The 144,179-nt window shown below is 48.5% G+C and overlaps 1 protein-coding gene across 1 annotated transcript; it reads left to right on the top strand.

The window, feature by feature from the left end:
- The first annotated feature begins 26,262 nt into the window (after positions 1–26,262).
- On the top strand, positions 26,263–127,793 carry minar1 (membrane integral NOTCH2 associated receptor 1). Its single transcript, XM_070859358.1, has 3 exons — positions 26,263–28,428; positions 89,172–89,426; positions 127,484–127,793. Exons 1-3 carry the CDS (start codon positions 26,263–26,265, stop codon positions 127,679–127,681), a joined length of 2,619 nt encoding a protein of 872 aa, XP_070715459.1. The 3' UTR covers positions 127,682–127,793.
- Positions 127,794–144,179: the final 16,386 nt, after the last annotated feature.

Genomic DNA, 144,179 nt, shown 5'->3' with positions numbered 1-144,179 from the left:
GAATGGAAGCCTCCACAATGCCAACAAGGTGTGAATTGCCTTGCATTCATCCTTTGCTGGAGACTCTGAGTCATCTGGGTCACCTGCTGGCGGTTGCAGACTCGTGGGTTCTGCCCTGTACATTTCTGTTCGCAACACAGTTCCAGTTAATTTATGAACATTGCTGGCACTTGTGTGCTGAGAGATTTGTTTGGTGTTATCACTGGTGGACATAAACACCTGTGCTATCGCAATGGCCTTACTGAGGGTCGATGTCTCTACAGTCAAAAGTTTTCGTAGGATGGTCTCGTGGCCAATGCCCAGTACAAAAAAGTCTCTGAGCATTTGCTCCAGGTAGCCATCAAACTCACATTGTCCTGCAAATCGCCTTAGCTCGGCGACGTAGCTCGCCACTTCTTGACCTTCAGATCGCTGGCACGTGTAGAACCGATACCTCGCCCTCGGGTTAAGATGCTCCTGAACCAGTGTACGCAGTTCCTCATACGACTTATCTGTGGGTTTCACCGGAGCCAGAAGATTCTTCATGAGGTTGTAGGTCGGTGCCCCGCAGACTGTGAGGAGGACCGCTCTCCTTTTTGCAGCACTTCCTTCTCCGTCCAGCTCGTTGGCTACAAAGTACAGGTCTAGCCGTTCGACATAGGCTTCCCAGTCCTCACCCTCCGAGGACTTCTCCAGGATGCCCACAGTTTGCTGCATCTTTGCGTTGGATTCGTATTCTCGGCGCCAGTTATTGTGTTTCTAACCCACAGATGAGACTGCACACAGGGAGGTTAAAGTAACAGTGACCTCAGTCTTTAATAAGACACTCCAGAGTGAGGAACAGGCCTTAGGGGCCGGCTTATATACAGTGCTCCCAAGGGATGCTGGGATCCCTTGGGACTTCAGGGGATGAGCTCCCTGGTGGCGGAACATGGGAGTGCATGCTTTATCGATACACAACATCACCAACACTCTGGAGTTAGAATAAAGAGACTAAGGTTACACGTGCTCATGTATACAGTACTCAATCACATTACTTTATTCGGGCCATAACAATTTTTTAACAACTTTATCAACTTGTACTGCCACCAAAGATTTGGGAATGTGAACTGCAAGATCCCTCTGTTCCTGTACCCCCTTTAATATCATAAGAGCATTGGAAACAGGCTTGGCAGAAAAGGCGTGGACAAAAAGCATGACAGAAAGAAGTAGAAAAAGTGTATGGAAATTGTGTGCATACACCAGACTTGTAGTATATTATATCCGCATTACATTTAATATATTATATACGCATTACGTTTAATATATTATATCCGCATTACATTTAAAGAAAAACTTGCATTTATATAGCGCCTTTCACTACTTCAAGACATTCCAAAACACTTTACAGCTGATGAAGTACTTTTAAAATGTAGTCACTGTTGAAATGTGGGAATCGCTGCAGTCAATCGGTGCACAGCAAGCTCCCACAAACAGCAATAAGATAAATGACCAGATAATCTGTGTTTAGTGATATTGGTGGAAGCATAAATATTGACCAGGACACCTGCTCTTCTTCAAAATAATGCCGTGGGATTTTTCACATCCCCCTGAAAGTTTTAACATCTCATCCAAAAGGTGGCCCCTAGGTGTTCGCCTCGATTATGTCTCTGGAGCAGGACTTGAACCCACAACCTTCTGACCAAGAGATGAGAATAAGAACATAAGAAATAGGAGCAGGAGTAGGCCATGCGGCCCCTCGATCCTGCTCCGCCATTCAATAAGATCATGGACTCAGCTCCATTTCCCCGCCCTCTCCCCATAACCCCTTATTCCCTTAATGTTTAAAAAACTGTCTATTTCTGTCTTAAATGTATTCAATGTTCCAGCTTCCACAGCTCTCCGAGGCAGCGAATTCCACAGATTTACAACCCTCTGAGAGAAGAAATTTCTCCTCATGTCTTTTTAAATGGGCGGTCCCTTATTCTAAGATCATGCCCCCTAGTTCTAGTCTCCCCCATCAGTGGAAACATCCTCTCTGCATCCACCTTGTCAAGCCCCCTCATAATCTTATACGTTTCGATAAGGTTACCTCTCATTCTTCCAATGAGTAGAGGTCCAACCTCCTCAACTTTTCCTCATAAATCAAACCCCTCATCTCCGGAATCAACCCAGTGAACCTTCTCTGAACTGCCTCCAAAGCAAGTATATCCTTTCTTAAATACGGAAACCAAAACTGCACGCAGTATTCCAGGTGTGGCCTCTCCAATACCCTGTATAGCTGTAGCAAAACTTCCCTGCTTTTAAACTCCATCCCCTTTGCAATAAAGGCTAAGATTCCATTGGCCTTCCTGATCACTTGTTGTGCCTACATACTATCCTTTTGTGTTTCATGCACAAGTACCCCCAAGTCCCACTATACTGCAGCACTTTGCAATCTTTCTCCATTTAAATAATAACTTGCTCTTTGATTTTTTTCTGCCAAAATGCATAACCTCACACTTTCCAACATTATACTCCATCTGCCAAATGTTTGCCCACTGAGCCACAGCTGGCACCTGTTGTGTAGACCTGTAGCTCACTGGTCCCCATCAGTAGAGCTGGTCACAGCAAAATGTGTCTTTTAAATATTTTGCTCCATATTTTTAAAAGAGAAGGCTAATTGGTCCTGAAAATATCGGGTGGTATCCCAGTTGTGTCCCAGCACTCACAGCGGATGATGTGTGCTCAGTTACTGGTTGGTCAAATATCGGTGCGCATGTGCAATGCCATGGGAGAGCAGCTCACATCACTATAAATTGTGACAATTTGGAAACACGCGGGATGGTTTTGGAGTGGAGCGCTAGTCGGGCGGGTGATATGGAGCATGGCTGTGCCCAGCAAAGGGAGTAAATCTTGACTTTGTACACTAGTGGGCGATATTGAGTTGTCAGCCTCTTTCACATCTCTCTGCTGTTCATTGCTCTAGGAAGTCAACAGATATAAAAATGTGGACAGATGGAAAACAAGCTGCTGATTCACTAACGCCCGTTTTACACGATCGCCCATTGTGCACCATCGCACAGAGTCAAGATCTTCCCCAAGAAGCCGATATTTTGCCAGTTGCATTTCGTGGTCAAGCTTGAATGACTTTCATTTTGCAAATTGCCGGAGCGAAATGTGCCATCTGGAGAGCGGCAAACACAGCTGGGCAACCGGATTTGAAGGGCCATGGCAACCTCTCGAAGGGAAGAGGCGACGCAATAGGACTGAAAAGAAACAACGGTTTCGAGCAGAAAGCAAACTTTTTGCAGCATCTACAGCAGTCATCGAATCATAGAATAGTACAGGACAGGAGGAGTCCATTTGTTCCTTCAGGTCGGAGAGCGATCCAGTTAGTCCCACTCTCCCCGCTCTATTCCCATATCCTGGCAAATTATTCTCCTTCAAGTATTTATTCAATTCTCTTTTGAAGGCAACTATTGAATCTGTATCCACCACCTTATCAGGAAGTGCGTTCCAAATCCTAACCATTGGTGACAGGCATTTAGGAAGTTTGTCAAATCCCCCTCCAGCTCCCCCTGACTGCTGAAAATGTCCGCACCCTGACTTGCAGCACCCATGTTTGTTGGGCGGGAGCAGGAACTGCCGATACTCCAGCGGGCAGAGACAAAACTGGGGTCGGGGTCATTACTGTATCCTTTAATTCGGTTTACCGTCCATCCACGACAATCCCACCCATTTCCGTCGAGAACCCGAGCTGTCAGGGTCGATGACCGCCTGAAAATCCTACCTGGGGGGAGCTCAGAGGTAAGTTGGTATTTCGGCATCACTCTCTGTTTTGGCTCCTTACCTCCCTACTGTTAGACACAAATGAGGCCGTGGGGGCATGGACATTGCCACCAGATTCAGAGGATACTTCAGACAGAGTAAATATTAAATGTACATTCAATATTGGGCTCAATTTTCCCCAGTTATCTGCGCTATTTTTTTGGCGCACAGCGCTTTTCTTTTGCGTAAATTAAAATATCCAAGTTTCCCCAAAGTTTCTGTGCTAGCGTAACTCAGTTAGTTACGATTTTTTTGCGTCATGGCGGCGTAACCTGATGTCTGCGCCAGTTTTTCACATTTATGCAAGTTTGGCCAACTTGCATTATTCGGAGGACGGCGTATGTGACCACTCCCAAAAAACCTTCTGAGCACTTAAGAAAAACCAGCGCACGTTAAAAAATTGTTTTAATGCTAAGCTTTGGAGGGAGTCAAGAAGAATGCATCATGAAGCTTATTTTTTTCAAACTCAAAATGGAGAAAATGGAAGTCTAATGAAATTCTTTAATTTTGTATTTTTTCTATCTGCCATACCACCACCGAATCTCTCCTCACTGGGCTCGAGGGTCAGAGCATCGGCCGGCAGAATTTCTCCCTTGCCCAGACACGGGCTCGGGGCTTGGCTTTAAAAGAAGCTCGGGGGTGGGGGTTGGAAGTCGAACCGAAGGCATGGGAAGCCTTACACTATGCAGCAGCTTCAAAAGAAGCTCGTGTGGGTGGGGGGTGGGGTGTTTGCCGAGCTCCTGTGTCCGGGCAACAGAGTGATTCTGCCGGCTGACCCTTGAGCCTGGTGAGGAGACGTTCTGTCAGTGGTGGGGTGGTACTTTGAAAAAAATCTCAAATGAAAGAATTGCATTCGCCTTCATTGCCCCAAATGTCCTCATTGAATGCCTAGCTTCCTGTTCTAAGCAAACCTAATATGCATGCACAGACCAGGGTGTGGTCCATACTAGGGCATCGACCTTGGGGAGAGAGAGAACAGAGAAGCTTTAACTCCTTGTCCTGCTGTTTCGAGCTTCTTGCAAAGCTACAATTTAATTATGGGGGCAATATTGACATTGCCAAACCTCGTGCGAGCCCTTCTGCATGATGGTGCTGCAGAGGAGATGATTGATGCAGCGTCATTCTATGAGGAACCTCAGAGCACGTAGGATGATGGGCAGGAGGCCTTACCCATGTCGGGTATATCGAGACAGGCATTCATACCTGCACCTGAGTGATGCAGACTGTGTGAGAAGGCTGCGTTTCCACATAGAAATTGTAACCGAAATCTGTGAATTAGTAAAAACAGACTTGCAACCTAGAAGTGTCAGGAGGACTGCTTTGTCAGTTGAAGTGAAGGTTACCGCTGCACTTTCATTCTATGCATCGGGATCATTCCAGGCCACAACTGTGGATGTGTGTGCCATTTCTCAACATGCAACTCATATCTGCATTCGGCAGGTGACTGCTACACTATATGCCTGGACTATATAAAGTTCCCTTGACCCCCCAGGCAATGCGTGACAGGGCTGTGGGCTTCTCCAGGATTGCTGGCTTCCCAAAGGTACAGGGCTGCATTGATTTACCCACATCGCCTTGCGAGCACCTTTGGAGGATTCCGAGATGTACAGGAACAGAAAAGGCTTCCACTCCGTGAATGTGCAGCTTGTGTGTGACGACATGTATCGCATCATGTCAGTTAATGCGAGATACCCTGGGAGCACCCATGATGCGTTCATCCTACGTGAGAGCGTTATATCTGCCATGTTTCAGCAGTAGCCAGAAGGGCAGAGCTGGCTACTGGGAGACGAAGGGTACAGCCTCGCCACCTGGCTCATGACGCCCTTATGCGTAACCCAGACGGAAGCTGACTGGGAATACAACATGTCACACATTGCGACACGCAGCATCATAGAGAGGACCATTGGCAGCTTGAAACAGAGTTTCCGATGCCTGGATCATTCCGGAGGCTAGTTGCTATACTCCCCTGAGATTGTCGGTCAGTTCGCCGTTGTGTGCTGCATGCTGAATAACTTCGCCATCATGAGGCAGCAGCACCTGGTAGTGAAAGACTCACTTGAGGTGAGAGTGGCTGATGATGAGGAGGAACATGCAGATGATGATGAGGAGGAGGAGGAGGACGAGGAAGCCATGCAACTACCTGAACCCGAAGCACGACGGCGGAGGAGGGCGGGCCAGTGTGCCTCTTTAACGATTGCTCAAGCCTTGCGCCAGTAGCTCATCCGTGAATGCTTTGCTGCCTGAAGGCTCAGCGACAACTATTCCACATGGACATGGTTACTGTTTGGAGCTGTTCCGTAATGTTGTGTTAATGGAACAAATAATGGAACTGATTCTTCTTGTAAATTTACATAACTTTCAAAAATCTTTTAATTTGAGAACAGTTACAACAGTAACAACAATAATAATAACAACAACAGCAGCAGCAAAGAAAGGCTGCACCCATCTCTCCTCCCCCTTATTCTAAGACCGCCCGCTGTGCTTGGTCTTGGTGACTCCACCCTGCCCACAGGCGGTGACGCAGCGTTTCTCGGGTTGGTACCAAGCTTACTCTTTCGAACACCTCGGGTAATGCGCACTTCTTGATGGGGGGCGTGGGGGGTGGGGGGGGGGGGTGCGGCAGGAGGCAATGTGGAGGGCCCAGCTTGGGCCTCTTCAGAGGCTGGTCTGGGGATTGGAGTGTGAGTGTCAGTTGATTCTGTCAATGGTCGCGGGGTCTGGGCTTGTTCCCTTATTGCAGCAGCTACTATTGTGTTCCTAACACAGATGAGGCTGCACACAGGGAGGTTAAAGTAACAGTGACCTCAGTCTTTAATAAGACACTCCAGAGTGAGGAACAGGCCTTAGGGGCCGGCTTATATACAGTGCTCCCAAGGGATGCTGGGATCCCTTGGGACTTCAGGGGTTGAGCTCCCTGGTGCTGGAACATGGGAGTGCATGCTTTACAGATACACAACATCACGTCCCCGCAAAGTCAAAGTGAAAACTATTTACAAGGTGAGGCGGTCGGGAGCCTTTCTTTCCCTGGTGGACCGCCTCGGTACAAATGTCTGTTCTGATGTGTTGGCTGTGCCCTCGCTGGGCTGGTGTGTTGTTGGCCCTGCAGGGCTGCTAGGTGAGCCTGGCCTTGCTGGGCTGTTGGGCATGATGGGTTTTATTTCCTGGTCCGGGGTGGTGTCGTTGATCCTTTGGGTGTGTGTTGTGGGCTCGAAAAAGGTAGTGTCTGCTGTGGGTTGTTCAGGGCAGTCTGTGAACCGCAGCCTCGTTTGGTCCAGGTGCTTTCTGCAAATTTGTCCATTGTCTAGTTTGACTACAAACACCTTACTCCCTTCTTTAGCTATCACCGTGCCCGCGATCCACTTGGGACCATGTCCATAGTTTAGCACATACACAGGGTCATTCAGATCAATTTCCCATGACACAGTGGCGCGACCATCATTTACATTTTGGTGCTGCCGCCTGCTCTCTACTTGATCATGCAGGTTGGGGTGAACCAGCGAGAGTCTGGTTTTAAGTGTCCTTTTCATGAGTAGCTCAGCCGGGGGCACCCCTGTGAGCGAGTGGGGTCTCATGCGGTAGCTGAGTAGTACTCGGGACAGGCGGCTTTGGAGTGAGCCTTCTGTAACTCGTTTCAAGTTCTAATTGATGGTTTGTACTGCCCGCTCTGCCTGCCCATTGGAGGCTGGTTTAAACGGGGCCAAGGTGACATGTTTGATCCCATTGCAGATCATGAATTCTTTAAATTCGGCACTGGTGAAACATGGCCTGCTGTCACTGACCAGTATGTCAGGCAGGCCGTGGGTGGCAAACATGGCCCTCAGGCTTTCAATGGTGGTGGTGGCAGTGCTTCCCGATCTTATTTCACATTCAATCCATTATGAAAAAGCATCCACCACCACCAGGAACATTTTACCAAGAAACGGGCCCACATAGTCGACATGGATCCTCGACCATGGTCTGGAGGGCCAGGACCACAAACTTAGTGGTGCCTCTCTGGGCGCGTTGCTCAACTGAGCACACACGCTGCATTGCCGTACACAGGACTCTAAGTCAGAGTCGATATCGGGCCACCACACATGGGATCTGGCTATCACTTTCATCATTACTATACCCGGGCGTGTGCTGTGGAGATCCAAGATGAACGTCTCCCTGCCCTTTTTTGGTAGCACTACACGGTTACCCCACAACAGGCAGTCGGCCTGAATGGACAGCACATCATTTTGCCGCTGGAACGGCTTGATTAGCTCTTGCATTTCAACGGGGATGCTGGCCCAGCTCCCATGCAGTTCACAGTTTTTTACTAGGGACAGCAGAGGATCTTGGCTGGTCCAAGTCCTAATCTGGCGGGCCGTGACAGGTGATTTATCATTTCCAAACGCTTCCATGACCATCAACAAGTCTGCGGGCTGCGCCACCATCAACAAGCTTGCAGGCTGCACCATTTCCACCCCCGTGGTGGGCAATGGTAGCCGACTGAGAGCATCCGCACAGTTCTCAGTGCCTGGCCTGTGGCGGATGGTATAGTTATATGCTGACAGCGCGAGTGCCCACCTTTGTATGTGGGCTGAGGTATTAGTATTTATTCCCTTGTTTTCAGCGAACAGGGATGTGAGGGGCTTGTGATTGGTTTCCAGCTCAAATTTGAGACCAAACAGGTACTGATGCATTTTCTTTACCCCGAACACACACCCTAATGCCTCTTTCTCAATCATGCTGTAGGCCCTCTCGGCCTTAGACAAGCTCCTGGCAGCATAGGCGACAGGTTGCAACTTCCCCACAACGTTAGCTTGTTGTAATACACACCGGACTCCGTACGACGACGCATCACATGCTAGCACAAGTCTTTTTCACGGGTTACACAATACAAGCAGCTTGTTGGAGCATAAAATGTTTCTGGCTTTCTCAAAAGCAATTACTTGTTTTTTTCCTCATGCCCAGTTCTCACCTTTGCGTAATAACACATGTCGGGGCTCTAAGAGGGTGCTTAACCCCGGTAGGAAGTTACCAAAATAGTTGAGGAGTCCCAGGAACGACCGCAGCTCCTTGACATTCTGTGGCCTGGGCGCGTTCCTGATAGCCTCTGTCTTGGCGTCTCTGGGCCAAATGCCGTCCGCCGCGATCTTTCTCCCCAAAACTCCACTTCTGTTGCCATGAAGATGCATTTCGAACTCTTCAGCCGCAGCCCTACGCGATCCAGTCGCTGGAGGACCTCCTCCAGGTTTTGTAGGTGGTCGGCGGTTTCCCGACCCGTGACCAATATGTCGTCCTGAAAGACCACCATGTGTGGTACCGACTTGAGTAGGCTCTCCATGTTTCTCTGGAAGATCGCTGCAGCCGACCTGATTCCAAACGCGCATCTGTTGTAGATGAACAGTCCCTTGTGCGTGTTGATGCAGGTGAGGCCCTTCGAAGACTTCTCCAGCTCCTGCGTCATGTAGGCTGAAGTCAGGTCGAGCTTGGTGAACATCAACCCTCCTGCCAACGTCGCAAATAGGTCGTCTGCCTTTGGTCGTGGGTATTGGTCCTGTAGCGAGAAACGATTAATAGTTACTTTATAATCACCGCAAATCCTGACCGTGCCATCACTTTTGAGTACTGGAACAATCGGGCTGGCCCACTCGCTGAATTCCACTGGGGAGATGATGCCCTCGCGTTGCAGCCTGTCCAGCTCGATTTCCACTCTCTCCCTCATCATGTGAAGTACCGCTCGCACCTTGTGGTGAATGGGTCGTCCCTCTGGGACCAAGTGGATCCGCACCTTAGCCCCGGAAAAGTTCCCAATGCCTGGTTCAAAGAGGGAAGGAAATTTGTTAAGAACCTGGGTACATGAGGCCTCATCGACATGTGATAGCGCTCGGATGTCATCCCAGTTCCAGCGGATTTTGCCCAGCCAGCTCCTTCCAAGCAGTGTGGGGCCATCGCCCAGGACAATCCAGAGTGGCAGTTCGTGCACCGTGCCCCTTTAGGTGACCTTGACCATGGCACTGCCCAGGACAGTGATAAGCTCTTTGGTGTACATTCTCAGTTTCGAGTGCCTTGTTGCACCATAGTCTCTCAAACATCTTTTTACTCATGATGGATTGGCTAGCGCCAGTGTCCAGTTCCATGGCTACGGGTAAGCCATTCAATTTTACGTTTAGCATTATAGGTGGACATTTCGTTGAAAATGTGTGCACCCCGTGTACTTCAGCATCTGCCTCCTCTCTCTGAGGCTCAAAATTGCTTTGATCCACCATGGACCAATCTGCCTCTGCCACGTGGTGGTTATCAGGTTTTGCAGAACTTGCAGCTCGTTTGCAAGCTCGTTGGAGGTGCCCCATTATTCGACAGCTCTTGCAAACATACCCTTTGAAGCGGCATGAATAGGCTGAATGGAAGCCTCCACAATGCCAACAAGGTGTGAATTGCCTTGCATTCATCCTTTGTTGGGGACTCTGAGTCATCTGGGCCACCTGAGGCCTACTGGCAGTTGCAGACTCGTGGGTTCTGCCCTGTACATTTTTGCTTGCAAACACAGTTCCAGTTAATTTATGAACATTGCTAGCACATGTGTGCTGAGAGATTTGTTTGGTGTTATCACTGGTGGACATAAACGCCTGTGCTATCGCAATGGCCTTACTGAGGGTCGATGTCTCTACAGTCAAAAGTTTTCGTAGGATGGTCTCATGGCCAATGCCCAGTACAATAAAGTCTCTGAGCATTTGCTCCAGGTAGCCATCAAACTCATATTGTCCTGCAAGTCACCTTAGCTCGGCGACGTAGCTCGCCACTTCCTGACCTTCAGATCGCTGGCACGTGTAGAACCGTTACCTTGCCATCAGCACGCTCTCCCTCGGGTTAAGATGCTCCAGAACCAGTGTACACAGCTCCTCATACGACTTATCTGTGGGTTTCACCGGAGCCAGAAGATTCTTCATGAGGCTGTAGGTCGGTGCCCCATAGACTGTGAGGAGGACCGCTCTCCTTTTTGCAGCGCTTCCTTCTCCATCCAGCTCGTTTGCTACAAAGTACTGGTCTAGCCATTCGACATAGGCATCCCAGTCCTCACCCTCCGAGAACTTCTCCAGGATGCCCACAGTTTGCTGCATCTTTGCATTGGATTCGTATTCTCGTCACCAGTTATTGTGTTCCTAACACAGATGAGACTGCACACAGGGAGGTTAAAGTAACAGTGACCTCAGTCTTTAATAAGACACTCCAGAGTGAAGAACAGGCCTTAGGGGCCGGCTTATATACAGTGCTCCCAAGGGATGCTGGGATCCCTTGGGACTTCAGGGGATGCACTCCCTGGTGGCGGAACATGGGAGTGCATGCTTTACAGATACACAACAGCTACCTGCGACATTCCCTCCCTCATGTGCCCGGACAGTGTTCCTATTTCTCGTGAGATTGTTTTTACTTCTCCCGACAGTCCCGATACCTCATCACCCAACCCACTGATGGTGTCCAGGAGTGATCGCGTAAGGTCAATGCTCTTCGCACTCATTGCCATCATTTGAACCACGTCTGTTAGATGCTGCACCTCAGGAGAGCGCTGTCCAGCTCTCCTTCCCCTCCTCACCTGGGTGTGCCTCGCTGCACACCACTGGGACCCGCAGCCTCAGACTGTGAGAAACCATGGAGTGTCCCAACACTCGTACCACTCAGGAAAGGGCCTGGCACCTCAACGGGCAGCACCTGCACCTCCTCTAGAATGAATACAACAGTGGGGGCTTCATCCACCCCCTGTCCCTCCCCCACCCCCTCACCCCCATGCTCTTGGTCTGGAAGGTGGGATTGGAAGATGTTCTCCTCTTCAGGCTTGTCCGCATCTGAATCAACATCTGCATCAGCTTCAGCCTCGTAAGGGTTGGCCTCAAGTTCTGCAAAATATAACAGAACAGACAAATGGTTAACAGCAGAGGAGGGGGCAGGGTGGGTGGCATGAGTAAGCTCACACAGCGCAGGCAGCAAGCTGATTTGAAGGACCACGATGAATGATAGCACATTGCATCAACCGAAACCTAGCTGACGGAGACAGCCTCAGGAACCGAAGCGTGGCTAGCCTGCGCAGTACTTAACATTTAGCAAAGCCAGACTGGAATTTGCAGGACTTACCCTCTCCCTCGAGTGTGGGCCCAGCTTGTGCAGTGGTGGTTGGTTTTCTCCAGGCAGGACCCATCAAAGCAGCGACCCTCTCTTCCAAGGGTGTCAATGGCTGCAGATTTGCCGGGCCTCCTCCTGTTTGAGTTCTTTTTCGTTTGTTATGTGCCACCTTCCTCTGCAAAGATGAAAATATAACTTTTTAGACAGGGTGTCTTTCTGCTGGGTGGGACATATACAGATGGTCACATTTACAATTGCAATTCCAGTGAATAAATGAAAATATTACTTATATTAACACTTGACCAAGGTCCTGCCACTTCTTTTTGCACTGGCCTCCAGACCTCAGGGTGGTCACCATTGCATAGTAATCTTCTGCAAGTTGGTTCCAGCATTTGGGTGGAACTTTCATGTGACCTCTGCTGGTGTCCAGCTTGTGCCATCTGGCCTCAATTACAGTAACCGATGCCTCCACTTCATCCTGAGAGAAATTCTTGGTCCTTGACCCGCGTTACATCTTGTATCGCAGCTCCGATTTTTCCAATGAGAATTAAAGTTCTCGCAAACAACTTGCTCTTTAAAAATGGCCGAACACAGATGAGGAGCTGTTCTGTGCATGCGCGCCCATAGCAGCCACGTGAAAAACGGCATTTTTTTCCCGCGCATGCGCAGAAGGGGGGGACATAGTTTTTTCGGCGCAGACATTAGGCTCCACCCCCCCCCCCCCCCCCCCCCCCCGAAGCTAAAGGATAAGCATCAATGTCAAAAAATAGAACGGGGTAACTTGCTAATTATTTTTTTGGAGTAGTCGGGTCCCAAAAAAATGGGTGTAACTCTTGCAATACGGCAAGAAACGGTATTGGGGAAAATTGAGCCCAAGATTCCTAAATATTCGTGAGAGCTCAGTAAATAGATGATAAACGGATCCAAGACTGCCATCTGCTGGTTATGGGCATAAAGTAACTCCCTCTATGTCAATCACAGTAGGCAGATGAGCTCAATCAACATGTTCTATCTGATTCAAAGAACATGGTTTGTATTTCAACAATCATCTTTATATATGAATATCACAATAAACATGGGGTTAGAGTATAGAATCATAGAATCATAGCAATTTACAGCACGGAAGGAGGCCATTTCGGCCCATCGTGTCCGTGCCGGCCAACAAGAGGCTATCCAGCCTAATCCCACTTTCCAGCTCTAGGTCCGTAGCCCTGTAGGTTACGGCACTTCAGATGCACATCCAAATACTTTTTAAATGTGGTGAGGGTTTCTGCCTCTACCACCCTTTCAAGCAATGAGTTCCAGATCACCACCACCCTCTGGGTGAAGAAATTTCCCCTCAAATCCTCTCTAAACCTTCTACCAATTACTTTAAATTTATGCCCCCTGGTTGGCCCCTCTGCTAAGGGAAATAGGCCCTTTCTATCCACTATATCTAGGCCCCTCATAATTTTATAGACCTCAATGAAGTCTCTCCTCAGCCTCTTCTGTTCCAAGGAAAACAAACCCAGCCTATCCAATCTGTCCTCATAGCTTAGATTCTCCACTCCCGGCAACATCCTCATAAATCTCCTCTGTACCCCCCTCCAGTGCAATCACATCCTTCCTGTAATACGGTGACCAGAACTGCACGCAGTACTCCAGCTGTGGCCTAACTAGTGTTTTTATACAGTTCAAGCATAACCCCCCTGCTCTTGTATTCTATGCCTCAGCTAATAAAGGCAAGTATTCCGTATGCCTTCTCAACCACCTTATCTGACTGGCCTGCTACCTTCAGGAATCTGTGGACGCCAAGGTCCCTCTGTTCCTCGACATGTCACAGTATCCTACCATTTAATATGTATTCCCTTTCCTTGATAGCCCTCCCAAAATGTATATAGGTCCAGACACGATGGACCAAATGTATATAGGTCCAGACACGGTGGTGAGCAGTCTGTGTGGTGAGGGCACAGTTCTGACTTTGTCAGAGCAGTTTGGTACAACTGAGGGCACGTCAGAGGGCAGTTAACAGTCAACCACACATTGCTGTGGGTCTGGAGTGCAGCACGGGCCAGCTCACACTGCTATAGGTGTGCGCGCTCGGTCTGTGCTGCAGAGCTGGTCTCCAGTCGTCCTGGACCAAGACCTAGGTGGTGGCTGGTGTGCAACGGCCACCACACGTTATAAAAACCCAAGTACAGCATCTTCCACCCTTCAGGATCTGGAATATTAGATCCTTCATTGAAACACCTGCGAACTCAGCGCTTTTTCGCATGGAAGTGGGTCATCCTCGCTTCGAGGGACTGCCGATGATGGAGTAACATGGAGAGCAGATTTTCTCAAGGCAGGAACCCTCACCACATTTAACTTGGATGTGCACCTGAAGTGTTATAACCTGCAGGGGAAGGAAAGGACATTAGTGAACAAGGTGGGCTTATAGGACATTCATGGTGACACTAGCTTTTAATTCCAGATTTATTTAATTAACTCAACTTAAATTCCCCGGCTGCCATGGTGGGATTGTGAACTCTTGTCTTGTTGGATCATTAGTTCAGGCCACTGGACTACTAGTTCAGTAACATTACCACAATGCTACCATAACCCTGTGACAGGGAACCAGGTTTCTGAAGTGACCTGAAATGATCCAACGATCATACGGGGTGACTCATGATGTTTGTGGGCCAGAGTTGCAGGAGTTTTTGCACCTGGGGAGCACCTCTGGGCTGGCCCCAGCAGAAGCAGCTGCCAATCATGGCATGAGTGGCTGGCCAGAGGGAGGACCACCCCTTCAAAACAAACAGAAGGTGCCCCCCCATGTACGGGAGCTGCTTCTTGTATGTTAATAAAGTTGCCTCTTCTTCGGGGATCCAGGCCTGGACCTCGCCCCCCCGTTCCCCCCGCCTCCCCCACCCCACCTTGGTGGGCCTGACTTCCACCGGGGCTCAGGGAGAGTACCCCTGGGGAGACCAAATGTAACTTTGCCGACACCATGCCAGATCCTGGCTGAGGGCCGGGGCAGGGGAACTCTGTGCTTCTGGAGGCCCTGGGGGGAATTTTCTGCTAACCGAGCAGGAGGGCAGAGTGATATAGTCTTACCACATCACTAAAAGTAATACTCATCATCATAGGCAGTCCCTCGAACGAGGATGACTTGCTTCCACACCAAAAGAGATGAGTTCACAGATGTTCCAATGGAGGACCTGATATTCCAGTCCTGAACTCCAGTTGAGGGGGTGGAAGATGCCTGTGCGTGGATTTTTTTAACGTGGGGTGACCGTTGCACACCAGCCACCACATGGGCTTAACATAGCTGGGTCTTTATCCAATGGCAAGGGTTAACCAGGACGACTGGAGACCAGCTCTGCTGCACGGACCTAGTGCGCACACATATTGCAGTGTGGGCTGGCCCGTGCTGCCCCCAGGCCCTCGGCTCTTCTGGGCCCCATACTCTCATTTGCCGCACCTCCGCCATGATCTCTCGCAGCTCCTCCACCACAAAACATTGCCCACACTTCCCCCACGATCTCTCACCGCACCTCCGCACCAAACATTTGCCGTACCTTCGTCACGATCTCTTGCCGCTCATCTCTTTTCACATCACAGCCATGATCTCTCACCGCTCCTCCACCTCAATCATTCGCCACACCTCCGCCACAATCTCTCCACAAGAGATCTCTAAGAGGCACACTACACATTGGCTCTATACACAGAAACCTGTCATCATGTGACCTTGTCACATGATCCTTTATTGTTATACATCAGTAGTTGCATTACATCAGTTGTCCACTCGGGGCGGGGGGGGTGGGTGCTTTATTACAGGCAGGAGGGCGATGACCTGCTGTCCCAATATCATGGTTGTTAGAGCCATAGCGATGTTCCCCGGGAGGGCCTGGTGCTGGGTGGCCAGGCCAGCTGCTGGATTTAGGTGGTCGGCCCATTTAAAATGCTAACCGAGTCCATATAACGTACAGAGGAGCCCGATCACCATGTCTGAACTGGCGGGGCCTGCACCAGTCACCCTCTGGTGGCCCAGCCAAAGAGAATCCCAACAGCAAGCACTTCTTTATTCTTGTGGGGCCCGGAGGAGCAGGAGTTCTCCTCCAGGCTCAGTAAATACAACCTGGTCCTCGGCCGCTCCTACAAATACCTGCCGCTCCCCCCCAACTCCAGACCTTCCTTCTGCCAGACTGTCCCGTGACCCGCAATCTCCGGCTGCTGCCCACAGTTCCACTGTTGTTGAGCCCCCCGGAACAACTGCCTGACGTCCACTCATGGGGAAAATCTATCCCCATCCCACATCTGCCTAACTCGGAGATATATCGCCATTCCTTTATCATCACTGGGTCAAAATCCTGGAACTCCCTACCAGCCATTTCTTGGGCAGTACCTTCACTACACAGACGGCAGCAGATCAAGAAGAAGGCCAACCACCATCTTCAGTCATTCTTGGGATGTGGGCATCACTGGTAAGACCGCCATTTTCCCTAGTTGCCCTGTAGAAGTTGCTGGTGAGCTGCTTTCTTGAACTGTTGCAGTCCGTGTGGTGAAGGTACTTCCACAGTGCTGCTAGGGAGGGAGTTCCAGGACTCTGAGCCAGCGACGATGAAAGAACATGTTCACATCTGGTTGGTGTGTGACTTGGAGGGGAACTTGGAGGTGATGGTGTTCCACCTGCTGTCCTTGTCTTTCTAGGCGGTAGAGGTCGTGGGTTTGGGAAGTGCTGCTGAAAAGGCCTTGGCGAGTTGCTGCAGTGCATCCTGTAGATGGTACACACTGCAGCCACGGTGCACCGGTGGTGGAGGGAGTGAATGTTTAAACCACTGTTGAGGCTCCTGAGTATTACCCAAGAACCTCGACACTGATGAATTACACTCATCCAGGCAAGTGGAGAGTGTTCCATCACACTCCTGGCTTGTGGAGAGGCTTTGGAGAGTCAGAAGGTGAGTCACGCACTGTAGAATATCCAGTCTCTGACCTACTCTCATAGCCACGGTATTTATGTATCTGGTCCAGTTCAGTTTCTGATCAATGGTGATCCCCAGAATGTTGATGGTGGGAGACTCAGCGATGGTAATGCCATTGAATGTCATGAGGAGGTGGTTAGACACTCTCTTGTTGGAAATGGCCATTGCTTGGCACTTGTGTGGTGCAAATGATATTTGCCACTTATCAGCCCAAGACCACATGTTGCTCTTGTGGGCACGGACTGCTTCATTATCAGAGGAATTGTAAATGGAACTGAACATTGGGCAATCATCACTTCTGACCTTGTGAAGGAGGGAACGTCATTGATGAAGCAGCTGTCAAACAACCCAAGCCAACTCAACTCAAGCCACATGTTCACCAGCCTTTAACATAGTTAATATCTGCATCAACCTATACAAGCAATAAATTAAGTCAAATATGTGTATCAAACACACTTACATTTCATTTTTTTTAATTGGTGTCAACATTTTTATACCTGACACTTTCACGCCTCAGTGAAACAACATTGGACGAGGTCTGGGCAGGAACTAATTGAGACCAAATATCCTTGAAACAGTTATGAACCTCATTAATTGTGGATTGCAACTGAAGAGTGTTTGTAGGATGATGTATGCCTCCAGAAAAGGAACAAAATCGGTCCATTGTTCCTTGTACTCTGACAGAAAAAATGTGTTCGCTGCTTAAAAGCGTGAAATTAAGCAAGTCAGCCAAGGATGAAAAGCTGTTTAACTTCTCGCTGCAGGACATAGGGGCAAAGTGAGACCGCTAGTTTTAAGATTCTTTGTATTGTAAATTTTTTTCCACGTGAAAATCAATTGTGCTGAGCTATCTGAAAATGGATCAGGATTTGGGACGTATATAATAAATGAGTTCAATTATACCACAGGTCATTTTGAAATCAACTCATTTGGGCACTTTTACTCATAGCTGGCTCCCCTCCAATGCAATACCCAAGAAGCCTGCCCACCCGGGTGTAACTGGTTTGGATAGGCTGCTTGCAGTGCACTGGGTACCAGACGCTAGAAACTGCTAAAATAAAAAATTTTCGGTGTCATTTGAAATGATAAAAAAATACAATTGCTGCCTGAAGCATTTTGATAAAGATAAGCGATTGAATGAGACAAGGCCATCTTAAAACCAGCATATTTTGAACAAATGTCAAAACTTCGACAGGCTTTATATTGGGAGTTAGGACAGTCACATAGCTCAGAATGCTCACCCTCGAGATCAAATCCTGTTTCACAACAAAGTAAATGGGAAGGGTGGCTAATACAGGGTCTAAGACTGCCTGAATTAATATTTATCCTTCCAAGCTATTCCTTCCACAATAATGACCTACGTGATAAGGTTTATAATAAACTCGTGTAAGGGATTGGCAAATCTTACCATGAAAGTACTGGAAGGCATAACAGATCTATCACACACTTCCCTTGTATAAAAGAGCTAATGGTTTATTTATCAGTTCTTATTGTTTCAGACTGAGACTTGAAGAAAACTGGCTGAAAATCAAAATGTGTCCCATTGAAATTTACTGCAGACAGTATTTTCATTATCATCACTAATAACGTACAAACTATGTGGGAGGCTATCTTGGTTTATGAATGCAACCCACCAATCCTGCTCTTGATCTCGATCTCCTGCTGAAAGTTGGTATGATTGTTATTACAAACCTCCCCGCTATCTTGCCTTAGATTTGATGTGAAGATCCCAAACATTTATTGTGCTTGCAGGTAAAAAGGATAGCAGCATAAAAACAAACAGAAGCCTAGCAACCTTTTATTTTATTTGTTCCTGGAATGTGGGCATCGCTGGCAAGGCCCAGCATTATTGCCCATCCCTAATTGCCCTTGGGAAGGTAGTGGTGAGCCACCATAAGAACATAAGAAATAGGAGCAGGAGTCGGCCATTTGGCCCCTCGAGCCTGGTCCGCCATTCAATAAGATCATGGCTGATCTGATCTTGGCCTCAAATCCGCTTCCCTGCCCGCTCCCCATAACCCTTGACTCCCTTATCATTCAAAAATCTGTCTATCTCCACCTTAAATATATTCAATGACCCAGCCTCCACAGCTCTCTGGGGCAGAGAATTCCAAAGATTCATGACCCTCTGAGAGAAGAAATTCCTCCTCATTTGCATTTTAAATGGGCGGCTCATTATTCTGAAACTATGCCCCATAGTTCTAGATTCCCCCACGAGGAGAAACATCCTCTCTGCATCTACCCTGTCAAGCCCCTTAAGAATCTTACATGTTTCAATAAGATCACCTCTCATTCTTCTAAACTCCAATGAGTATGGGCCTAACTTTTCCTCATAAATCAACCCCTTCATCTCAGGAATCAACCTTGTGAACCTTCTCTGAACTGCCTCCAATGCCTTCTTGAACCGCTGCAGTCTGTGTGGCGATGGTACTCCCATAGTGCAGTTAGGGAGGAAGTTCCAGGATTTTGACCCAGTGACGATGAAGGAATGGCGATATACTTCCAAGTCAGGGTGATGTGTAACTTGGAGGGGAACTTGGAGGTGGTTGTGTTCCCATGTGTCTGCTGCCCTTGTCCATCTAGGTGATAGAGGTCGTGAGTTTGAGATATCATATCGTCAGTGATAAATGTTACAACCAAAAGGCTTACTCTCAAAGGGAAATTCTAATTACACTAGTAAAAACACTAGCACTGCAGTCAATAATTTATTATGGCAGTTTCTGAGATTCATATTTTCCCATCAGTAGTCTGTGCCAACTCACCTATGTTGCTATAGGTACATGGAATAGATTACTGGCTGGGCTGATGGAATAAGAATCTTTAATGAGTTTACAGAAGGAACTAGACAGGTTCCGGTCAACAAATGGGATTCAAGGTTTTTAGAAATACACCAATGTGGGCTAGATGGGCCGAAAGGCTTCTCCTGCCTGAAACTGTTGCTATGTAATAGGTACCAACTAATCGTTTAGCAGTGTGTTTATTTTTATGAACAAGTCGATGTTGGATTCCACAGATAGGAGATGGATTATTGATCCCATTGCATCTCATTCTGGAAACTGGTCCCATTCTAAAATAAACTCATGAGATATGCTGGAAGGTACAAAGTGTACAAGTCTTTGCAGCTGATCAAAGATCGATTGCATACTTATTATTCCAATTGAAATTGAAAATGGTACATCAGAAAGTAGTGTACATTAATGCATAGTATGAGGTAGTCTGAGAAAACATTATTTAACCCCTACCCTCTGTCTTCCTGTTTTGTACCCTTCTTTCAATCCATTCTGCTACCTGACCCCACACATCCTGCCCTTTGTCACAAGTCTTTTATGTGGCACCTTATCGAAGGCCTTCTGAAAGTCTATGTTAATCACATCCACTGCATTGCCCTCGTCTACCCTTTCTGTCCCTACTTCCAACATTTCGGTAAGTTGGGTTAAATTTCCTTTTAGAAATCCACACTGGCTATTTTAAAGAATATTTTTTGTCTACAGATGTTTCGTTACCCAATCTTTTAGCAAAGGTTCTAGTATCTTTCCTACAACTGAAGTTAAACTGAGGCAACAAGCCCCTGCAGTTGAGTCGCCAACTCTGATTGGACACATTCCTGGAGGTTTTATCACATGACCTCCTGCCTCCAACCATCTCAATCCGTCAAATCGCTCTTTCCCCATCTCTAATATTTGGTACAACAGTGAATGGAAACGCTCAAAGAGTATGAATGAAAGACAAATTTTTTTAATCTGTTCTATAGATCCCTTGATTCATTCTGTCTCTCTCTTTGAAGATAGGAATTACATTTGCTGTTCACCAGTCCTCTGTCACGATGTTTTTTTCTATTGATTTTGTAGTTATGGATATTCGTGGTATTGACACCCCATTGTCACTTATGTAGCCTCCCCAGCACCAGCAGGTGTAAATGCTGTATTGTTTAGGCAGATCCATGTAACAACTGACCCTCCTGCATCTCCCTACCTGTGCTGTGTCGTTACTCGAGCACTGATATCTCACCTCGGTGTCTCCTGTAAGTTGTGCAACAGCTGCCACACCCCCCTTGCTGATCCCCACAGTTGACACTGAGCTCCCATGCTCTGTGAATATCTGTCTCCAGCACACGGGTGCACCTTTCCCGACCAATCGGTGATCCTGTTTTTCCATTACACAGGCAACAAGCCCCCGCAGTTGGGTCGCCAACTCTGATTGGACACATTCCTGGAGGTTTCATCACATGACCTCCTGTCTCCAACCATCACAATCCGTCAAATCGCTCTTTCCCCATCTCTAATATTTGTTACAACAGTGAATGGAAACGCTCAAAGAATATGAATGAAAGACAAATTTTTTTAATAGCTTGATTATTTTTCTCTGGGTTGCTCACAGTAGTGTCCAGGAGATTAACCTTATTGAATGATCTTATTGAATGGTGGTGCAGGCTCGAAGGGCCGAATGGCCTACTCCTGCACCTATTTTCTATGTTTCTATGTTTCATTGCTGTAGACTCCAGCACAATCCGGAAGGGCTGCCTGCCCTAACCTGCAGGGCAGGCCGGTGGAAGAGCCTTTATGCCCCCCAGTCCGCAGCACAAACTAGTCTTCATTTACACCAGCCTAAATGGCCCACCAACAGCCTAAGAGTGGAAGGGTGATGATTCTAGCTACATTGGTGGGTTTCCAGCCATTCCCACTCACAACATTAGGTTACCTGCTGCAAAATTGTAATCCCCACCATTTTGTTTATTCATTGCACAAATCTACCATGAAAAAGATAACTTAATTTTTAAAAGGAGGAAAATACAGCCCCTAAAATGACACACACAGAAAAAGAGGATGTCGTGGACACTGCAGCAGAAAATGATTAAGGTTTTCTGTTTTGGGTTATTTTCACAGTTGGGGAATGTTTGCAGTCAGGGTACCCATGGAGAATGATTCTTGAAATGCAGAACCTCACTGCAGTACTTAATCTGTCAGTAACACTGCCTGGAGTGTGCTGCACTTCAAGATACATGACCCACTATGCCTCTTGAATACATATTGAGTAGCGATTCTGCCTGGGACTGTGTGAAATGTCACAACTGTATTGCGTATCTCATTCGAAATTTATACTGTAACTATTTTGTTGCAAAACAAAAACAATTAAATCAAGTGCCCCCTGCAACAGCTCTACAACTCTTTTGGAGGGGAACAAAATAAACGTTAGATCAAGTGCCCCCCGATCTGGGGGACACTCCAGACACTTAACTGCCCCTTTTTTTTTTATAAATGTTTTTTTTGGTTTTTTTGTGGTTTATTTTTGTGATTTTTTGGGGGGGCATTAAAACCATATATTTTACAAGTGCCCCCTATAAAAGGGGAGGTGGACACTAAAAATCCAGCAATTAAAACAAAGTAAACTTTAAAACATATAAAATCAAATTAAAATTTGGTTGCGGGGGGTAACGATGCACTCCAGTCCCTCCGGTACCCACCTCACACAGAAGGCCGCGAGCGTACCGGTGGACACCGCGTGCTCCATCTCCAAGGACACCCTGGCCCGGATGTTCGCGTGGAAGAGAGGCTTTTTGTTGTATACCCAGCCATTAGTACTGTTTATCTAGCTATAAACCATTAATAGTATGGTTCTTCAATCTTCAATTCATTCATGGGATATAGGTCTCGCTAGAAGGTCCAGCATTTATTGCCAGTCCCTAGTCGCTTTTAAGAAGGTGATGGTGAGTTACCTTCTTGAACTTCTGCAGTCCATGTGGTGAACCTCCCCACTGTGCTGCCAGGTAGAGAGTTCCAGGATTTTGTCTCCGTGACGATGAAGGAATACAGATATATGTGCATATCAGGATGGTGTGTAGGGAAACTTGGAGGTGAAAGTGTTCCCAAGCATCTGCTGTCCTTCCAGCTGGTGGATGTTTCAGGTTTGGAATGTCATGTAAAGAACCATGGTAATACAAGGAGTGAATTCTTAAGGTAGTGGTTGGGCTGCCGATCAAATGGATTGCTTCTTGAGCATTGTTGCATCTGCACCCATCCAGGCAAGTGAAGAGCATTTCATCAAACTCCTGACTTGTGCCTTATAGGTGGAGAGGTTTTGGTGAGTGAGGAGGTGAGACACTCTCTGCAGAATACTTAGCTTCTGACAAGCTCTAGTGCCACAACATTCATTTGGCTGGTCCAATTGGGTTTCTGGTCAATGGTGACCCCCCCAGGATGTTAATGGTGGGGGTTGCAGTGATGGTAATGGCATTGAATGTCAAGAGGCAGTGGTTAGACACTCTCTTGTTGGAGATGGTCATTGCCTGGAACCCCTGTGGTGTGAATGTTACTTGCCACTTATCAGACCAAGCCTAGATGTTGTCCAGGTCTTGTTGCATGTGGGCATGGACTGCTTCATTATCTGAGGAGTTACAAATGGAACTGAACACTGTGCAGCTATCAGCGACTAGCCCCATTCCTGACCTTATGATGGAGCAAAGGACATTGATGAAGCAGCTGGAGATAGTTGGGACTAATATGGTGCCCTGAGGCACTCTGTAGTAATGTCCTGGGGCTGAGGTAATTGGCCACAAACAGCTTCCTTTTTGCTCGGTATGACTCCTGCCACGGGAGCATTTTCCTTCTGATCCTCATTGACTTCAGTTTCACTCGGGCTCATTAATACCACACTTGGTCGAATACTGCCTTGATGTCAAGGGCAGTCACTCTCACCTCACAATGGAATTTAACTTATTTGTCAATATTTGGACCTGGAAGAATGTCATGAGTGAGATCTGGAGCCAAGTGCTCCTGATGGAATCCTAACTGAGCATCAGTAAGCAGGTTATTGGTGCATAAGTGCTGCCTCATAGCACTGCTGAAGACTCTTTGCATCAGTTTGTGGATGATTGAGAATAGGATGGTAATTGGGAGGGTTTGATTTGTCATGCTTTGTACTGAACTATGTACTTGCTGTGTACCGAGTGAAGTACCATTAGTATACCTACCCCATTTAAACTTATTTTCCAAGGAGTATGAAGCCTCCTTATTCTTCCTACCAAAATGCACCAAGTGAAATGTAACTATATTTAAATAAATTTGCCAAGTGCATGCCCAATCTGCAAGTTTATTAATACCTTGTCTTTTGTTTTGCATTCCTCAGTATTAACTATACTCCCCAATTTGGTATCATCCACAAATCTTGAAATTGTACTTCCGGTTCCTGAGTCCAAATCATTGATGATCCCAGCACCGATCCATTGGAAGACCACTTCCCACCTTTTGCCAGTCTGTGTAACTACCCTTAACTCTGAGACCAAAAGCAGAATATTTCGGGCTGGAAATCTAAAATAAAAAGATAAAATGCTGGAAATATTCAACGGGTCAGGCAGCATCTGAGGAGAGAGAAACAGAGTTAGTGTTTCAGGTCGATGACCTTATTTCTTAACTTCCAGTCATTGTTTTCTGTTTTGTAGCTAGCTTGTTATCCATTCTGCTACTTATCCCCTGACTCCACATGCTGTGACGTTAGTTGCAACTCTACTACGTACCATTAGTGCTGTGGACTTAACTACATACTACATGCGAATCCTTTTCCCCTCAAAAGTGTGGTTTTTCAAACACTTCACTGTGGATAAAATGGAATACTGAATTCCAATTCTACTGCATTGAGGGTTTGTTCAGCAGTCATGTCAAACTTATTTGCCATTAAACCATATCCACGTGGCAGTATTTCCCACACAAATCAGTAAGTAGCATATATAGAGTGGGATATTGCAATTTCATCCCCCCACCCGTTGCCTTGGGTGTAGCCTGGGAAATAATAATTAGATGTCAGCCATAGCCCAGTGGTAGCACACTCACTTCTGAGTCAGAAGGTTGTGGGTTCATGTCCCTCTGCAGAGGCTCGAGCACATAATCCAGGCTGACACTCCAGTGCCATACTGAGGGAGTGCTGCACTGTCAGAGGGGCCTTCTTCCAAATGAGAAATTAAACCCTTCTCAGGTGGGTGCGAAAGATCCCACAGTGGAAGTTATGTTATAGTTATATAAAGGTCTGGTTGGACTTCATTTAAAATATTGCACACAGTCCTGTGACCCACCTCTCGGGAAGGATATATCGGCCTTGGAGGGGAGCAGCGCAGATTCACCAGAATGATATTGGGAGGTAAAGGGTTAAATTCTGAGAACAGGTTGCATAGACTGGGCTTGTATTCCCTGGAGTGTAGAAGATTAAGGGGTGATCTAATTGAGGTGTTTAAGATGATTAAAGGAGTTGCTAGGGTAGATAGAGATAAACTATTTCCTCTGATGGGGAGTCCAGAACAAGGGGGTGTAACCTTAATATTAGAGCCAGGCCGCTCAGGGGTGATGTCAGGAAGCATTTCTTCACAGAAGGTAGTGGAAATCTGGAACTATCTCCTCCAAAAAGCTGACACTTGAAGATATAAAACTGAGATGATAGATTTTTGTTAGACAAGTGTATTAAAGTTTTACAGAACCAAGGTGTAAAGTCGAAGTTAATATACAGATCAGCCATGATCTAGCTGAATGAAGCCCAAGCTCGAGGGGCTGAATGGCCTCCCCCTGTTCCCATGTTCCTTTTCAAAAAAGAACAGGGGCTTTCTCACAGTGTCCTGGCCATGATCTCATTGCTGTTTGTGGGAGCTTGCTGTGCGCAAACTATCTGCATTGCAACAGTGACTACACTTTAAAAGGACTTAATTGGCTGCAAAGCGCTTTGGGATGAGCTGAGGTTGCGAATTGCACTTGTGAAATGCAAGTCTGTCTTTCTTGCACCCAATTTGCTTGTTGTTGTGAACTTAGATTCCAGCAGTGCCAGTGAAAGCGGGGCGTTTTCTAGTTACACCTGCTGGGTTTTTCGAGGAAGTAGTAAAGTTTGAAATGGCACACCGTTCGCAGCCGGCACGGCGAGTGCCTCTCGTTGCCTTTCTCCCTGAAGCTGAGCCATTGGATTGAATGTAAATGACGTCATGCTGGAGAGAAACAATGTGATTCCGAATCTTTCAGCACCATCCAGTCCCTCCAGCCTGTGGACAGCTCCTTGCTCAAACATGCAACTGACCGGTCATGGATTCTTAGCCAGGCTCGGCATCTTAATTGTGGGTCACGGTATATTCCAGCGTCTGGAGTTGGAGGAAATGCAGCGAGGAATGTAGGCAGGCTGGCTGTTTGGGGCTTATTGATCTGCTCATGTTATTGGTTGCGAATGAATTTTGAAGCAGGACTCCAGGCAGCTTGTGCCACCTGCGAACGGTATGTACAGGGTCTGTGCAGGCACTGCTCAACACTGGACTGCTCAATTCTGCAGCTAACAGACCCTTCACACTCCGCGTCCTTTCAGGAGATAAATTGCTTCGGAATGTGTTTTACCAAACGCACATGAGCTGGTGTTGAGCCGGAGCGGCACAAGAGAATTAACTAATTGGTTAAAGGGCGGCTGGAAATCAATTCCTTTTCAATCGATAGCATCGCGGGCGGGGAAGATGGAAGCTGCCCCGGAATACTCGCTTTTCCTAGTCCGGATCTTGGAGGAACTGGATGCGAATCACGGCACGGTCTCCTATCAGGATCTGTGCAAACTGCTTTGTGCTCGCTTTGATCTCACTCACTTGGCCAAGCTGCGGAGCCTGCTGTTTTATACCGCCTGCCTGGACCCCAATTTCCCAGCCACTCTCTTCAAGGAGAAATTGCGGTGCAATGTGGACAGCCCCCAGTCCAAGAAAATCATGATCGCCGCCGACATCGTCACCATGTTCAACCTGATTCAGATGAACGGCGGGGTTGCGAAGGAGAAGCTGCCCCGCCGACAGCAGCTCAAGGTGAGCAAACATGGATCGTTCGAGTCGTGTCGATCGGACACCGAGATCTGTCGCTTTCGCTCTCCCACTTACGACTCGATGGAGAGGGGCGGCGGCGGCCAGCACTCGCCCCCCAGGGCTCCCACCGCCTGTCCCGCAGCCGACTGCAAGGATTGCCATCGGCTCATCTGCACGTCCGACCCCAATGTTTTCCTGGGCATCGGCAGTGAGGGGCCGGAGGAGAATAAAGGCAGGGCGGCGTCGCTAGACCGCCTGCAAGGGTCCCCAACTTTCAACGGCATCGACCCGCAGGCGTGCGTCATGCAGACCACCTATTTCCCCATGGACCCGGAACAGGAGTCCAACTCGGACCCGGACTCCCCGAGCAGGAAGGCGGACAGGAACGGAGCCCTGGATTCCAGCGACGAAGCCTTCACCATCAGCCCCTGTGCCCAGGCCAGGCCTGTCTTCAATGGAGACCTTCAGGACATGCTGCCTTGTGTGGCCAAGTTGGTGCCAATGGACAAAGAGTCAGAGGATGAGGACCAGAGCTCACACCTTCGGAAAAATGGCACGCGTTTCTCTACCTTTTTCAGTAACAGCTTTGAGATGCCCTACAGCAACCCTTACTGTGATTCCACATCGTCCCCAAGTCAAGAAAAAAGATACGTCAAGCATGAAAGTTTGGACGACCTTCAAGGGACCACCTATTTTGGGCCGAGCACCATCTCACAGGAACCCCGCAAACTCTCGGCCAAGCTCCACAAGCCGGCGCCTTGGCTGCTGAAGAGCTGGAGCCTGAACAACGCCGAGGCCGAGGACTGTGACAAGTATTTCTCTGCCGGCAGGCAGGCGGGCCATAGCGCCAGGTACCCGAGCAACGCCAAGGAGGAGCTGCTGGCGGAGGCTCGCCAGAGGCAGGCGGCAGCGGCGGCCGAGGCTATCAGCACCATGGACAGGGCGCAGAGCTTCTTCAAACAGGCGGCGGCGGCCGGCGAGGAGGCGCCGGCCCCGCAGCTCTACCACTGCCACCCCAAAGCCGAGCCGGCCTCGCACGCCAACCTCCGCAAGCTCAAAGACAAGGGTGCCAATGGGTGCCCGGCGCCGCTGCTGAGCCTGGAGAAAACGGCGAGTGTGGGCACCCAGACTGAGCAGGCGGTGCGGGGCAAGTGGAAGGACAGTGCCCAGGGCCACCAGCCCAGATACGGGGAGAAGGTGCCCATCAAACAGTCGGACGAGGAATCCGAGGGCCTCACCGATGATATCAGCGACATTTTCAAGTTTCTGGATGACATGAGTGTGAGTGGCTCCACCGGCCTCTTGCAATCGTGCTACAACAGCAGTGGCTCGCTGTCCGGCCTGCCCAAGTCAGACTGTGCCAGCCCAGAGCGCACCCCGGTCAATGCCAGCGCCCCGCACAAGGGGCTTCGCTGCCACCAGTCCGGGGATGAAGAGCTCAAGATGAGTGTTTGCAAGCTGGTGCTGAGGATCGGCGAGATCGAGAACAAGCTCGAGGCCCTGTCCGGGGTCCGAGACGAGATCTCCCAGGTTCTGGCCAAACTCAACAAGTTGGACCAGAAGATCCAGGAACCGCCGGCGGAGAAGCTCTCTCCCATCAGCAATAACGAGAGCCTCCGCGTCAAAGCCCTGAGAAAAAGTTTGTTCGTCCGCAGACCGTCCAAGTCCCTAACGGAGGAGAACAGCGCCACCGAGTCCAAGATCGCCAGCATCTCGAACTCGCCCCGGGACTGGAGGGCGATAGGGTACAGCGCCGAGCCGGGCATCGGCCTGGGAGACAGCACGCACCAGGTGCCAAGCGACACCAAGGATTGGCAGCGCAAATCCAGAGAGGTATTGGCATTACTTTCTGCTAAATTGTCACCTCTTCCCCACATTGTCTCCTGGAGAATGGCTTCACATGACTGGCGCATCGGTGACCGGTAACAGACCCACCGCAGGGGCAGCAACATTCGTATTGGCAAGTATTGGAGCATTGCACGTGCTCAGTGTGTGTAAACCAACTTCATTGCAATGGAGCACATGTAATTACAGCCGGCGGCACTGTGCTCAGTTATCCTGCCCACTGATAACCGACATGGTGTGGATAAATCAGTGGTCAGTTACTTCAAGGTGTTGTCGAGTCAGAGAGGTGCCCCTGGCATTGCTCAAGGCGAGTGGAGGAATTGATGTCCTAAAATAGGCATGTTCCCAACAAAGTGACAGATAAAGCGTGACACTTACAGAAAGTGACATCCCTGTTACATTGCAGCGATCCTCCCACTCACACTGAGCAACGCCGCGGGCGGTCTGTCTCACCACACAGGACTAGACACGGGTGCCTAGCGGCGATTTGCTGCCAGCTGCTAAATATCTGTTGCGTAAATCGGAAGTTAGGGTTCCAGAGGGATGCAGAGTCTCATTTAAGGTGTTTCTTAGTGACGTTGTATCTTAACTCTTGATTTACACCACACACATTCGGTATCTGAGATCGCTTTACACAGACACTAAACTCGCAGTAAATGCACCCTCAGAGAATGAAGGTCACTGTCAATCTTCCAAAGTCAATACATTTAAACCTGCACTTATATTGTAGGTAATGTTTGAGAATTGTACCAGGTATATCAGAGTCTGGTTAACTGAAATACATGGGCAAAGCATTGCTCCTATTGTGAGTGAAATGTTTCATGTTAGAAATTGATTAATGACGCAGTCATCTCTTTCCTAATAGCAGCTTAGAGGTGTCCAGCAGACCATCAAACTATCACTAAACATTGGTTTTAAGGTTGAACAAGTGGGCTTTGAAGCTGAATCAGCATTAGACTCCCTCTTCAAGGTGCTATCACACTTGACACCAAATACAGTGCTGCAGATCAGACTTGATCTGACTGAATGGCGGAACAAGCTCGAGGGACTGAATGGCCTCCTCCTGTTCCTATGATGATGGTCTGCTACAGATGGATGCCTTTCTGGTTGGAAATGGTCCTTGCCTGACATTTATGATACTGCTAGCCCATATATGGATGTTATCCAGGTCCTGCTGCATCTGGCATGGGCTGTTTGATTATTGGAAGAGATGTGATTTTTAACAAATACTCTTGGGATGTGGGTGACAGTGTCAGGGCCCATAGTTGTTGCAGTGTCTCATGCATTCAATCACTTCTTAATGTCAAGCAGAGTGAAATGAATTGGGTGGGCACTGGTATTTATTAAGATGGGCACTTTGGGAGGAGACTGAGCAGGAATGTCCACTCCATATTTTTGGCTAAAGATATAAACTCATTTATTGTAAGGTAATCAAATGGTAATTATGCTCATGAAGACAACAGCAAATTTGCCGGTATAATTTAAATTATTCATCTTTGTTTGGTGTTAAAGTTTATACTATACCTATGCTATCCTTGGTGTGTATGGGAATTGTGCTTATGGGAATTGTTCATATGGGAGCAGGAACAGCACCAGATCCTGTACTTGCTCCCTTCCCACCATTGTTTGCAGCACTGTAATTCCCAGAACTGCTTCCCTGACAGGACTACATGTTCGTGCACTGAATGCGGGCTGATTTTGATTACCAAATCGCTAATGTAAAAGGGAAGACTGCAGTATTCCTGTTGCCACACACAGCACATGCAGTGCACTAGTCTAGTCAATTTTACAAAGGCATTTTCAGTTCGTTAGATTCTCACATGTCAGAAACTGAAACGCTGTTGCCTTGTCCTTGGAAACCTGTTTCAACATTCTATATCACTGAATTTAATGGACAAGGAGGAAGAGGTACAAAGAAGGGATATCAGTTGGCATCAGAAACAGACTTGTCTATATGCCACCAATTGTATTTAAAGGCCCAGGAACAGCTACCTGGCAATGATGGAGAAGCACTGCCTCTACAGGGTTAGGTTCAATCACAAGGCAGTTATGGAGCTGTGTTATTTGTGACCTATGGCCAACCTCCACCTTAGGAATGGCCTTAACAGCATACCTCAAACAGTTGCTGCTTTTTCCTTTCGTCAGCCTCTCATTTTTGCACATCAACCACGAACTCCATTTTGCAAGTCTCCAACAGTGCTTGAATCTGCTCACTTTCCAGGTTTCGCTGCTCTATCCTCACTTTTTGACAGACTTGTGCAGGGCCGAAATCGCCCACCGCCCGAAATGAGTCACACCTACCACTCTAGAAGCGTTCTATCCGCCCCAATACATGGGGCGGACAGAACGAGGAAGACTGGCTTCCACTCTAAAAATGAGGTGGTTGAACAGTCCAATACGAGAACCACAGTCCCTGTTGGAGGTGGGACAGACAGTGGTTGAGGGAAGGGGTGGGTGGGGAGTCTGGTTTGCCGCACGCTCCTTCCGCTGCCTGCGCTTGATTTCTGCATGCTCTTGGCGATGAGACTCGAGGTGCTCAGTGCCCTCCCGGATGCACTTCCTCCACTTAGGGCAGTCTTTGGCCAGGGACTCCCAGTTGTCGGTGGGGATGTTGCATTTTATCAAGGAGGCTTTGAGGGTGTCCTTGTAACGTTTCCTCTACCCACCTTTGGCTCGTTTGCCGTGAAGGACTTCCGAGTAGAGCGCTTACTTTGGGAGTCTTGTGTCAGGCATGCAAACAATGTGGCCTGATCAAGGGCGGAAGTGGCATCATCAGCGAGGCGGAAGTGCGGTTAGATTGGAGTGGCCGTCACTAGCAGGGTGTAAGTCAGCGCGGGGGTGGGGGTGGGGGGAGCCGTGGGTGTGGTCGGAGTGACTGATGCTGAAAGTCATCAGTGCTGTGCTGATGATGTCATCACGCTGGCACGTCACAACGTCCCTCTGCATCAGTTAAAGGGGAGGGCCGCTACAAACTCAGCAGCCACTTTAATGGCAAACACTGGGTCACCAGGGAGGGTTTCAGCCAGGCCAGTGGGCTGGCACCCAAGAGGTCCTGTTGGCAGCCCGGCCGAACCCGTGGCCATAATTGTCAGCCTGACCTGGCAGTTGGCTGACAAAAAATAACATGGCGTTGCCGGCAGTGCCATCTCCCCTTTAAGGGTGGTCGCGCCGTTCAGCCACAGAAAGGGCACCAACAGAAAAAGCCATCGGGGCACCGACCGGTGGTAGCGCTGCTCCCGCGGAGCAATGTACGAACTTGGCAATTTCCCATGTGGCAATTTCGCAAAGGGGTCATCAGCAGTCGGTAAGGGGTCGGCACGTGCACGAGGCGGTGGGAAAATGGCCGTATGGTCTCCTACACCGCTCCAAAAGTAAAGGAGGGCAATGTTCAAAATGACGGCCCCTCCACGGCACCACGGCGGCCAATCCAAACCGCCCCATGGTCGTCGCCTTCAGGGGGCCATGGACCTCATATAAAGGGGCAATTTTGGCCCCGTGGTCTTTCTATCCTTCACTATGCTGCTTGCATTGCCTTTTTGTTTAACTAATTTACTGGAATTCTTTGAGGATATAATGAGCATGGTGGATAGAGGTGTACCGATGGATGTGGTGTATTTAGATTTCCAAAAGGCATTCAATAAGGTGCCACACAAAAGGTTACTGCAGAAGATAAAGGTACGCGGAGTCAGAAGAAATGTATTAGCATGGATAGAGAATTGGCTGGCTAACAGAAAGCAGAGAGTCGGGATAAATGGGTCCTTTTCGGGTTGGAAATCGGTGGTTAGTGGTGTGCCACAGGGATCGGTGCTGGGACCACAACTGTTTACAATATACATAGATGACCTGGAAGAGGGGACAGAGTGTAGTGTAACAAAATTTGCAGATGACACAAAGTTTAGTGGGAAAGCGGGTTGTGTAGAGGACACAGAGAGGCTGCAAAGAGATTTAGATAGGTTAAGCGAATGGGCTAAGGTTCGGCAGATGGACTACAATGTCGGAAAATGTGAGGTCATCAACCTTGGAAAGAAAAACAGTAAAAGGGAATATTATTTGAATGGGGAGAAATTATAACATGCTGCGGTGCAGAGGGACCTGGGGGTCCTTGTGCATGAATCCCAAAAAGTTAGTTTGCAGGTGCAACAGGTAATCAGGAAGGTGAATGGAATGTTGGCCTTCATTGCGAGAGGGATGGAGTCCAAAAGCAGGGAGGTCCTGCTGCAACTGTACAGGGTATTGGTGAGGCTGCACCTGGAGTACTGCATGCAGTTTTGGTCACCTTGCTTAAGGAAGGATATACTAGCTTTGGAGGGGGTACAGAGACGATTCAATAGGCTGATACCGGAGATGAGGGGGTTACCTTATGATGATAGATTGAGTAGACAGGGTCTTTACTCGTTGGAGTTCAGAAGGATGAGGGGTGATCTTATAGAAACATTTAAAATAATGAAAGGGATAGACAAGATAGAGTCAGAGAGGTTGTTTCCCCTGGTCGGGGAGACTAGAACTAGGGAGCACAGCCTCAAAATACGGGGGAGCCAATTTAAAACCGAGTTGAGAAGGAATTTCTTCTCCCAGAGGGTTGTGAATCTGTGGAATTCTCTGCCCAGGGAAGCAGTTGAGGCTAGCTAATTGAATGTATTCAAATCACAGGTAGATAGATTTTTAATCAATAAGGGAATTAAGGGTTACGGGGAGCGGGCGGGTAAGTGGAGTTGAGTCCACGGCCAGATCAGCCATGATCTTGTTGAGTGGGGGAGCAGGCTCGAGGGGCTAGATGGCCTATTCCTGTTCCAAATTCTTATGTTCTTATGTTCTTTTTGCTGGTAATATCAACCTTCAACACAGCAAAACTTCTCAGGTGATGCACATAGAAAATTTAGACCAAAATGGACGCTGAGCCAATAAAGGAGACATTAGGACCGTGACCAAAATTCCCGATCATATGGCCAACACGGCTGAAGGCATGACCGCCAATGGAGGGGTGAAGGGAAGGGGTGCACAAGAGGCCAGAATTGGTGGAATGCAGAGTTAGTGCTGAATTAGGTTACAGAGATAGGGAGGGGCGAGACCATGAAGGGATTCAAACATGAGGATAAGAATTTTAAATTGAAAGTATTAGGGGACTGGGAACCACAGTAGATTAGTGAGCACAGAGCTAATGGATGAGCTTGTGTGGGATAGGACATGGGCAGCAGCATTTTGGTTGAGCTGAATTTTATGGAGGGTGGATGCAGCAGGTCGGCCAGAAAAGCATTGGGATAGTCGAGTAGGATGAGGGTTTCAGCAGTAGATGAGTTGAGGCAGTGTCCGAGACTGGTGATGTCAACTGAGGTGACAATACGTAGTCTTGGTGATGGGGAGGGTGTGGGGTCAAAAGCACAGTTTTTCGCCAAAGTTATGAACAATCTGGTTCAACTTGAGATAGTGGCCAGGGAGGGGGAGTTTAGAATCGATGGCGAGGGTCCTGAGTTTGTGACAGGAACTGGAGACGATGGCTTCGGTCTTCCCAATGGTTAACTGTATTCAGCTCATCCAAGACTGGATTTTTGGACAAGCAGTGTGACATCACAGACAGTGAAAGGGTCGAGAGAGGTGGGGGAGGAGTGGACGTGGCATTATCAGCACCATGTGCTCGGATGATGTCGTCAAAGGAGAGGAAGGGCCAAGGATAGCTCCATGGGGACTCCAGTGGTAATGGCACGGGGGCGGGAAGAGGGGCTGGTGAGGCTCTGGTTACGATTGGCTAGGTCGGAGTGGAACCAAACAAGGGCACTGATCTGCACACAAATGTACCTGAGCTCTGCTTAGATTCCAAATTAACTAACAAGATTTATGTATCCCAACAGAACAGTCCAAACTGATGCATAGTGACAGCAGTAAATGGCCGAGCCAATTAAAACTAGGCTCTGCTCCTGACAGTAGTGAAAGTCAGCCGGCCATTTAACAACAATCTGAGCAATGCAGAATGCGCTTTTGATTCCGTTTCCCTCACCTTGGTTCCCACAACATTCTTGGTTCAGTCTTGCTTGCTCCCTCGTCTTTCAGGCTCCGGGCTGAAATGCTCCATTCTCCTCTGAGATGCCTGTACGCCTCAGTAAATTCAGGGCAAGGATCAAATAATGCATCTGAAATTCAACCAATTCCAGGTTGAATGATCCACAAGGGAATGTGGTTTGCAAATGAGATTTTCCTGGTCAGATTAACTTATTAATGTTTCACATAGAATTATATGGAATCTAAAGCACAGAAACAGGCCATTTGGCCCAGCTGGTCTATGTCAGTGTGTATACTCCTCACGAGCTTCCTCCCACCCTAATTCCCTTGTTCCACCCTGCCCCTTATCCCTCTATTCCCTTTCCCCTCATATATGCATCAAACACAACGTGCAATTCAGATGTGCCGAAGCTGGGTGGTCATTTTACATCTTGGCCACCCTCAGTTTTAATTTTCTACACAGCACGATATATGAATTTATATTTCTAGACAAAGCTAGTTCTACCTCTATCTATAAACAGTGACGTGCTTTGGGATTTCCCACAGATGCTGCTTGTTCAAGTTAGTGGTGATGTAAGCCACGACAGTGTCTAGGCTGCCTTGTTCACACACACACTTCCTTCGTGTTTGGGTGATGACTAATGAAGTTGGATCTCTCCTTCCATCATAAGTAAAATGTTGTCAAAAGAGTGAGAAAAAACATTATTTTTCAAAATGTGAATTTAAAATGAAGCCTGAATTCTGATTGAGAAACCCACCTGTTTTTGTGTGATCTAGCAAGAAAAAGGGCTGGAGAGGTCCAATGCCAAAGCACTCCTAAAAATGGCCAGTGTGATTTCCCTACGTGACCCCATTGTGACCTTGGTCCATCGGCTGGAAGCTTGCCCTGCCACATTTAGGAGATGCAGGGATGCGGCCAAGTGTCCCCCAAGATTTCCCTGTCCTTTCACCCACTTACCGCCCCTAAAAATGATCAGCCACTGTGAAAATCACTGCGACATGGTTTTTCGCTGGGAGTCACTTCCATTACTTTGTTGCTGCAGTTTCCGAGTCTTTGTGAAACTTGGCAAGAGTTTAAAGGGAGCAGTGTGTGGTGAAATGATGGGGTTCCCTCTGGAGAATCCATTGTTCCTGTGCTTTGAGGAAGGGGATGATGAGGACATGGAGGACGACAGGATGGAAACTATGCACGCAGGCAACACCTGACCCGCAGGTGTCTGCACCTCAGGGTCTTCCATCAAGAGACAGTCTTTCTGAGTCTTTCCTGCAAGTAGTGTCTCAGGGGGCTATGTTTCACCCTGACATCTTCACAGAGATATGGCAGCTCTTGGCTCTAGATTTGCAGCAGTCCCTTTAAGGACCCCAGGTTTAGCCGCTCCCCGCCCAGTACAAATGGATAGAGTTCAGACGGTGCAGACTTCTCCCATTGGTGTCCAATTTGCATGAGACTCAGAGGGAAAGGTCAGTGCGTTGCTCACTGAGCCAAACCAACACCCAGGAGGCAAATGCTGGAGATAGAACACTTTCAAACTTAAGGACCTTTAGTGACTTGGTCCTTGTTTGATTTAACTCTGAGATGGCGTGGGTCTATTGGAGAGATCTAAAATTGTTGCAAGCCAGGGCTGAGTTGGGGAACAGTGACTGGATTGAATAGCACTGTGCTCTCTCAGCACCACATTCAAAACTTGTACTAGATTGTCAATGAAGAAACCCTTGCAATGTTACTTTAGTTTCGGAGTTTCCCCTGAGATGTCGCTGAATCCTTTTGAAGCCGTGGCATACTGAGGACCATCAGCCATGTAATAGTCGTCAGCTTGATGTTAAATAATTATTTATTCTCAATGTCTTGTCAAAGAGCTGAAGTTAGATCAAGGAAGGCTAAATGATGAACTGGTGCAGAACTGTACCAGGTGAATTAACTCAACCCAGGGAGGCTCCTCTGGGAGTGACTGTCCTTCAGGGAGAGAGCTTGACATGAGAACAATTCTCATCTGCACCTTTCATCGGCACATGAGGGAGAAAAGAATAGAAGGATATGGTGATAGGATGAGATGAAGCGGAGTGGGAGGGGGCTGGTGTGGAGCACAGTCCAGATGGGCTGAATGGTCTGTTTCTGCACTGTCAATTCTTTATAATTTGTAAGATTTACACGTCCAAGCACACTAACTAAATTTAATTTTTGTTCTAACACAGTATTAATAATTCATTAGAAGCTGCCTAATCATTTCAATCTTGCCACAAATCTGAGCTTCAGCTAATCCACCATTGAGTCTCCGGCATGTTTATGTGGTTCGGTGACCAACAGCAGAATCTGGGTTTTATGCTAAAACCCCTGTTATTTTCCAAGTGGGAGTACCATTTGTGTAGCAGTGGGAATAGTGTTGCAAAGCTCTGTGTGAGCACGCTCAAATGATGCATGCATTGCTCCTGAAAATTTGGGGATGTTTTTGTTAGAATAGAGGAGATTGGTGGGGTGGGGAGCGGGGATTTGATAGAGGCGTTTAAAATTATGAAGGGATGGAACAGAATTGATAGAAATAGATTGGTTGCAATGGTTGAAGCATCTAGAATGAGGAGACATAGATATACGATTAAATGTAAGAGATTTAGGACAGAGAGCAGGGAAACCTTTATACACAGAGGCTTGTGAGGCTGTGAAAGTACGACCAGAATCGGTGGTTAAAGCAGAGGCCATGGCAACATTGAAGAATAGGTTAGCTCAGAAAGGGGATAAAGGGATATGGGAGCAGGGCAGGCACGTGGGATTAGGACACTACTTGTGTGGATGATAAACACCAGCGTGGACTGCTTGGGCTGAATGGTCTGTTTCCGTGCTGTGATCTCTCTGTAATTCGATGTATCAATCTCTTGAGTGCGTTGATTCAACTCTGCATTGGTTGAACAAGTTTAGTATCAATTAAGATACATAACTGCATAAGCATGCTCGAAATTCAAATGAGACGATGACTGTGGATTAGCTGAAGTGAAGCTTTGTAAAAGAACTGAAACAACGAGGCAGCAATGAGTTATTAATAGTGTGTTGGAATTAAAACTACATTTAGTTATAACCCTTTAAGCTTCATCCTTAATTATTGTTACGATCTGGAGTGCACTGTCTAAAAGGGTGGTAGAAGTAGATTCAATAATAACTTTCAAAAGGGAATTGGATATATACTTCAAAAAGGGAAAAGTTGTGGGGCTACGGGGAACGAGCAGGGAAGTGGGACTAACTGGGTAGCTCTTTCAAAGAGCCGATATGATGGGGCTGTAAGGTTTTTCGATTTTATGATTCTCGTTCAACACATTCATAAGAACAAACATAAGAACATAAGAAATAGGAGCAGGAGTAGGCCATACGGCCCCTCGAGCCTGCTCCACAAATGGATCTGATCATGGACTCAGGTCCTCAGAGAGTTGTTAACCTGTGGAATTCCCTGCTGCAGAGAGTTGTTGATGCCAGTTCATTGGATATATTCAAGAGGGAGTTAGATATGGCCCTTACGGCTAAAGGGATTAAGGGGTATGGAGAGAAAGCAGGACAGGGGTACTGAGGGAATGATCAGCCATGATCTTATTGAATGGCGGTGCAGGCTCGAAGGGCCGAATGGCCTACTCCTGCACCTATTTTCTATGTTTCCTGCCCGCTTCAAATAACCCCTTATTCCCTTATCGGTTAAGCAGCTGTCTATCTCTCTCTTAAATTTATTCAGTGTCCCAGCTTCCACAGCTCTCTGAGGTGGAGAATTCCACAGATTTACAACCCTCTGAGAAAAGAAATGTCTCCTTGTCTCAGTTTTAAATGGGTGGCCCCTTATTCTAAGATCATGCCCTCTAGTTCCAGTCTTCCCCATCACTGGAAACATTCTCTCCGCATTCACCTTGTCAAGCTCCCTCATAATCCTATACGTTTCAATAAGATCACCTGAATTCCAATGTGTAGAGGCCCAACCTACTCAACCTTTCCTCATAAGTCAACCTCCTCATCTCTGGAATCAACCTAGTGAACCTTCTCTGAACTGCCTCCAAAGCAAGTATATCCTTTCGTAAACCAAAATTGGAAAGCAAAATTGCACGCAGTATTCCAGGTGTGGCCTCGCCAATACCCCGTATAACTGTAGCAAGACTTTCCTGCTTTTATACTCCATCCCCTTTGCAATAAAGGCCAAAATTCCATTGGCCTTCCTGATCACTTGCTGTACCTGCATACTATCCTTTTGTGTTTCATGCACAAATACTATGGCACTTTGCAATCTTTCTCCATTTAAATAATAACTTGCTCTTTGATTTTTCTCTGCCAAAGTGCATGAACTCACACTTTCCAACATTATACTCCATCTGCCAAATTTTTGCCCACTCACTTAGCCTGTTTATGTCCTTTCACAGATTTTTTGTGTCCTCCTCACACATTGCTTTTCCTCCCATCTTTGTATCATCAGCAAACTTGGCTACGTTACACTCGGTCCCTTCTTCCAAGTCGTTAATATAGATTGTAAATACTTGGGGTCCCAGCACTGATCCCAGCACCCCACTAGTTACTGATTGCTAACCTGAGAATGAACCATTTATCCCAACTCTCTGTTTTCTGTTAGTTAACCAATCCTCTATCCATGCTAATACATTACCCCCAACCCCGTGAAATTTTATCTTGTGCAGTAACCTTTTACGTGGCACCTTATCAAATGCCTTCTGGAAGTCCAAATACAGCACACCCACTGGTTCACCTTTATCCACCCTCTTTATTACATCCTCAAACAATTGCAGCAAATTTGTCCAACATGACTTCCCCTTCATAAATCCATGGAGGATGTATGACACTCGGTTCTTTATCCTGAACCACACATGCCAACCGAGAAAACGAGCAAAAGGTGAGACAGCCTCCAGAACAGTTAGCAACTCAGAAACAAGTAACAGCACAGGAAGTGCAGTGGGACACTGGCTAGTAACTTGCCCAACATTCCTTCACAACCTCGGAGGGAAAATATGCAAAAGAAGGCCTACAGGAAATGCAAGTATTGAAGAGGACAGTTTATTTCCGAGGAAGTGTCTCAGGGCACATCATCCACATACTGTTGCTGTACTTTTCCAGTATTTTGGAGATTATATGGCATTACATTTCTATTATTCTGAAAGGGAAAGACCATTTTGTTGAAAACGACTCTGTTTGCCATTTGGAAATTAATAATTTTCTTTAAAACTTTTTTCACTCAGGAGCAGGGGACTCATTGCTTGATTTATTTTTAAATTGTCCGATAGAAAATAAACAATACAAAGCCGGTCTTCTTGACCTTTCCAATCAGGGTCGTAGGCAGCAAACTTAAGATTTGTCGATACTCCTTCCAAATGCAATTGTACCCATCGTCGCGCACCAACTGTTGGGGTATTTCTGGGGAATCTCTGGGACATTCTCATCTGGAAATGCTTGAATTTTTGCATTACATAGTCTGCCATCTGGTTAATTTTAAACTCTTTTGTACTTCACCAATAACAGATTTTTAAGGAGAAGTAAGTAACATTTGGGTTTTTGACAGAACAAGCAGATCGACACATTTCCAAAATCTACCATAGCAGTCACCCACCAAGCTCCCCTCCCCAGACACAGTATACCCACACTCTGCCCCTCCCCTCCCCTGGCACAGTACACCCACATCTTACCCCTCCCCTCCCCCGGCACAGTATACCCACACCCTGCCCCTCCCCTCCCCCGACACAGTATACCCACACTCTGCCCCTCCCCTCACCCGGCACAGTACACCCACACCCTACCCCTCCCCTCCCCCGGCACAGTATACCCACACTCTGCCCCTCCCCTCCCCCGGCACAGTATACCCACGCCCTGCCCCTCCCCTCCCCCGACACAGTATACCCACACTCTGCCCCTCCCCTCCCCCGGCACAGTACACCCACACCCTACCCCTCCCCTCTCCCGGCACAGTATACCCACACCCTGCCCCTCCCCTCCCCCGACACAGTATACCCACACTCTGCCCCTCCCCTCCCCTGGCACAGTACACCCACACCCTGCCCCTCCCCCGACATGGTACACCCACACCCTGCCCCTCCCCTGACACAGTACACCCACACTCTGCCCCTCCCCCGACACAGTACACCCACACCCTGCCCCTCCCCTCCCCCGACACAGTATACCCACACTCTGCCCTCCCCTCCCCTGGCACAGTACACCCACACCCTGCCCCTCCCCCGACATGGTACACCCACACCCTGCCCCTCCCCCGACACAGTATACCAACACTCTGCCCCTCCCCCGACACAGTATACCCACACTCTGCCCCTCCACCGACACAGTATACCCACACTCTGCCCCTCCCCCGACATGGTACACCCACACCCTGCCCCTCCCCTGACACAGTATACCAACACCCTGCCCCTCCCCTGACACAGTACACCCACACCCTGCCCCTCCCCCGACACAGTATACCCACACTCTGCCCCTCCCCTGACACAGTGTACCCACACTCTGCCCTCCACACCCAGTGTGCAGAGACACCGGAAACAATTCTCATTGTTATGTTCCGAAAATGGAGACAGAGGGGTCATAATGGTTCGCTAAATTAGACAGAAATCAAAAGGCACAGCATGAAGACCAGTTCTGGGTCTGCTGTTTTCTGTGTTTTCCTGCTGGTGTTGCAACTCTCATAGCCATTGTGCCAGTTGTCCTGAATTATTTGTTTCCCCCGGGATCATTCCTGGCACCGCTGGTTTCCCAACTTGGATCTGCCAAGCTGCCGTTTCCAGAAAATGAGCAGGTACTATGGAGGGCTCCAGGCAGGACAGACTGCCCTCCTGCTCACACTGCATCTGCGGAGAGAGGGGAGATGACTACACTTTGGCAAATGCAGTGGTGGCGGAGGCTCGTCTTCCCACAGGAAGCTTCACCGGCAAAGCCCCGGTGGGATCACCATGACACATGGCTGTCTGACTAACCATCATTCTTCAGCAGCACCTCAATGAAAGCACGCCATGCTTTACCGAGCCCTGGGTAGAAGAGGACACTCTCGAGCGAGTGGCCTGATTGGCTGCACCCGCCAAGATGCCACCAACCATTTCTGCAGGCCCTGGCACACACCTACCTAATGACCAATCCTTTCTGGCTCTGCATCAACAGGGAGGCAGATACCGCCTTGTGCCATCTGCTGCAAGAATACCTGCCACCAGCCTACAGCACAACGGGACAGTGATGCTCAGGTATAGCCTGACACTTTAGGGCACTCCCTTGGTGGTACATCATAGGCAGTCCCTCGAACGAGGATGACTTGCTTCCACACCAAAAGGGATGAGTTCACTGATGTTTCAATGGAGGACCTGATGTTCCAGTCCTGAACTCCAATTGAGGGGGTGGAAGATGCCTGTGCGTGGATTTTTTTAACATGTGGTGACCGTTGCACACCAGCCACCACACGGGCTCGACAGAGCGAGGCCTTTATCCAGTGGCAAGGATTAACCAGGATGACTGGAGACCTGCTCTGCTGCACGGACCCAGTGCGCACACACATCGCAGTGTGGGCTGGCCCCGTGCTGCCCCTGGGCCCTTGGCTCTTCTGGGCCCTGCACCCTCATTTGCCGCACCTCCGCCACGATCTCTCGCTGCTCATCCGCCCCGACCTTCTCTCTCCTCCACTGTGCCCGGGCCCCGCCGATGTTCCTGCCCACGCTCCAAATGGTGAACTTGGCCTTGATGACTTCACCCAGTTGCCCACCTCGAAGTTGTTGCATACCTGGAGCGGCTTTCGCTGGTGGTACCCCGCAATATTAACCTATGGCGAATGTGCCTCAGAGTGGCACAGGGAGAATTGCTCTTGCAACCACCTTGAACTGCACCACCATGACTGCCATGGCCAGAAAGCCGAGGACGGGTTGGGTGTTGGATGCTGAGCCACTCCTTTACAAATGTCTGTAAGTTCATGCCCACACCTAGGATCCCCTTTCCCTTCATTGTTGCCTGCCCCTGTTGAATCCCCTGTTTGTTCAGCCATGGCAAAGCTTGCTAATGGATTGATGTCTTTTGAAGTTTCCTACAGCTTTCAGAATTTCTGACTGCCTATTGTGGCATTTCCTGTCAGTTGGCTATTCCTTTAAGTTTGACAAAAATGCATTTTCCCTTCCCAGCACGAAAGCTGTCCCGGGACCTGTCTGAGTTTCTACCTGGTGCCATGAGTGATTCTGTTAACGTGCTTGTACCAGACAATTGAGTGCTGTTAGCTCCTGACCTTTAAGGTGGGATTTGCAGCAGCTTTTAACTATCTTGAATCTATTTGCACTTGTAGATGAAACCAGCCCCATTCTCTCCCTCTCCAATCCTCCCAGTTCCACCTATCACGCTCCTCCTTCCTCATTAATGCCGGCACCCTTCTCCCCAACCTAACCAGGGCAATGGAGAATATCCTCAGACAGTCCACTTAGACCAGGGGAAGGCAACCTAAACACCAAACCGTGCGCTGTACAAATTGTCACTCTGTTTACCCAACCAGAATGCCGAGGAGAACTGGAAGAGGAAATAAGGGGGCAAATAGAGTGTATGAGAATAGATTAGCGGCTAACATAAAAGTATTTTATCGACATATCGGGCTGGATTTTAGGCTTTTCTGTTTTTGGGGTGATAATGGCGGCGGGGCGGGGAAGTTAGCGGCCGGGTACAGTTTGTGCCTCAGTAGGTAAGTTTGGGCGTGTAGGCCCTGTGTCAGGGGGCGCAGCGCGAAGGGAGGTGTTGTACACCTCTCGTGGCATAAGGAAACTCCCGAGCTAAAGAACCGGGCTGGGAACGCTCCAAGAGAGGTCTGCGGGGGGATCCTAAAATAAACCCCACTAAAACATTCCCAAAACATTGCCCACGCCACCATAGCACAAATCACTAAAAACATTAAAAGAAAAAGCAATCACACTTACCTTAAAATTCCATGACCTACCTCTCTGCTGTCGGGATGGTTGGGCAGCCCTGATTTCCCAGGTGGTCACTGCGGGGCGCGCTACGGGGCAGACGGGTCAGGCAGGAGCTCAAGCCCATGCCGGTGTCGTAACCAGGAGCGTTACACACCGGGCGCAGCTCTTCCGGGCGATGCTGCTCCGCGCCGCCGCTAAACCGGACCCGAGGATCGCCGCGGGGCACTGGAGGCTGACCACCCGCCCAGAACACCTCACCTCCACCATTGCCGCCATTCCGGGGTGAAACCCGGAGCGCAGAAGACCGGAAAATCCAGCCCCATAAAGAGTAAATAGATAGTCAAAGTAAGGAACCAAAAAGGGGATCTTCTTGGGCATGACTGAGGTGCTGCAAATGTTACACCCCTCTTCAAAAAAGAGGCTATGAATAGGGTAACTAAAGGCCAGTCAGCCTAACATTAGTGGTGGAGAAACATTTAGAGTCCATAATCTGGGACTAAATTGATTGTCACTTGGAAAAGCATGGGTTAATAAATGATAGCCAGCACAAATTTTGAAAAGGCAAATGGTGTCTGACTAACCTGATTGAGTTCTTTGATGAAGTAACAGAGAGGGTTGATGAAAGTAGTGCAGTGGATGTTGTATATGGACTTTCAGAAGGCGTTTGATAAAGTCCCACATAATAGACTTGTTAGCAGAATTGAACCCCATGAGATTAAAGGGGCAGTGCCAGCGTAGTTATGTTATTGGCTCAGGAACAGAAAGCAGAGAGCTGTAGTGAACGGTTGTTTTTCAGAATGGAGGGAAGTGTGGTGTGTTGTCCCTCAGGGCTCAGTGTTGGGACCACTGCTCTTTTTGATAATTATTAATGACCTGGACTTGGGTATGAGGGGCATAATTTCAAAGTTTGCAGATGACACAAGAAATGTAATATACAGTGAGGAGAATAAGAGGAGTCTCGAGGAGAACGTGGACTGACTGGTGAAATGGGCAGACACATGGCAGATGAAATTTAAGGCAGAAAAATGTGAAGTGATGCATTTTGAAAATGCCTGTGCCTCTTTGGAAGAGCTATTTAATTCGTCCCACTCCCCCGCTCTGTCCCCAAAGCCCAGCAAATTATTCATTTTCAAGTACTTATTCAATTCCCTTTTGAAAGTTACTATTAAATCTGCTCCCACCGCCCTTTCAGGCGGCACGTTCCAGATCACAACAACTCGCTGCGTAAAACATTCTCTTCAATTCCCCGCTGTTTTTTTTTTCCAATTATCTTAAATCTGTGTCCTCTGGTAACCGACCCTCCTGCCTACAGAAACAATTTTGAACACCTTTACTAAATTTCCCCTTAACCTTCTCTACTCTCAGGAGAACAATCACACTTTCTCCAGTCTCTCCACATAATTGAAGTTCCTCATCTCGTACCATTCTCGTAAATCTCCTCTGCACCCTCTCGAAGGCTTTCACACCCTTCCTAAAGTGTGGTGCCCAGAGCGAGACACAACACTCCAGCTGAGCCGGAGCAGTGATTTATAAAGGTTTGGCATAACTTAGTTGTCTTTTGTCCCCTATGCCTCTGTTTATAAAGCCCACAATCTATGGGGTGGATTTTCATTTGGCTTGTACCTCGGTCAGCGCCCCGGAGCGGCGGTAATGGGTCTCCAAATGGTTACCGTCCGGGCGGCCAGCCTGCAGCGCCCCGCCGGGACATTTTGTGCTGGTTTTGCGTCGGCGCTGAGCGGTACCGAACGGGAACGTCACGCCGGTGTGCAACACCCCCGGTTTCAACAGCGATGTGATATTTGCCCGTAGTGCCCCGCGGTGAGACCGCCTGGGAAAACGGGCGGTCAGAGCTGTCCCGGGCGCGCTAAGGGAAGGAATGATTGAAAAAGGTCAGTGACATTGATATTTCTCTGGCTCTTTTTTGCAAAATTTACCGACCCGCCACCATTAACGCCTAAGATCAGCCATGATCTTATTGAATGGTGGTGCAGGCTCGAAGAGCCGAATGGCCTACTCCTGCACCTATTTTCTATGTTTCTAGAAGCCTCCAACCGAAAATCCTGCCGCTGGTGTTTAGTGATCAGCTTTATAAACATGTCCTGCCACCCTGAAAAATTTGTGTGTGTGACCCCCCCCGCCCACCCACCACCAGCTCTCTCTATTCCTGCACCTCCTTTAAAATTGTATCATTTAATTTATATTGCCTCTCCATATTCTCTCTTTCAACATGCATTAAATTTAATTCAATGTAATAAAAAGACTCCCATTTAGCTAAGCCCCTGGATCTGATTATTGGCCGGCAGATTTCCCAAAGGCCTGGCTGTCTGAGCTAACAATCCTCTCGCTGAAAAACACTTACCAAATATCAGCTTGGTACAGTTGGTACTCTTGCCTCTGAGTTAGAAGGTTGTGGGTCCAAGCCTTGCTCCAGGGCTGGAGCACATATTCTTTCCTGATATTTGAGTGCATCACTGAGGGAGGGCTGCATTGTTGAAGGTGCTATCAATGCCCTGCCATTCTGTCCAGTTAGATGTTAAAGATCCCGGGGCACTACTCGAAAAAGAGAGCATAGTTCTTCTGTTGTCTTGACCGACCTTCTTAAAAAAAAGAATAAACCATTTGCTCTTCTTGGCTCAGTCTGCGTGGCCTTGCTGTGCGGTCCCATAATGAGGTCACTCACAGCAACAGTAGGCAAGGCATTCTACAAACACACTGAGGGTCACGACCTCTGCCTGCCACTTTGGCCTCTCTATGACCACTTCCCAAATTGGGTGTTCTGCAGCTGTGGCAGTCCAGCAGAAACCTCCGCTCCGGTAACTGGGAATGACGCCCACCCTCTCCAGGGGGGAGCGCCAGGCTGGGCTGTCCCATCACACACCTGCACTCTCACAGCTGCACCCTGCATTTCCTTTGCCTTTATTTTTTTCCTGTCACTTCTTAGCCCTCTCCCCTTCAGTCTTGTTAAAAGCTACTGATTGGGCTGAAAAGTCTCCGAAATGTGTGTGCCTCTATTCTGGCACTTCCTTTTTGTTGTCCTGGTCACTTTAACTTTAATCTAAACACGGTTTCCCACTCCTTCTGCTCGGAGCTGCAATTAATTATGCAAATGAGATGACCCTGCAAAATTGAATGCGATTAGCACATTACCATTGTCACAAGATCTGCACTTGTTCTTAACCGTTTAGAACATATTCCTATCAGGACACATAATCCAAAATCAATAGAGTTAAGGTGGAAGCTGTCTTTACCTGTTAAACTTTAAAATAGAGTTTGGCCATCTGTGGGAAACGGGCCTGGGTGACAGGCATGGTAATTGAGCAGTGAAGAGGAGCTTTCTGTTGGGAGAAATTCAAATGTGCAATGTTTTAGTCCATGGCCATGTGAGACGCAGACAGCACATGTCAAATTGCTCATTAATATACCATGCAATTGTCCTTTGCATGGTGTCTTGGAACATCAAACTAGGGAGACTAGAATTAGAGGGGATGATCTTAGAATAAGGGGCCGCCAATTTAAAACTGAGATGAGGAGAAATTAATTCTCTCAGAGGGTTGTAAATCTGTGGAATTCTCTGTTCCAGAGAGCTATGGAGGCTGGGTCATTGAATATATTTAAGGTGGAAATAGACAGATTTTTGAACAATAAGGGAGTAAAGGGTTATGGGGAGCGGGCAGGGAAGTGGAGTTGAGGCTAAGATCAGATCAGCCATGATCTTATTGAATGGCGGAGCAGGCTCGAGGGGCCAAATGGCCTACTCCTGCTCCTATTTCTTATGTTCTTATGTCTTTGACTGTGGGTGAGGGAACCCATCTTTGGATAGCCAGAACATTGTACAAGTGCTGTGCGTATCTCCTCTACTCTTTAGGGTAGTTTCAGTTGAGTCCACATTCACAGTTCCACTCTGTGCAACGGGCAGGAATACTGCCTCACCCATGTACAAACATCATAAAGGGAAGTCTAATAAAGACTGGTTTCTCCACACGTCATTGATCACCAGATGTTACATTAACAGACTGTGTAAGATATATATTCTGAAGAAGATATCGTAAACCCGAGTGGATTGATTTTCTCATTATTGTTTTCTAAGAATGAGTAGCATTATAATCTTGCTGTGTTCTGCTTTTGTGGAATTATTTTACATTTAAATAAATGTAACTATTAGGTCAAGCCTGAGCATAATAGACTGACATTATGGTATTTCTTGATGGTAAAGCAGATGTTCATCAATTCCACCGTTGACCAGTTTTTAGGGGGAACATTGACCAGGAATTTGGTTAAAGTTGCTCCCGTCGTAACTTAAAAAAATTTAATTTACAGGATGTGAGCGTCACTGGCAAGGCCAGCATTTATTGCCCGTCCCTAATTGCCCCTCGAGAAGGTGGTGGTGAGCCGCCTTCTTGAACCGCTGCAGTTCGTGTGGTGAAGGTGCTCCCACAGTGCAGTTAGGGAGGGAGTTCCAGGATTTTGACCCAGCGATGATAAAGGAACGGCCGATATATGTCCAAGTCAGGATGGTGTGTGATTTGGAGGGGAACTTGGAGGTGGTGGTGTTCCCATGTGCCTGTTCCCTTGTCCTTCTATGTGGTAGAGGTCGCGGGTTTGGGAGATGCTGCCGAAGGAGCCTTGGCGAGTTGCTGCAGTGCATTTTGTAGATGGTGCACACTGCAGCCACGGTGCGCCAGTGGTGGAGGGAGTGAATGTTTAAGGTGGTGGATTGGGTGTCTTTGACTGTGGGTGAGGGAACCCATCCTTGGATAGCCAGGACATTGTATAAATGCTATGCATGACTCCTGTACTCTTTAGGTTAGTTTCAGTTGAGTGTCCTGGATGGTGTCGAGCTTCTTGAGTGCAATTGGAGCTCCACTCATCCAGGCAAGTGGAGAGTATTCCATCACACTCCTGACTTGTTCCATGTAGATGGTGGAAAGGCTTTGGGGAGTCAGGAGGTGAGTCACTCACCACAGAATACCCAGCCTCTGACCTGCTCTTGTTGCCACAGTATTTATGTGGCTGGTCCAGTTAAGTTTCTGGTCAATGGTGACCCTCAGGATGTTGATGGTGGGGGATTCGACGATGGTAATACCATTGAATGTCAAGGGGAGGTGGTTAGACTCTCGCTTGTTGGAGATGTTCATTGCTTGGCACTTATGTGGTTCAAATGTTACTTGCCACTTATCAGCCCAAGCCTGAATGTTGTCCAGGTCTTGCTGTATGTGGGCATGGATTGCTTCATTATCTGAGGAGTTGCTAATGGAACTGAACACTGTGCAGTCATCAGCGAACATCCCCACTTCTGACCTTGTGATGGAGGGAAGGTCATTGATGAAGCAGCTGAAGATGGTTGGGCCTAGGACACTGCCCTGAGGAAGTAGATCGGAAGTGTGGCGTAACTCACATAAACGGGCTTTCTGTCCCACTCCAGGTGAAGTTACTGCCCCAGAGCAACAACAGCTCCCAGGAAATTCACACACATCATCCTGCTTGAATTTCGAAGTAGACAAGACAGTGCGGTGGGCATCCTATGGTGTCTCGAGCACATTATGTCAAAGTACAAGTGTAACTCTCAGTGCTGTGGGACAGTATCCTGTTCAAAGTGAATATAAGAGCGTGGTTTCAGTTTATGGGAGATTTGGTCTGCTTTTATGCTGTGAACACAATTTAAGAGTGTTTGCAAAACGGCCCAAATTGTAACAAGTTTATTGGCTCTATCAAAATAGCGACAGAGACATGCCACATGTTCAGGTTCTCCTAATATTGTTGCCAGATTCAACAATCTTTCCAGTGACCTCAGCGGAGGATCTCATAATTTGTTAATTGTTCAACTGGAGAACAAGCCTTACGCACAAGGGACTGCCTCCATTTTGACCACAAAACACTCTAATGCATCGATACGCAAGATAGAAGTGGAAGAAAGTTGCCCGCCGAGAGCACAGCCCATTATCACAAACTTTTATTTCAGGCCAGCGCTCCATTAAGAGCTGAAATTTGGGACCTGCTGAGATCAGGTTCCAGCCCAGCAATATCCACCAGCATTATTTGGAGCACAGCAGTGTTCTGTACCTGAATGTGCGACGAGTATATGGGTCACAGTCATGCTATTATGGCCGGCTTAATAGTAAAACAGATGAGGTTGTTTTGTTAATTTTCTGGACTTGGAGTTGGTTGGGCAAAAGTTAATCGCTCTGGATTATTCATTGAAAGCCACAACTGAAAACAAACCAAAACATTTAAAGCATAAAATTGGAACATGGGAACAGGAGGGGGCCATTCAGCCCCTCGAGTCTGTTCCATCATTCAGTCAGATCACAGCTGGTCTGAATCTCAACTCCATTTACCCGACTTTGTTACGTTTGTAATGCACTTATGAATAACTCCACGAGGCAATGTGTTGTACTCAAACTGTAGTGACCTTGGTCCTTTAATCGTAACTCCGGAGTGAGGCATAAGCATGGTGGGCAGCCTTTTATACTAGGCCCTGCACACCTATGCAGGTGACCCTCAGTTTTCCCATCGCAGTTCCCTCTGGTGGACAGCCTCTGCCACAGAGGCAAGAAACCCCGGTCTCCACTAGTTGCACCCTCTAGTGGTGCCAACATAGTATATACACAGTGTAAACCTTATTGATAATACATCAGGTAACAAGTCTCCATCTTATTCAACTATACAGTGACTACACAGAGAGTATAACTATAGTCTGCATATATAACATCACTCTCCCCCAAGTCCTTTGTGCCGATTACCTTTGCAATATGTGCTCGGGCTTAGCGCTCCCCAGACTTAATTCCCAATAGCCCTTGCACCTTGGCTGTGCTTTGGTTTGGCTCTCTCCCTGTTAACCCCCAAGTCCTTTTGCCACAATATTGGGTAGTGGTTACTGATACACTCACAATAAAGGGTGACTGAGTACTGTGTGTAATGAGCAAGTGTGATCTTAGCTCCTTTATTCAGATTCCAGAGTGCAGGTACCTCGTGGGTGGCCTGCTTATATACTGTGCTCCCAAGGGATGCTGGGATCCCTTGGGACTCCAACAGGTGGGCCCTCTGGTGGTCAGGTGTGACGCAGGTTACATAGGGTTAAATACATAACATCACTCTCCTGTGAAGTCAATAGTACACTTATTTACAAGGTGAGATGATCTGGGGCTTTACGTTCACTTGTCGATCGTCTCGGTACAAATGCTGGTGTGGATGGGTTGCTCAGTTCTTCACTGGGCTGTTGGACAGCCGGGCTTGCCGGGAGGCTGGGGATGATAAGTTCGGTTTCATGGTCAACTGTGATGTCAGTTGCCACTTGTGTGTGTGTTGGAAGATCAAAGTTGGTGGTGTCCTCTTCAGGTTGTTCGTAGCTGTTGGTGAACCGCAATTTGATTTGGTCCAAATGTTTTCTGTGCGTTTGTCCATTGGCCAATTTGACCTGAAACACCCTACTCCCCTCTTTGGCTGTGACCGTGCCAGCGAGCCATTTGGGACCATGTCCATAATTGAGCACAAACACAGGATCATTGATCTCAATATCGCATGACAAATTTGCGCGGTCATGGTACACACTTTGTTGATGCCGCTTACCCTCCACGTGATCATGGAGATCAGGGTGGACAAGAGAGAGCCTTGTTTCAAGTGCCCTTTTCATGAGCAGCTCAGCTGGGGGAACCCCGGTGTGTGAGTGGGGTCTGGTGCGGTAGCTGAGCAGCACTCGGGACAAGCGGGTCTGTAGGGAGCCTTCCGACACACAGTTCAGACTGCCCGTTCTGCCTGGCCATTGGATGCGGGCTTGAACAGGGCAGATGTGACGTGTTTGATCCCGTTGTGGTCATGAATTCCTTGAATTCAGCACTGGTGAAACACGGCCCATTGTTACTGACTAAGACATCAGGCAGGCCGTGCGTGGCAAATATGGCTCGTAGGCTTTCAATGGTGGCCGTGGACGTGCTTACAGACATTATTGCACATTCAATCCATTTTGAGTAAGCGTCCACGACAACTAAAACCATTTTGCCTAGGAATGGGCCCGCATAGTCGACGTGGATCCTTGACCACGGTTTGGAGGGCCTCGACCACAAACTTAGTGGTGCCTCTCTGGTTGCATTGCTCAGCTGAGAGCAAGTGTTGCACTGGCGCACGCATGACTCTAAATCTGAGTCGATGCCGGGCCACCACACATGGGATCTGGCTATGGCTTTCATCATTACAATGCCTGGGTGGGTGCTGTGCAGTTCACCTTTGAATGTGTCTCTGCCTTTCTTGGGCAAGACCACGCGATTGCCCCACAACAGACAGTATGCCTGCAGGGACAGCTCGTCTTTGCGTCTTTGGAACAGCTTGATCGTCTCCTGCATCTCCACTGGGACACTGGATCAGCTCCCATGGAGGACACAATTTTTTTACCAAGGATAGTAAAGGGTCCTGGCTGGTCCAGGTCCTGATCTGGCGGGCCGTAACGGGGTACTTCTCGTTCTTGAATGTCTCCATGACCATGAGCAAGTCCGCTGGCTGTGCCATTTCCACCCCCGGTGGTGGACAATGGCAGCCGACTGAGAGCATCTGCGCAGTTCTCTGTGCCCGGTCTGTGGCGGATTACATAGTTGTATGCTGACAGCGTGAGCACCCATCTTTGGATGTGGGCAGAGGCATTGGTATTAATCCCTTTGCTCTCAGAGAACAGCAATATGAGCGGCTTGTGGTCAGTTTCAAGCTCAAACTTGAGGCCAAAGAAGTACTGGTGCATTTTTTTTACCCTGTAAACGCACGCCAGAACCTCTTTCTCAATCATGCTGTAGGCCATTTCGGCCTTGGACAAACTCCTGGATGCATAAGCGACTGGTTGCAAAATCCCCAATTCGTTAGCCTGTTGTAGCACACACCCGACCCCGTATAACAACGCATCGCAAGCTAGCACTAATCATTTACAAGGGTTATACAGGACAAGCAGTTTGTTAGAACACAACAGATTTCTGGATTTCTTAAAGGCAGCCTCTTGTGAATTCCCCCATACCCAGTCGTCTCCCTTGCGCAGTAGCACATGTCGGGGTTCTAGCAGGGTGCTTAACCAAGGTAGGCAATTACCGAAATAGTTAAGGAGTCACAGGAACGACCACAGCTCCATCATGTTCTGTGGTCGTGGCACGTTCTTGATGGCCTCCGTCTTGGCGTTGGTGGATCTGATGCCGTCTGCTGCGATTCTCCTTCCTAAGAATTTGACGTTCTGTGCCAGGAAAACACACTTCAAGCGTTTCAACCTGAGCCCCACGCGATCCAACCGACTAAGAACCGCCACCAGATTCTTCAAGTGCTCCATGGTGTCCCAACCTGTAACCAATATGACGCCCTGGAAGACCACTGTGCAAGGAACCGACTTTCGCAGGCTTTCCATGTTCCGCTGGAAGATCGCTGCGGCTGGCCGAATCCCGAACGGGCACCTGTTGTAGATTAACAGACCTTTGTGCGTGTTGATGCAGGTGAGGCCTTTCGAGGTCTCCTCCAGCTCTTGGGTCATGTAGGCCGAGGTCAGGTCCAGCTTAGTGAATGTCTTCCCTCCAGCCAGGGTCGCAAATAGGTCGTCTGCCTTGGGTAGCGGGTACTGGTCCTGCAGTGAAAAACGGTTAATCGTTACTTTATAGTCCCCACAAATTCTAACCGTGCCGTCCTCCTTGAGTACCGGGACAATCGGACTGGCCCAGTTGTTGAATTCCACCGGCATGATGATGCCTTCTCACTGCAGCCTGTCCAGCTCAATTTCCATTTTTTCACGCATCATGTACGGTACTGCCCGAGCCTTGTGGTGGATGGGTCGCGTACCGGGAACCAAATGGATCTGCACTTTCACCCCCGAGAAGCTTCCGATGCCTGGCTCGAACAACGATGGGAACTTCCTCAGAACCTGGGTGCATGAGGCATTGTCGACGGACGAAAGCACTCGGATGTCATCCCAGTTCCAGCGGATTTTTCCCAGCCAGCTTCTGCCAAACAACATGGGGCCATCCCCTGGTACAAACCACAGCGGGAATTCGTGTACTGCTCCGTCATAGGAGACTTTGACTTCAGCACTTACAGGGATTAGTTCCTTGGTGTAAGTCTTTAGTTTGGTGTGAATGGGGCTGAGCTTGGGCGTGTGTGCCTTCTTTCCCTACAGCCTGTCGAATGCCTTTTTACTCATTATGGACTGACTTGCCCCCGTGTCTGGCTCCATAAATACTGGAATGCCATTTAGTTCAACTTTCAGTATTATTGGTGGACATTTCGTAGTGAAGGTGTGTACCCTGTACACTTCTGCCTCCTCAGTACGAGTCTCCAATTCAGCCTGATCCACAGTGGATCAATCTTCCTCTGCAACGTGGTGGTTTGCAGGGTTTGCAGCTCGCCTGCACATTCATTGGAGGTGTCCCATTGTTCTGCAACTGTTGCACGCACAGAGCTTAAAGCGGCATTGATGAGGCTGATGATCACCTCCACAGCACCAACAGGGTGTTAACTGCCTCACATTAACAGATGATGGCGGACTCCGGGATATCTGGGTCGGGCCACAGCAGCCGGCGTGTACGTACTGCCATGTACATTTCTGCTCGAGACCGACGTTACTTTATGCACAGTATTTGCCGAAACTTCTTTGTTCTGCAAAATCTGCTTGGTATTATCGCTGGTGGACATAAATGCCTGGGCTATCGTTCTGGCTTTACTTAGATTCGGAGTTTCTACAGTCAACAGTTTGCGAAGGGTTGTTTCATGTCTGATGCCCAGCACAAAGAAGTCTCTGAGCATTTGTTCTAGGAATCCCTCAAACTCACAATGTCCTGCAAGGTTCCTTAGTTCGGCGACGTAGCTCGCCACTTCCTGGCCCTCGGATCATTGACACGTGTAGAACCGATATCTAGCCATCAAAACGCTTTCCTTAGGATTTAGGTGCTCCCGGACCAGCGTACACAATTCTTCGCAGGATTTCTTTGTTGGTTTTGCCGGGGCCAGGAGATTCTTCATGAGGGCATAGGCTGTTGCCCCACAGACAGTTAGGAGGATCGTCCTTCGTTTGGTCTCGTTCACGTCCCCTTCTAGCTCGTTGGCCATGAAGTATTGGTCAAGTCTCTCCACGAAGGCCTCCCAATCGTCCCCCTCTGAGAACTTCTCCAGGATGCCGACTGTTCTTTGCATTTTCACGCAGTTATTCGTCGCCAATTGATACACTCACAATAAAGGAAGACAGAGTACTGTGTGTAATGAGCAAGTATGACCTTAGCTCATTTAATAAGATTCCAGAGTGCAGGTACCTCGTGGGTGCCCTGCTTATATATTGTGCTCCCAAGGGTTGCTGGGATCCCTTGGGGCTCAACAGATGGGTCCTCTGGTGGTCAGGTATCATGCAGGTTACAAAGGGTTAAATATACATAACAGTTACCAGTTTGGATGGGTCGATGATGCAGTGGAGGTTCCAGTGGGTTCTGGGTGTGATCCATGTGTGTGTCCATGGCTACATACATCCATTTCCCCCCCCCCACCCCCACAGCGAGATCATGCAGCAGGCCCATTATATTAACATACAGGATCAGACACAGTGCAAGTACAAAGAAAGGAAGTTACAGTTTGTATCGTGACACCCTGGTTCATTGACGTACATTCGTTACGTTTTGCGGTCATGTGCCAGGATTGGGGAGATTGCATTCATGGTTCAGTCATGGTAAGTACTGAGGTAGCGACTGGGTCTGGGGGCTGCACCGGCTGTACCCGGGTGGTGGGCAACGGTGGCTGACTGCACGTATTGGGGCCGTTTTCATTTCCAGGTCCGTGGCGAATAGTGCCATCGGGTGCCTGCAGCGTGGGATAGACCTGGAGCAGGGTATGAGGATCAGTGCCTTCACCCTCCTGAGGTCGCTGGCCTATAACTTGAGGGGACACCTGGGGCAGGGCATCAGGATCAGCGCCTTTACCCTCCCGAATTCGCTCGCTTGCTACTTTTGGGGACACTCTATTCCCGACATCTCACAACAACATTTTGTTCACCATCTTAATCGGTTCATTACATTGATTGCCATGCATACAATGTCTCTTTAAGTTCAGTTGGTTGCAGGTCTCCTTTAAGAGAATCCTGCTGGCTTTACCCCAATCAAATCCTTTGTTAGACACCATGTGCTGGTCCCTCAGCGTTGCACCTTGTGATATGGCCGCGGCCATCTTTTTTCTCAGCCACGCTGTACCTCGCTGCAGCAGGGACGCCAACTTGCCTCTGTCCTCAAGGTCGACTACCTTGATCCTTCTCTCCCGCGATTCTGCCACAAAACCTGGAAGAGTGCCTGTGAATTCGATCTTCATCCCCAGGAGTCCTGGCACTGGAGCCGGGAAGTTACTTTTAGGTCATTCCGGTCGGATCATTGCCACGCAGTCGTGATGGACGGTCTGTGCCTCAGGTGCTGTGCTGGTCTGTTCTCTGGTGCCTGGCCCAAGTGAAGGTGATGTTTTGCTCTGCCTCTGAGCACGGGGGACATCGATTGCTGGAGTGAAGAGGTCTTCCCATTTCCACTGAATCTTCCCCATCGGCCTTCTTCCGTGTAGCGTTGGACCATCATCTGCAACAATCCACAGAGGTAACTTGTGCATCACGCCATTATGGATTACACTTAGATCCGCACTACCAAGAATTGGGATTGGCTCCTTGGTGTAGGTGCGCAACTTTTCCTGTACTGGAACCAGCTCGGGTCGTTTTTCGTTCCATAGCCTCTCAAAGGCATCCTGGCTCATCACTGACTGGCTCGCTCCCGTGTCCACTTCCATGAAGACTGGAACGCTGCTTATCTCAACTTCCATCTTCACTGAAGGACAATCGGTGGTGCAGGTATACACTCCATACACGTCTTCTTGGGGCTGAGCTATCTCCCTGGCCAAATCATCATACTCCCCACTGGATTCAAAGTCATCTACCGATTCCTATGCTAGGCGGTGAATCGTATTTCTTTTACACATACGCTGGACATGGCCCTTCATGTTACAGGCTTTGCATACGTACTCAGCAAACTGACATGGTGAGCCCTATGGTTTCCTCCACAACGCCAGCATGGTACTACTCGATTAGCACCTCTCGGCGGACTCTGAGTTCTGGAACCCTGAGGTCTGTGCTCTCTGCCCTGGGCAAAGCCACGTTCTACAGTCTTGCCTGTGAAAGGCACCATTCTGTGTACAGTACTTGCCGGGTTTGAGTCCACAGGATGAATAATTTGCTTGGTGCTGCAGGTCGAGGTCATGAATGCCTGACTGATGCTGATGGCCTTCTGCAGGTTGACTGTGGTGTCGGCAGATAATAGCTTGTGAAGGAGGCCCTCGTGGCCAATTCCTATAATGAAGATGTCTCGCAATGCTTCGTTGAGGTGCGTGCCAAAATCACACGGTGCCGCAAGTCTCCTGAGGTCGGCAGCATATTTTGCAATCTCCTGGCCCTCAGGTCTGCGGTGAGAGCAGAATCTGTGCCTGGCCGTGAGAATGCTCTGTTTTGGTTTTAGTTGGTCGTGAATTAGTTCAGTCAGCTCATCGTATGTCTTATCCTTGGCCTTCGTGGATGCCAGCAAGCCCCTGACGAGGCGGTGGACCTCGGGTCCACAACTGGTCAGCAGTATAGCCTTGCGCTTCTCCGCCAATGTGTCATCTCCCCTGCCAGGTCGTTTGCCACGAAATATTGCTTGAGCCTTTCCGTGAAGGCATCCCAATCATCACCCTCTGTGAAGTCTTTTAGTGTGCCAAAGGTAGCCATAATCACGTGAAAGTCCATATTCTCGTCGCCTGTTGTTATGTCGGTGATGCACTTATGAATGACTCCATGAGGCAATGTGTTGTACTCAACCTTGGTCCTTTATTCGTAACTCCAGAGTGAGGCACAAGCATGATGAGCAGCCTTTTATACTGGGCCCTGCACACCTATGCAGGTGACCCTCAGGTCTCCCACCGCAGTGCCCTCTGGTGGACAGCCACTGCCACAGGGGCAGGAAACCCCAGTCTCCATCAGTTGCACCCTCTAGTGGTGCCAGCATAGTATATACCTTAGTGTAAACCTTATTGATAGTACATCAGATAACAAGTCTCCATCTTATGCAACTATTCAGTAACTATACAGAGAGTACATCTATAGTCTGCATCTGTAACAGCCTTGACTCCCTATCCCTTGATGCCTTTACCCAACAATATTCTGTCCAGCTCAGTCATGTAAGTTCCAATTGACTCCCAGTATTCGCCGCATTTTGCAGGAGAGAATTCCAGATTCCCAACACCCTCAGTGTGAAAAGATGGTTCCTGGTTTCTCTCCTGAATGGCCCAGCTCTCATTTTAAGATTATGTCCCCTTTGTTCCCGATTCCACCACCAGGGGAAATACTTTCCTCATATCTACTCTATCGCATCCTTTTAACATTTTAAACACCTCGATCAGATCACCTCTCAATCTTCTATACTTAAAGAAATAAAATCATCTCATTAATAACCTACAGTTCACACCAACCGAAACTGATTTCTCTGCATATTCACACTTTTCACCGGAAGGACGTGATTGCACTGGAGAGGGTACAGAAGAGATTTACGAGGATGTTGCTGGGAGTGGAGAATCTAAGCTATGAGGACAGATTAGATAGGTTGGATTTTTTTTCCTTGGAACAGAGGAGGCTGAGGGGAGACCTCATTGAGGTGTATAAAATGATAAGGGGGCTGGATATAGGGGATAGAAAGGGCCCATTTCGCTTAGCAGAGGGTTCAACAACCAGGGGGCATAAATTTAAAGTAATTGGCAGAAGGTTTCGAGGGGATTTGAGGGGAAATTTCTTCACTCAGAGGGTGGTGGGGGTCTGGAACTCACGACCTGAAAGGGTGGTAGAGGCAGAAACCCTCACCACATTTAAAAAGTACCTGGATGTGCACCTGAAGTGCAGTAACCTACAGGGCTACGGACCCAGAGCTGGAAAGTGGGATTAGGCTGGATAGCCTCTTGTTGGCCGGCACGGACACGATGGGCCGAAATGGCCTCCTTCCGTGCTGTAAACTTCTATGATTCTATGATTCTATGATCAAGTACTTATGTTTAAGCCCCTGAAGTGGTCTTGTGAGTATGGATTAGAAAAGTCAATGAGAATATTAATTTTATTCTAAATGACAGATTTTAGCACCAGTAGGACCATTCCTGATGGTCTGATTCAGGCTTGTTGGGGTTGGGAAATTGGATGGAATTTCCATGTTGTCACACTCCCTCTCGGATTGACCTACTTGAGCCTCCTAGGCTACTGTAACTTGCTCAAGAAGTTGTGTCAAATGGCACATTGAATGTTGTTGAGATGGAAATGAGTGCACATGGGGTCTCCCAAGCACCCCAACAGGAATGTGCTGAGAGCACAATTCTCCCATACCAAGTTGACAATAAAGGCCAGTGATGTTCAGCCTTTCAGGAAGTGAATTCTTAAAGCTGTATTTTTGAGTGTTACAATCTAAATTCTGAATTCGGAATTTGCTGTGGACATTCCTCTGAGGGTGAGTTTTTCTTTGGAGATGGAAGACAAATATGAATGGCAATTTTGCTTACACCCGAAGTAGACTGCCCACATCTGCCCTTATCTATGCAAATATCTGTACAGACCTAGGCATAGCACTTGGAGAAATACCTTTATTGCCTTTGCAGCAACTTTTGTGTGCCTCCTGTTGGAATCTGTCCTGAAGATATTGACGATAGGGACATCGCTGCCAACTGCACTGAAGGTCACCACAGCACTAAACCTTTAGATGTCCAACTCTTTCCAAGCCAGCTCAGGGGACTTGTGCAGAATCAGTTAATCTGTCACGCATAGATGCATCAAGCAGCTCACTGATGTGTTGTATATCAATGCAAACACATTGATAATTTTTCCCCATAGAAACTTGGCAGGAGAGACAAGTTTTTCTGCAAGCTTCAGGCATTTTTGATGGCAAGGCAGAGTCACCGCAGACCCTGCAAGAAACATCAGCAATCACAAGAGCTTCTTCCTCATCGATGTGCAGCTGCTCAATAGCCATCTATCATTCAAAGAAAGAAAGACTTGCATTTATATAGAGCCTTTCATGACCTCCAGACGTCTCAAAGATCCTTACAGTACTTTTGGAGTGTGGTCACTGTTGTCATGATTCAAGGTGCCTGTTCTCTGCTCAGTAATGATCCTGATGGCTGCAGTGACTATGCTGCATCTGTATTCATCTGCTGTCAGGTTGGCAATAGCCAGGGCAGAAGCAGCTACCCTTGGCTTTTTTAAGAGCCACCCTTCCACTCTGCTTCTTCTTCAAATAACTCTGGTGAACCCACCTCAAGCTGACTGTCCATGGAAGATCATGCTGGGGAGTTCCTGCTTCTCAGACAGAAGTCATGATTCATCTGCTTTTGGGTTATGCGAAGAAGAAGCAGACCACAGTCATCTTGAGTCATTGCTTCAGATGCCTGGACAGAACAGTACGCAGCTCCAGTACACCTGCTGGGAACATATGACCATAAGAACAGGAGGAGGCCATTTAGCCACTCGAGCTTGTTCCACCATTCATTTCGATCATGGCTGATCTGTATCTCGACTCCATTTACCCTGCTTGGTTCTGGACCCTTACTACCCTTGCCTAACAAAATGCTCAGTATTGACATTTTCAATTGACCCCCCAACATCAACAGCTTTTTGGGGGAAGTGAGTTCCAGATTTCCAGGCACAACTGGGCAGATGTGGGGCAGTGAACCCCTCGACCAGCAGACTTTCACAATGCTTGTAATACCATTTAATGAAAGCACAAAGCATTGGCATTGCATCTTTTAATTGCGAGCACTGTGAGTTCTAAATCCCTGTGCCCTGCAGTTGAGGACGATTATGAGCTGGCAGTACTGAGGGAGTGCTGCACTGTCAGAGGGGCAGTACTGAGGGAGTGCTGCACTGTCAGAAGGGCAGTACTGAGGGAGTGCTGCACTGTCAGAGGGGCAGTACTGAGGGAGTGCTGCACTGTCAGAAGGGCAGTACTGAGGGAGTGCTGCACTATCAGAGGGGCAGTACTGAGGGAGCGCCGCACTGTCGAAGGGGCATTACTGAGGGACTGCTGCACAGTCGGAGGGACAGTACTGAGGGAGCACAGCACTGTCGGAGGGGCAGTACTGAGGGAGTGCTGACCTGTCGGAGGGACAGTACTGAGGGAGTGCCACATTGTCGGAGAGGCAGTGCTGAGGGAGTGCTGCACTGTCGGTGGGGCAGTACTGAGGGAGCGCCGCACTGTTGGAGGGGCAGTACTGAGGGAGCGCTGCACTGTCAGAGGGGCAGTACTGAGGGAACGCCACACTGTCAGAGGGGCAGTACTGAGGGAACGCCGCACTGTCAGAGGGGCAGTACTGAGGGAACGCCGCACTGTCAGAGGGGCAGTACTGAGGGAACGCCACACTGTCAGAGGGGCAGTACTGAGGGAACGCCACACTGTCAGAGGGGCAGTACTGAGGGAACGCCGCACTGTCAGAGGGGCAGTACTGAGGGAGTTACCGCTAAAAAAGGCGGCAAGAAAGTAATCAAGAAAGCGCCAGCGAAGGGCGGCAGGAAGCACAGAAAGTTGAGGAACGAGAGTTACTCCATCTACATTTACAAAGTGATGAAGCAGGTTCACCCCGACACCGGCAACTCCTCCAAGGCCATGGGTATCATGAACTCATTTATGAACTATATTTTTGAGTGCATCGCGGGTGAGGCTTCCCACCTGGCCCATTACAACAAGCACCGCACCATCAGCTCCCGGGAGATCCAGACCGCTGTGCTCCTGCTGCTGCCCGTGACATCTGTGAAGAGGGTGTCTGGATTGGACAACACCAAGGTCCAGGTCAGTGATTGGAGCGTGGGCAGCTACAGCAGGAGCGGCGAGGTCGGGGCAAAGGAGCGGTGAGTGATTGTGCAGCGATGTGACCGGGGCCCAGGAGAGTCGAGGGCCCAGGGGCAGCACGGGCCAGCCCACACTGTGATATGTGTGCGCACTAGGTCCGTGCAGCAGAGCTGGTCTCCAGTCGTCTTGGTTAATCCTTGCCACTGGACCAAGACCTAGCTCTGTCAAGCCCGTGTGGTGGCTGGTGTGCAATGGCCACCCCACGTTAAAAAAATCCACGCACAAGCATCTTCCACCCTTCAACATGTAGTTCGGGACCTGGAATATCGGGTCCTTCATTGAAACATCCGCGAACTCATCCCTTTTTGGCATGGAAGCAAGTCATCCTCGATACGAGGGACTGCCTATGATGACTGGGGGAGTGTTAGACTGTCAGAAGTGGCGTCTTTTAGATGAAACGTTAACCCGAGGCTCTGTCTGCCTGTTCAGGTGAATGCAAAAGATCTCATAGCACTCTTTTAAAGAAGAGCAGAGTGTTCTCCTGGTATTTGATCAATATTCATCCTTCAACCAGCAGCACTGAGAAAACTCCACATAGACTCTAGCTCTACACGGACTCTAGCTCTACACGGACTCTCTGCATGGACTCTCTACACAGACTCTAGCTCTACACGGACTCTCTACACGAACTGACTGTATCACCACTGATGTGAAGCACACACAAATTAATTGCGTCACACCACCCTCTCACACTCGGCTGCCGTTACTCTGCCTGTACATTCCACTAAAGCTCGCACACACCGCTGGCTGCACTGGCAGCTCTTTATATCATCGCCATGCCGACTGAGAGAATTATTGGATGATTGAGCGGCGTTATTATAGAGCCCTCTGATTGGCTGCTTAGCTGTGCATTACTCGTCTGACCTTCTCCAAAGTGCAGCGTAATCTCCAGAGCAACATTCACAGAGTAACTTGGGCTGGGGCAGGGCTGGGAGCTGAGCATCCCTGGTTATTGAATATTCAGGTGGGGAAGTGGACGAAAACGGGATAAGGAATAGCAGTGTTAATTAGAGATGCCACCACAGCACTCGAAAAGAGGGGTGATACAGTGGGTGGCACAAAGTTGAATCTATTTGATTAGAAGCAAGAAAGAAAAAGACTTGCATTTGTATAGCGTCTTTCACAACCATTGGATGTTTCAAAGCCCCTTACAGCCAATGAAGTATATTTGAAGTTGAGCTACGGTTGTAATGTAGGAAACTGTTGAGATTTGCTTATTTCTAGTCTTTCAAATAATCAGGTTGAGTGCAAACCAACAAGGTGGGTGTATTGTGTTCAATTGGAGTTTAAAACAGAATATAACGCATTAGTTATACAGCAAAACCATGCGACTGTGACAAGTAGCTGGTACCGAACCCGATCCGACAGACGGCTGGCGTGTGCGAACAACTATTATTAGTTCTCCTTCTTGTCTCATGTGTCTTTCTCTCTCTCCTCTTGAACTACCCAAGAGTGTTAGACATGGGTCCACTCTCGGAAGCGTGTTCGATCACCTGATCCACTCTTGGGAGCTCCTCACTCCACCTCTGCCGAAGGGGTCTTTAGCTCTTCCTTTTATTATCTTTTTAGGGGTGGGCCTGAGGTAGAATAATCGACAAGACCATTTAACCTACAGAAGTTCTCCTTAAAACACGGTGCCCAATGACACCTCGAGTTCTTTGTCTAAACGTGCCGATGAAGATTCACCCTCAAGGAAGGGTCTTCAACCATAACACATCTTTTCTAGCTCATACGTTTTGAAGGCCAATCCATCTGCCTGGACCCTCTTATTTAATCTGGCCCTGTCCTCCCCAAAGCTATAGGAGCTGAAAAAATACTGCGTATAGTTTTGGTTTCCATATTTAAGAAAGGATATACTTGCTTTGGAGGCAGTTCAGAGAAGGTTCACTAGGTTGATTCCGGAGATGAGGGGGCTGATTATGAGGAAAGGTTGAGTAGGTTGGGCCTCTACTCATTGGAATTCAGAAGATTGAGAGGTGATCTTATCGAAACGTATAAGATTATGAGGGGGCTTAACAAGGTGGATGCAGAGAGAATGTTTCCACTGATGGGGGAGACTAGAACTAGGGGGCATAATCTTAGAATAAGGGGCTGCCCATTTAAAACTGCGTTGAGGAGGAATTTTTTCTCTCAGAGGGTTGTAAATCTGTGGAATTTGCTGCCTCAGAGAGCTGTGGAAGCTGGGTCATTGAATAAATTTAAGACAGAGATAGACAGTTTCTTAACCGATAAGGGATAAGGGGTTATGGGGAGCAGGCAGGGAAGTGGACCTGAGTCCATGATCAGATCAGCCATGATCTTATTAACTGGCGGAGCAGGCTCGAAGGGCCGTATGGCCTACTCCTGCTCCTATTTCTTATGTTCTTATGAAATGGCCCCTTTTAGCGACAGCCGTTAGCGCCTTTGGGAGACGCAAGATCGAGTTCGCCCGGGACGGTGAGAAAATCTCCTGGCACCGAGTTGGGTAGTGGTTTCGCGGAGGTGCTACAAGGTAGTGCCCCACTCAGCAGCGCGTGGCAATGATGATGTCATCGCCTTGCGCATCGCCCCCTGACCACAATAGAAGTTAAATTGCCTCGCACAAGCGATGTTAGTGCTTGCCGATAATAGTGACTGCTTGAGCCATCGAGTTGCAGTTGGGAACCGGATACGCCAGCGCTACTTAAAGGCGCCAGCTTGCAAAGCTTTTTTTTCGACGGCCATTACCTATTTCTCATTTGCAACAGTTAGTCCGTGTGGCTGCTGAACCGATGTCAGCGATTCTTTGCTCAACCATTGTTCTGCCTCTTACCTTTTCCCCTGAATCACTCACAGCACTTTTAACGTTGTACCATTCCTATCGCTTCATGGGGGTTGTGCTGGCATCAACCGCCTGCTCCGACTTCACGATCAGAGGATAATAAGAACATAAGAACAGGAGTAGGCCACACGGCCCCTCGCACCTGCTCCGCCATTCAATAAGGTCATGGCTGATCTGATCATGGACTCAGCTCCACTTCCCTGCCCACTCCCCATAACCCTTTATCCCCTTATCATTTAAGAAACTGTCTATTTCTGTCTTAAATGTATTCAATGTCCCAGCTTCCACAGCTCTCTGAGACAGCGAGTTCCACAGATTTACAACCCTCTGAGAGAAGAAATTCCTCATCATCTCAGTTTTAAATGGGCGGCCCCTTATTCTAAGATCATGCCCCCTAGTTCTAGTCTCCCCCATCAGTGGAAACATCCTCTCTGCATCCACCTTGTCAAGCCCCCTCATCTTATACGTTTCGATAAGCTCACCTCTCATTCTTCTGAATTCCAATGAGTAGAGGCCCAACCTCCTCAACCTTTCCTCATAAGTCAACCCCCTCATCTCCGGAATCAACCTAGTGAACCTTCTCTGAACTGCCTCCAAAGCAAGTATATCCTTTCGTAAATATGGAAACCAAAACTGCATGCAGTATTCCAGGTGTGGCCTCACCAATATAGCTGTAGCAAGACTTCCCTGCTTTTATATTCCATTCCCTTTGCAATAAAGGCCAAGATTCCATTGGCCTTCCTGATCACTTGATGTACCTGCCTACTATCCTTTTGTGTTTCATGCACAAGTACCCCCAAGTCCCACTGTACTGCAGCACTTTGCAATCTTTCTCCATTTAAATAATAACTTGCTCTTTGATTTTGTCTGCCAAAGTGCATGACCTCATACTTTCCAACATTATACTCCATCTGCCAAATTTTTGCCCACTCACTTAGTCTGTCTATGTCCTTTTGCAGATTTTTTGTGTCCTCCTCACACATTGCTTTTCCTCCCATCTTTGTATTGTCAGCAAACTTGGCTACGTAACACTCAGTTCCTTCTTCCAAGTCGTTAATATAGATTGTAAATAGTTGGGGTCCCAGCACTGATCCCTGCTTCACCAAAGACAATGGCACCGGCAATTACAGAGGGAAAGGCATTGAGAGAGGGAGAGAGAAAGGCTATGACTAAGAGGAGGAAGGCATTCGGCCCATCGTATCTGCGCCGGCCGACCAAGAGCTATCCAGCCTAATACCACTTTAAGTGCATATTCAAGTAACCTTTAAATGTGGTGAGGGTTTCTGTCTCTACCACTCTTTCAGGCAGTGAGTTCCAGATCCCCGCAACCCTCTGCGGGAAAATTGTCTTTCCTCATCTATTCTCTAATCCTTCTATCATTACTTTAAATCTATGTCCCCTGGTTGTTGATCCCTCTGCTAAGGGAAATAGGTCCTTCCTATCCACTATATCTAGGCCCCTCATAGTTTTATGCATCTCAATCAGGTCTCCCCTCAGCTTTCTCTGTTCCAAAGAAAACAAACCCAGCCTATCCAATCTTTCCTCATACATCCTCATTAATCTCCTCTGTACTCTCTCTCGTGCAATCACATCTTTCCTGTAATATAGTGACCAGAACTGTGCGCAGTTCTCCAGCTGTGGCCTAACTAGTGTTTTATACAGTTCTAGCAATAACTTCGCTGTTCTTGCATTCTATTCCTCGATAATAAGGACAGCATTCCATATGCCTTTTTAGCTACCTTATTGACCTGTCCTGCTACCTTTAAGGATTTGTGGACATACACTCCAAGGTCCCTATGTTCCTCCACATCTCTCAGTATCCTCCCATTTATTGTGTATTCCCTTGCCTTGTTGCCCCTCCCTAAATGCATTACCTTACACTTTTCCGGATTGAATTCCATGTGCCACTTTTCTACCCAACTGACCAATTCATCGATATCTTCCTGCAGTCTACAGCTTTCCTCCTCACTGCAAACCACATGGCCAATTTTTGTATCATCTGCAAATTTCTTTATTATGCCTCTGACATTTAAGTCTAAATCAATAAATATATACCACAAAAAGCAAGGGACCCAGCACTGAGCCCTGTGGAACCCCACTGGAAACAGCCTTCCAGTTGCAAAAACACCCATCAACCATTACCCTTTGCTTCCTGCCTCTGAGCCAATTTTGGATCCAACTTGCCACTCTCCCTTGGATCCCATGGGATTTGATTGTTTTGATCAACCTGTCATGTGGGACCTTGTCAAAAGCCTTGCTAAAATGTATGTAGACTACATCAAATGCACTGCCCTCAGCGACCCTTCTTGTTACTCCTCAAAAAATTCAACCAAGTTAGTAAGACATGACCTTCCCTTAGCAAATCCATGCTGACTGTCCTTGATTAATCAGTGTCTTTCTAAATGCAGTTTTATCCTGTATCTCAGAATTGATTCCAATAATTTGCCCACCACCGAGTTTAAACTAGCTGGCCTGTAATTATTCGGTTTATTCCTTCCTCATTTTTTAAACATTAGCACAACTTTAGCAGTTCTCCAATCCTCTGGCACCACACATGTCATCATGGAGGATTGGAAATGATGGTCAGAGCCTCCGCAATTTCCTCGCTTGCTTCTTTTAATAGCCCAGGATATATTTCATCCAGTCCAGTGATTTATCGACTTTCAAATATGCTGAACCTCTTAATACTTCCTCTCTTACTATGTTTATCCCATCCAATATTTCACTATCTTTCCTTAACTTAAGTTCAAGCTACCCCCCGCCGCCCCCCCCCCCCCCGCCCCCCACCCACCTTCCTGTCTGCTGCTGCTGCAGCCTGTTATGTGACATCTTGTTCTGCAAAATAAATAAAGTTTGTTGAGTCACAGTGCATTGATGTATGTGGAAGAGTTGGGGGAACCTGTACTCGCTTTGACCACATGAGTGAGGCCGCAGAGCTTCTTGCGACACTGTGTGGATGTGCAGTCAAGGACGGAGGTGCCCGTCACCTCGGTGCCACCTCTGCCCAGATATCTCTGAGACCTCCCAGCTCGAGGGAAAAAGACGCACCTCCTGTCCTCCACCGCTCCCACCAGTGTCTCCAATTCTGCATCTGAGAAATGGCTGGCCCTTGTGCTGCCTCTCCCGACTGCCATGATGGCCCTCAGTAAGCAGTGACTGAACTGTGAGAAAAAAGAGAATCAGCAGAACAAACCAGCAAGGCGGTCGCTTTAAGAAGCCCAATGACCAGGTGACTCGGTATGAGTGAATCAAACTCACCTGAAATTAGCTGCACCACCCCCCATCGCCCCCACTGCCCCCCATCGCCCCCCACCCACCCCCCCATCGCCCCACATCGCCCCCCCACTGCTCCCCACCATCCCCTCCCCCCACTATCCCATCCCCCCACTGCCCCCCTGTCCCCCCACCACGCCCCCACCATCCCCTCCCCCCACCGCCCCCCCACCATCCCACCCCCCCCACTGCCCCCCCCCACTGCCCCCCACCATCCCCTCCCCCTCCGACCCCCCACCGTCCCCCACTGACCCCCCACTGCCTATTTCTGGGTTTATTATACCCCTGCTGCTGACACACCATCCCACACAACATCGTGTGTTATTTCTCATATTATTTTCTTGCCACTTGACTGATATTAACCCTCATGTCTCGGCCAAAAAGACGGCCAGCTGAAATCATAGTTTTTCATGTCCCATTTTGCACTCTTTACTTCATAGGGTATTCCCATCATCCAGTTTTAACCAATGCTGTCGATACCTTCTGGAACCTTCCCAAGGCTTATCCTCTCGGGGTCTCAGGGTTGTATCTCTCTGTGCTGCAGTATAGTTGTACATGAACTCCATTTCCTTCAGGAACCAACAGGTGGTGCATCCAAGCAGTGACCATCGGTGGACGTACCACACATCCCTCACATATGAATTTTACTTTGCATATTTCCTTCAAAACTTCGTGGTATTCCACCCAGTTTGTAGTGATTGGAGAAGCGATCGTGTGACTTATGTGTATGATGACCCTCCCAGCAGGAGGGTTCGAGAACTGCATGCTACATGTTTCATTATCATTCTTAACTGGTTCTGTAAGGTAAAACATGTAATATTTATTCTTTCACAGTTTTCAACTGATTGATATGATACCATTTAGCCTCCTTGGCCCTTCCCCTTTCCCCAGGGAATTGCACCAGATAGACCGAAGGGGCTATTCCACTTTGGTTCGAAGCAATGTTGCTTCTTCCCATAGTTTACAACATCTCCTACTCAATATTCAAATGGTGGGACTTTCTTGCCAAAGTATTGCTTTGCCTGGCTTTTTGATTTGCCTTTTTGTGCAGCTGCAAACATGTTAGTTTGTTCCATGTTCTCTACCACCATTTCAAGCCATTTTTGGTTGGCAATTCCCTGTACTAAGGGTGTGGCTGAAGGTGGGCTAGCATTCGCATTAGTCGACCAGTCAGCGTCTCGTTGGGCGAGATACCCATTGTGCTATGCGGGGCGGATCTAATAGCCATTAACCACACTGGCAACATACTGGACCGTTTGGTGGGGTGCTCTGCACAACATGTTTTCTGAGTTTGGTTTCCTCTTTCCACCACTCCAGATGATTATGTGTGATAGCAGATGTGAAGTTTATGCAGGGTACCCATTATCCGTTGTAGTTCGGTAAAAGTTTCGACGGTAAAATGTGATCTCTGATCGCTATCAACTTGAGGCCAATAAATCCCCGGGGCCTGATAGTCTGCATCCCAGAGTACTTAAGGAAGTAGCCCTAGAAATAGTGGATGCATTGGTGATCATTTTCGTACAGTCTATCGACTCTGGATCAGTTCCTATGGACTGGAGGGTAGCTAATGCAACACCATTTTTTAAGAAAGGAGGGAGAGAGAAAATGGGTAATTATAGACCGGTTAGCCTGACATCACTCGTGGGGAAAATATTGGAATCAATTATTAAAGATGAAATAGCAGCGCATTTGGAAAGCAGTGACAGGATTGGTCCAAGTCACCATGGATTTATGAAAGAGAAATTCTGCTTGACAAATCTTCTAGAATTTTTTGAGGATGTAACTGGTAGAGTAGATAAGGGAGAACCAGTGGATGTGGCATATTTGAACTTTCAAAAGGCTTTTGTCAAGGTCCCATACAGGAGATTGGTGTGCAAAATTAAAGCACATGTATTGGGGGTAATGTACTGACGTGATTAGAGAACTGGTTGGCAGACAGGAAGCAGAGAGTCGGAATAAACGAGTCCTTTTCAGAATGGCAGGCAGTGACTAGTGGGGTGCCAAGGGCTCAGTGCTGGGACCCCAGCTATTTACAACATACATCAATGATTTAGATGAAGGAATTGAGTGTAATATCTCCAAGTTTGCAGATGACACTAAGCTGGCTGGCGGTGTGAGCTGTGAGGAGGGTACTAAGAGGCTGCAGGGTGACTTGGACAGGTTAGGTGAGTGGGCAAATGCATGGCTGATGCAGTATAACATGGATAAATGTGAGGTTATCCACTTCGGGGGCAAAAAACACGAAGGCAGAATATTATCTGAATGGCGGCAGATTAGGAAAAGGGGAGCTGCAACGAGACCTTCGTGTCATGGTACATCAGTCATTGAAAGTTGGTATGCAGGTAGTGATGAAGAAGGCAAATGGTATGTTGGCCTTCATAGCTAGGGGATTTGAGTATAGGAGCAAGGAGGTCTTACTGCAGTTGTACAGGGCCTTGGTGAGGCCTCACCTGGAATATTGTGTTCAGTTTTGGTCTCCTAATCTGAGGAAGGATGTTATTTCTATTGAGGGACTGCAGCGAAGATTCACCAGACTGATTCCAAGGATGGCAGGATTGACATATGAGGAGAAACTGGATCGACTGGGTCTGTATTCACTGGAGTTTAGAAGGATGAGAGGGGATCTCATAGAAACATATAAAATTCTGACAGAACTGGACAGGTTAGATGCAGCAAGAATGTTTCCGATGTTGGGGAAGTCTAGAACCAGGGGACGCAGTCTCAGGATAAGGGGCAAGCCATTTAGGACTGAGATGAGGAAAAGGTTCTTCACTCAGAGAGTTGTTAACCTGTGGAATTCCCTACCGCAGAGAGTTGTTGATGCCAGTTCATTGGATATATTCAAGAGGAAGTTAGATATGGTCCTTATGGCTAAAGGGATCAAGGGGTATGGAGAGAAAGCAGGAAAGGGGTACTGAGGTGAATGATCAACCATGGTTTTATTGAATGGTGGTGCAGGCTCGAAGGGCCGAATGGCCTACTCCTGCACCTATTTTCTATGTTTCTATGAATCAGCACTCCCCTCCTGCAGATCACCTCCACTAATAACAGGTGAGCCGCTGTCAGTGCGGTGTTTGTTTTACATGGAAAAGTCGCCAACCGTTTAGCAAATTTATCAACTATAACCAGACAATACCGCAAACCAGAGGGTCCTGTAGGTAAGGGCCCTATAGAATCAATTTGAAGATGGGTCCACGGCCCATCGGGAGGAGGGGAACTACGCAACAGTGCTCGATTATTGTGGGCACTTGGATTGTGCTACAAACAGGGCAGGCAATGATTCACCCTCTGAGCAGCGTGCGGTGGCCCGGCCCGGAAATCGACGCGGTCTCGGCCTGCAGGACCATCAGCAGGCCGGGCCATGAGAGGGAGCAGCGTGTGCTGCTGCAGGAGGGCGACGGCTGATTACAGTGAGGGCAGGTACGGCAGGAGCGGCGAAGAAGCGGCTAGAGTTTGGGGTCTAGAAGAGGCGAGGGCCCAGGGGCAGCACGGGCCAGCCCACACTGCGATATGTGTGCGCATTGGGTCCGCGCAGCAGAGCAGGTCTCCAGTCATCCTGGTTAACCCTTGCCACTGGACCAAGACCTAGCTCTGTCAAGCCTGTATGGTGGCTGGTGTGCAACGGCCACCACACGTTAAAAAAATCCACGCACAGGCATCTTCCACCCTTCAACATATAGTTCAGGATCTGGAATATCCGGTCCTTCATTGAAACACCTCTGAACACATCCCTTTTCGGCGTGGAAGCAAGTCATCCTCGCTTCAAGGGACTGCCTATAAATGAATGAATGAATGACTATGAGTAACATCCCTCACATAATCGGAATACTATTTCCATACCTTCTGAATGGTTACATCAGCTGAATTGTGTCCTCTTACTGGGTGTGAGTGAAGGCATGGATGGGGGAAACACAGACAACTGGAAGATCGGACGATAGCCCCTGCATTAACAGGGCGGGGGGGCAGCTTCCCCAGACTGATCCAAAGCCAATTGTGTGTCTGCCGCCCCTGGAGTGGGCTGAGGTAACAGTCATCCATTTTGATGCCATGCAATAATAACTGCATAGGGGGAATAACTAGGCTGGAGGGAGGGGCGGTCGATGTCCCCACCTGGGATATTCGAGACTGACCTTAAGGGAGAGGTAGGGGCTTGCCAGAGGTCACCGTTACCTGCGACATCCTTAGCAGCACGATGTGCCTATGAGTTACCCCGGGTGTGTACATTCGAGGAACGTGAGTGGGAATTCACTGTACCAACGTAAACAGGCGCTGAACGTGAATTTAAAGATTGCCAAAGGGAAGCAAAGAGGTCAGCGTGGAGAAGGGTCTTACCATCAACAGTACAAACATTATTCCGAGCACACACAGGTAAAGATAGCAAAGTGTTAATCGCATAGGCATATCTGACCAAACATTAACAGGTATGTCATGGGTAATTTGGATCGCTGTCACCATGGCTGCAACTTCAGCATATTGATCGGAGTGGAGAATGTATTCATACATGCGTTTTCGGTCAGGCATAAGTACTGCAAATCCCGCAAACGGTTATCCATCCCTGTAATAGAATGATCCATCATTGCAGACCTTCCGGATATAAAAGGGGTCAGAGGGTCTAGTAAGGAGGAGGAACTGAGGGAAATCTTTATTAGTCGGGAAATTGTGTTGGGGAAATTGATGGGATTGAAGGCCGATAAATCCCCAGGGCCTGATGGACTGCATCCCAGAGTACTTAAGGAGGTGGCCTTGGAAATAGCGGATGCATTGACAGTCATTTTCCTACATTCCATTGACTCTGGATCAGTTCCTATCTAGTGGAGGATAGCCAATGTAACCCCACTTTTTAAAAAAGGAGGGAGAGAGAAAACAGGGAATTATAGACCGGTCAGCCTGACCTCAGTAGTGGGTAAAATGATGGAATCAATTATTAAGGATGTCATAGCAGCGCATTTGGAAAATGGTGACATGATAGGTCCAAGTCAGCATGGATTTGTGAAAGGGAAATCATGCTTGACAAATCTTCTGGAATTTTTTGAGGATGTTTCCAGTAAAGTGGACAAAGGAGAACCAGTTGATGTGGTATATTTGGACTTTCAGAAGGCTTTCGACAAGGTCCCACACAAGAGATTAATGTGCAAAGTTAAAGCACATGGGATTGGGGGTAGTGTGCTGACGTGGATTGAGAACCGGTTGTCAGACAGGAAGCAAAGAATAGGAGTAAATGGTACTTTTCAGAATGGCAGGCAGTGACTAGTGGGGTACCGCAAGGTTCTGTGCTGGGGCCCCAGCTGTTTACATTGTACATTAATGATTTAGACGAGGGGATTAAATGTAGTATCTCCAAATTTGCGGATGACACTAAGTTGGGTGGCAGTGTGAGCTGCGAGGAGGATGCTATGAGGCTGCAGAGTGACTTGGATAGGTTAGGTGAGTGGGCAAATGCATGGCAGATGAAGTATAATGTGGATAAATGTGAGGTTATCCACTTTGGTGGTAAAAACAGAGAGACAGACTATTATCTGATTGGTGACAGATTAGGAAAAGGGAAGGTGCAACGAGACCTGGGTGTCATGGTACATCAGTCATTGAAGGTTGGCATGCAGGTACAGCAGGCGGTTAAAAAAGCAAATGGCATGTTGGCCTTCATAGCGAGGGGATTTGAGTACAGGGGCAGGGAGGTGTTGCTACAGTTGTACAGGGCCTTGGTGAGGCCACACCTGGAGTATTGTGTACAGTTTTGGTCTCCTAACTTGAGGAAGGACATTCTTGCTATTGAGGGAGTGCAGCGAAGATTCACCAGACTGATTCCCGGGATGGTGGGACTGACCTATCAAGAAAGACTGGATCAACTGGGCTTGTATTCACTGGAGTTCAGAAGAATGAGAGGGGACCTCATAGAAATGTTTAAAATTCTGACGGGTTTAGACAGGTTAGATGCAGGAAGAATGTTCCCAATGTTGGGGAAGTCCAGAACCAGGGGTCACAGTCTAAGGATAAGGGGTAAGCCATTTAGGACCGAGATGAGGAGAAACTTCTTCTCCCAGAGAGTGGTGAACCTGTGGAATTCTCTTCCACAGAAAGTAGTTGAGGCCAATTCACTAAATATATTCAAAAGGGAGTTAGATGAAGTCCTTACTACTCGGGGGATCAAGGGGTATGGCGAGAAAGCAGGAATGGGGTACTGAAGTTTCATGTTCAGCCATGAACTCATTGAATGGCGGTGCAGGCTAGAAGGGCTGAATGGCCTGCTCCTGCACCTATTTTCTATGTTTCTATGTTTCAGACGTCCTGGGCGACACTTAGCAGAATAGGAGAGATGGGTGATGGTCAAACTTCAGTGGTGGAAGGGGCTTCCCGTCTCGTACAGTAAGAGCTGTGGTTGCAGACTTGTCTGCTTTGGCGTTATTTCCAAATCTCTGTGAGTTAACAGAAGAGTCCAATGACTGAATCGAACGGAGGTGACCAAAGTGTCCCCTGGTTTGAGTAGATGTTTCAAAGGCGTGTGGGGAGGTGTGGATTATTATTTTGCTCAATCCGGTAATAAACGTGAAGTGTTTAACCGTCCAAACGTGGCCAGCGGAGGTCGCTCACACACAGTGTAATTCTTTACCCGTCAGTCACAAGATGAGAGGCGTAAGCAATTGGCTTAGGTCTGTTGACATAGAGCGGCAGCAAGACCCAATCTGTGGATCCCACCTCCAGGTGGAAGGCTTGTCCCGGTCAGGACTTATCAGGATTTGTGGTTTGCATAACAGCAGTCTTAAGGAGGGGCCCAGCCATGGTATGTTCGGTTGCCCAGTCACACGCCATAGTGTCCTCTTCGCTCTTTAACAGTTTATATAGGGGTTTGGCCAGCTCTGTAAATCTGGGAATAAATGAGCGTTGGTATCCCACCAACCCACGAAGGAAGGAAGTGCAGTTTTGGATGCGGGCAACGGTAAATGCTGAATCACGTCAATCTTGTGCTGCTCTGGACTGAGCCCCTTCAGTAACCCCCAAAAATACCACTTCTGGTTGTAACAATTGTGCCTCCTTTGGATTAATTTTTAGTCCAGCCTTCAGAAGAAGGTCCAGCAACTCCGCCATTAGTTCAATATGAATCTGTGTTTGTCAGTTGTAGCAAGCACAAGGTTACCGACATACTGCAGCAGACAATCGGGTCTCAAGAAAGGTTTAAGTGCCTGAGCCATCGGTTTGTGGAATATCGTCGGGGCGCTGTGACTGCCTTGAGGCAAACATATCCAGCTATACTTTGATCTTCAGTTGAAGGCAAACTTATACCGATCCTCTGCCCAAACAGGAATACTCCAGAACAGGAATACTCCAGAACAGGAATACTCCAGAACCCATGTGAAATGTCCAAGGTGGAGAAGTAGCAGTTACCCAGTGGAACATGGGACAGGAGAGTGGGGGCTCCTGAACACAGGGGCGCAAGCTAGAGTTACCGAATTAGGCTTGTGATAATCCATTGTTAGACCCCAACTATCATCTGGTTTCTTAACTAGTGAGGTTGGAGAAAACACCCTGCTTTAACAACGAATCAATAGTAGACCGAACACAAGGTTTACTCTCAGCTGGAATGGAATACTGTTTAACAAGAGGGTGGGAGGAGCATAGAAACATAGAGAAACATAGAAAATAGGTGCAGGAGTAGGTCATTCGGCCCTTCGAGCCTGCACCACCATTCAATGAGTTCATGGCTGAACATGCAACCTCAGTACCCCTTTCCTGCTTTCTCGCCATACCCCTTGATCCCCCTAGTAGTAAGGACTACATCCAACTCCTTTTTGAATATATTTAGTGAATTGGCCTCAACTACTTTCTGTGGTAGAGAATTCCACAGATTCACCACTCTCTGGGTGAAGAAGTTTCTCCTTATCTCAGTCCTAAATGGCTTACCCCTTATCCTTAGACTGTGACCCATGGTTCTGGACTTCCACAACATTGGGAACATTCTTCCTGCATCTAACCTGTCCAGTCCCATCAGAATTTTAAAAGTTTCTATGAGATTCCCTCTCATTCTTCTGAACTCCATTCATCGCCTCACCCCCTGACATTCTACCACAATCATATCTGGACTTGACAAAAATCCCTGAGAATGTATGAATGAGTGTGTTGACCACAGGGTCTTCACTCCCGGGAAGGGCAAAATTCTGTTTTTTTAATCACATGTACCTAATGGGCATCCAAAATAGGTGTCGGTGGTCCCTCATTTAAGAGGCACCAAAGACAATTATCACCGTAGTCGATGACTGCACGCTGTTCATGCAGCACATCGCTTCTGAGAATACCTTTCTGGTCATGGGAGGCCATACATACAGGAGAGAGGACATCGATGTAATTCCCAGCAACGGACAAGACTATGGAGCTCAATCCCTGGTTAGCTAACTGAGGAGATGCATTAAAGCCGGAAAGGTTTAGGGCAGTGCCAGAATGGGAGAATGGAGTGGGGTCATGTAAAATAATCACGGCAGAACCAGAATCCACAAGCAGAACATGGTGGTGGCCTCCATGGTCAGTGGGCCGGACAATAGGTCGGTCCTTCCTCACCGTACCAGTCAGGAGACGACGTGGTCAGTGCGGAGGCCGGTGGCCGTCACTGAGTCTGTGAGTCTGGGAGCGCATCTCCGCTATGAGAAACAACCAAAACGTTTTGCACCCGCGCCTGACTGTGCTTCATAGTCTCAACTGCTGCCTGAAGGCATTCTAGTCCCTGCTGCACCACCTTCAAATCAGGCCCGTTACCACCATGGATTGGGGGTTGGTAGCATAAGCCATTATTCGGACATCTATCATGGCAGTCGTGAGCTTATAACAGCTATAACAAATTACGCTGTGTTTGTCCCCTGGTTGGGGAGGTGTTTGTGGAGTCAGAGGACGCTCCATCGGTGACACTTGGCACTCAGTAGGGGCGAGGGATGATTTAACTCGATCCAAACTCCAATGCAAGAGTCCAACAGATCAGCCCACAGGGTTCCCTGATGGACAGTAATACTAAGAATTTCCCTTAAGAGTCATCATCATTATAGGCAGTCCCTCAAATCGAGGATGACTTGCTTCCACACTGAAAAGGGATGAGTTCACAGGTGTTTCAATGAAGGACCAAATATTCCAGATCCCAAACTACATCCTGAAGGGTGGAAGATGCCTGTGCGTGGAATTTTTTAACGTGTGGTGGCCGTTGCACATCAGCCACCACACGGGCTTGACAGAGCTAGGTCTTGGTCCAGTGGCAAGGATTACCCAAGATGACTAGAGACCAGCTCCGCTGCACGGACCTAGTGCGCACACATATCGTAGTGTGGGCTGGGCCCTTGCTGCCCCTGGGCCCTCGCCTCTTCTGGGTCCCGAACTCTCGCCTCTCCTGGGCCCCGGTCACTTCCTTTTACAAACTCTTGCCGCTCCTTTCGCCCCCTCCTGCTGTGCCTGCCCGCACCACAATCAGCGACCTACCCTCCTGCAGTGGTATGCCGCCGCACGCTGCTCCCTCCAATGGCCCCAGCCTGCTGATGGTCCTGCTGAGAGTGCGCTGATGAATGTCAGTTTAAATCCCTCAGTACCTCAAGACCCTTGACTGTCGTGGTTTTCCTGGGGATGGTCATACAAATCATACAATCGATTTGCAAAAAGCATGGGGTGTTTGTCAGCCTCTTGCTGGGCGTCCCGAGTCACGCGGGTGAAATTAACTGAGTTCATGCCCAGACGGGAACAAACTACTTCCAGGACATTCCACCAACCCTTGGTTTTATCCTAGATTTCCCGTGAGAGTGCTAACTTGAGTTCCCGTGAGATGCATGCCAACAGCACTTGTTTAAAGTCTGTGCGCTCTAACTCGGGGTGATAGCAACGGAACGTACCCCAATCACATGTTAGGCCGGCTGGGTCGTCCCCCAGTTTGTTAGCCTCAATTCCTTGGCTAGTACTTTGCACTCCAACGGGGTCAAACTTCAACTGGTAGTAGTTACTTCCTCATTTGGAGGCTGGTTGTAGGCTGCAGAGGCGGTATCATTATTGAATTCATCACCCGAGGGTGTAGGGTCACCAAATCTAGTAGCAGTAGTGACTATATTAACCTGCCTGGTTTCTACGGGGCAGTTTGTCCTGGAGAGGGAGGGGGAGGTGCAGAGGGTGAGGGACTATTTTGGCAGATGGGGTTATTGTTGCACTGTGCTTTTCCTGTTAGATCATCCCAATTAATAAAGGGATCTCCTGCTTTAAGGTGACTGACTGCGGCAATAGCAACCATTTGTTTCCCCAGTTTTCCTTCAATTCCATCATTTTTAATTCGCAGTGAGTATGGTCGATGCTCACCAGAAGGGGCTTCTCAAGTAATACTCTCAAAGCTCCCCTGGCATCCTGAAGTTGTGAGAAATGGGATTCATTTTTTAATTTTTAAAGCCATGTTATCCTCAGACCTGATATTGGCGTCTTGAAGCAAGTTGTGTTTCATCTGCCAAGGCTTGCTCTGGCTGGAGAAGGGCACAGGCCTTGTCAGTCCTGGAAGTTTCTTTCAAGTTGTGCATTGTTCTCTTTCAGGGGTACAACTTTGCATCCCAAGCAAACAGCTGCGTAAGCCAGCCTATTTCTGGCTTCCTTAACTTTACATTTCTTCGCACCCACCTGGGGCGTTACCTTGCCCCAAATTGCAGAGTAACTCTTCTCATCATCCTACCCTACACTATTCTGATTACCGCTTGGGCCCCCAGAACCCCTAACTTATCCACGAGACTGTTTACAACTTTTTCTCTAAAATACGTATCCACCATTTTGTTTTTACCCGCTATCACTGCCTGGTACATTTATAGACCGAACCCGTCCTCAACCCGTTCCGACCACAATAACCCTTTTGTACTCCTGACTGGTTTGCCAATTTGTTGAGATTTGCTTGTCTCCAGTCTGCCAAATAATCAGGTTTGAGTGCAAACCAATATGGTGGGTTCAATCATAGTTTAGAACAGAATATAATGCACTAGTTATACAGCAAAAACATACGACCATGTCAAGTAGCTGGTAGCGAACCCAATCGGGACACAGCTGGCATGCGCGAACAAGTCTTATTCATTCTCTTGTCTCACGTGTCTCTCTCTCTCCTCTTGAACTATGAAAGAGTGTTAGACATGGGTCCACTCTCGGAAGAGTGTTCAATCACCTGATCCACTCGGGAACTCCTTGCCCCACAGTCTGTGTAAGGGGTCTTTAGCTCTTCCTTTTATTCTCTTTTTAGGGATGCCCAATGGGACGTCGAGTTCTTTATCTAAACTTACCGATGAAGACCCACCCTCAAGGAGGAGTCTTCAACCATTACACATCTTTCCTGTTTCTACGTTTAGAAGGCCAATGCATCAATCTGGACCTTCTTATCTCGTCCGGCCCTGCCCCCCCCCCCCCAAAGCTATAGTCTCTTATCTCATCCTGTCTTGTCTTCCCTGGTTCAGCCGGTACATGTCTCAGGCACAACCTTGGCCCATTAAATCAAAGACTCCAGGCTAGAGCTGCCCTCCCTTAATTTAACCGACTGTTCCATTCTGAAATGATACCTTAACTCCCATAAATTCCTTCTATTCTAGGTCCTTTATACTAATTAACTTTTAATTATCTTCGCAAGCAGTTCTGCTAAAGAAACTCCAAATTCTAACTTAGCATTATAATATGGTTATTAGTAATAATGATAAACATAGGTTGGGCCTTCATTGGCCAAATTAAAGTCTAAGTCAAAATCATAAACTTACAGATAACAGACAACTAGCCTGACAAGGCCATATCATGCTGTGGGCCCCCGTGTAGAATGTTATGATCCTCTAATCTAACTAATTAAAAACACTGTCCCAAATCCTAATGCAAGTTTTCCTTGGAAAACAAAACTTACACAGTCCCAGTCAGACACACTAATACATTAACCCCTTATTTTCTTCAAGCAGAAATATACAATCATTTGAACACAGTATTATTTGCATCACAGTTTTATTTGCATAACCATATATTTTTAGGTATTCCTAATTTCTATCAAAACACAGCAACCAATTTGCACACATTAAGCTCCCACAAACAGCAATGTGCTAATGACCCGATAATCTGTCTTAGTGATGTTGATTGAGAGATAATATTGGCCAGGACACCAGGGCGAACTCTCCGGCTCTTCTCCCAATACTGCCATGGGATCTTTTACATCCACCTGAGAGAGCAGGCCATGAGTCAATTAACAATTCTACAAATGTTTTTTTCAAGTTCTATCCTAATGATGGAGTATAAACATCTTTTATATTTACTTCAAATGTGTAACTACCTTGCTAATTTGTTTCTATTAAACTTCATTTGCCACCGATTAGCCCAAGAGTGCCCAAGAGATTATTGAACTTTCTTTACAAGGCCTGTCCGCCTTCCCTGAATGCCCCTTCACTTGGTGTCATCTGCGAGGGTAACTACAGGTGCAACGTCCCAAATCCAGGACTCCGGAATTGTCCAAAAACCGGACATTTTGCGCATCCCAGATAGAGTTGTCCAGAGTTGTCCAGAATATTTTGAGGCGGCCAAGATGGCGACAGCGGACAGTGAGAGATGAGGAAGCAGGTAAAAGCGCAGCGCCGGGGGCCACGGGTGGCGAGGAGCAGAGGATCGGTGGGAATCGGCGAGTGGCGGGAATCGGCAAGCGGCAAGGTCCAAAATCCAGCAAAACTCGAAATCTGGCACGGATTCGGTCCCAAGGATTTTGGACGTCGCATCTGAACTTGTAAATCCAGGTCTTTTACGAATATAAGAATTAAAGGGAATCCTGAAACTGCACTCAGCACCTCCCCTCGTTGCTACCCAGCTCCTCTATGACCACCTTCTGTTTCTCTCTTTATCCACCTACAGCTACAAATCCATGTCCATGTTTTACCTGCAATACCCATACACATTAGACTGTTAAGGTCTCTTTCCTGTGGTACTTTATCGAAAGTCTTTTAGAAACATAGATACATTACAGCAAGTGACTTCCCATCAATGTGGCCTATCATCCCATCACAAGGAGCGATGAGATTCCCAAGTAATTATCAGAGTTCACAAATTGTTTTGAAAATAAACTAGATAGTAGCTTGGAACAGAGCGATCGGGAGAGTTGGATTAGACAAGGTGGTTCACCTTGGAGAAAAACACAGCACAAACTTAATGGACCAGATGCTCTGTTTCTGTGCTGGAACATTCTATGATCATGTGATGCAGATAATGTGGCCCCAGTGAGGTACTGCTGGGACAACTGTCCCTGAGGCGTCATGTGTGCACAGATGAGTTAACATCCTCCAGTAATGTGAGGTTGGTCCATTCAAATCCTTTTCTTGGTTCTGCCCCCCCCCCCCCCCCAAAACATATGGCCATCTCAGAGCACCAGGGTGTGCTACACCAGGATTGTGGGTGCTGGTGTTGGGCTACTGAATGCTCATGTAGGGCCAGCAGTTTTGTTTGAGGGGTGGTCAGGAGGGAAGAAGGGAGTGGGAAGGGGGAAAAATGGGAGGAAGGCTACCAAGTCATGAAAATATTATGGTTTAATGGGCCTCCTCTTGATATCTATTTTGTTTCATGGTTGCCAAAGCATCTCAAAGCAGCTATTTTGGATTGTCAAATAGCAAATGGGTTCCACCTTAGGGCCAGAATCTTCCCGGCCCTGCGACTGCGAGTTTGGAGGTGGGCCCACTGTCAAAATGGCCGTGATTGACAGCGGAATGGAAGTCCGCTCTGGACCATGTGAATTTTCTAAGTGCCGGGTCTGCCTGCAGATTACAGACTCGGCACTAAGCAGCATGCCAGGCAATTGAGATAGTTAAGATGCTGCTAAAGCTAGTTGAGCAGCATTTTACCAGGTCCTAACCATTTTACCAAGTTTTTTAGGAGGTTCCCGTCCCTCGGGGAACACGGCAGGTAAGTGTGTCGGCTTCTCAACAACTCTGGATTGGTTTGACTAGCTGACAGCTGCACACGTGGTATAAAAGCTACCATTTCACAGCTGTTCACTTTCCAATCTCAGAAGCTGGAGCCTTCAGGATTTGAATAGACTTTTCAGCCTTATGGGGGTTTGTCATGAACTCTCTATCCAATGTCACCTCCTTGGAGCAACCTCTCACCATTGACAGATCGCTTCTGTCATCTCAACTTCATCTGCCATCAGCATCGGTGCCCTTGAAAAAATCTCACCTTGGTCCTCAGAATCCCACCACAATCAGCCCCAACACCAGCAACACCAGGTACACCAGCAGCACCAGCAACAACACCAATCTTCTCCGCAATCATCTGATGCTGCACAGGACAGAGGGCATCAGCACCCGACCATGTTGCTGCCCAGGAGGTCAGGGATGGCCTCACCATAGTCAGATTTACGTCACTTGATGCTGAATACACCCTGGCTGCCACATGATGCACCAGGTTGGCACCACCCCACACCAACATCATAAAGCATCCCTACAATTCCCAAACCATTCCTTTCACACTCATCCCCAGTGCGGGGGGTACCGTTATGTCTCACAATTCACTGCAACTCACGAAGCCATTTCCAAAGGTGTGCACCAATCTGTTCAAGAACACAAAGTGTTGAAAATAAAGATTTCAATGTTTGACAACACATTAGCAGAAACTTTACATCAGCATTGGCGATAACACCCAATTGCCGACCCTTGTGTGTTGTTAGTTGGTATAATTGGACAAGGATGAGGGTGAGTGTGAGGGGTTGCTCCTGAGATGGTAATGTAATAATGTAGATATAGAAAGCAGGATGGGTGGAGGTGCAAGGTAAGTTGGTGTGAGTAAGGATGTGCAGGAGTAGGGTAGGGAAGGCAGAGTGATGGGGATATGATGAGTGGCACAGCAGGATGAGGTTGAGTGTGACTTTGCAGTAACGTTTTGTGATCTACTGAGATCATTGAAAGGTTTGCAGGCAGATGTTCCTGACAACATCCCTACTGGTGCTCTCCTGTGCAATGTGCAACCAGGCTGCGTTGGTGTCGTGGGGAGGTCTCTTACGCCCATGGGAAGGGAAGAGGACCTTCCTGGGTGCTGTGACTCCCTCCATGAGTATATGGAGGGAGTCATGGGAGAGCCTGGGTGTAGCAGTGCACCTTTGTGCAATCATGGTCAATGTTTGAAGCACCTCAATGCTGTAGAACACTGATAGCACAACTGTAAAATGGATGTGGACATGGTCCCTTTAAGGAAACTGGATGATGACGCATCATCAGATGACATTATCAGACCCGCTTCCGTTTAATTGGCCGGGAACCTTGCAGGGCGTGCTTAACAAGCCCCAGCCACATAAAATCACTTAGACAGAGGTGGATGAAGAAGGGGTCACTGCTTGCACTCGAAGTTGACCGTCTGTTAGCAAACTAACAGGGCAAAATCTCTCCGATGTTTACTGTCCTTTCAGCAGGTGTACACAGAGAACATGAAACATCCCACCATGAAATATATTTTAAATCTGTCAGCGTGACTGCGTGCACGGTGCCTTCATCAACCTATCCAATCCAATCTTCAAAGGTACAAAACTTTTGCCTCAACCAGTCCCCCGAGGTGTGAATTCCACAGCCTAACAATTCTCTGTGTGAAGAACTTCCTCTTGCCATCGGTTCTTAATTGCTTACATTTAATCTTGCGTCTATGAACCGATTGGGGCTCTTTTCTCTGGAAAAGTGGGGTGACCTAATAGAGTTCTTTAAAGTTATGAAGGCGATCGATAGGGTAGACAGAGAGATGTTTTCACTTGTGGGTGGGTTCATATATAGGGGTCATGAATATAAGATCGTCACTAATAAATCGAACAAGGAATTCAGGAGAAATGCCTTTACCCAGAGAGTGGTGAGAATGCGGAACTCCCTATCATAAGGAGTAGTTACGGCGACTAGTACAGATGTATTTAAGAGGAAGCTCGATACACACATGAGGAAAAGGAATAGAAGGCTGTGCTGATAGGGTGAGGTGAAGTAGTGTGGGAGGTGTTGATGTGGGACATAGACACCGGCACAGACCATTGCGGCTGGAGAGCGAGGGGCCGAACTTGCCCCCGGATAAAAAAGTGTAGCACTTACCATTTTTTAGTTTTTTCCTGTGGCCCAATCCGCGGGGCAGAGACTCGAGCGACATTCAGTTCTTTGTTTATTTTTTTTCCTCGGGGCGTTGTTCCTGTCGGCTGCAGGGTGGAAGTGCTCTTGCATCGAAGCGTCCATTGCTTATCGTCATCAGCGCTGCACTGACGCGTCACAACGTCCCTCCCCGTCCGCTAAAGGGGAAGGCTGCTGCGAGCTCCACAGCCATGTTAGTGGCACCAATGGGGCCACAAGGGAGGGTTTCGGCTGGACCAGCGGCCCGGCACCCGGCCGAAGCTGTGGCCGGCATTGTTGGGCCCACCTCGGAGTTGGACGACAATTAAAATAAAATGGCGACTGTGGCAATGCGCCCTCCCCTTTAAGGGCGGATGCGCCGCCCAGCCACTCCACAGCTCCCCGCCGAGGTAAGCTATTGGGGGCACCAAGCGGCGGCGCATCCACTCCCGCGGGGTGGAAAGGGGGCTGCCGCCGGTCGGAAGGCGATCGGCACGTGCCTAGCGGGGTGGCTCTGTGGGGCAGCATGGTGACGATCATCGCAGGCAAAAACATGGAGGGCAATTTATTAAATGTCCGGGATTCCACAGCGACCCATGGCCATCTCTTTGAGGCAGCCACAGCTCTTACAGAAAGTGACAATTTCGCCCCCTGTTTCTGTGCCGTGCAATCTATGTAACTGTGTAATTCTGTGTCAAAGTCGCTTTTCTTTACATATAATATTATTCAAACATGGGATTCATCATAACAGAAATCATCCTAACTCACTATCTGCACATCTCCATGGTCCAGCAGGGTTGACTGGAATACAATACAGGCAATCCTGGCTGATTTCCCCTCCATCTGTAAGTCTATTCATTACCCTGTCTCTCGGTTTTAATACACTTAATGGGGTGATGAGTTTCAAACAAATTCAATGGTTGAAACTACACTCTTTAGTTACAATGCTTAATACAATTGGCAGCATGCTATTACGATACCGTTTCCTTAACATTAATGGATTAGATGCATACAGCCATTGAATGGGTGATCGATGAGGTGATCAATCTCTTTGTTCACCAAGGTTCTACCCGCCGTTTGTCTTCTTCGACGGTATGTTTCCTCACCATCCGCTCGCCCCAAAGCAGCTAATTTTATCATCTTTTATCCCCTGTTAGTGGATGTGGGCAGCACAAGATCGCTGTTGTCATGTATTCAACTGTCATTGTAACCCATGTATAAGCTGACCTAAGTTGTACACCTTGAGAACACTGACCACAGGGGGCAAACTTGTGGGAGAAACTCCTAACCTGGACTTTCAGGTATAAAAGGGGAAGCTCCACCCACCTTCATCACTTGAGGTCTTGGTAATAAAGGTAACTGGTCACAGAGTGACCTTCTCTCAAGTATGGGCCTCGTGTGCATTTATACTGTAGAGTAAGGACATATTATTGGCGACGAGAAACTGGGATTTAAACCACGCGAGCATGGCCACTAGCAGCACAGAAGAGAGGTACTGTGTTGGTGATGATTAGGACGACTTTATTGAGAGACTACAGCAAAGTTTTGTCACTAAGCAATGGTTGGGACAGGATTCGGCCGACAAACGCAGGGCTCATCTCTTGATGGTTTGTGGATCCAGAACGTACTCCCTGATGAAGGACCTTCTAGCACCAGAGAAGCCGGCGGACAAGACGTTTGAAGAGCTCAGTAAGTTGATCGCAGAACACCTTAAACCGGCGAGCAGCATGCACATGACGAGACACCGGTTTTACGCGCACCAGCGGTGAGAAGGGCAAAGCGTTTCAGACTTTGAGGCAGATCTCCGGCGACTGGCAAGCCTATGTGAGTTCCCAGATGCATGCAGAGCGGAGATGCTGCGATACTTTTTTATTGAGGGCATCGGGCACGCTGGAGTTTTCAGGAAACTGATTGAGACCAAAGACTTGACCTTGGAAGCGGCGGCTCTGATAGCCCAGACAATTATCTCAGGGGAGGAAGAGACCAGAATGATTTATGGCAACAATCTTGGCTCAAATGCGGCAAACGACCAGGGAGTCAATATTGTTAATGCGGCACATAGTTCTCTAGGCAGACAAGGGCAATCGGACATGCCCCAGCATGCAGTCGAACCCAAAGGGGGAATTCAACAGAGACAATGACTAGCTGAACGGCGATTCATGCCATCGCAATGGACAATGCGGCCAGTAATGAGCTCATGTTGAAGGTGTGGAGGCAAACACCCAGCCAGAGCTTGCAGGTATCAGCAATATACCTGCAGAAACTGCAACGTCAGCGGTCACTTGGCACGTATGTGCAGAAAGCCTGCAGCCAGGTTGATGTACGAGGAGAACGGGCCTGATGTAAGCCCTATGAGGCTAAATGAATACTGGGGGAAATCGCTGGAAGTTGAAGTTCAGTGAGTTCATGTGGAGCACATATACAGTACATATACCAGGACGCCACCGATAATGATGAAAGTGCTCCTCAATGGCATCCCAGTATTAATGGAGCTGGACACAGGGGCCAGCCAGTCCCTGATGAGTATCAAACAGTTCGAAAAGTTGTGGGTGTCCAAGGACAGGAGACCAAAATTATTGCCGATTGACGCACTGCTACGGACATATACAAAGGAGATCATTCCGGTGCTAGGCAGCGCCACGGTAGTCGTGACCCACAACAATTCGGAGAACAGGTTGCCACTCTGGATCGTCCCGGGGGACGTCCCGCACTACTGGGGAGGAGTTGGCTTGCTGTCATGAATTGGAAATGGGGCAATGTCAATGCAACTTCTTCTGTGGAGCGAATATCATGCTCACAGGTCCTGGACAAATATGACTCATTATTGCAGCCCGGCATTGGCACTTTAATGGGGACCAAGGTAGTGATTCACATAAACCCGGACGCCAGGTCAGTACACCACAAGGCCAGAGCGGTGCCGTATGTGATGCAGGAAAAGATAGAATGCGAATTGGACCACCTGCTGAGGGAAGCATCATCTCGCCAGTCGAATTCAGTGACTGGGCGAGCCCGATTGTGCCGGTGCTCAAGGCAGATGGGTAGGTCAGGATGTGGCAATTACAAGGTCACCATCAATCGGGTGTCACTCCAAGACCAGTACCCGCTACCGAGAGCGGAGGACCTCTTTGCAATGCTATCCGATGGCAAACTTTTTTCAAAATTGGACCTGACCTCAGCTGACATGACCCAGGAGCTGGCAAGTGAGTCGAAGAAGCTGACCACCATCACGACACACAAGGGGTTGTTTGAGTATAACAGATGTCCGTTCGGGATTCGTTCGTCCGCCGCGATCTTTCAGCGAAATATGAAAAGCCTCCTCAAGTCGATTCCGAGGATGGTGGTTTTTCAAGACGACATCCTCATCACGGGTTGCGATACTGAAGAACACCTCCACAACCTGGAGGAGGTGCTACGCAGACTGGACCGGGTAGGGCTGCGACTGAAAAAGGTGAAGTGCGTCTTCTTAGCTCCAGAGGTAGAATTCCTGGGGATGAGGGTAGCAGCAGACGGGATCAGCCCAACTGCGTCCAAAACAGAAGCGATCCAAAGAGCACCCAGACTCCGTAACACGACGGAGCTTCGATCGTTCCTGGGGCTCCTGAACTATTTTGGTAACTCTCTTCCAAAATTGAGCACGCTGTTAGAGCCGCTACACGTGCTCCTACGCAAAGGTCGCGATTGGGTCTGGGGGGTCAGCCAGGAAAGAGCTTTTGATGGAGCAAAAATTTGTTATGCTCCAACAAACTGTTAACGTTATATGACCCGTGTAAGAAACTAGTTTTAACGTGTGATGCATCGTCCTATGGGGTCGGATGTGTGTTGCAGCATGTCAATGCCAATGGTCAGTTACAGCCGGTAGCTTATGCCTTCAGAAGTCTGTCCTGGGCAGAAAGGGGCTACGGGATGGTAGAAAAGGAAGTGCTAGCATGAGTATATGCAGTAAAAAAAATGCACCAGTACCTGTTTGGCAGGAAATTTGAGCTGGAGACAGATCACAAACCCCTAATGTCCCTTTTGGCTGACAACAAGGCCATAAATGCGAATGCATCGGCCCGCATGCAGAGTTGGGCACTTACGTTAGTCGCCTATGACTACACAATTCGGCACAGATCGGGCACTGAAAACTGTGCCAATGTACTCAGCAGGCTCCCACTAGCCACCACTGAGGGAGCAGCTGAGCATGATGCTGAGATGGTCATGGCTGTTGAAGTTTTCGAAAGCGAAGGCTCACCTGTGACAGCCCGTCAGATTAAAGTCTGGACAAATAAAGAACGGCTACTGTCTCTAGTTAAGAGATGTGTCCTGAATGGGGACTGGGCAGCCACGTACGGGGCATGCCCTGAGGAGTTTCAATCGTTTCATAGGCGCAAGGATGAACTCTCGATTCGGGCCGATTGCCTACTGTGGGGAAACCGAGTAGTCATGCCCCAGAAGGGCAGAGAGGTGTTTATCAGAGAACTCCACAATGAGCACTCGGGCATTATCATGATGAAGGCAATTGCCAGGTCACACGTTTGGTGGCCAGGGACAGATGCAGACCTGGAACTTTGTGTTTGCAGGTGCAACACATGTGCTCAGCTGGGCAACGCACCCAGGGAAGCCACCCTTAGCCCCTGGTCCTGGACCGCCAAGCCATGGTCACGCATCCATGTGGACTACGCAGGTCCTTTCATGGGAAAAATGTTTTTGGTTGTCGTAGACGCCTACTCCAAATGGATTGAGTGTACCATTTTAAATTCAAGCACATCCTCCGCCACGGTAGAAAGTCTACGGGCAATGTTCGCTGCCCATGGTTTACCAGACATCATGGTCAGCAACAATGACCCGTGCTTCACAAGCACTGAATTCCAGGACTTCATGGCAGGCAATGGAATCAACCATGTCAGAACGGCACCGTTCAAGCCGGTCTCAAACGGCCAGGCGGAACAAGCAGTGCAGATAATCAAACAGGGGATGCTCAGAATCCAAGGGGGTTCCCTCCAAAGCCGCTTATCATGCCTCCTGTTGGCCAATAGATCCCGACCACACTCGCTCACAGGGGTTCCACGCGCAGAGCTGCTAATGAAAAGGACGCTCAAAACCAGGTTATCCCTTATACACCCTACTATGAAAGAAATTGTTGAGAGCAGGCGTCAGTCACAATGTGACTACTATGACAGGAATGCGACGGCGCGATGTATTGATGTCAATGTCCCTGTTTTTGTCCTTAATTATGCTGCAGGGCCCAAATGGCTTGCAGGCACTGTGATTGCCAAAGAGGGGAATTGGGTTTTGTTAGTTAAACTTACCAATGGACAAATCTGCTGCAAACACGTGGATCAAACTAAAAGGAGCTTCAGCAACCCCATAGAAGAAGCAGAGGAAGAACACGACGTAGAGTTTACTGCACCACAGGTGACCGAATACCGGAACCAAGTGGAGGAGAGCCCAGTCACTGTGGGCAGTCCGGACAGGCCTGAGGCGCCGCAAACAGCAGACACTCAGGCCAGCGCCCAACAACCGGAGCCCCAGTTCAGGCACTCTACAAGGGAGCGTAAACCACCAGAGAGACTCAACCTGTGATCCCAATAAGACTTTGGGGGGAGGTGATGTCATGTATTCAACTGTCATTGTAACCGATGTATAAGCTGACCCCAATCAGGCTAATTGTCTGGCACTTACCACCCCCAGTAAAACCAATTCTGTTTTTTGGTCATTATACTCAAGGCTCCATATTGGTTTTATTCGGGCCATTGCTTTGATTAAATAACCGTTGTGAATGCTGTAATAATGCTTTTAGTGATGAGTTATTTTCCTTTTCTGCCCACTGAGGCTTGAATCCTTTACATTCTTTTCCAGGCAGATCGGCGGTATGTCATTTCACAATCACATCGGCCACCAAAGCCAGGGAAAGATTCTCTTTTGATTGAACAAGTCTTCAGCCCTCACGTGTACCCCAATTCCATGAAGTCCCATTTGAAGAACAATCCACTGTACACCGACCTCCGACTGACAGAGGTGTTGGAGCAAAAGCGGCCCCAGCCATCATGGACCATAGAGGAATACAACAGGAATGCGAGTGAGAAGGTAAAGTTAGCAGCTTTGGATATTCAGGTGAGGCCCAGTTTCAGTGTCTTCGCCCTTTTACTTGGAGTGTGTGGTGCTGTCATTTAAGCTTCTTTTATATACTTTTTAAGTCGGACTCAGGGAGAAGTGGTCCGGAAGCAGACTGATAGACCTGGGTGAAAAGGGATGTAACAAGCATAGGAACGTAGGACCAGCAGGAGGCCATTCAGCCCCTCGAGCCTGTTCCGCCATTGAATTAGATCACAGCTGATCTGTATCTTACCCGCATCTACTCGCCTTCATTTCATATCCCTGAATACCCATGCATAACAAATATCGATCAAATCTCAGTTTTGAAATTTTCAATTGGCGCCCAGGGGCCGAAATTGGCCCTTTTTATCGCCCCACCTCTGGGGGCGCAATGGCATTTTCGCCCAGGAGTTTGGGGGCGCTGTCCCAGCAGCGCTGCACTCCACGGTTAGCGCCCCAGGCCGGCACGCAACCGGCAATGATGTCATCACCATGTGAGTTGCCCCCTCACTGCCCCACACCAGCCCCTTACCACCCCGCGGAGAAACTCACCCCCAGGATGTCCCAAAGCACTTTACAGCCAATGAAGTACTTTTGGAGTGTAGTCACTGTTGTAATGTAGGAAACGCGGTATCCAATTGTGCACAGCAAGCTCCCACAAGCAGCAATGTGATAATGACCTATTAATCTCTTTTAGTGATGTTGATTGAGGGATAAATATTGGTCCCAGGACACCGGGGATAACTCCCTTGCTCTTCTTTAAAATAGTGCCATGGGATCTTTTACCTCCACCTGAGAACAGACGGGGCCTCGGTTTAACGTTTCATCTGAAAGACGGCACCTCCGACAGTGCAGCCTAGATTTATGTGCTCAAGTCTCTGGAGTGGGACTTGAACCCACAAACTTTTGGCAGGCCCATTGGGCCTATATCGGCTCTTTGAAAGCTATCCAATTAGTCACAAGACCCCGTTCTTTCCCCATAGCCTTGATAATACTCAAAATAAATAATCTAATGCTTCTCAATCCCACACTTTTTGCTTTCACCAGCAAACTCAGGTGCAGCCAATCCACAACTGAAATATTACTGTTTTATTTTATATCAAAGTGCAATGTTCACAACTTTTCTTGGCATTTATTCTGTTAACAAGGGAAATTAAGGATAATGTTAAATCCAAGGAAGAGGCATATAAATTGGCGAGAAAAAGCAGCAAACCTGAGGACTGGGAGAATTTTGTAATACAGCAGAGGAGGACAAAGGGTTTAATTAGGAGGGGGAAAATAGAGTATGAGACAAGCTTGTAGGGAACATAAAAACTGACTGCAAAAGCTTCTATAGATATGTGAAGAGAAAAAGATTAGGGAAAACAAACGTAGGTCCCTTGCAGTCAGATTCGGGTGAATTTATAATGGAGAACAAAGAAATGGCGGACCAGTTAAACAAATACTTTGGTTCTGTTTTCATGAAGGAAGACACAAACAACCTTCCGGAAATACGAGGGGACCGAGGGTCTAGTGAGAAGGAGGAACTGAAGGATATCCTTTTAAAGCAGGAAATTGTGTTAGGGAAATTGATGGGATTGAAGGCCGATAAATCCCCGGGGCCTGATAGTCTGCATCCCAGAGTACTTAAGGAAGTGGCCATAGAAATAGTGGATGCATTGGTGATCATTTTCCAACAGTCTGTCAACTGTGGATCAGTTCCTATGGACTGGAGGGTAGCTAATGTAACACCACTGTTTAAAACAGGTGGGAGAGAGAAAACAGGTAATTATAGACCAGTTAGCCTGACATCAGTAGTTGGGAAAATGTTGGAATCAATTATTAAAGATGAAATAGCAGCGCATTTGGAAAGCAGTGACAGGATCGGACCAAGTCATCATGGATTTATGAAAGGGAAATCATGCGTGACAAATCTTCTGGAATTTTTTGAGGATGTAACTAGTAGAGTGGACAAGGGAGAACCAGAGGATGTGGTGTATTTGGACTTTCAAAAGGTTTTTGACAAGGTCCCACACAAGAGATTGGTGTGCAAAATCAAAGCACATGGTATTGGGGTTAATGTACTAACGTGGATAGAGAACTGGTTGGCAGACAGGAAGCAGAGAGTCGGGATAAACGGGTCCTTTTCAGAATGGCAAGCAATGACTAGTGGAGTACCGCAGGGCTCAGTGCTGGGACCCCAGCTATTTACAATATACAATTGTGATTTAGATGAGGGAATTGAGTGTAATATCTCCAAGTTTGCAGACAACACTAAGCTGGGTGGTAGTGTGAGCTGTGAGGATGATGCTAAAAGGCTGCAGGGTGACTTGGGCAGGTTAGATGAGTGGGCAAATGCATGGCAGATGCAGTATAATGTGGATAAATGTGAGGTTATCCACTTTGGGGGCAAAAACAGGAAGACAGAATATTATCTGGGTGGCGGCAGATTAGGAAAGGGGGAGGTGCAACGAGACCTGGGTGTCATGGTACATCAGTCATTGAAAGTTGGCATGTAGGTACAGCAGGCGGTGAAGAAGGCAAATGGTATGTTGGCCTTCATAGCTAGGGATTTGAGTATAGGAGCAGGGAGGTCTTACTGCAGTTGTACAGGGCCTTAGTGAGGCCTCACTTGGAATATTGTGTTCAGTTTTGGTCTCCTAATCTGAGGAAGGATGTTCTTGCTGTTGAGGGAGTGCAGCGAAGGTTCACCAGACTGATTCCCGGGATGGCGGGACTGACATATGAGGAGAGACTGTATCAACTGGGCCTTTATACACTGGAGTTTCGAAGGATGAGAGGGGATCTCAGAAACTTACAAGATTCTGACAGGACTGGACAGGTTAGATGCAGGAAGAATGTTCCCAATGATGGGGAAGTCCAGAACCAGGGGATGCAGTCTTAGGATAAGGGGTAGGGCATTTAGGACTGAGATGAGAAGAAACTTCTTCACTCAGAAAATTGTTAACCTGTGGAATTCCCTTCTGCAGAGAGTTGTTGATGCCAGTTCATTGGATATATTCAAGAGGGAGTTAGATGTGACCCTTGCGGCTAAAGGGATCAAGGGGTATGGAGAGAAAGCAGGAAAGGGGTACTGAAGGAATGATCAAGCCATGATCTTATTGAATGGCGGTGCAGGCTCGAAGGGCCGAATGGCCTACTCCTGCACCTATTTTCTATGTTTCTATGTAACATATGCAGCTGTATATCATCTGGATTTAAATCCCTGCCCATTGAGAACGCATTTCAGCTCTCAGTGGAAGTAAGGCCTCAGGCACTTACCACAGGCCCCAGACACTCACTACAGGCCTTAGACATTCACTACAGGCCCCAGGCACTCACTACAGGCCCCAGACACTCACTACAGACCCCAGACACTCACTACAGGCCCCAGACACTCACCACAGGCCCAAGACACTCACTACAGACCCCAGGCACTCACTACAGACCCCAGACACTCACTACAGGCCCCAGACACTCACTACAGGCCCCAGACACTCACTACAGGCCCCAGACACTCACTACAGACCCCAGACACTCACTACAGGCCCCAGATACTCACCACAGGCCCCAGACACTCACTACAGACCCCAGACACTCACTACAGGCCCCAGACACTCACTATAGGCCCCAGACACTCACCACAGACCCCAGACACTCACTACAGACCCCAGACACTCACTACAGGCCCCAGACACTCATTACAGACCCCAGACACTCACTACAGGCCCCAGACACTCACCACAGGCCCCAGACACTCACTACAGGCCCCAGATCACTCACTACAGGCCCCAGACAATCATTACAGGCCCCAGACACTCACCACAGGCCCCAGACACTCACCACAAGCTCCAGACACTCACGACAGGCCTCAGGCATACTACAGGCCCCAGACACTCACTATGGGCGTCAGACACTTACTATGGGTGCCAGACACTACAGGACTCAGTACACATGGAATAGCTGCATAGGAGTCCAAAATTCAACTTTTTGGGGGAATTTAAGTTTTAAATCAAACCATAGGAATAACAAGAGCCAAGAATAATGGAATTCTACAGCACAGAATGAGGCCCTTGAGCATATCTTGCCTGTTTCAGCTCTTTGAAAGAGCTATCCAATGAATCCCACTTGCTGCTCTTTCCCCATCGCACTGCAAGAACACAGGGCCGTTCCTGACACTCAGCTGCTAGGGTACAAAATCATGGTAAATATCTCAGAGGATGTATCCCCTTTATTTGCATCCAGTTTACCCCTGCCCACCAGGGGTGCTGGGCGGAGCAGGCCGCTGGTGGAGCGGGTCCAAGAAGGATTTCCTACCCACGTGCACTCGAGCGACAGTGAGAAGCCAGCGTAACTCCAGCAGAAAAGGCAGCTCAATTTCTTCCTGAGCACCTGCCACCCACAGAGCAACAACAACAACTTGTATTTATATAGCGCCTTTAACATCATAAAACGTCCTAATGCGCTTCACAGGAACGTTATCAAACCAAGTCTGACACCGAGCCACATAAGATATTAGGACAGGTGAGAGATCGGTTTAAAGGAGCATCTTAAAGGAGGAGAGAGAGATAGAGAGGAGGAAAGGTTGATGGGGGGAGTTCCGCAGTGTAGGGCCCAGGCAGCTGAAGGCACAGCCACCAACAGTGCAACAAAGAAATTCGGGGATATGCTAGAGGCCAGGATTGGAGGAACACAGAGATCTCGGAGGGTTGTAGGACTGGAGGATGTTCATTCACCGGGCGCGCTTAGCACAAAATTGCCTGTGATTACCCAATAATCCTGGCGGGTGGACAAAGCACCTCGTCCCCAGCACAAACCTAGAAGATCGGCCAAGATTCGTCAGTATACATGTATTACAGATCAGAGGATAGCTGGCTGCAGTCTTGGGACCTGGGTCTTCCTCTTCATGTGACCATTATTTGGGTGGTGCTAGGATGAATAGGAATGGGTGGAGAACGGGAAATGGGGCAGGGACATATTACACTGGATCCGCTTCCAGTTTTCCGTCTGTCCGATTTACCTCCGTCACTTTAACTGGATGCTAGATAGACCACACAAACATGGGTGAGTATATTTCAGTGAGGTATTGACATGATGATGTCATAGGTCCCACACTCCGTCATTATCTCCTCATTCATTCTGATGTGAATCACACCTCCAGGAAACGTCAGGAAGTAAAAGGAGGAGTTAATTTAAAGATCCATAGCGGGTACTATAAACTGTTTTTCTCCACTGAATGCTACGTTACCTACCTTCGCTCCCTCTGAACTGGGGCCATCTTTTACCCCCACCAACTTTAAAAGAGCTGGCATTGGGTGTTGGGAATTCTCCTGTACCCATGGTTTATGGAGGAGGAAGATCCAGAGAGAGAGGCCAGGCTGGCCAAAGACCACAGGAAGCACAGAGCACTCACCCACCAGTACTCGCACTCCAGGACATACAAACCGAGGCACTCCCACCCCCAGCTGGCCCACGAGCAGTGTGTGCAATGGGACCCATCACCGAGTTAGGCCACTTGTTGCCATCTGACCCACAACCAACCTCCATTGTTGGGGTGGCACTGCCAAGTAGCTGTGAAGGTCACTTCACCCTTGAACTTTAATGCCACAGGGTCATTCGAGATATCACTGGGGACAGCAGTTACATTAGCCAAACAGCTGTGCACATCAAGCAAGCTACAGGTGCAATGTTTGCAGGAGCCAACCAGATCATCACCTGCCCCATGAACAAACAAAGGCATAAAGAAAGACTTGCATTTATATAGCACATATAGCACCTTTCATGACCACCGGACGTCTCATGGTGTTTTACAGCCAATGAAGTACTTTTGGAGTGTAGTCACTGTTGTAATGTGGGAAACGCAGCAGCCAATTTGCGCACAGCAAGCTCCCACACACTGCAATGTGATAATGACCAGATAATCTGTTTTCGTTATGTTGATTGAGGGATAGATATTGATCAGCTGAAAGGATTGCAGACGTTCCTTATTTCTGGTAGAAAGTTGGCTCGTTCACTGTGTACCTGCTCCCACGTGGTGTTACCTCGCTTTGATACGGGAGACTCAAGCCCTCTGACCGTTCCCAAAAACTAGCGAGAAACTACAAGCGAGACTGCCGCTGGAGTGGCGCAACCTAGCAACTTGATGGATAAAGCGAAGCCCATGTGTCCATCCTGTAGTGTCTTACTGGTCCCTGGATCCGATGCCAGCACAGAGGAAAGCACCGTGCAGAATGGATGTCAAGATGAGCGCAAAAATGCCAATGTACCAATGCATAGCAGATGTAGAACCAAAACTTGGCACAAGATGCAACTTTTAAAAAAGATTACCGAGGTGAAATTAGAGTATTTTTTTGTTTTGTATCCAGTCGTATAATGTGCCAGCAGAGTTTGGGCTTGATCTCTAAGGTACTACCACTCTGCTCTAAGCGTGTGCCATGTGGTGATGTCTTGGTTTATTAATGGATTACAATATAAGAGAAGTTATGGGGAAGCTGGATAAGTACATAATGGAGAAAGGAAGTGAATGTGCTGATGGGGTGAGATGAACTAGGCTGGGAGGAGGCTTGTGTGGAGCATAAACACCGGCAGAGACCAATTGGGCCGAATGGCCTGTTTCTGTGTTGTACGTTCTATGTAAAATTACCATTTCCTCAGTAAATATACGAACATTTCAACTATGGCATTGTACAGATTGTCGTGGCCCCCCGACCTGCGAGAGAACAGCTCCACAGGTCGGGAGATGAAAGAGCTGGAGTGGCGTACCACTCCAACCTCCAGCGCGAGCTGCTCCAAGTGTGCGCCGATTTTGAGATGGGAGACTGGGAGACGTCATCAAAACCCTGGTCGCCATTTGGGAGCGTGAGCAGGAACGTCGGCGGGGCCCAGGTACAGAGGAGTGGGAAGGTCGAGGCGGACGTGCGGCGAGATCATGGCGGAGGTGCACAGATGAGGGTTCGGTGCCCAGAAGAGCCGAGGGCCCAGAGGCAGCACGAGCCGGCCCACACTGCGATATGTGTGCGCTCTAGGTCCATGCAGCAGAGCTGGTCTCCAGTCATTCTGGTTAACCCTTGCCACTGGACCAAGACCTAGCTCTGTCAAGCCCATGTGGTGGCTGGGGTGCAACGGCCACCACACGTTAAAAAAATCCACACACAGGCATCTTCCACCCTTCAATTGGAGTTCAGGACTGGAACATCGGGTCCTTCATTGAAACATCAGTGAACTCGTGAAAGCAAGTCATCCTTGTTCGAGGGATCGCCTATGATGATGAGATATTGGCCAGGACACAGGGGAGAACGCCCCTGCTCTTCTACAAAATAGCACCATGGGATCTTTTACATCCACCTGAGAGGGCCTCGGTTTAACATCTCATCCGAAAGACAGCATCTCCAAAAGTGCAGCGCTCCCTCAGCACTGCACTGAGATTGTCAGCCTAGATACTTATGCTTAAGTGGCTGGAGTGGGACATGAACCCACCACCTTCTGACTTAGAGGCAAGTGTGTTACCCACTGAGCCACGGCTGATACTAACAGTGGAAAGCAGCATGACTGGGCACTGTGGCAGGATTGCACAACACGTTATAGATTGCACCCAAGTAGCCCAAGCAAAGTCCCTTCATCAATCCCATCACCGACATCATGAGGAAGGGATTCTAATCTTAATCTCTAGCTGATACACGACCAGCAAGTGAATGCTCACTCTCCTGTCAGCTACCCTCATGCTGCACCATCGCCACTCCCTCCATGCTGTCCCCAGGATTGCACGGGCCTTTTTCTCACTGTGGATGACCGGGGTTAGATCAGTTGGTGACCTCCCTGTGGCATCTCTCACTCTGTTACAATGCATTGTCCTCTTGAAAATCTGAAGCACCAGCAGGCAGCCCATACTGGGCTCGAAGCAGCATGTTCGCAAGAAGATGCAGTGATTGCACGTAAGGCTTTGTAGAAAGGATCACAAGCAGCTGAAGGCTGGGGTGTATAGGGCACTATGCTGCCCCCTGAATAATAAAGGAAACCAATTCCTTCAATTTAACAGGAATAACTTGCATTTATATAATGCTTTACACGACATCCGCAGTTATCAGCCAACGTGATGCCCAGGTATCAACAGGTGACTAATGCCCAGGGCTGTTTGGTTCGTGCTCAAATCTCCTTTCCTACTGAATACGAATGAAATGGTCAAGTTCCCTGATTTCACCAAACTGCTACATTTCCCAATAGTGAGTCATTGTGAAACTGAATTCAATGAATTGTTGGATTGTTGTAAAAACCCAATTGTTTCACTACTGCCCTTCAGAGAATGGAGCCTACCATAAAAGCAGCTCCTAAAGCTACAGCACAGTCTGGGACTCGACATACCAGCTGAAATTAAGTGCGGAACAAGGTCTGCCCTCATGTTTTGGGCTGAAACACGGATCTTGGCATCAGCGAGCAGACAATGGGTGTTCACCAATCACGGCCAAACCGCAGTGTGAGCAACACACAATCAGAAACTGCATCAATATAAGAACACAGGAGTATAAACAATAGGAGCAGGAGGAGGCCAATCGGCCCCTCAGGCCTGCTCCACCATTTAATACGATCATGGCTGATCCGATCATGGCCTCAGCTCCACTTCCCTGCCCGCTCTCCATAACCCTTGACTCCCCTATAGTTGAAAAATCTGTCTCTCGCTGCCTTAAATATATTCAATGACCCAGCCTCCCCATTTCTCTGGGGTAGAGAATTCCAAAGATTCAAGACCCCTCTGAGAGAAGAAATTCCTCCTCATCTCCATTTAAATGGCCGACCCCTTATTCTGAAACTATGCCCCCTAGTTCTAGATTCCCCAGGAGGGGAAATGACCTCTCTGCATTTACCCTGTCAAGCCCCCTCAGAATCTTATATTTCATTGAGATCACCTCTCATTCTTCTGAACTCCAATGAGTATAGGCCCAATCTGCTCAACCTTTCTTCATAAGACAACCCCCTCATCTCAGGAATCAACTTCGTGAACCTTCTCTGAACTGCCCCCAATGCAAGTATATCCTTCCTTAAATGCGGAGACCAAAATTATATGCAGTACTCCAGATGTGGTATCACCAATGTCCTGTACAGTTGTAGCAGGACTTCCCTACTTTTATATTCCATCCCCCTAGCAATAAAGGCCAACATTCAATTTGCCTTCCTAATTACTTGCTGTACCTGTTGCTAACTTTTTGTGTTTCTGATTCTGATGGGTTTAGACAGGTTAGATGCAGGAAGAATGTTCCCAATGTTGGGGAAGTCCAGAACCAAGGGTCATAGTCTAAGGATTAGGGGTAAGCCATTTAGGACCGAGATGAGGAGAAACTTCTTCACCCAGAGAGTGGTGAACCTGTGGAATTCTCTCCCACAGAAAGTTGTTGAGGCCAATTCACTAAATATATTCAAAAAGGAGTTAGATGTAGTCCTTACTACTAGGGGGATCAAGGGGTATGGCGAGAAAGCAGGAATGGGGTACTGAAGTTGCATGTTCAGCCATGAACTCATTGAATGGTGGTGCAGGCTCGAAGGGCCGAATGGCCTACTCCTGCACCTATTTTCTATGTTTCTATGTTTCTATGATGAGACGTTAAACTGAGGTCCTTTCTGCCCTCTCAGGTGGACATAAAATATCACATGGCACTATTTCGAAAAAGAGCAGGGGAGTTATCCCCAGTGTCCTGGCCAATATTTATCCCTCAATCAACATCACTAAAACAGTTTATCTGGTCATTATCACATTGTTGTTTGTGGGAGCTTGCTGTGCGCAAGTTGGCTGCCGCGTTTCCCACATCACAACAGTGAGCCAAACGCGGAGAGGTGCTCATCAAGGACAGAGAGGCAGTCAGTGCCCGCTGGAAGGAGCACTTCGAAGATCTCCTCAACCAAGACTCTGATTTTGACGTCCTTGACTCCATCCCACAGCATGCTATCTGCCGCTATCTCGGCACAATCCCAGCCCAGCATGAGGTTGAAAAGGCCATCCGACAGCTGAAAAACAACAAGGCTTCTGGAGCAGATGGAATCCCCGCCGAAGTACTAAAGCATGGCAGAAGTACTCTTGCCGTGAATCCATGACCTCATCTCTTTGATCTGGAAGGAGGAGGACATGCCCAGGGATCTCAGAGACGCCGTAATCTTGACTATCTTCAAGAAAGATGATAAGTCTGATTGCGGTAATTACAGAGGATTTTCCCTGTTGTCTGCCACAGGGAAAGTCATTGCAAGAACCCTCCTCAATTGCCTTCTCCCAGTGGCTGAAGAGCTCCTCTCAGAGTCGCGATTTGGATTCCGCGCACTAAGGGGCACAATGTGTGACAAATCCAAGAAAAATGTAGGGAGCAGCATCAACCTCTGTACATGGCCTTCTTTGACCTTGTCATGTATTCAACAATCATTGTAACCCATGTATAAGCTGACTGAAGCTGTACACCTTGAGAACATTGACCACAGGGGGCAAACTTGTGGGAGACACTCCTGGACTTTCCGGTATAAAAGGGGAAGTTCCATCCACCTTCATCACTTGATTCTTGGTAATAAAGGTAACTGGTCACAGAATGACCTTCTCTCAAGTATGGGCCTCGTGTGCATTTATACTGTATAGTAAGGACATATTATTGGCGATGAGAAACTGGGATTTAAACGTGAGCATGGCCACTTGCAGCACAGAAGAGAGGTACTGTGTTGGTGATGATTGGGACGACTTTATTGAGAGACTACAGCAAAGTTTTGTCACTAAGGAATGTTGGGGACAGGATTCAGCCAACAAACGCAGGTCTCAACTCCTGACGGTTTGTGGATCCAGAATGTATTCCCTGATGAAGGACCTTCTAGCGCCAGAGAAGCCAGCAGACAAGACGCTCGAAGAGCTCAGTAAGTTGATCGGGGAACACCTTAAACCAGTGAGCAGCATGCACATGGCGAGACACCGGTTTTACACGCACCAGCGGCGAGAAGGGCAAAGCGTTCCAGACTTTGAGGCAGATCTCCGGCGACTGTTGAGCCTATGTAAGTTCCCAGATGCATGCAGAGCGGAGATGCTGCGAGATTTTTTTATTGAGGGCATCAGGCACGCTGGGGTTTTCAGGAAACTGATTGAGACCAAAGACTTGACCTTGGAAGCGGCGGCTCTGATAGCCCAGATAATTATCTCAGGGGAGGAAGAGACCAGAATGATTTATGGCAAAAATCTTGGCTCAAATGCGGCAAACGACCAGGGAGTCAACATTGTTAATGCGGCACATAGTTCTCCAGGCAGACAAGGGCAATCGGACAAGCCCCAACATGCAGTCGAACCCAAAGGGGCAATTCAACAGAGACGATGGCTAGCTGAACGGCGATTCGTGACATCGCAATGGACAATGTGGTCAGTAATGGGGCCATCAACACCTGTTAATGGTGCACTTAAGGACAGTTACAGAGAGAGTCAGAGACGATCGACTGGTAATAGACCTTTTGTTTCCAACAATGGGGTCTCTAGCGCATGCTGGACGTGTGGAGGCAAACACCCAGCCAGAGCTTGCAGTTTTCAGCAATATACCTGCAGAAAGTGCAATATCAGCAGTCACTTGGCGCGTATGTGCAGGAAGCTTGCAGCCAGATTGATGTACGAGGAGGACGGGCCCGATGTAAGCCCTACGAGGCCAAATGAATACTGGGGGAAATCGCTGGAAGCTGAAGTTCAGCAAGTTCATGTGGAGCACATATACAGTTCATATGCCAGGATGCCACTGATAATGATGAAAGTGTTCCTCAATGGCATCCCAGTATTAATGGAGCTAGACACCGGGGCCAGCCAGTCCCTGATGAGTATCAAACAGTTCGAAAGATTGTGGGTGTCCAAGGCCAGGAGGCCAAAATTATTGCCGATTGACGCACAGCTACGGATATATACAAAGGAGATCTTTCCGGTGCTAGGCAGCACCACGGTAGTCGTGACCCACAAAGATTTGGAGAACAGGTTGCCATTCTGGGGAGGAGTTGGCTTGCTGTCATGAACTGGAAATGGGGCGATGTCAATGCAATTTCTTCTGTGGAGCAAGTATCATGCTCACAGGTCCTGGACAAATTTGACTCATTATTTCAACCCGGCATCAGCACTTTCATGGGGACCAAGGTAGTGATTCACATAAACCCGGACGCCAGGCCAGTACACCAAAAGGCCAGAGCGGTGCCGTATATGATGCAGGAAAAGATAGAATGCGAATTGGACCGCCTGCTGAGGGAAGGCATCATCTCGCCAGTCAAATTCAGTGACTGGGCGAGCCCGATCGTGTCGGTGCTCAAGGTGGATGGGTCGGTCAGGATATGTGGCGATTACAAGGCCACCATCAATCGGGTGTCACTCCAAGACCAGTAGCCGCTACCGAGAGTGGAGGACCTCTTTGCGACGCTATCCGGTGGCAAACTTTTTTCAAAATTGGACCTGACCTCAGCTTACATGACCCAGGAGCTGGCAAGTGAGTCGAAGAAGCTGACCACCATCATGACACACAAGGGGTTGTTTGAGTATAACAGATGTCCGTTCGGGATGCGTTCGGCCACCGCAATCTTTCAGCGAAATATGGAAAGCCTCCTCAAGTTGATTCCAAGGACAGTGGTTTTTTAAGACGACATCCTCATCACGGGTCGCGATACTGAAGAACACCTCCACAATCTGGAGGAGATGCTACGCAGACTGGACCGGGTAGGGCTGCGACTGAAAAAGTGCGTCTTCTTAGCTCCAGAGGTAGAATTCCGGAGGAGGGTAGCAGCAGACGGGATCAGATCTACTGCATCCAAAACGGAAGCGATCCAGAGAACACCCAGATCCCATAACACAATGGAGCTGCGTTCATTCCTGGGGTTCCTGAACTATTTTGGCAACTTTCTTCCAAAATTCAGTGCACGTTAGAGTCGCGACACATGCTCCTACGCAAAGGTCGCGATTGGGTCTGGAGGGACAGCCAGAAAAGGGCTTTTAATAGAGCAACTTGTTATGCTCCAACAAACTGTTGATGTTATATGACCCGTGTAAGAAACTAGTTTTAACGTGCGATGCTTCGTCCTATGGGGTCGGGTGTGTGTTGCAGCATGTGAATGCCAATGGTCAGTTGCAGTCGGTAGCTTATGCCTCTAGAAGTCTGTCCCGGGCAAAAAGGGGCTGCAGGATGGTAGAAAAGGAAAAACTAGTATGTGTATATGCAGTAAAAAAAATGCACCAGTACCTGTTTGACAGGAAATTTGAGCTGGAGTCAGATCACAAACCCCTAACGTCCCTTTTGGCCGACAATAAGGCCATAAATGCGAATGCATCGGCCCGCATACAGAGGTGGGCACTTACGTTAGCCGCCTATGACTACACAATTTGGCACAGACCGGGCACTGAAAACTGTGCCGATGCACTCAGCAGGCTCCCACTAGCCACCATTGAGGGGGCAACTGAGCATGATGCTGAGATGGTCATGGCTGTTGAAGTTTTCGAAAGCGAAGGCTCACCTGTGACAGCCCATCAGATTAAAGTCTGGACAAATAAAGACCCGCTACTGTCCTTAGTTAAGAAATGGGTCCTGAATGGGGATTGGGCAGCCACGTACGGGGCATGCCCTGAGGAGTTTCAACCGTTTCATAGGCGCAAGGATGAGCTCTCGATTCAGGCCGATTGACTACTGTGGGGAAACCGAGTAGTCATGCCCCAGAAGGGCAGAGAGGTGTTTATCAGAGAACTTCACAATGAGCACCTGGGCATTGTCATGATGAAGGCAATTGCCAGGTTACACGTTTGGTGACAAGGGACAGATGCAGACCTGGAACTTTGTGTTCGTAGGTGCAACACGTGTGCTCAACTGGGCAACACACCCAGGGAAGCCACCCTTAGCCCCTGGTACTGGCCCGCCAAGCCATGGTCACGCATTCATGTGGACTACGCAGGTCCTTTCATGGGAAAAATGTTTTTGGTTGTAGTAGACGCCTACTCCAAATGGATTGAGAGTGACATTTTAAATTCAAGCACATCCTCTGCCACGGTAGAAAGTCTACAGGCAATGTTCGCCGCCCATAGTCTACCGGACGTCTTGATCAGCGACAATGTCCCGTGCTTCACAAGCACTGAATTCGAGGACTTCATGGCAGGCAATGGAATCAACCATGTCAGAATGGCATCATTCAAGCCGGCCTCAAACGGCCAGGCGGAACGAGCAGTGCAGATAATCAAACAGGGGATGCTCAGAATCCAAGGGGGTTCCCTACAAAGCCGCTTTTCATGCCTCCTGTTGGCCAATAGATCCCGACCACACTCGCTCACAGGGGTTCCACCTGCAAAGCTGCTAATGAAAAGGACGCTCAAAACCAGGTTATCCCTTATACACCCTACTATGAAAGAAATTGTTGAGAGCAGGCGTCAGTCACAATGTGACTACCATGACAGGAATGCGAGGGCACGATGTATTGATGTCAATGACCCTGTTTTTGTCCTTAATTACGCTGCAGGGCCCAAATGGCTTGCAGGCACTGTGGTTGCCAAAGAGGGGAATAGGGTTTTGGTAGTTAAACTTACCAATGGACAAATCTACTGCAAACATGTGGATCAAACTAAAAGGAGGTTCAGCAACCCCATAGAAGAAGCAGAGGAAGAACACGACGTAGAGTTTACTGCACCACAGGTGACCGAGCACCGGAACCAAGTGGAGGAGGGCCCAGTCACTGTGGGCAGTTCGGACAGGCCTGAGGCACCGCAAACAGCAGACACTCAGGCCAGCGCCCAACAACCGGAGCCCCAACTCAGGTGCTCTACAAGGGAGCGTAAACCACCAGAGAGACTTAACCTGTGATCCCAATAAGACTTTGCGGGGGAGTTGATGTCATGTATTCAACTATCATTGTAATCCATGTATAAACTGACCTAAGTTGTACACTGTGAGAACAATGACCACAGGAGGCGAACTTGTGGGAGACTGGACTTTCTGGTATAAAAGGGGAAGCTCCACCCACCTTCATCACTTGAGTTCTTGGTAATAAAGGGAACTGGTCACAGAGTGACCTTCTCTCAAGTATGGGCCTCGTGTGCATTTATACTGTATAGTAAGGACATATTAGACCTCACTAACGCCTTTGAATCTGTTAATCGGGAGGGATTATTGAGTGTCCTTCTCAAATTCGGCTTTCCTCAAAAATTCGTCACCATCCTCCTCCTGATTCACGATGACATGCAAGCCATGATCCTTATCAACGGATCCACCACAGACCCAATACAAGTGCAGAATGATGTCAAGCAAGGATGTGTCATTGCACCAGTGCTCTTCTCAATCTTCCTCACTGCAATGCCTCATTTCATCCTCAACAAGCTCCCCGCTGGGGTGGAGCGAATCTACAGCACAATCGGGAAATTGTTCAATCTCCACCACCTCCAGTGCAGATCCAAGGTTGTTCCAACCTCTGTCATTGAATTACAGTACACAGACGACGCTTGCGTTTGTGCACATTCAGAGGCCGAACTCCAAGCCATCGTTGACACCTTCACCGAAGTGTATGAGGCCTTACACTAAACATCCATAAGACAAAGCTTCTCTACCAACCTGCCCCTGCTACATAGCTCTGCCCCCCGATTATCAAGATCCATGATGAGACCTTGGACAGCATGGACCACGTTCCATACCATGGGAGCCTTCTGTCAATGAGGGCAGCCATTGATGATGAAATCCAATACCACCTTCACTGTGCCAGTGCAGCCTTTGGCTGTTTGAGGTAAAGAGTGTTTGAAGACCAAGATCTCAAACCCGGCACCAAGCAGGGGCGTAGTGATATCCGCTCTCCTATATGCTTCAGGGACATGGACAACCTACAGTAGGCACCTCAAGGCACTGGAGAAGTACCACCAGCGCTGCATCCACAAAATCCTGCAAATCCATTGGCAGGATAGGCACACCAATGTCATTTTTCTCTCTCAGGCCAACATCCCCAGCATCGAGGCATTACCACGCTCAATCAGCTCCGATGGACGGGCCACATTGTCTGCAAGCCTGATACAAGGTTCCCGAAACAAGAGCTCTACTCCGAGCTCCGTCACAGCAAGCAAGGCCCAGGAAGGCAGAGGAAACGCTTAACGGACGTCCTCAAAACCGCCTTGAGAAAATGTAACATCCCCACCAACTCCTGGGAATCCGAACACTTTGCATCTCTTCGCCGGGAGCACACGGAAACCAAGTACAAACAGCAGAAGGCGCATACGACAAACCAAGCACCTCAGCCACCCATCCCTTCAACCACCACCTGCCCCACCTGTGGCAGAGTCTGCAGATCCCGCATTGGACTCATTCGTCACCTTAGAGCCCATGATATTGATGTGGAAGCAAGTCATCCTCGACGCCAGGGGACTGGCTAAGAAGAAGAAGAAGACAACAGTGACTACACTTCAAAAGTACTTCATTGGCTTGCAAAGTGCTTTGGGATGTCCTGATATGGTGAACGGTGCTATATAAATGCAAGTCTTTCTTTCGTGACTCCATTTGAGGAGAGCATGCTGGGCATAATGGGAGGTGACAGCATCAAGGATGAAGCCAAGGGCCTCCCCAAAGATAAGACTAGTACCAGTTGTTTTGTCTTGTCCCTTCCTTAATCACCGACACAAGTCACTGGTTTGTAGTGCCTCGGATTCACTCCAGTCCTGGTCGATGATTTAACATTTTAAAAAACAATTCTTGGGATAGGGGCATTGCGAGCAAGGCCAGCATTTATTGCCTGTGTGTCAGTGACTGAGTAAGGGACAAGACAGAACACGAGCATGCTTGTGTTGGCCTCAGCTGTGTGGGGGTCCTTGGCTTTACCCCTGGTGATCTCACACCCAACAGGCATGGAGTCAACTTCAGTAACGTCACACACTGAGGCCGAACTTGCCCCTCCCGATCAGGTCTTTGGCTGCCTGCAAACGGCGGTCACGAGGCAGCGTGGAATGGCTGTCGATTCTCCGCGGAGGGGCCGCCATTTTGTAAATTGCCCTTCCTTAGGGTCGGAGCGGTGTAGGGGACCACTCCGTCTGTTTTCCCGTCGCGGTGTGCACGTGCCGACCCCTTACCGACCGGCGGCGAACCCTTCCCGAAATTGCCCCGCGGGAGCAGCGCCGCCGGCCGGTGTCCCCGACAGCTTTCTGTGCCGGTGCACACCTTGCTGGTCCTTGTGGTCAGCGGCATGGCTGCCCTTAAAGGGGAAGTGGTGCTGCCGGCGACGCCATTTTATTTTTTATTGTCGGCCGACGGCCAGGTTGGCCCAGCAATTATGCCCGGGGTTCGGCCGGGCTGCCAATAGGCAGCCTGGTAGCCCCTCTTGGGTGCCAGGCCGCTGGCCTGGCCAAAACCCTCCCTGGTGGCCCAGTGGACCTAATTTAAAAATATCCAGAGCTCATAGCGGCTCTCCCCTCTAACTGACGGAGAGTGATGTTGTGACGCATCAGCGCGACATGGCGTGTCCGTGACGCGCTGACGTCATTAGCGCGGCGCCGATGAGTGATCGGGGCAGCCGACCCAGTACAAGGGTGCTTGCATCCCTCGGCCGCGACTACACCCACCCCCAGCAAAATATCGCTGGCACCTTCAGCACAACCCACGCGGCGGAGAAAAACTTAAACAGACGCAAGGTGCGCCCCGTTTCGGGCGGAGGTGAGCTTTTTACCCCGTTGCAGTGCAAGGACTGCTTGAAGTGGCTTCTTTTAGGTGGCATTTTGACATGTTACTGTTCTGATTTGCTTGGTTAAATTCAGACTGACACCACAACCGGTGTCCCCGAGCAGCCCAGCATCTCCCCACAACACCTTTGCCAATCACTGCCACAGCTTACACACACCCTGGAAGAGGCAGGTGATGAGTTTGGAGAGGTAGCACCAGAGAAGCCACCGTGTATGGTGAGGAGAAGCAAGGGGTGTCAGCTTTTGAAGACCAGTCACATGCTTGCCTGGAAGTACAGAGGGATTCTGAAGCTCACGGGGCCTGCTTACAATAGGAGGTTGCAGTTTGAGCTTGAGTCGCTTCCGGTTGTGTGGAATAAGCTGCAGGGTTTGGCAATGATAATGAAGGATACTGCTCCAACCTGCACAGCACTGGAAGGGCAGCAGTCTGTACTGCTGTCCACCACAGAGAGTGTGGCAGCCCGCTGTGGAGCCTTTGGTGATTTAGATCCTGAGTACCGTTGGAGTGTCTGTTGTGAGTGCTCAAACTGTTGCTATAGAAGCCTTGGGCTCCAATCGAAGTTAAGCCCTCTCGTCTGCCTTCAACATGCTGGATGAACAGATCTAGAGAACCTTGAGGCATGGATTCACAGATCTCATTACATTGGATATAGAGCACAGACACAGGCCATTCGGCCCAACCAGTCCAAGCCGCCGTTTATGCTCCACTTGAGCCTCCTCCCGTCTTTCCTCATCTAAATCTATCAGCATAACCCTCTATTCCCTTCTCCCTCATATGCTTGTCCAGCCTCCCCTTAAATGTATTGCTACTATTCGCTTCAACCTCTCCCGTTGGCAGCGAGTTCCACATTCTCCCCACTCTTTGAATAAAGAATATTTTCTGAATTCCCTATTGGATTTCTTGGTGACTATCTTATATTGATGGCCTCTAGTTATGCTCTTCCCCACAAGTGGAAACATTCTCTCTGTATCCACTCTATCAAAACCTTTCATCATTTTAAAGACCTCTATTGGGTCACCCTTCAGTCTTTTTTCAATGAGAAAAGAGACTCAGCCTGTTCATCCTTTCCCGATATTTATATCCTCACATTTCTGGCATCCTTGTAAATCTTCACTGCGCCCCTGCAATTGCCTCTATATCCTTTTTATAATATGGCGACCGGAAGTGTATTGCTCTTGTGTAGATCAGTGGGGATCCAGCCCATCGAGTGTACCACAAGTGGCAGTGGATGTGCCAGCAAGGGGCCAGGACCAGTCAGCGGCCATGGCTGAACTGTCACAAGAGGGTCGCCGAATCCCAACCGGCTCAGACATTGTATGCAATGTACCAACACTCAGTGGTCACACCGTGGGCACGCACATCAGTGTCCACACATCACAGAAAGTAGAGAAATAAATTGGACGCACTCGAGCTGCCCTTTATGCCGAGAGTGTGAATGTGATTGTGCAAAATGAGGTAGCATCATCATCATCATAGGCAGTCCCTCGAATCGAGGATGACTTGCTTCCATGTCAAAAAGTTCACAGGTGTTTCAATGACGGACCTAATATTCCAGATCCCGAACTACATGTTGAAAGGTGGAAGATGCCTGTGCGTGGATTTTTTTAACGTGGGGTGGCCGTTGCACACCAGCCACCACACGGGCTTGACAGAGCTAGGTCTTGGTCCAGTGGCAAGGATTAACCGAGACGACTGGAGACAAGCTCTGCTGCATGGACCCAGTGTGCACACGTATCGCAGTGTGGGCTGGCCCGTGCTGCCCCTGGGCCCATGGCCCCGAACTCACACCTCTCCTGGGCCCCAATCACATCCCTCTACAATCTCTCGCCGCTCCTTCGCCCCGACCTCGCCGCTCCTGCTGTACCTGCCCACGCTCCAATCACCGACCTGGACCTTGGTGACGTCCCTTTTCACTACCGTTGCTCTCCTGCTCCAGCACGTGCTGCTCCCTGGAGTGGTACACCGCCACACTGCTCCTTCCGCTCCCCGGCCTGCTCCGATGGTGCTCGCAGGCCGGGAGCCACTCAGCCTGCTGGGCCAGGCCACCATGCTGCTCCTTCCGCATGAGGTAGTAGCACAGCAAAGGATGGCCATTGATGTCCTGGAGAGAGAGAAGGGACATTGCTACTGAAGATGTTTTGTAAAGTGGACAGCTCGGGTACTGAGTCAGATGTATCTTGTGTCCGCACCTGGCTACATCCTCATGGTCACTGTCAGCTCCCTGCTCTGACATTGATTCCACATTGGCCCCCTCCCGTTCCATGGTTAGACCACTTGGTACAGTGATACAGTGTGCAGCAAATAATGACGAGACCCCGTGGGCTATCCTGGAATCAACCTTTGATTTTGGGACCTTTGAAACGCTGTCGGAAGGTGACAATGAAATGGGCCTTGTTGTATCTGAGCTCAGGTTGTATCTGTAGCTGACGGAAGGGCTGAAGGGGGCAGCCTTGGTCTCCAGGAGCCGTCCTTTCAGCCTCCTTGCTCTTTCGAGTAAGCCAGCAACAGATGATTGTTTACGGAGCAGACATGGGCCTGTGCGGTATGCTGCTACATATTGATGAAGTGGAACTCCTTTCAGTTCCAGTATGCTGTTGTGTTATGGGTAGGTGACCGAATGGTCAAAGGGAGCCATCAATCACCCTCTTTACTCCATGATAGCCAGCAGTCCAGCCGAATTGGACAATCCTGCCATGCCCTGTTGCTGGTCAGTGGAAAGGAGATGGAAATATTGGCCCTTCATAAGCCTGTGACAGCTGCTTGCTGCACCTGACAGCTGATTGGCTGATGCGACTGGTGTTTCCTGTGCAGCCGACAAGAGACTATTCCACTGTGGTCGCTCAGCAAGTTTGTAAAATTTACCCCTGTGAACTTGCCAATCATCGTTAGCGCGGCTTCCTTCAAAGTACAATCAGGATCTTGAGATAACTCCCAGAACACTACAGAATACTAATAAATACTATAGAATCTCTAGAGGAATATAGAAAGTTAAGAGGCAAAATTAAAAAGGATTTTAGGAATGCTAAGAGCGAGTACGAGAAATTCTTGGCCAGTTAAATTAAGGAAAACCCTAAGATATTCTATAAATATATTAAGAGTAAGAGGGTAACTAAAGAAAGGGTAGGGCCTATTAGGGACCATGAGAGTAATCTTTGTGTGGAGGCGGAAGATGTTGGTAGGGTTCTTAACGAATACTTTGCATCTGTTTTCACAAAGGAAAGGGGCAATGCAGATACTGCTATCGAGGAGGACTGTGATATTCTGGATGAAATAAATATAGTGAGAGAGGGAGCATTAAGGAGTTCAGCAGCTTTGAAAGTAGATAAGTCCCCAGGCCTGGATGAAATGCATCCCAGGCTGTTGAGCGAAGCAAAAGAGGAAATAGCAGAGGCTTTAATCATCATTTTCCAATCCTCTTTGGATCTGGGCATGGTGCCGGAGGATTGGAGGACTGCTAATGTAGTACCCTTGTTTAAGAAGGGAGAAAGGGAAAGGCCGAGTAATTACAGGCCTGTCAGCCTAAGCTCAGTGGTGGGAAAATTATTGGAAAAAATCCTGAAAGACAGGATAAAGCTACATTTGGAAAGGCAAAGATTAATTAGGGACAGTCAGCACGGATTTGTTAAGTGTTTGACGAAGCTGATTGAATTTTTTGAGGAGGTAACCAAGAGGGTCGATGAGGGCAGTGCGTGCGATGTAGTATATATGCAAGGCTTCTGATAAGGTCCCACATGGTAGACTGGTCATGAAGGTTAAAGCCCATGGGATCCAGGGCAAAGTGGCAAGTTGGACCTAAAATTGGCTTGGAGGTAGGAAGCAAAGGGTAATGATTGATGGATGTTTTTGTGACTGGAAGGATGTTTCCTTTAGGGCTCCACAGGGCTCACTACTGGGTCCCTTGCTTTTTGTGGTATATATCAACAATTTAGATTTGAATATAGGGAGTATGATTAAAGAGTTTGCAGACGACACTAAAATTGGCTGTGTGGTTGATAATGAAGAGGAAAGTCATGGGCTGCAGGAGGATATCAATTTGCTGGTCAGGTGGGCAGAGCAGTGGCAAATGGAATTTAATTCAGAGAAGTGTAAGGTGATGCACTTTGGGAGGGCTAATAAGGAAAGGATATACACATTAAGCGGTAGACCACTTAATAGTGTAGATGAACAAAGGGGCCTTGGAGTGCTCATCCATAGATCCCTGAAAGTAGCAGGCCAGGTAGATGAGGTGGTTAAGAAGGCATACGGAATGCTTGCCTTTATTGGCTGAGGCATAGAATATAAGAGCAGGGAGGTTATGCTTAAATTGTATAATAATTTGGTTAGGCATCAGCTGGAGTACTGCGTGCAGTTCTGGTAGCCGTATTATAGGAAGGATGTGATTGCACTAGAGAGGGTGCAGAGGAGATTTACTAGGATGCTGCCTAGAATGGAGAATCTTAGTTATAAGGACAGATTGTATAGGCTGGGTTTGTTCTCATTGGAACAGAGGAGATTGAGGGGAGACCTTATTGAGGGGCCTGGACATAGTGGATAGTAAGGGCCTATTTCCATTGGATGGAGGGGTCTATTACGAGGGACATAGTTTTAAGGTGGTTGGTGGAAGGTTTAGAGGGGATTTGAGGGGAGGCTTCTTTACGCAGAGGGTTGTGGGGATCTGGAACTTGCTGCCTGGAAGAGTGGTGGATGCAGAAACCCTCACCACTTTTAAGAGATGGTTGGATGGGCACTTGAAGTGCCGTAACCTGCAGGGTTACGGACCTAGAGCTGGTAATTGGGATTAGACTGGATGATCTTTTGTTGGTCGGTGCAGATATAATGGTAAGTGCTGCAGGGAATAGAATACGGCCAGGGTGATCTCCTGGACTCGTTTCGATCGCCTGGATGGGTCGGAGAGGAATTCTTTCAGATTTTTTCTCCCTAAATTGGCCTGGGTTTTTAATCTGGTTTTTGTCTCTCCTTGGAGATCACATTGCTCTGGTTGGGGTGGAGTGTAGAATGTTTCAGTGTAAGGGGTGTCGCAGTTGTATGAGGTGGACTGGTTGGGCTGGGTGCTCTTTGCCTTTCCGTCATTGTTCATAGGTTTATATGTAATCTATGGGCTGCTGATCAAGGGCCATGCGGCTCTTTGTCGGCCGGCGCGGACACGATGGGCCGGAATGGCCTTCTTCTGTGCTGTAAATTTCTATGTTTCTATGTTACTAACATAATTAATAACAGTTTCACTAAATATTTTCAATAAATAGTTATTATCAAACTCAAATCCTTCACATTTCCACCTTTGATGTTGGTATTGTTTCCTTCAACTTTCTCCCCAAACTCCACAAACTCTGAGTTGTCCAAAACTCTGCTGTCTGCTCCCTGATCCTCAGTAAACACCAACCTTTTTCTCCTTGATTTACACTGGTTCCTTATTCCTCAGTAAATCAAGTTTAAAATCTTCATCCTTATCTACAAATCCCACATGGCCTTATCCCATCCAACCATGAGAACCTTCTCCTGTCTATATCGCCTTTCGTGCATTTCAGTCTCCCACTTTGGGCCCCCGTGGATACTCCCTCTCATTTACCTTTTAGCCTTTTGCCATCTTGGCCCTACTGTCTGGAAGTCTCTCTCTAAACTCCTCCACCTCGCTGCTTCCCACGCCTCCTTTAAAGACTTTCCTAAAACCCATGTCTTCTACCAAGATTTCTGCCACCTCTCCTAATCTCTCAGCATCCACCCCTTTGCTCCTCTGTGAAATGCCTGGGGTGTAGTTCTATGTCAAAGTCATTGTAAGGAAGAACTTGCATTTCTGTAGCACTTTTCATGATCTCAGTATGTCCCAAAGCACTTCAGTTAATGAAGTACTTTTTGAAGTGTTGCCACTGTTGTAATATTGGTAAATTCTTCAGCCAATTTGCACACAGCACAGTCACACAAACAACAATGAGATAATCCAGTTTTTAGTGGTGTTGGTTGAAGGCTAAATATTGGACAGCGGGAGAACTCCCCTGCTCTTCTTCAAATAGTGTTGTGGGATCTTTTACGCCCATGTGAGAGAGCAGACATGACCTCGGTTTAACTTCTCATCTGCAAGACGGCACCTCCGAGAGTGCAGCACTCCCTCAGTACTGCTCTGGAGTATCAGCCTAGATTATGGGCTCAAGTCTATGGAGTGGAGCTTGAAGTCTTGACCATCTGATGTAGCAGAGAGAGTGATACCACTGAGCCACGGTTGAGACCTGCAAATGCGAAGCTGTTGTGTTGTTGTCCCCTCATCATCTTCACATTTCAAGGTTCATTCTCCAATGTGTAGAATCATAAATTTATCTCCATTTAATTCCATTTTCCATTCTTTGCCCTGTCCAATTGCTCCATTTGTCTTTAAGTCCTTCCAATCTCTGCTACACTCATCACCTGGTCATACTGATATTGGCAAACTTTATACTTTAACAATATCCTCCGTATCTATTATAAATGCTGTGACTAGCAGTGCCCCAGAATAGACCATTGTGGAGCAAAAAGGAGAAATTAGTGCAGCCTATTGATTTGTTTATTGGCAATAATAATCCCTCAGGGAGAGATGGATAATGCCCAAGGGTCCCAGCACAATAGGGAGTCCTAAAAGGCTATGTGTTACGTCTTTAATACTCTTATGAATGACTCCACAAGATCTAGTACTGTACTTGAACTGTTGTGATCTCAGTCCCATTTATTGTAACTCCAGAGTGAGGCACAAGCATGGTGGGCAGCCTTTTACACTGGGCCCTGCACACCTATGCAGGTGACCCTCAGGTCACCCACTGCAGTGCCCTCTGGTGACGCACCTTATGTGACTATACAGTTAGTATACATGGTCTACATACATGACATCACTTCCCCCCAAGTCTTTAATGCAAATTGACTTGTACATTGACGGTGACCTGGGCTTTGTTCTTCCTGGTTGACCATTGGAGGGTCGCTTCTAGCTTGGGTGGGTTGGTAGTGAGATTTGTTGCCAGTGGAGGTCCCCGTGGTTTCTGGTTGTGAGTCCATTCTCCCCCTCCCCCACACACAGAGATCATGTAATGGCCCGTTACATGCAAGTTGCATTCAAGTTCATCACATGGGTTTTATATTTACATCTTGGTACATTTGTTGGGTGGATTACAGTTGTGTTTCTTTTTGTGTGGTACATTTATATGATCAGTACAGGTATATCAGTACAGGTACACAAGGACAGTCTAGTTCCAGCACGTCCGGATGAGATTCGGGTCGTCTGGTGGTGCGCAGCGCCCCATGCTAGTGGGTCTGTGGGCGAGGTGAGCTCATTTTGCTCGAGTTGCCAGAGTTCAGGGCTCTCGCTGTTACTCCTAGTGTCGGGCAGGCCCAAAGACAACTGATGTGTCTGTGACTTCCCTGTCCTTTTCGTTTGCACAGTGTCGTTGCTGCTCCCTAGGAAGCAGTCTGAGCGAGTGAGTGTTTTGTCTAAGCGACGGTGGGGCTGCCTCGTCTTGTCTAACAGTTCTCAGGGGACTGCTGACTCGCTTGAGGGCACCATTGTGAGCACTCTCTAGTTTGGGATCCTGGCTGGTCCAGGTCCTGTTCGGAGGAGCCGTTGCGGGTGACCCTTCGCTCTTGGGTATTGCCGTGGTGGTGAGTGGGTTTGTGGGCTGCGCCTTTTCCACCCGGGTGGTGGGCGACGATAGCCAACTGCGAGCATAGGTGCAGTTTACTGTTTCTGGCCCATGGCGGTTCATGCCATCGGGTGTCTGCAATGTTAAACCGATCTGAGGCAGGGTATCGCCACCGGTGCCTCTGCTCTCCGGGGATTATTTGCTCTGCGGCTTGTTTACTTCTGTCAGCTGTGGGGACACTTTATGATACATCATTCTGGCCCTGGGGACGCAAGCTACAGCATTGGGTAGCCTGTTGGACCTGTATACGACTATTAGGTGTTCGCCCGCTACATTGGCTGATTGCAATTTGCACCCGACATCGCTCAACAGCATTTTGCTCTTTACAGCTGGACTATTACATTGGTTACCAATTTCAAGCAGTTCGTTCAAAAATGGCAGGTTGCTGGCCTCCTTTAAAATGGCCTTACTATATTTACCCCAATCGTCTTCCTTGCGTGGAACCATGTGTCTTTCATGTATCCAAACATGTTTACTGCTTGTACTATTAAACATGATGTGCCACCAGAGGGCACTACTATGGAAAACTTGTACACCAGCTGTATGGTCACTAAGGTATGCCACTGCAGTGGGAGACTTGTAGGTTACCTGTACAGGTGTGCCTGGCCTAGTATAAAAGGCAGGCCACCAGGTGTGATCCTCACTCTGGAGTTATATTAAATGGACTAAGGTCACTGCAGTTCAAGTACAATACATTGCCTTGTCGAGCCATTATCAGAGCACCTAAAGACATAACAATTGGCGACAAGATTACGGACTTTCATGCGAAAATGGCTAACCTTGGTACGTTGCAACAGTTTGCCGATGGTGATGATTGGGACACCTTTGTGGAGAGGTTCGACCATTTCTTCACAGCAAGTGACCTGGCAGGCGATAATCCGGCCACACTGGCTGACAAGCGCAGAACTATCCTGCTAACCAGTTGTGGGCCCACCGTCTATGGCCTCGTCAGGGACTTGCTGGCAGCAGTGAAGACAACGACCAAGACGTACGAGGAGCTTGTAACGCTCAAGCCCAAAGAGAGCATTCTCACAGCCAGACACCGGTTTTATACACACTGATGGCCAAAGGCAGGGAAATCGCGAAATATGCTGCAGACCTCAGGAGGCTGGCGGCACCGTGTGATTTCGGCGACCACCTCACCGAAGCGCTGCAGGATATCTTTGTCATCGGAATCGGCCATGAGGGCCTTCTTCGCAGGCTACTGTTTGCAGATACCACAGTCACACTATGGAAGGCCATCACCATGAGCCAGGCTTTCATCACCTCAACCTACGGCTCTAGGCGGATGACTCATCCTCAGGACTCAAACCCGGCAAGTACTGTACACAGAATGGCGCCTCTTAGAGGCTGGACTGTAGAACGTGAATCTCCTCAGGGTAGAGAGAACAGGCCCCCGAGTCCCTTAACTCAGAGTCCGCCGAGGGGAGCTAATCGAGTAGCACCATGCTGGCGTTGCGGAGGGAATCACAGGGCTTACCAGTGCCACTTTAAAGACTGTGGGCCCAAGTTTCCACATGATTTGCGCCTGATTTTTAGGAGCAACTGGTGGAGAACGGACTATCTTAGAAATCGCAATTCTCCACATTTTTTTTTCTGCAGTTCTAGTCAGTTAGAACAGTTCTACTTTGGAACAGAATTTTTTCTTCAAAAGGGGGCGTGTCCGGCCACTGATGCCTGATTTCAAAGTTTCCACAGTGAAAACGTACTCCAAACTAACTTAGAATGGAGCAAGTGAAGATTTTTGTAGAACTGAAAAAACCTGTTCTGCACATTAAAAAATCAGGCGCAGGTTACAAATTAGGTGTCCAAAACGAGGTGGGGGGGGAGGGGGGGGGGAAGGGAAGTCATTAAATTCTACAATAAATCCTTATTTATACTTCTACAAATATTATACAAATAAATCCAACCTGAATAAACATTTATAAGCAAAGAAAAGATTAAATAAACCATCTTCCTACCTGTGTGAAAGTGCTTCAGGCAGGCCTTTCGGGACCGAAGGCTGAACGGGCCGGCCCGAGACTTCGGGCAGGGCCCGTCCCCAGCACCAGATTTACAGGTAGGTGGCGTTGGGTCGGGTCAGGGAGGTTCGGTTCGGTTTGGGGGGAGGGAGGGAGAGAGAGGGGGGGGAGGGAGGGAGAAAGAGGGGGGGGAGGGAGGGAGTGAGAGGGGGGGGAGGGAGGGAGAGAGAGGGGGGTGAGGGAGGGAAAGAGAGGGAGGGGGAGGTCAGGTCGGATCCAGTCCGGGGGCAGGGCGGGGGGGGAGCGGGAGTCGAGTCGGGTCGGGTCGGGTCCAGTCGGGGGGGAGGGGGCGAGCAGGAGTCGGGTCGGTCCAGTGGGGGGGGTCGGGTCGGGTCGGGGGGCGGGAGCATGGGTCGGGTCGGGTCCAGTCAGTGGGGGGGGGGGCAGGAGCAGGAGCGCAGGTCGGGTCGGGTCCAGTCGGGGGGGGGGGGGGGGGGCGGAGCGGGAGCGGGAGTCGGGTCGGGTCCAGTCGGGGGGCGGGAGTCGGGTCGGGTCCAGTCGGGGGGCGGGAGTCGGGTCGGGTTGGGTCCAGTCGGGTGGGGGGGGAGCGGGAGTCGGGTCGGGTCGGGTCCAGTCGGGGGGCGGGAGTCGGGTCGGGTCGGGTCCAGTCGGGTGGGGGGGGAGCGGGAGTCGGGTTGGGTCCGGTCCGGAGGGGGGGGCAGCGGGAATCGGGTTGGGTCCAGTCGGGGGGGGGGGGCAGCGGGAGCGGAAATCGGGTCGGGGTCCAGGGGGTGGGGAGCAGGTGTCGGGTCAGGTCCGGGGGGGGGGGAAGCGGGTGTCGAGTCTGGTCCGGGCGGGGGGGGGGGGGGCGGTGGGAAGCGGGAGTCGAATCAGGTCGGGAGGAAGCAGGAGCTGGCTGTGAGAGGAGCCTTATTCACGCAGCACCAGTGAGGCCATTCGGCCAGGGCTAGGGGCTGTGTACTTCGGGCCCCTCCCACACAGTTCAGCGCCTGGAGCTACTGCACTTGCGTGCTCACTGTAGCGCGCATGTGCAGAGGTCCCGGCACTGTTTTCAGCGCAGGGTCCTCGCTCCGCCCCTCCACAGCTCGTGCTGCGCTGCGCCGAGGGCCAGAGGACCTGCAGGGAGGTGGAGAATACCGAGGATTCTTTTAGGCGCATTTTGTGGCGCGAAAAACGGGCGTCCAGGTCGGGACTGCGCCGTTCTAGGTGCGTGTGGAAACTTGGGCCCTGTGTGTGTAAAGGCTGCAGCACAAAGGGCCACCTCCAGCGAATGCGTAAAAGAAATATGACTCACTGTGTTGATGAAGAGTCTGCAGATGGCCATGAATCCAGCGCGGATTATGAAGCGATGGTCAGAGAGGCAGCTCAGCCCCACGATGTGGTGTACGGCATGTTTACCTGCACCACAGAATGTTCCCCGTTGAGGATGGAAGTCGAGATGAACGGCATTCCAGTCTTCATGGAAGTGGACACAGGGACGAGCCAGTCAGTAATGAATCAAGAAGACTTTGTCCCATAGCCTCCCAATCAAGCTGAACGATCAAGTTGGTCCCGGTTCAGGCAAAGCTGCGCACCTACACCAATGAACTTATCCTAATCATTGGTAGTACGGAGGTAAAGGTACTCCATGACGGCACGGTGCACAAGTTACCTCTGTGGATTGTTGCAGGTGATGGATCAACGCTACTTGGAAGAAGGTGGATGGAGAAGATCCATTGGAGCTGGGAAGATTTCACCCCTCCAGCGATCGACATCCTCTGTGCTCAGAGGCAAAGCAAGCCCTCACCTGAGAGTAGACCCGGCACCAGAGAGCACAGACCGCTCAGCACGACTGCGTGGAGATGATCCAGCTGAGACGACCTGAACGCACCTTCCAGGCTCCAGTGGCAGGACTCCAGAGGAAGAAAATCGGATCCAAAGGCGACTTCCCAGCTTCGGTGGCAGAACCCGGGGAAAAGAGGATCACAGCAGTTGACATCGTGGACGGAAGAAAGATGGCGCCCAAACCATGAAGTGAAGCGCTGAAGGAAAAGATGGCGACGGCCAGACCACGAGGTGCAACGCTGATGGAGCAACATGTGGTACCAAGCGAAGAAAAGGATTGGGGTAAAGATAGCAAGGCCCTCTTAAAGGAGGCCAGCAAGCCAGCACAATTAAAGGGACAGTTCCACATTCTCAATCAATGTAATAGCAACTGTGAGTCAAATGTAAAGCATGTAATTGATGATCAGAGTTTTATACGTGTAATAAGTAAAGAAATGTTGTGCGATTGCGATCGGAGATACAGTTTATCCACAATGAGTAATGAAACGTTGTGCGATGTAGGATTTCAACCACATTCAGTTAATGTAGTGGGCAAACACCCAGCGGGAGCATACAGGTCCAGCGGGCTACCCAATGCTGTAGCCTGCGTCCCTGGGACCAGAGTGATGCACCACGGAGTGTGGTCACAAGCAGCTAATATAGACAAGCTAAAGAACAAGCGATCTCAGGAGGGCAACGGTACCGGTATCGATACCCTGCCCCTGATTGGCTCCACCTCTCGGGCACCCGATGGCACCAACCACCACGAGCCTGAAAGAGCACACCGCGCCAAGGCGCAGCCCCCAGTGCCTATCACCAACAAGGCTACACCCTACACGGAAACGAAGGGTCATCCGCAACGGTTCTCCCAAATGGGACCGGGACCAGCCAGGATCCCAAACCAAATAATGCCCGGGCAAGCGAGTCCTCAAGGAGCAGCAGCGACCCAGGGCGCAAGGAAAGGACAGGGAGGTCACAGGCATCTGTGAACCTGCCCAACGCTAGGAGCAACGGCAAAGACCCGAGAGCAGGGAATTTGAGCCAACCAGGTTCCCACTGCCAGCACTGGGCACCGTGCCACCACCAGACTACCTGGACACCACCCAGCAGTTCTGGAACTGGTTTGTCCTCACGCACCGGTGCTGCCACCAGCACTGAATCCAAGTATATATCAAGAATGTACCTCACCAGTCAAATGTACTTGCCTCACAACTGTGCCACAAATGTAATGATGTAAATGCAAATATTTTTTCTGGACTTGAATGTATATGAATGTAATGAGCCACCGGAATAATCTATATGTGGGGGGGAGAGAATGGAGTGGTCATGGACTCACAGTCAGAAACCACCAGCACCTCTACTGCCAACGAAACACCACCTACTCACCCAAGATGGAAACAACCCTCCAAAGGTCAACCAGATAGCGTTGAGCCCAGAACACAGGCAATGCATGAAGACAATTTGCACTAAGGGTTTGGGGGAGAGTGATGTCATGTATCCAAACATGTTTACTGCTTGTACTATTACACATGATGTGCCACCAGAGGGCACTACTATGGGAAACTTGTAGGTTATCTGTACAGGTGTGCCTGGCCTAGTATAAAAGGCAGGCCACCAGGTGTGATCCTCACTCTGGAGTTATATTAAATGGACTAAGGTCACTACAGTTCAAGTACAATACATGTCCCATTTATTGTAACTCTAGAGTGAGGCACAATTCTAAATGCAGCCTTTTATACTGGGCCCTGCACACCTATGCAGATGACCCTCAGGTCTCCCACCGCAATGCCCTCTGGTGGCACACCTTATGTGACTATACAGTTAGTATACATGGTCTACATACATGACACTATGGATTCTGGAACAATTTAAATTTTCAAGACTGAGAGCGATAGCATTTGTTGTGTTCGGGTATCAAGGAATATGGAGCTAATGCACTGAGGCACTGATCAGCCATGATCTGATTGAATGGCAGAACAGGCTCGAGGGGCTGAATGGCCTCCTCCTGTTCCTGGTTTCCCTGGCAAAACTCATCATAGCACAGAAATACTGCATACAACTGCTGATTTAAGCAGAGCATATTGTGACACAATTTGTTTTATTATTAATGCAGTGTGTAAACATTCTAGGGCCCTATTTATTCATGCACTTTACTGCATGTTTGTGATTTAATGGATCGGGGGAGAGGGAGGAGGATTGTGGCCTGGAATATCCTTGATGCCCAGGGCCCAAGAATTGTTAATCTGGCTCTGAGGGAGATTCATTGCAAGTGTAGTTGACTGAGTCCAGCAGGATTTTAACCGTGAAGCATACATCTCATCGACCGGCCTACACATTGCGACGTCATTTGTTTTCTTTCCTTTCTCTATTCGTTCTGTTCTCCCCCAGGTGAAGGAGCTGTTCCCTGACAGGTTAGTGTTGCCACTTGTTACACCAGTGACCATTCTCCACCAGCATGAATGGACAGTGAGTGCTGGCGAGCTCCTTCTACTGTGACCATTGAGGTGGATCCTGGCCTCCCGCACCTGGTAACCCCGCACCTCCTGTGTGATATATTCACAGACCACAGCGCACATAGCTTCCTAACATGGCAGGCAGCTCTCTCGGAAGTCTCCGGAATTGCCTGGGCTGTTTATTATTAACCCTGCACTTGCAGTACACAATACATCCACATCCACAGTGTGGAGCTACAAACATTACAAGCTTACAGACATTACACTTCTCCCTCCTTAATGAAGAAGCCATCATAACAACATCATACATAACTTTCATGTTTATACACAACACAGGATATAAACTTTTTTTTCTTATTTACAAATTTATCTTTACCACTTGTTTTCTGTTTTGAAGAGGATACCTTCGCTCTCGAACAGAACATTCCAAACCTGGTGTCGAAACCGAGGCTCATCCTTAGGAACATTTTCCTCCATGGAATTTCCTTGATTTTCATTTGAACTCACTCTAACTTCAGGCTCTTTGTTTTCCTGACTCGGACTCAGACTTTCATTCTGATTCTCTTCTGGATTTGTTTCTAGTATATTGGATTTAGGATTTGCTACTGGTGTATCAAAACTATATGATGAGTCAGAAATAATTGAATCATTCCCACCTTCAACTCCTTCCATGTCTGTCGGTAAAATATGATCAACATGAACAAACCTAACCTGTCCATTATCAAACATCTTTATCAAATATGTGTGAGGACCACATATCTTCACCACTCTTCCTGGTAACCACTTTAACCATTTATGGTGATGGTTCTTCACTCTCACCTTCTGGTTTAATTTCACACTTCTCTCTTTTATTCTCCCTTTATCACGATTCTCTTTCTGTCTTAATTGTGTCTCTTCTACGGACTGTACCAAATTTGGTTTTAAGAACGAGAATCTGGTTCGTGGCTGTCATTTGAGAAACAACTCCGCTGGTGTTCTACCAGTAGTTGCATGAGGAGTATTTCGATATGTAATCAAAAAATTAGCCAATTTGTGATCCAATGGCAACTGTCATTTCCTTGGATTTGGATCTAACATTTGTTTTATGAGAGCACGTTTTACAATTTGTACAGTGCGCTCTGCTGCACCATTCGAAGCAGGATGGTATGGTGGAACCTTGGTATGTTTCACACCATGTTTGCTCGTGAACTGTGCAAATTCTTCTGAATTAAATTGTGGTCCATTATCAGAAACAATTTCTTCAGGGAGGCCAAATGAAGAAAATAATTTTCTTAAAATGTACAATGTTTTACTTGTTGTTATTTTCCACGTTGGGAACACCTCAACCCACTTCGAATGGCTATCAATCACAATGAACAATTGTTGTCCTTCTAACTGAACAAAATCAATATGTAGCCTTTGCCACACCCTGGAAGGCCATTTCCATGGCTGTAATGGTACTGGTGGTGGTTGCTTGCTTACCGATTGACATGTCGTACACTGACTCACGATGTACTCTATATCTTTATCAAGACCTGGCCACCATAAATAACTGCGTGCAAAACTCTTGGTCAAACACATTCCCAGGTGCTGGTCATGAAGGTCTCCTAATAATTTGGACCTGAATTTATTTGGTATAATCACTCTTGCACCCCACATGATACAATCTTTATCGACTGATAATTCATTCCTACGAATGAAGAATGGATGTGTATCTTTGTTACCTGATTTGGCCATCCATTTGCAATATACTCATACACCTTTGACATCACTGGGTCACGTTTGGTTGCTCTACCAATCTCTTCAGCTGTGACTGGCAGTTCATCAATGTATGAAAAATAAAACACTTCTTTCCTATCGGGTGTAACTTGTGATGGGAAAGGCAATCTAGACATTGCATCAGCATTACTGTGATCAGCTGATGGTCTGTATTCAATATCATATGTATAAGCTGACAAAATCAAAGCCCATCTCTGCATTCGGACTGCAGCTAATGTTGAAACTGGGGACTTTGGATGGAGAATTGCTGTTAGGGGCTTATGGTCCGTAACGATGGTAAACTTACGACCATATAAGTATTTGTGAAACTTCTTGACCCCAAATATTAATGCCAAAGCTTCCCTTTCAATTTGCGCATAATTACTCTCACTGGCACTGAAAGTGCGTGAAGCAAAAGCAATTGGTCTCTCCTCCCCACTACGTGATACATAAGAGATTACTGCCCCAGCTCCATACAGAGAGGCATCATACGCTAGCTTAATCTCCTTAGATATGTCATAGTGAACTAACATGGTGCTCTCTACCAATTTGCTTTTACACTCCTTGAATGCTGTGTCGCATTTTTTTGACCACTTCCAATTGATCTGTTTTTTCAAAAGTTCATTCAGTGGATGTAATACTGTAGCCAAATTTGGTAGGAACTTCCCATAATAGTTCAAAAGATCCAAGAATGAACGAAGTTCAGTGACATTCCTGGGAGTGGGTGCATTTCTAATTGCATCCAATTTTTCCATGGTTGGATGTAAACCATCTTTGTCTACTCTATACCCTAAGTACTCCACTGAGTTTTTAAATAACTCACACTTATGAGCAGACATTTGTACTCTGTGCTTCTCTAGCCATTTGAGGACTTCATTCAATATGTTATTATGAATTTGCCTATTTGGTGCTGAAATTAGTATGTCATCCAAATAACATACTACCCCTTCAATACCTTGCAAAATCTGGTTCATCACCCCTTGGAATATGGCAGGGGCGGAAGACACTCCAAACGGTAGCCTATATATTGATATAGGCCTAGATGAGTATTTATAGCCAAACATGACTTGGACTCCTCATCTAGTTCAAGCTGTAAGTAGGCATTCGTAAGATCCAGTTTTGAGAAGATCTGACCACCTGTCAGTGTTGTGAACAAATCTTCTATATTTGGCAATGTATTGGGGACATTACCCTCTCGAATCTGGTTTACGGTTACTTTATAATCACCACACAATCTTACCTTACCATCAGACTTAGGTACAACAACAATGGGTGTAGCCCAATTACATCGATCTATCTTACAAATAATGTTCTCAGTCTCTAGTCTTTTGAGATCTTGCTCAACTTTCTCCTTGAGTGCATATGATACAGAACGTGGCTTGTAGTAAACTGATCTAGCGTCCTTCTGTACCCTGACACTCGCCTTGAAGCCTTGGATCGGACTGCCCGTTTCGCAGAACACCTTCGGATACTGCTTGTTAACCTCATCCGTTGATGAAAATCTCGCTTCCACACAGAAAATCTTACTCCAATCCAGCTTCAGTGAGCTCAACCAATTTCTTCCTAGTAAGGCAGGCTTGTCTCCTTTCACTACTATTAGAGGCAAGTTCTGAAATTGAACTTTATATTTCACCGGTACGGTAATATGACCTACCACAGGAATTTTCTCTCCCGAGTAGCCTCGCAGCTCTATCTTGGATTTCTCCAGTTGAAAATCACACAATGACTCCGATACTACACTCATGGATGCACCCGTGTCAATTTCCATTGGTATCTTGAATGCTGCAACATCTATGTGGATTTTGATGCTTTCCAAATCGCTGTCTGTTAACCTCGTGCTCCTGATGACGTGTAATTATAACATCTCGTCGCTCTGTTGTTGTTCTTCCATGCTATGTAGTCTCTTGGGATTTCTATTCATAGCTTTGAACGCTGGACTCATAGCTTTGGAAGCTGGTTTACCCTTCAGTCGGCATGCCTTCGCAAGATGCCCAGTCTTCCTGCAGAAGAAACACTCTGCCTTCATGTATGGACAACTTTGAGCAATGTGTTGTCCCAGGCACCTATAGCACGACTTCGACGCTCTGTTAGAATTTCCAGTTTCTAAGACTTTGGGCCCCCACCGTCTTTTACTTTGAACCTGTAGGTGATTTACCTAGGTTGACTGACGACTGTAATTATTATTTAATTCTCGGTAATATTGTTCGGCCATGCCCATCGACCTCGCTGTCTGACAAGCAATCTCAAAAGTCAAGGCATCCGTCGTCAATAACTTTCTTCTGATCGCATCATTTTTCACCCCACAAACAAAATGATTCCGTAATGCTCGGTTTTCAAAGTTTCCAAAATTACAGTGCATCGATAGCTTTTTTATTGCTATGATGTAATCACTGATACTTTCATCAGTTTTTTGATTCTGAATCCCTAAACGATAGCTTTCAGCAATTTCTAACGGTTTAGGATTATAGTGCTGCTCCAGCTTCGTTAAAATCTCTTTAAGCGTTGTGTCCTTTGGCTCGTCAGGCACAAGCAGATTTACAAGAGTGTCAAATAATGCCGGACCCGCCTCCGATAAGAAGATTGCTTTCTTACGTTCCAACACAGCCCGGTTCTGGACTGCATTGTCTGGAACTTCGATTATGTTATTTGCAGTGAAATACATTTCTAGCCGATCCACATACGCTTTAAAACATTCCCGGTCGTGTCTATATTCCCCCAAATGTCCGATTACACCTGCCATTTTAATCTCTAGCTGTTCACACCATGTGCTGTATTTTACCTCGGATTTTGTAGCTTTTTTCCAAAGACAGAAACTTCCAAAGTCTCTCTGTCGGCCAACTGAATCCTTCACCAACAAAATTTAAGCTTTAAATCATCCGAAAAATCATATCTCAGTCGCCAAATGTGATATAGTCACAGAGCACATCACACACAGCTTCTTAACATGGCAGGCAACTCTCTCGGAAGTCTCCGGAATTGCCTGGTTCTGTTTAATGATTAACTCTGCAATTGCAGTACACAATACATCCACATCCACAGTGTGGAGCTACAAACATTATAAGCTTACAGACATTACATCCTGCACCTGGCCTCCCGCACCTGGCCCCCCCACACCTGACCTCCCACACCTGGCCTCCTGCACCTGGCCTCCCGCACCTGGCCTCCCACACCTGGCCACCCGCACCTGGCCTCCCGCACCTGGCCCCCCGCACCTGACCTCCTGCACCTAGCTTCCTGCACCAGGCCTCCCGCACCTGATCTCCCCGCACCTGGCCCCCCGCACCTGGCCCCCTGCACCTGGCCTCCCGCACCTGGCCCCCCGCACCTGGCCTCCCGCACCTGGCCCCCCGCACCTGATCTCCCCGCACCTGATCTCCCCGCACCTGATCTCCCCGCACCTGATCTCCCCGCACCTGGCCCCCCGCACCTGATCTCCCCGCACCTGGACCCCCGCACCTGGCCCCCCGCACCTGGCCTCCCGCATCTGATCTCCCCGCACCTGGCCCCCCGCACCTGATCTCCCCGCATCTGGCCTCCCGAACCTGGCCTCCCGCACCTGATCTCCCCGCACCTGGCCTCCCGAACCTGGCCCCCCGCACCTGATCTCCCCGCACCTGGCCTCCCGAACCTGGCCTCCCGCACCTGATCTCCCCGCACCTGGCCCCCTGCACCTGGCCTCCCGCACCTGGCCCCCCGCACCTGATCCCCCCGCACCTGGCCTCCCGAACCTGGCCTCCCGCACCTGATCTCCCCGCACCTGGCCTCCCGAACCTGGCCCCCCGCACCTGATCTCCCCGCACCTGGCCTCCCGAACCTGGCCCCCCGCACCTGATCTCCCCGCACCTGGCCTCCCGAACCTGGCCTCCCGCACCTGATCTCCCCGCACCTGGCCCCCTGCACCTGGCCTCCCGAACCTGGCCCCCCGCACCTGATCTCCCCGCACCTGGCCTCCCGCGCCTGGCCTCGTGCACCTGGCCTCCCGCACCTGGCCTTCCGTACCTGGCCTCGTGCATTGACCTCCCGAACCTGGCCTCCACCTGTCAGTCAGGGTCACTGGCAGCCTATTTTCCAGAGGGACAAGAAAGTAATTTCTAAATCCTCAGTAGAATTTGGTAATATAAGCAGCCCCTGACCCTCAGATCCAACGATCCACATTACCATCGCACTCTCGCCCGAGGGAGACAGGCTGAGGAATCGATCCCCAGTCTGACCATCTGTCTCATTCCTCGGCCATCCATTTCCTTCATTGTGAGCACTCCATCTTGTACATCCCTACTCAATCTGTCCTTTCATTGCTCACTATCACGGCCTGGACAAGTGTATTGAGAACAATTCATACCTGATACTTGCCAGATGAATAGCCCTTCCTAAGAATGGTACAATGAAACACAATCTTTGACAGAATTTATAGAATAGAATCATTGAATCTTACAGCACAGAAGAAGGCCGTTCAGCCCATCGTGCCTGTGCCAGCTCTTTGAAAGAGCTGCCCAATTCGTCCAACACGCCAGGTTTTTCCCCATAGTACTGCAAAGTCCTCTTCAAGAACATGTCCAATTGCCTTTTCTAGTTTCTATGGAAATGGATTCCACCACCCTTTCAGGTACCTTAACAAGCCTCGGTGTGAAGACACTTCCCCTCATTTCCCCTCGAGAAGAAGAACTTAACTGCTATTAATTTATTGGCAGTTCTCTCCATTCGACGACAGTGGTGTATAATGGGACCAAGTAGCAGTTCTGTGAGACAACGCTCCCTGCTTTGTGCAATCAGATGCAGTTGATATTAAGATGATTTTCTGTCTCATTTCAGAACCAAGAATCTTTGAACCCAAATAACTTAGAATACTGGATGGAGGACATATACACTCCAGGATACGACTCCTTACTGAAACGGAAAGAGGCAGAGTTCAGGAGGGCGAAGATCTGTAAGATGGCTGCCTTAATTGTAGCAGCAGTCTGCACTGTGGTTTTGGTTATTGTCGTCCCAATTTGCACTATGAAATCCTAATGCTTTTCTAATTCTTGTATCAAAGAGTCTGAATAAATGTCCAAAGTCTCAGATCAATGTGTGCATTTGGGGCTGATGTTTATCGCTGTCTTAACCTTATGTGTGTTGTATAATTGGGTTCACAGGATTGGACACGAGGGGTTCTAATCTTCACTGGTGAACAAGTTAAAACATTTGCATAATCTTCTTCTGTGCACTGTTTTAACACAGTCATTTAAAACAAACAGACTCACGACTCCATCAAACAGTGTGCAACAGAACCATTCCTGAATGATTTAGCCAGTGCGCGCGCCATCAAAATGTTAGTGGCGTCTTAAAATAAACTTGTGACGAAAATGAAACAGGTTACTATAAAAATAATAGCCTACCAATAACTGCCACAGATAGCAGGATGTCAGGGTCAGTTATGTTTTGTCACCGGAATTTAAATTGGAATAAATTGAGGTATTAGGAATTAGAGCAGGTTCCGACCCTCCTTTGTTTTGTGATGATCTTTTCTGGAGGTCTATTTCTGCCGCTGGTGGGAGCTTCGCCTCATGCGTTGGGCACACCGTCACAAACCCTAGGGCTGCACAGCCCACGATTCTCTGTGCGCTGATTTCCAACGGGCAGCAAATAGCGGCCAGCCGGCAGCTCGCCTGAGTCATGATGATGAGGCCCGAGAATGAATTTAGTTTGGTTCCCCGGCCTCTGCGCCCTGGTTCCCCACGGGAATCACGCCCGGCTTGGAGGCATGGGCGGAGGTAGGCCCTCACTGAACCAGCGTGTGTGCAGTCACTGAGCTCAGTGGGCCTGTCACAAAAAGAAAAGGACATAGTTTAACACCTGGGAGACCGTTTAATGTTTAAGTTTAACGAGGTTTTAGTCTGTCCTGGCTGGGGGTGAAATTGGTCTTATGCGGCATTGCCCGTTATATGCCCCCGATATTCAGACACATTAACCTCAATGGCCTCCTGGATCTGCTGGGGCGGGCCATCATACAGCGAGAGCAGCCAGTTGGTTCACACTTCGGATCATATTATTTTGGTGCCGCAACTTGCTGTGCTGGACGGCAGCGAAACAGCAAGGGCAACTGTTGACCTGAGACCTCCTGAATGGTGGGGCCAATGGCCTGTCTCCTTCACCAATCAAATTTAAGGATAGAGAAAAAAACACAACGAATGACAGAGAAGGAATTAGGGTGAATTGGATCTCGAAAAATAAACAGAGAGGGAAAGAAAGATTGGATTAAGAGAGAGAAGAAACAATAGACAGGAAAAATAAGATTTTAAAAAAATGAATATTGATAAAACTCTTGGGAATGATTTACGACCTGCAGGAATGAGACTCCACGGATTCACTTGTTGCCTTTCTGGGCCTCCAAGGCTCAGTTTCACGTCATTCACAGAGACACGAAATACCAGCCCGGGTGGCTGTGGCGCGTTTCATTCGCACTAATGGCGTAAATCCAGCGATTTCACGACACGCAATGGAGGGGCTCGTAGCGAGACGGTCATTTTATGGGGTTTTTGCCAAGGCTGACGGAGTGGCACAAATCGGCCAGCAACTTGTGGCGAATTGAAACCCACGGTGTATCTCTTCCTCGCCACCAATTGCTGTCCTTTTTACCACACGAACAGTGGCGGGCGGCATGCAATGTTGCCTTTAAGCTGCACGGCTGCGCAGCGCTCTGAAGGACCAGCGCAGCCGGCTTTAAATGGAATAACTACGTATGAACGGTATTTTGAAGGAAAATTACAGGGAACGTTTGGTGGTGTGAACTCACCATTATTTTTCCAGCAATTTCTGGCCCATTATATCGTCTGCATTGCAATACAGTGCAAGACAAACTTCTATCTCAAAGTATCATCTGGGTGGAGCCGGGAGAGGAAAATTTGGCAGGGAAGCAGGACATGGTGATAACAGAACAAGCCCAATGTACCCACCGTGTAAATTAATGGCATGAAAACCCAACAGTCTGGGTCAGGGATCTGCCACGCTTCCTGCCAGCTGTGTCTCACAGCACGCAGCCCTGGCAGCACCACCATTAGAGGCAGTCCCTCGGAATCGAGGAACACTTGCTTCCACTCTGACAATGAGTCCTGAGGTGACTGAACAGTCCCATACAGGAATTACAGTCTTTGTCACAGGTGGGACAGACAGTCGTTGAGGGAAGGGGTGGGTGGGACTGGTTTGTCGCACGCACTTTCCGTTGCCTGCGCTTGTTTTCTGCATGCTCTCGGCGATAAGACTCGAGGTGCTCAGCGCCCTCCCGGATGCACTTCCTCCACTTAGAGCGGTCTTTGGCCAGGGACTCTCAGGTGTTGGTGGGGATGTTGCACTTTATCAGGGAGGCTTTGAGGGTGTCCTTGAAACGTTTCCTCTGCCCACCTTGGGATCGCTAGCCGTGTAGGAGTTCCGAGTAGAGCGCTTGCTTTGGGAGACTTGTGTCGGGCATGCGGACGATGTGGCCCGCCCAACGGTGCTGGTTGAGTGTGGTCAGTGCTTCGATGTTGGGGATCTTAACCTGGTCAAGGACGCTGATGTTGTTGCGTCTGTTCTCCCAGGGGATTTGCAGGATCTTGTGGAGACATCGTTGGTAGTATTTCTCCAGCGATTTGAGGTGTCTACTGTATATGGTCCGCGTCTCTGAGCCATCCAGGAGGGCGGGTATCACTACAGCCCTGTAGACCATAAGCTTGTTGCCAGATTTGAGGGACTTGTCTTCGAACACTCTCTTCCTCAGGTGACCAAAGACTGTGCTGGCGCACTAGAGGCGGTGTTGAATCCCGTCGTCGATGTCTTCCCTTGCTGATAATAGGCTCCCGAGGTATGGAAAGTGGTCCACATTGTCCAAGGCCGCGCCGTGGATTTTGATGACTGTGGGGCAGTGCTGTGTGGTGGGGTCAGGTTGGTGGAGGACCTTTGTCTTACGGATGTTTAATGTAAGGCCCATGCTTTCGTACGCCTCGGTGAAGATGTTGATGATGACTTGGAGTTCAGTCTCTGAATGTGCACAGACACAGGCGTCATCTGCACACTGTAGTTCGATGACAGAGGATGGGACAGTCTTGGATCTAGCCTGGAGGCGACAAAGGTTGAACAGATTCACATTGGTTCTATAGTTTAGTTCCACTCCAGCGGGGAGCTTGTTGATAGAGAGATGGATCATTGCAGCGAGGAAGATCGAGAAGAGGATTGGAGCGATGACGCAGCCCTGCTTCACCCCGGTTCAGATGTGGATTGTATCTGTGGTGGATCCATTGGTCAGGATCATGGCTTGCATGTCGTTATGGAGCAGGTGGAGGATGGTGACAAACTTTTGGGGGCAGCCGAAATGGAGGAGGATGCTCCACAGTTCCTTGCGGTTAACCGTGTCAAAGGCCTTGGTGAGGTTAAAGAAGGCCATGTACATGGGTTGGTGCTGTTCCCTGCATTTCTCTTGCAGTTGTCACGCCATGAAGATCAACAGTCCAGCCAAAGACCCACCCCATGAATCTTTGCAGCTTTCTGCAAAGGTCTTTTAATCGCCCTTTTGGACTAGACAAGGTCCACAGGGGATAACTTTACTAGTCACTCTGCATTTGGTCAAAAAATCATGGAGAGAGCATCCAACATTCCAAAATCTGCTGCAGGGAGTGAGGGGCATAGGAACAGAGGGACATAGGAACATAGGAACATAGTTACAGAAGTACAGAGGGACATACCAACATAGGAACATAGGAACATAGGAACCGAGGGACATAGGAACATAGTTACAGAAGCACAGAGGGACATACCAACATAGGAACATAGGAACAGAGGGACATAGGAATTGCTAGACTATAAAAGGTCTATCTAGTTCGCCTTCTACCATCTTGGTAGTCACATGATACAACGATAATGGGGTTGTTGACCAATCACAGCGATCAATCTCTATCAATGAGTCTACAACAGACCCAGACACCAGGTGAGGAAAATCCCAGTGGTGGAGAGCTTTGTAAACCAGAGGTCCAAAGTAACCTGTTCCTCCCGAGCTCGCTACACCCACTACACGTCACATCTCACATTACTCATGTACTGTATCCCAAAATGTCACTTTCTGAATAAATCTTATCTAATTTGTATTTGAATTAATCGATATGAGGTGGTGAAGATGGCTCAATTGGGGGTTCAACAAATTACCCCCAATATGTTCAAGAATTAGATAACTGTATATGTCGCAATTACTGAACAGTAGCTGTTAATTTTCCTGCAACTGTGCCCATCATAACACCATGAAATATAAAGTGTGACCAGTCTTGCAATCCCACCTGTGAAAACTGTGATCTATTATAAATGAACTGAACAATTTTGTATCTAATCACAAAATAAATACAACTGAATGTAAGCACCTCTTGGCGTGTATTAAAATTATTCAAATTTATATAAATCAGCTGACGACTACTCCTCTTAAATTGTATGGTATCTGAGCAGAACACCAGGGTGATAACTGACAGGCACACAATAGCAGCAAATTCGCCTGTCAAAGAATTCGAAGGAAATTACATTTCACATGTCCTATCACTCCATCTTTCATAAGAAAAATAAATTGAAGCTACACTGAAATATTAATGTTATATATTAACACAATCTGCACACTGCCAGCAAAAATCCAAACACTCCAACAAAATTGAACAAAATTTTTTGACAAATAAATATTTGCTGAGCAATGTTATTAATGGTTTGGGGCAATTTGATTTGAAGCTAAGGGATGAATCACTGCTGTGGGGGAGTGCGGGTCAGGGGGGACTACACAATATTACAGCTGGCATTCTCTGGGCCGTGACATCTCCGAGTTCTGCTGCTCAATGGTTGAATTGGCCCCTCCACCACCTGCCTTCATTGAAATATAAAACCCAATAAAAATATTCATCCTTGAGGATTTAACGAGAATTTACTGCATGTGAGTAAAAACCAAAGGGATTAGTCCCACACTCCCGCACTTCTCAACGTGTGGGAGGCGCGGGTGGGAATTCCGATAGGTGCTGGCAGTCCCTGCCAGATAGTCAGACTCATCGGATGGGCTGGAAATTGCGCAGTGTCCCGTTTGGGAACTTTTCAGGGAGCGCAAAAGTATCGGCGGGTGAAAAAGATTTGCAGCTGTCGGGAACTTCCCACTTTAGCGTTCCACAAGGGAAGTGAAGCCCTAAATCAGGAGCTACCACTTCCCTTAGAGCGCTAAAGGGAGTGAGGGGGCGGTAACAGCAGAGCACTGAGCGATGTTCAGTGCAGCGCTGCCGGTTGTACAGGCTCCTTCCCTGGATTAAAGAGAAGGGCCAATGATGGGTTGAATGAATCCTGCTGCTCTCTCTGTGGGGCCACGGGGCCTGTGCTACGTGCATAGCAGCCCCACGCACTGAGTGCAGGGCTGAGCATTCACAGGGGCAAAAACAGGAGGCACCAGAATAGGGAGATAATTACATTTTGCCCGACCTTACCACCAAGCGGCCAGCCGAGGTGACCACGTCTCCTGCAGCTGCCGTTGTTAACGTCCGCCGATGCTGCAGGCAGCGGGAGCGAATATTGCATCCGGGTCGGTAACGGGGCACTGCATGCTGGATGATGTCACGATCTACGGGGCGCAAGAGAGTGAGGCGGTAAGTGTTAGTGCGAGCGCAAAACCGCCAGGGAAGTTCACGTGTGACGGTGATTTCGCTGCACCCGGCCGGTAACCCTTTAGCGCCCTGTTACCATCCCCCGCAGGTGCTAACGAGAGGCCAATTTCTCCCCCATAAAATAACTCCGAGAGTTTATTCCTCACCATAAGAAATTCTCAGAGCTGACATGGGAACAGATCTTCCTTGCAAGCAGAATAAATCTGTCAATCCACTTTGGATAGTCCCTTTCCACGACTCCCGATACAGAAACAGGATGAAACATTTTGGACTTGCATTTGTATTTACTGTCAGAATTTTCTGACAGGAATTATTGGATGTCGAGAGAGCTTTTATACCTCCCCAATGTCCTGCCAGGAGACAGACCGGCTAGGATGTTCCACTTCACACTCCTGACACATGCTGGGAATGTCCCTCGGGAGATTCGGCACCCCTTCCCGCCCCTGGCACACGAGCGTCTGAAGCCGAGTCCGACTCTGCTTCTGGTTTTGAACACAGGCCAGGGAGGCACGGTTAAATATTCAACAAACTGGGGCTGTAATCTCTAGGATGCGAGAGGGCATCTCTGGAGGGCATCCACTGGGTATCTGCCTGGAGTCTGCCCCGGGCTCTCCAGGAATTAAAGATAAATCTCCTGAACACTACTGCGAGAAAAATCACAGGGGCTTTAAAAAACTTTGATAGTAACCCCTTGTGTGGCCTCCCAGGGACAGGTCGGGGGTCAGGGGTCATTTACACAATTTGGGGAGGAGCCCGTGCCATTTTTGGTGGCACCAGGGTACCCGCCTCAGTATTGGGGGACGGGGGGGGTGGGGGGGTGATTTTGCACCATGACCTTGTTGCAGAGTTATTGGGGCTGCAGTGCCGACTGTAGATGTTGCAAGAAATGTTTACAAAGTCTCATTTGAAATGTTCTGTTTTCTCAAGGGTATCTGTCCAGATGCAGAGAGGATGTTTCCCCTCGTGGGGGAATCTAGAACTAGGGGGCCTAGTTTCAGAATAAGGAGTCACCCATTTAAAACGGAGATGAGGAGGAATTTCTTCTCTCAAAGTATCGTAAATCTTTGGAATTCTTTTCATGTTCTTTGAACGCTTTTATTTATTAGCTATCAAAATATTGGAGACAGGGAGAAAGTCTGTTTGACTGTGTTATCACCATCATCATAGGCGGTCCCTCGAACGAGGATGACTTGCTTCCACATGAGATCACAGATGTTTCAATGAAGGACCCGATGTTCCAGTCTGAGCTCCAATTGAGGGGGTGGAAGATTCCTAGGCGTGGATTTTTTTAACGTGGGGTGACCGTTGCACATCAGCCACTACACGGGCTTGACAGAGCTGTGTCTTTATCCAGTGGCAAGGGTAAACCAGGACGACTGGAGACCTGCTCTGCTGCACGGACCTAGTGCGCACACATATTGCAGTGTGGGCTGGCCATACACACACACACAGACACACACATAGAGGCCGTGGAATTCCTGGGGCGTGGTGATACAAACTAACGGTTATCAGGGTGGGTGGATGCAGAGCAATTCGGTGCAGATGCCGAAACATGGCAATACCTGACCCTGGCACAGTGAGGCTTGTTTTGTAAGAACATAAGAAATAGGAGCAGGAGTAGGCCATTTGGCCCCTCGAGCCCGCTCCGCCATTCAATAAGATCATGGCTGATCTGATCTTGGCCTCATCTCCACTTCGCTGCCCGCTCCCCATAACCCTCGACTCCCTTATCATTCAACAATCTGTCTATCTCCACCTTAAATATATTCAATGACCCAGCCTCCACAGCTCTCTGGGGCAGAGGATTCCAAAGATTTACGATACTTTGAGAGAAGAAATTCCTCCTCATCTCCGTTTTAAATGGGTGACTCCTTATTCTGAAACTAGGCCCCCTAGTTCTAGATTCCCCCACGAGGGGAAACATCCTCTCTGCATCTGGACAGATACCCTTGAGAAAACAGAACATTTCAAATGAGACTTTGTAAACATTTCTTGCAACATCTGCAGTCGGCACTGCAGCCCCAATAACTCTGCAACAAGGTCATGGTGCAAAATCACCCCCCCACCCCCCCCCGTCCCCCAATACTGAGGCGGGTACCCTGGTGCCACCAAAAATGGCACGGGCTCCTCCCCAAATTGTGCAAATGACCCCTGACCCCCGACCTGTCCCTGGGAGGCCACACAAGGGGTTACTATCAAAGTGATGATGGGGTCAACACACAGCACTGAAAAGGGACTGAATGAACAAGTTCCTTGCCTGTCCACATCAGGGACTGCTCCAGATCTGATGTGCGACTGAGAATTATTGCCTCGAGTAATGTTAAGTGTGAAAGTGAAATAAATGGAGGTAGATAGCAGTTTCTGTGACACTATCTGCATGAGTGGGATTTGGCAGCCATGTTAGAAACATAGAAACATAGAAAATAGGTGCAGGAGTCAACCATTCGGCCCTTCGAGCCTGCACCACCATTCAATAAGATCATGGCTGATCATGCAACTTCAGTACCCCATTCCTGCTTTCTCTCCATACCCCTTGATTCTTTTAGCCGTAAGAGCCACATCTAACTCCCTTTTGAATATATCTAACGAACTGGCCTCAACAACTTTCTGTGGTAGAGAATTCCACAGGTTCACAATTCTCTGAATGAAGAAGTTTCTCCTCATCTCGGTCCTAAATAAAGGTTACCTACTGATAAGGAAAGAAAAAGAAAAAGAAAAAGATTAAATACTCACCAATCACTTACCTGCTTGGCTGTGACATCACACTTCGATTTATTTTTACTTCTTTGTTTTACCTTCGGCCTCTGCACCAGCTGGCCCCCGACAGTTTCTTATTTGTGGTGACATACATCTGAAGCACCAACCAGTCATGGATCTAAGTGCTGTACGATAAACCTGGGAAGATCCATAAAGGGTAGTGTAATGTATTTGCTTCATGGGTTCTTTGCTTAAGAAGTCATAGCAATATGTTGCTATTGAGAACGAGTTGGTTTATCAGCAAAAGGTTTAACAATCACACTACACGTTACCAGTTCATCCACTGGACTCACAACCACCTGCCTCATCGTGGATCCCCCGAACCCAACTGGCTGGGGTTTTATTGAGTGTTGTGAACATCACGTGACTGACTAAGCCACTCCCAACTCAACAGCTCGACAACTATTTCAGTTGAAACCATAAATTAAGTGCCCCCTGATTAAATGGGGGCACTAAAACCGACAAACTTACACAAATTAAACTTTAGACATTAAGGATCAAATTAAAATTTGATTGCCGGGGGTGATGATGCACTCCAGTCCCTCCAGCGCCCACCTCTCACGGAAAGCCACAAGCGTACCAGTGGACACCGCGTGCTCCAGCTCCAGGGACACCCTGGCTCAGATGTAACCACGGAAGAGAGGCAGGCAGGCAGGCTGAATTATCCCCTTGACCGCCCGCTGCCTGGACCGGTTAATAGCCACCTTGGCCATGCCCAGGAGCAATCCTTCCAACCTGCCCTCCCCTCCGCACAGGGTGCCCAAAGATCAGGAGCGTGGGACTGAAGTGCAACCAGAATTTGAGGAGCAGCCCCTTCAAATAATGAAATACCAAAGGGCAGAAAACGCTAGTGGGAGTTGTGTACAGACCACCAAACAGTAGTAGTGAGGTTGGGGATGGCATCAAACAAGAAATTAGGGATACATGCAATAAAGATACAGCAGTTATCATGGCGACTTTAATCTACATATAGATTGGGCTAACAAGATGGTAGCAATGCGGGGAGGAGGATTTCCTGGAATGTATTAGGGATGGCTTTCTACACCAATATGTCGAGGAACCAACTGGCCATCCTAGACTGGGTGTTGTGTAATGAGAGAGGACTAATTAACAATCTTGTCGTGCGAGGCCCCCTGGAAAGAGTGACCATAACATGGTAGAATTCTTTATTAAGATGGAGAGTGACAGTGTTAATTCAGAGACTAGGGTACTGAACTTAAGGAAAGGTAACTTCGATGGTATGAGACGTGAATTGGCTCTGATAGACTGGCAAATGATACAGTGGAAAGGCAATGGCAGACATTTATAGATCACATGGATGAACTTCAACAATTGTACATCCCTGTCTGAAGTAAAAATAAAACGGGGAAAATAGCTCAACCGTGGCTAACAAGGGAAATTAGGGATAGTGTTAAATCCAAGTAAGAGGCATATAAATTGGCCAGAAAAAGCAACAAACCTGAGGATTGAGAGAAATTTAGAATTCAGCAGAGGAGGAAAAAGGGTCTAATTAGGAGGGGGGAAATAGAGTATGAGAGGAAGCTTGCAGGGAAAATAAAAACTGACTGAAAAAGCTTCAATGGATATGTGAAGAGAAAAGCATTAGTGAAGACCAACGTAGGTCCTTTGCAGTCAGAATCAGGTGAATTTATAATGGGGAACAAAGAAATGGCAGGCCAATTGAACAAATACTTTGGATCTGTCTTCACTAAGGAAAACACAAATAACCTTCCAGAAATACTAGGGGTTCGAGGGTCTAGCGAAAAGGAGGAACTGAAGGAAATCCTTATTAGTCAGGAAATTGTGTTAGGGAAATTGATGGGATTGAATGCCAATAAATCCCCAGGGCCTGATAGGCTGCATCCCAGAGTACTTAAGGAGGTCGCCCTAGAAATAATGGATGCATTGGTCATCATTTTCCAACATTCTATTGACTCTGGATCAGTTCCTATGGACTGGAGGGTAGCTAATGTAACACCACTTTTTAAAAAAGGAGGGAGAGAGAAAACAGGGAATTATAGACTGGTTAGCCTGACATCGGTGGTGTGAAAAATGTTGGAATCAATTATTAAAGATGAAATAGCAGCACATGTGGAAAGCAGTGATAGTATTGGTCCAAGTCAGCATGGATTTATGAAAGGGAAATCATGCTTGACAAATCTTCTAGAATTTTTTGAGGATGTAACTAGTAGAGTGGACAAGGGAGAACCAGTGGATGTGGTGTATTTGGACATTTCAAAAGGTCTTTGACAAGGTCCCACACTAGAGATTAGTGTGCAAAATTAAAGCACATGGTATTGGGGGTAATGTATTGACGTGGATAGAGAACTGGTTGGCAGACTGGAAGCAGAGAGTCGGAATAAACGGGTCCTTTTCAGAATGGCAGGCAGTAACCAGTGGGGTGCCGCAGGGTTCAGTGCTGGGACCCCAGCTATTTACAATATACATCAATGATTTAGATGAAAGAATTGAATGTAATATCTCCAAGTTTGCAGATGACACTAAGCTGGGTGGCAGTGTGAGCTGTGAGGAGGATGCTTAGAGGCCGAAGGGTGATTTGGACAGGTTAGGTGAGTGGGCAAATGCATGGCAGATGCAGTACAACGTGGATAAATGTGAGGTTATCCACTTTGGTGGCAAAAACAGGAAGACATAATATTATCTGAATAGTGACAGATTAGGAAAAGGAGATGTGCAACGAGACCTGGGTGTCATGGTACGTCAGTCATTGAAGGTTGGCATGCAGGTACAGCAGGCGATGAAGAAGGCAAATGGCATGTTGGCCTTCATAGCGAGAGGATTTGAGTATAGGAGCAGGGAGGTCTTACTGCAGTTGTACAGAGCCTTGGTGAGGCCACACCTGGAATATTGTGTTCAGTTTTGGTCTCCTAATCTGAGGAAGGACGTTCTTGTTATTGACGGAGTACAGCGAAGGTTCACCAGACTGATTCCCAGGATGGCAGGACTGACATATGAGGAGAGACTGGATCAACTGGTCTTGTATCCACTGGAGTTTAGAAGAATGAGAGGGGATCTCATAGAAACCTATAAAATTCTGACGGGATTGGACAGGTTAATGGCAGGAAGAATGTTCCCGTTGCTGGGGAGTTCCAGAACCAGGGGTCACAGTCTAAGAATAAGGGGTTAGCCATTTTGGACCGAGATGAGGAGAAACTTCTTCACTCAGAGAGTGGTTAACCTGTGGAATTCTCTACCGCAGAAAGTTATTGAGGCCAGTTCGTTAGATATATTCAAAAGGGAGTTAGATATGGCCCTTGTGGCCAAAGGGATCAAGGAGTATGGAGAGAAAGCAGGAAAGGGGTACTGAATTTGAATGATCAGCCATGATCTCATTGAATGGCGGTGCAGGCTCAAAGGGCCGAATGGCCTGCTCCTGCACCTAATTTCTATGTTTCTATGTTTCTCACACATACAACATAGACGTAGGTCATGGACTCCTCCAGACCGCAGCAATTGCAGGCGGCCTGGGAGTCCGTGAACTGACTTAAAAACCTATTGCACAGAACTGCTCCATTTAACACCCTCCAGACCAAGTCCCCAATGAATAAAGAGCCCTCCATAGAGAGCCCTCCATTGGGGACCACCGCCTCCTCCGGGTGGCAAGATGGTGCACCATGGCGTGTCCGAACGGCAGACAAGGATGGCAAAGTGGAGAGTGTGCAAGAGCAGCCTCTACAGGAATCCCCTCCGTGCAGAACTGAAAGGGTTTTTATTCCAACCTCGAAACCCCGCGTCCCCGCGGGCGACAAATTGATCCTCCTCAGCGACTTCAATGCCAGGGTTGGCAAAGGCACAGCCCTCTGGGAAGGCGTGAGGGGGTAGGCAAAGCCAACTCCAGCGGTACCCTACTCCTGACAAAATGTCTACAACATGAACTTCTTATCACCAACATCCTGTTCCACCAGAGGGACAAATACAAGGCATCGTGACAACTCCCTCGCTTCAAACATTGGCACCTGCTTGACTATGTCATTGTCCGAGCCAGGGATCGCAAGGATGTGCGCATCACCCGCGCCATGACAGGAGCTGATGACTGCTTGGTGGACCACCGCCTAATCCAATCTATCATCGACAGTAACATTGCCCCAAAGCAGAGGGGACAGCAGAAGCAGTGCCGCAGAAAAGTCAATGCCAGGGCACTTGAAGACCCAGCTAAGAGAGCCCTATACAGCCAGTGCCTCACAGCTAACCTGGCGTGCCTTAATAACCCTGAGATGCTGAATGCCCACAGCGCTTGGTCTTCCCTCCAGGCCTCCATAACCAGTGCCTGTGTAGAGACACTTGGTCACTCAACCAGAAAACACTAGGACTAGTTTGATAAGAATGATCAGGAGATCCAAGAATGAATGGATCGCAAGCACAAAGCATTTCTGAGCCTCAAGCAACAACTCAACTCGGCAGCAGCAAAGCAACATTACAGATGGCTCAAAGCTGAGGTCCAACAAAAACCCGGGAGCTAAAGAACAGGTGGTGGATGGAGAAAGCACAGGAGATACAACAGCTGGCCGACAGCCATGATATGCGAGGATTCTTCACTGCAGTCAAGGCCACCTACGGTCCAAACACCCAAGGCCTCACCCCACTGCTCGCCAAGAACGGGGAAACACTCATCAAGGACACCGAGGCAGTCAGGGCCCGCTGGAAGGAGCACTTCGAAGATCTCCTCAATCGAGACACTGCCTTTGATTCGAGTATTCTCAACTGCATCCTGCAGCATGCTACCCGCCACCACCTCAGTGAGACCCCAACATTGCACGAGGTAGGAAAAGCCATAAAACAGCTCAAGAACATTAAGGCTACGGGAGCGGATAGAATCCCTGCTGAGGCGTTAAAGTATGGCGGAGAGGTCCTGTTGGCACTCATCTCTCATCTGGAGGGAGAAGAGCATGCCGGGAGATCTGGAGATCTCAGAATCGCAGTGATCGTGGCCATCTTTAAAAAAGGGGACAAGTCCGACTGCGGCAACTACAGTGGAATCTCCCTGTTATCAGTCACTGGGAAAGTGGTCGCTAGATTTCTCCTCAACCATCTTCTCCCTGTGGCCGAGGAGCTCCTCCCGGAGTCACAGTGCAGATTTCGTCACCTATGGGGCACAACGGACATGATTTTTGCAGCACCACAGCTGCAGGAAAAATGCAGGGAACAGCACCAGCCCTTATACATGGCCTTCTTCAACCTTACAAAGACCTTTGACACTGTCAACCGCGAGGGTCTATGGAACATCCTCCTCCATTTCGGATGCCCCCAAAAGTTTGTCACCATCCTCCGCCTGCTCCACGATGACATGCAGGCTGTGATCCTTACCAACGTTACAGACCCAATCCATGTCCGGACCAGGGTCAAACAGGACTGCGTCATCGTCCCAACCCTCTTCTCAATTTTCCTCGCCGCCATGCTCCACCTCGCAGTCAACAAGCTCCCCGCTGGAGTGGAACTAAACTACAGAACCAGTGGGAAGCTGTTTAACCTTCGCCGTCTCCAGGCCACGTCCAAGGCCACCCCAACCTCTATCGTCGAGCTACAGTACGCGGACGACGCCTGCGTCTCCGCACATTCTGAGGCTGAACTCCAGGATATAGTCGACGTATTTACTGAGGCATATGAAAGCATGGGCCTTACACTAAACATCCGTCAGTCAAAGGTCCTCCACCAGCCTGTCCTCGCCGCACAGCACCCAGCACCGCCCCCCCAGTCATCAAGATCCACGGCACGGCACTGGACACCTTGGACCATTTCCCATACCTCGGGAGCCTCTTATCAACAAAAGCAGACACTGATGCAGAGATTTAACGCCGCCTCCAGTGCACCAGTGCAGCCTTCGGCTGCCTGTGGAAGAGTGTTCGAAGACCAGGCCCTCAAATCTACCACCAAGCTCATGGTCTACAGGGCTGTAGTAATACCTGCCCTCTTCTATGGCTCAGAGGCACGGACGATGTACAGAAGGCACCTCAAGTCGCTGGAGATATGTCACCAACGATGTCTCCGCAAGATCCTACAAATCCCCTGGGAGGACAGGCGCACCAACATCAGTGTCCTCGCCCAGGCCAAGATCTCCAGCATTGAAGCACTGACCACACTCGATCAGCTCTGTTGAGCAGGCCACATTGTTCGCATGCTAGACACGAGACTCCCAAAGCAAGCGCTCTACTTGGAGCTCCTTCATGGCAAACGAGCCAAAGGTGGGCAGCGGAAACGTTACACCCTCAAAGCCTCCCTGATAAAGTGCGACATCACCACTGACATCTGGGAGTCCCTGGCCAAAGACCATCCTAAGTGGAGGAAGTGTATCCGGGAGGGCACTGAGCAACTCAAGTCTCAACGCCGAGAGAGTGCAGAAATCAAGCGCAGGCAGCAGAAAGAGCGTGCGGCAAACCAGTCCCACCCACCCCTTCCCTCAACGACTATCTGTCCCACCTGTGACAGGGACTGTGGCTCTTGTATTGGACTGTTCAGCCTCCAAAGAACTCACTTCAGGAGTGGCAGCAAGTCTTCCTCGATTCCGAGAGACTGCCTATGATGATTACGGTATGTTCAGCAATAAATGTCTGGAGCACACATACGATAAAATGCTCTTGGCAATGAAGCAGTAGCAGAGGTCACACTCTTTACGGACTGACTCATGGCCCATGTGCTTTGATCAGGAAAGGAGGAATGAGCAACTGTTCAACAGAAACACCCGAAGGACATGTGACACCTGGGCACCATGTGACACCAAGACCCAGCTCATGGACACGGCCCATGTTGGGAGATAACCAGCGAGGTAAAGTAGGAACCATGAGAAGTGGCACATTGGTGGGAAGTGATAACAGCAAGGAGCTCCACGGTGAATGATTAGGCTTCGTAATAGCACTCCCCATGTGCCTCCCCATATGGAACTGAGCAGCTTTACATTCAAACAGAGTCTGTTGCTACCCATTTTGAGTGCTGACCTGTCACCTGCATCATTGAATACTTTACCGCCTGACAGATGTCAATGACCAACAGCTGTTTTCCACTGACCAACCGGAAACATTAGTGGCATCTGTAATGCACTTATGAATGACTCCATGAGGCAATGTGTTGTACTCAAACTGTAGTGACCTTGATCCTTTAGTTGTAACTCCAGAGTGAGGCACAAGCATGGTGGGCAGCCTTTTATACTGCCCTGCACACCTATGCAGGTGACCATCAGGTCTCCCACCGCAGTGCCCTCTGGTGGACAGCCTCTGTCACAGGGGGAGGAAACCCCGGTCTCCACTAGTTGCACCCTCGAGTGGTGCCAGCATAGTATATACACAGTGTAAACCTTATTGATAGTACATCAGGTAACAAGTCTCCATCTTATGCAACTATACAGTGACTATACAGAGAGTATATCTATAGTCTGCATATATAACAGCATCTGTGGTTACAAAAGGAGTAATTCTGACTTTGTTTAATAGTGTAAAATGGGCAGTAACAAATCGGCAGCCCGTTTTACATCTCTCCCTATTTTTATATCCATTGACTTCAATAGAGACAATAGACTCAAAATGCTGGTCCAGGCTAAGGCACAATTGGAGTGGATCTCCAATCAAGAGACTAGAAAATGGATTGGAACCAGGTGTCGTGGGGATTCCGTCTTACATTTTCGCTCCAATTTTGGGTAGGATATGCCCCGGACAGATTTCTGGCCGCCTGTGCTACATCAAGGGGGCGTGTCTGGCAGGGGCTGGGAATCAGGTCCATTACGCCCTTAAAAGGCCTCAGTGGTCGCACACCAGCTGAGACCTCAGCACTGCCCGAATCTTGCAAGACCCCAACCCTTACCGAGACTAAGATCCCTTGCTGGAGCAGACAGGCTGCTGAACACTGCTCATAAAATAGACAACAAGCCGTTACTCTGCAGCTGCGCCTGGGCAGTCAGAAGTCTGTAACCGGCCCTCGTGCCACCTAGCAGCAGAGACCATTAGTTCATGCATCACTAAAAAGCACCATAGTACTGAATGCACTGGGCAGAAATCCACCCTGGACAGAACGAGTGGCATTACATGGGCTGCCTGTGATGCCCCCGCCCGATATTCAGATGCATTGAAGCCAATGGAACTAAAAATTGGGCGAGGTGTATAAAGGAAGCCCATGCCATA

Source organism: Pristiophorus japonicus, chromosome 17 (assembly GCF_044704955.1).
Source record: "Pristiophorus japonicus isolate sPriJap1 chromosome 17, sPriJap1.hap1, whole genome shotgun sequence".
In the NCBI taxonomy this organism is placed as follows: domain Eukaryota; kingdom Metazoa; phylum Chordata; class Chondrichthyes; family Pristiophoridae; genus Pristiophorus; species Pristiophorus japonicus.
This window is presented reverse-complemented; position numbering and strand designations above follow the sequence as displayed.

Coding starts and splice junctions, on each gene's coding strand:
- minar1 (XM_070859358.1), top strand. CDS start 26,263: ATGGAAGCTGCCCCGGAATACTCGCTTTTCCTAGTCCGGATCTTGGAG. Junction 28,429..89,171: donor GGCAGCGCAAATCCAGAGAG/GTATTGGCATTA, acceptor ATTCTTTTCCAG/GCAGATCGGCGGTATGTCAT. Junction 89,427..127,483: donor TAGCAGCTTTGGATATTCAG/GTGAGGCCCAGT, acceptor GTCTCATTTCAG/AACCAAGAATCTTTGAACCC.